Raw genomic sequence first — 142020 nt, 5'->3', positions numbered from 1 at the left:
CCCAAACCATAGCCACTCCCAACAGCCAAAGATAGACTAGTTTGAGCAACAAATTTAATGATAGTGTTACATCATAACCTGTAGAATAAAATAAATACCCAAACTTTTATAAATAACTAGATGAATAAATGAATGAGGGGAGGAGAAGGTGCAGCTCTTTCTTACAGATGACTTCTAATTAATGAATGTAGGAGGGAGGAGAGGAAAGGAGTGTACAATCAGACTGCTAACAGTTAGTCACTCAGCAAATGCTGATGGAGTGAGTGTCTGTTGTCCTGGCTCTGCTCTAGGTGCTTGGACTGCACTAGGGAAGAAAACAGGGAGAAAAATCCCTCCTCGTGGTATTCACAGCCTCTCAGGGGAAGCAGACAGGATAAATAACCAGGTTATGGAGCAGGTTATATTATTATAGATGCTACATGAAAAGTAAGGGGGACTGGGGGCTGGCATATGATTTTATGTGGATGTTCAGAGTCTCACTGATGAGGTGACATGTGGGCCAAGACCTGAAGGAAGTGAGGGAGTAAGTCAGGTATGCATCTCGGGGAAGGGGCAGCAGGAACAGCCTGTGCAAAGGCCCTGGGGCAGCACCATGTCTAGTATGTTGGAGAACATTAAGGAGGCCTTTGTGGCTGGAACACAGTGAGGAGGAGAGAGGGAGCAGGAGAGGTCAGGGAGGGGACAGGCATGTTGTGCAGGATCTTGTGGGCAGCTGAGAGGACTTGGGCTTTGACCCAGGGATGTGGGAGCCCTGGAGGGCTGTGGGTAGAGGTGGGGTGTTCACGGGCACCCTCTGCCCTCTGGTGGTCACTGCAGGGAGGACAGACTGGTGGGCAAGGACAGGGGACTGTGCTGGTCCAGGTGGGCAATAATGGGGTGGACCAGGTAGAAGCTGAAAAGTGACTATTCTTTGGGTTTAGCAGCATGGAGATTCCTGCTGACCCTGATAAAGGCATTTAGGGTGGAGCCAGGGAAGTGAATGCCTGATTGGAGAGGGCTCCATATTTTTGCACACAGAATTCCCTTACTTTTTGGCAAAATGTAAAATAGCATTGTACAGATGGACTGTAATCTTTAAAAAACCAATCCCCTATTGGTGGACACTAACGTTATTCCCAGGTTTTCCCAGTTATGAACAATGGTACTGAAAAGCAGGTTTTTTTGGTATCCATGCATGTGTATTTCTCTAGAATAAATTCCTTCCAAAAAATTGCGATGGGACGGCTGGGTGGAGCATCTGCGATTTTATTTTTAATTCCTGCAGCCAGGTGACTCCCAAATACCTGTGCACCCCTCTGTGTGATGTAGGAGAATGCTGCTTCCCTGTGTCCTCCAGGATATAAGCTAGAACCCAGCCTGTGTGACCTTGTCTGTTGTGGACAGGTAAAGAGTGAGTCAGGCTGAGCACCCTTTCATATGATTAAAAGTCTTTGTCAGAACTGTCTGGAACCATATTATTTTAAAAATTCTCTCATGACCATTTCCTGTCAACTAGAGGGTTGATCTGATGTTCAATCTTTTTCCTCACAACATCCATCCAGCCCAGTGTCACCTACTGAGCCCTGGATCAGGGGCCACACCCAGGGTAATTCTTCTCTTATTTGATTCTGCAAAATTTAAAAAACCAAGCCCATAATTGCTATGTAGGAAGAGCAGTGAGAAGCGGCTGGATGTCAGCTCAAACTCAGACCCAGAAAATGCAGAGACATGTCTGGCCGAAGACCCCTTTAATCGCTCCACCACCACAGCCTGGAAGGGTGGACCTTCCCTCTTGGGGAGGCAGCCCCACGCTCTGCACCCCGAATTGGCTTGCATCAGTCTCTGAAGAGACTCCCATGTTTGCGCGTGCAGAAGCATTTGGATAGAATTTTAAAATACACTCCACGATGAATCACCCGTTTCGTTCTTCAACAGGGAGAGAAAATCATGTATCACTGGAGGATCAGACCTCTGGTGACAGAGCCATTTGTGCAAAAGCTCCGGTTTTATAAGGAACCCTAATTTATTCTCAGAGTTAGGAACGTCAGCGCCAAAGAGATGGCCCCAGGCTGCGCAAGCTGCTGACCACCTCCCTGCAACATGCCCCGTGAACAGCCGTCTGAAATAGCCACAGACGAGGGTGTCACAAAGAAACGTTATCTCAAAACGCATTTTTCAAAACCACATGTGAGCACCTTATCCCAGGAATGCCGACATCCTTGAGCAGGCGAAGAGCAAAGTCTTGTCACCGCTGCCCAGCCTGTCCATCACCTGAAGAGGGTGGTGGGGGTCGTCTTCATAACAGTCATCATTTTCTTCTTTGCCGTGTCCCTGTGAAGAGGAAGCTGTTGATGGGTAAATCTGTATGGAACCTTCCCCCAAGATACCCTGCAGTTTGCAAAGCAATCTGAAAACCCACTTCCCTGTAGAAAACATTTTCAGTGACCAAAGAGGGCAGACGTTATGGCGTCTTCCTCTACTTCAAAGGCTGGGAAACCAAAACATTTGCCTTCCTAAACTCCCTTGCAACTACACATGGCCATGTGACATGGTTCCTGGACAATGAGACATAGGCAGTTGGGGAACTGTGGGGAAGCTTTTTATTTCCTCATAAAAGGGACAATCAGGACTGGTGCTGTCCTTGTTCCCATTCCTCTCACCTCTTCCTCCCCTATGAAGTGTGGGTGTGATGGTTGGAGCCACAGCAACCATTCTACAGTCATGAGAGAGGCTGAGAGGTGTTCCTGACATCATTCATTCATACATTCACTGCATTGGTAGTTTATCTATTTTCATGGTGTGAAAATCCCCCCCATAGCCAATTTCAAGCTCATTACGTAATGTTTCCTCCAAACAGATGGAATCATTATAAAAAACCTCAGGAGTATAGATGGTAGCAAAATATAGTAAAACAATTAGCAAGTGATGAGTTTTGACTATTGCTTTGGTTTTAATATCATGTATTTACTTGTAACTCTCTATAATTTTAGTTTTCCTAATAGCTACATTTTACCAACCAGTTCACAAAATGACTGAACATTTAAACGACTGACTCTTGCAAGCCGGGGTGAGCCGACCCTCGCATGCCACCGGTGACCTATGCCAGCTTTTGTGTGAGTGGTGTGGTGTGGAAGGGTGCCTCCATGCTTTGGTTTTCCTTTGGTCTCTAGCAGTCAAATCTCTCACTTCCATACCAGAATTGCATTATTCTGCTCACATTCTGGAGGGGGATAAACACCTTGGGCTGAGGTCCAAGGCCACTGCGTTTTATTGGGACAGTATTTCGTGGGGTTCTGTTACATATTTTGGCAGCTCGGATTGCTAGCGGTCCCACGTCATCTTTCAAAAGCGTTTCCTAACCATTGGCTCGCCAGGAACGGGGCTTCCATGGTCCCAGGTCCGTTAAACGCCAACTGGTCACTGAACTTTCCGTCCACACCCCTTCCAGGGGGCACCTGCATTCCTCACGCCCACAGCTTGACGCGTCCTGGGATGAACAGGTTCCCTGTTTCCTGTCTGGGCTCACCTGTAGCCACTGCTTATGTTTACAGCATATTTCTCAGTTTTGGAATTTACTCTAGGATTTTCAGAACAACTTTTACATCTTGATGAACCACTGATCCATTTATTTTATACTTTATGGAAATGAAATTACAGAAAAGTACACATAAATGAATCATGAAGAATTTTCAGAACTTGAATATCTACATAATCAACCCCCAGATTAGGAAGCAGAACATGTCCAGAGTACCCCCCAAACCCCCTAAAGGCCCCATCCTAATCACGGCCCTGCCAAGCAGGCACCCATATCCTATTGTGATCCATCAACATAGATTCATTTCGCCTGTGTGGTATTTTATATAAATAGAATCACGCAGTATATTCTCTTTGTGTCTGGCTTCTTTCATGCAAAATTATATCTGTAAGGTTCCTCCATATGGTCTCTGTAGCTCATGATTTTTAATTTTGCGTAAACATATGCCATTTTTGCATATTCCAGTACACGAATAAACCACAGTGCATTTATCCATTCTATAGTCAGCGGGCACCTGAGCTGTTTCTACTTGGAAAGTTACGAATAGGGCTGCTATGAACTTCCTCCAACAGGTGTGAGCATTTCTGTCGGGAAGGGAATGGGAATGATCTTTGCAACAAGCCTGTGGGGCATATTCTCATTTTACAGAGGGGGACGGGAAGCACAGGTAAAGTGACTTGCCCAAGGACACATAGCAAGCATGTGGCAGAGCTGGGACTTGAACACAGGCCCCTGGGCCCAGAGCCCGCACTCCTCACCCCTTTGGCCATGGTGTACCAGGTAACCTGAGGCAGATTGCCAGGGGTGGGGCTTGCTGTCTGTGTCTGGTGAGGGCTGCTTCCTGGTTCCCAGACGACATTTTCTCTGTGTGTCCTCACATGGTGGCAGGGGCAAGCTCTCTGGGGTCCCTATCATAAGGGCACTGAGCCCATTCACAAGGGCCCCATCTGCAGGACCTAATACCCTCCCAAAGGCCCGCCTCCCAGTACCATCACCTTGGAGTGTCGGATTTAAACATGAATTTTGGGGGGGCGCCAATGGAGTGATCCGTACTACAGGCGATTAGGGAGTCATTTGGTTGTGGCTGTTTTGGGGAAATGCCTATTTCACTTAACCTTACACGGTGGACATTTTTCAGATCATTAAATATTCACACTCTACACTTTAATGCCCATCTAATATATTAAATTTTTTATTGAGCCGTAATTTACATTCCATAAACATACTTAAGTTGTATAGCTCCATAAGTTTGGCAAATGCATGCTCTTGAATAACCATCACCTCAAAACAAAATATAGAACATTTCCTTACTTCCAGAATATTCTTTTTTTTATTCTCCATGCTCAGAGGCAACTGCTGATCTATTTTCTGTTTCTGTTTCTGTTGCTATAGATTAGTGTTGCCTGTTCTAGAATGTTCTGTAAGTGAAATCATGCTGAATGCAGTCATTCGTGTCTAGCTTCTTTCCTCAGCACTCTGCATTTGCCACTCACCATGTTGTTGCACGTCTCTGCAGCGTGTCCTTTTTCATTGCTCTGTAGTATTCCACAGCATGGCTGGACCACAGCCCATTTTGAACACTTGCTGGTTGATGGACATTTGGTGATGGCAAGTGAAGCCACTGTGAACTCATCTGTGCCCACAGCTATTTGTGGATATTTTATGAGATTTTACCCTTGGATTTCACTCTTTCTCTCTGAACCTTCTCCTGAGGATGCAAAGGTGGTTGCCAGCACGGTCTTCTAAAGAACGTTGCAACGATGGTCCTTGTACCTACTTGTAGGGCAGAGGAGGGGCAGTGTGTGGGGGGGTGTGGCCAGGGGGGTTAACGACCACCAGTGTAGCTGGGACAGGGTGAGCAGGGGTGCAGGGCGCAGAGGGCCTGCGGGCCGATGACATAGCTGATGGCTTTTGTGTGTTTTGCTAGAAAAGCACAAGGGTGTGCTAGGAGGATTCCGAGCGGGGAAACATGAGGGTCAGGCCAGGGTCTGCTGCAGAGGACAGGAGTGGTAGTCAGAAGCCCCTTGTGAATCTCCTGATGGCCCAGCCGTGCAACCCCCCGGGAAGGGCTGAGGGCAGGCCTCCAACCCCGGCCTCGGCTGCAAGACGCGCTGTTGACACCAGGGCCACGACCACCTGATAGTAGAATCTGTTCAGAACAGCTGCCTGGTGACAAGTATAATAAAGCGTATTAATGAGGCCATTATTACTCCCTAATTAAAAGCTAATAACTAAGAGTTAATTGCCTTTAAAAGATGAAGCAAGGCTGGGCTGGGATTTATCTGTTTGCCTTTGCTTGCCTGGATAGGCTGATAGTCGGGAACTAATTAATTGAATCAAATCTTATGGAAAACGAATAATCTCCTTGGGCTGTTTGGGCCATCGGATTAAAAGGTGTTTGTTGTGTGTCTGGTCGTTTGCATTTTAAGGTGTCCTGCGTCCCCGTTCCGGTGGGGGCGGGGAGGCGGGGGAGGGCTTGGCAAGGGCAGGGTGGGGGCCTGGGGGCTGCTTGTCCCATTCCTGTCACCCTTGGTCGGTTGGAGCCCAGGGGTCAGTCAGTGTGGCCCTGAGTCAGGCTGTGCTGAGGCTGTTCCAGGGAACAGAAAGGCCCAATCCTGGGCCTGGCCCCTCCGCCATTGGCATCATCATCTTTCATGTTGAAATAGCTTAAGAGTCACGGTAAGTTGCACAAAACAGTACAGAGATGTCCTGTGTACCCTTCACCCAGCCTCCCCAGTAATTACATTTTACACCACCACAGTAGCTTGTCCGAAGCAGGAGACTGGCGTAACACAATTAACTCAGGCTCAAGCCTTATTCGATTGTGCTGTTTTCTTTTTAAAGATTTTTTTCTAAATCCATATTCTTCAAATATGGCCGATAGGTCCCATGCCAGCGAGCTCAGCCTTTTAAGAAAGCATACAATTCAGTAGCTTTTATTGTATTCACAAGGTTGTGTGACCATCACGTCTAATTCCAGAACATTCCATCACCCAAAAGGAAACCCCAGTCCCCACGCGCAGTTGCTGACAGCCCCTCCCCAGCCCCTGGCAATCACCTACCCACGTTCTGTCTAGGGCTCTGCCTGTTGTGGGCATGTCACAGAGATGGGGTCACACACCGAGCGGCCTGTGTCTGGTGTCTCCCACTGAGCACCGTGTGTTCAGGGCCCGTCCATGTAGTGCCTGTCAGGCTACAAGTTTTTGTGTGGACATGTTTTTAGTCCGGATTCAGTTTTGAAGTTGTAGGGAGGGGTCTTTCCTTGCACGAAGGAAATGTAGACATGCCCTGAAGACTCTGAGTAAGGCAAAAGGCTTCTCCACCCCTGTCTCTGTCCCCTCCTCGCTGGGGTCAGACGGCACCACACTGGGGCCTCCTGCAGCCCCATGCTCGAGAAAATCCCCATGGACTTCTCTCCTCCTTTGTCTGTTTTTGTTCTCACAAATTGAGTTACAATTTAAATACAAACCAATGCTCTAATCTTAAGAGTCCAGCTCAATGGTTTTGCACGTATGTGCAGCGGGGTGACCACTACCCCCGTAATACAGAGCTGGGCAAACTTTGGGCCCCACCCGAAGCCAGCCCCTCACCTGCTTTTGTCTGGCCTGCAGCCTATGAGAATGTTCTTACATTATTTAATGGATTAAAAAAAAAAAAAGATGACTAATTATAGTCTAACCCCATACACAAAAGTAAACTCGAAATGGATCAAAGACCTGAATGTAAGTCATGAAACCATAAAACTCTTAGAAGGAAACATAGGCAAAAATCTCCTGAATATAAACACGAGCAACTTCTTCCTGAATGCATCTCCTCGGGCAAGGGAAACTAAAGCAAAAATGAACACATGGGACTACATCAGACTAAAAAGCTTCTGTACAGCCAAGGACACCATCAACAGAACAAAAAGGCATCCTACAGTATGGGAGAATATATTCATAAATGACAGATCCGACAAGGGGTTAACATCCAAAATATATAAAGAACTCACACACCTCAACACCCAAAAAGCAAATAACCCGATTAAAAAATGGGCAGAGGATATGAAGAGAAAATTCTCCAAAGAAGAAATTCAGATGGCCAACAGGCACATGAGAAGATGCTCCACATCGCTAATCATCAGGGAAATGCAAATTAAAACCACAAGGAGACATCACCTCACACCAGTAAGGATGGACAGTATTGAAAAGACTTAAGAACAACAAATGCTGGTGAGGATGTGGAGAAAGGGGAACCCTCCTACACTGCTGGTGGGAATGTAAGCTAGTTCAACCATTGTGGAAAGCAATATGGAGGTTCCTCAAAAAACTAAAAATAGAAATACCATTTGACCCAGGAATTCCACTCTTAGAAACTTACCCAAAGAATATACCTTTTCAGATTCAAAAAGACATATGCACTCCTATGTTTATCGCAGCACTATTTACAACAGCCAAGATATGGAAGCAACCTAAGTGTCCCTCAGTAGATGAATGGCTAAAGAAGATGTGGTACATATACACAATGGAATATTATTCAGCCATAAGAAGAAAACAAATCCTACCAGTTGCAACAACATGGACGGAGCTGGAGGGTATTATGCTCAGTGAAATAAGCCAGGCGGAAAAAGACAAGTACCAAATGATTTCACTCATCAGTGGAGTATAAGAACAAAGCAAAAACTGAAGGAACAAAACAACAGCAGACTCACAGACTCCGAGAAGGGACTAGCAGTTACCAAAGGGGAGGGGTGGGGGAGGGTAGGTGGGGAGGGAGGGAGAAGGGGATTGTGGGGTATCATGATTGGTGCACATGGTGTGTGTGGGTCACAGGGAGGACAGTGTAGCTCAGAGGAGACAAATAGCGACTCTGTGGCATCTCACTACACTGAGGGACAGGGACTGCAATGGGGTATGAGGGGTGGGGACTTGGTAATAAGGGGGAATGTAGTAACCACATTGTTTTTCTTGTGAAACCTTTGTAAGAGTATGTCAATGATACATTAATAAAAAAAATTTTCTTAATTAAAAAAAAGACTGGAAGGACAGCATAGATAATATAACCAATAATATTAGAATATCTTGTTATGGTAATGGAGTAACTACATTAAAAAAAAAGACGACTAATACCTCACCACACATGAAAATTGTATGAAATCCCAATTTCTGTGCCATAAATAAAGCTTTATGGGGACCCAGCCATGCCCATTTCATTGCCTGTGGCTGAGCATTTGTGACAGAGACCCTCTGGCCCAGAGAACCTAAAGTATGTATTCTCTGTTCCTTTACCCAAAAAGTTTGCCGACCTCTGTTATATGGAGGCCCTACGGGCAGGCCTGCTTCATGCTCTGAGGCTCAGAGAGGTTAAGGGCTGTGCCTCATATCACACAGCTAATTCCCTTCTCCTTTGCTTATACTTGATAAGGTGCAAACTTTTCATCATTTATTTGTGCAACACGTGTTTAATGGTGTCCCCTATGCCCTCCTCATGCTCGTTGAAACTGGGGCCTCAGGCCTGGCTTTTATGGAGCCCCCAGACACCCCTCCTCCTGTGAGGCCAGAGCAGAGGGAGGCCCGAGGGGGCTGGAGTGGGGTCACCTGAAGGCTGCTCAGGGAGGCCACGGATGGAGCCGGACTTGGAGGAGGAGAAGCAGTTCTCAGGGGGGTAGAGGGTGTCCACAGGCGCAAGGGCACCACAGTGGAAGATGAACGTGAAGGCAGGCGGGCATCTTAAACTCCGTGTCAAGAGGATGCACCACAGCCGGAGAGAGACAGGGGTCTGTCCATTAGCAGGTCCGGTCATGGCCGTTCTGGTCATTGTGGCCCCGTTTGGTGGTCAGCCTTTACGCTGGAGTGGCAGGCGGATGTGCGCACCCCCGTTACCCCGTCACAGACCTAACCTCGGCTCTGTGTCTGTTCACCGTTGCTGCCGAGCCTGACGTCTCCACCTCGCTTCATGAGCTGTACCCAGGGAGCTCCCGCCGGCCTTTCCCGTAGGGCAGGTCAAGTGGTAACAAAGCCCCTCGGCTTGTGTGTGTCCAGGAATCTCTGTCTCCTTTTTGCAGGATGGCTTTGCCAGGTACGGAACTCTTGGCTGATGATTTCTATTTTTCAGTCGTTTGACGCTGTCACCGCTTTCTCTCAGACTGAAGTTGCTGTCGAGAAATCGGCCTGTACTCTCACACGGGTTCCGTGTGTGTGACACACCTATTTTCTGCAAACGGGGTCTATTTTGCAGGGAGGCAACTGCCCAGGCTCTGAGGCCAGGGTGCTGCTGGCTGAGAGCAGGGCCCCCTCCCTGCCCTAGCGAGGCTGGTGGCCGGCCTCAGCTGTCCGGCTCCCTCTTCGGGGGAGGGGGTGCTGGGAACTGCGCTCCCCAGTGCGTGGGGCTCGCCAGGTGGGACGCCGGCCCGAGGCAGCCTCCCAGGTGTTCCCACTCGGGCTTTCTGCTCAGGTGGGGTGGGGACGCAGGCCCATCGGCCCTGCGCGGGTGTGAGTTAGTTCCCGGGCTTGGGCCGAGCAGGCCTGGGGCTGCGGGGCTCTCCGTTTGAGGGCCCAGGTCGGGCAGCCCTGAGCTCGGGCTGCCTCCCGGGCGGGACCACGACGCCCTCTTGGCCTGCGGAGGGGCCTCGGCAGGTAGGAGCTGCCAGCCCCACGCCCCCCTCCCTCCGGGCCTAGTCCTGGAGGCCAAGCCCCGGACCCCCCTGCACGCCCCAGGGGGCGGGGCCAGAGGGGGGCTTCTCGGACTCTGGGGGAGCTGGGTCCCCCCCGGCCATTCCTGTCTGTTCCAACCCGGGAGCTGGGGGTTCAGGGCAGCCCCCTCGGGTTACCCTTCAGATTCGGTCTGTCGGTGGCTCAGGGGCTGCGTCAGCCTCGCCCCCGGGGTCCTAGGATGTTCTCAGCAGTGTCCTGTCCATGAAGAGTTGTCACGTGTTCTTGCGCCGGGGAGCAAAGTGGGCGGTGACCCACGGCACCATCTGCTGGTGTCACCTCCCTGATTCGCTGCTTTTATACCCCAGGCAGGACTCCTTCCGGCTCCCACGCGCCCCTCCTCCAGGCCTTTGCACCTGCTGTTCCCTCTGCCTGGGATGTGAGCCCCTTTGCCTCTCTCTCTCCTGTTTATTCTTTGGCTCTCAGTTTGGATGCCACCTCCTCCAGGAAGCCTTCCCCGCTCTCTGAGTTTGCTGCATTTCGTACCCATGTCTGTGCGCGCTGGTTGCCAAGGACAGCTGTGCTCACGGCTGCGCTCCCCATCTGCGGCTGTGCTTCTCAGGGTGGGAGCATCACCTGAAATCCTTAGAAGATTCGCGGAGAGAGGAGGACAGATTTGGGGAGGGGGGGTGGAAACCGGAAAGGGCTCAGCAGGACAGGAGGGCTGTTGGGCAGAAGTACCAGCCAGAGCAAAGGCCCGGAGGCAGGACTTGCAATGAATGGGTCTGAGGGCGCCCAGCACACGTGGACCGTGGGGTGCGTGCACCACTTTGCTTTGATTATCCTGCACGTCTGTGCGTCCTGGACACCTGCCAGGGCCCCGCGCAGCAAGAACAATTAGCAAATGATGGATTGCGCTTCCGTTCACCTTGTTGCTGGCAAGGCTAATTGTTTACCTAAAGCTTCTACCAGGGTGGTGGGCCATGAACGACAGGGTGCGTCCCAGCTCGCGGCCCCATCACAGGCGGGTGGACCTGTGAGCTGCACGGACGTCCTCTGCGGCTGGTTCCCAGGAAATGGTGGGTTGTGGTTTTTTTAAAACATAGTCGATATATAATATTATTTTGGTTTCCCAGGAAATCTCTTGATTGCTGCTTGACTCTGCTGTTGGGGTAGGTTGGTCATATCTAACTCCACAAACCTCAGCCCCTTTAGTTTTTAAACTTTTTTATTTCCATTCTAGATTTGTAGGAAGTTGCCAAGATAGTACAGGGAAACTGCATATGCTTCCCCCAGCTTCCTCAGCGGGTTCGCTCTGACATAATGTAGAATTTCAAAACCAGGAAATTGACACGGGTACGGGGCATCTAATTCTATGCAATTGTATCAGCTGCCTGGATTCTTGTAATCCTGACTGCAATCCAGACACAACTGCTCCACCTTGGCGGCGAGACCCTACAGCTGGGTCCTTTTCTGAGTACCCCCTTCCTAACAACCCCTGGCAGGCAACCACTGATCTCTTCAGCATCTCTGTACATTGGGTTATTTCAGGAATGTTCTATAAAGGGAATGGTACAGTATGTTGCACTTTGAATTTGGTTTTTTCCAACTCAAAGCAATGCCCTTGAAATTGATCTCAGCATCGCGTGTAACAGCGGTTTGCCCCTTTTCGTTACTGAGGAACAGTCCCTGGTGCGGGGGGCCCTCGGTTCAGCCTTCCCCCACCCCCCATTGCAGGACACCTGGATCGCTTCCAGCTTCTGTCTCTTAACGAGCAAAACTGCCACAAACATTCCCGTCCAGGTGTTTGCATGGACGTAAGTTCTCATTTCTCTGAGATTTGCCCAGGAGTCCAGTTGCTGGGCTGTTTGTTAAGCATTTAGTGTTCTGAGAAACCGCCAAGCTATTTCCCAGAGGGCCTGTACGTTTTACATTCCCACCGGCAAAGCATGAGATCCAGTTTTTCTGTTCTCAGAACATCTTTTTATCTCCATGCAGGCTTGTCCCGGAAGCCCCATATCCCAGGCTTCTGCGGGGGTTCCCGGGCCCCAGGCGGCAGGCCTTGGAAGAGGAGAAAACGTGGGCTTGTGAGTCTATTCCAGGAAATTGCCTTAGGTCTCTTTTTCCTAAGGAGTTGGCTATGGACTGAATGACTGTTTCCCCACAGAATTCCTATGTTAAACCCCAATCCTCAATGTGATGCTACCTGGAGGTGGTGAGGGTGAGGCTGGAGCCCCCCTGGTGGGATTAGCACCCTTATAAGGGGCTGAAGAGACCAGAGGACCTTCTCTGTGCTATGTGAGAACCTAGCAAGAAGGCAGCCATCTGCAAACCAGGAAGACAGCAGCACCTTGATCTCGAACTTTCCCGACTCCAGAACTATAAGGAATACATTTCTGTTTCAACCCCCAGTTGTCAGTATTTCGTCATGGCAGCGGGGCAGACTATCACAGATTGGTAAATTCCCAGTGCCCGGAGCTCTGAGCCCTCCTAAGTTTATAGGCTCCAAGATGCTACCCAACCACCAGAAGGAAAATCCACCCAAATCAGGTGACAGAATTTGAAGCCATCGTCGGTGGGGCTTGATGAGCTTTATCTTAAAAAAACCAAACCATGCAATTTGTTTTACTTTATCTTATGGGCCATATGGTTTAATATGCTAGTGCAACTACGTTACGTGGGCATCTTTAGCATAAACAAAGAAACCGTCAGGTGTTTGGGGCAATTGAGGCACCTCTTTCCTGCAAAAAAAAGTGCGCATTAGAATGATAAATGCTTCTCTCTGCCCCTTGGATTTTGCAGCACAAGTAGTCACAGGGGCATTTTTGCAAAAAAAAAAAAAAAGAAGAATTTAGATTTCATTAGTTTTCTTGTGAGCCTCTCTCTTAATCCATTGCTAATCAGATCTTTCTCTTTCGTTGTGTTAACTTTTTCTGAAGTAATTACAAACTTTCAGGAAGTTGCAACGATAGTACATAGAGCACCATGTACCCAGCCCCCAGGGGTGACATCTGATGTGACAATAGGGAGATATCAAAACCAGGAAATTTACATTGGGACAACACTGTTCATTAGACCACAGATACTCAGATTTCATGGGCTTTGAAACCTGCATCTGCATACGCACGTGTGTGTACACCCATGTGTGGTTCTAAGCAGTTTCGTTCCGTGCATAGATTTGTGTACTTGCCACCAGCATCAAGACAGAGAACGGCTCTGTTGCCACAAAGTACTTCTCTCCTGCCACCTCTTTAGAGCAAACCCCGCCACTTCTCTGTCCCCAGGAAACCACTAACCCATTCTCCATCTCTGCAGATCTGTCATTGCGAGAGGGTTGTATAGATGGAATCAGACCGTGTGTCCCCTTCTGACACTGAGGGTCTCCACTCTGCCTACTGCCCTTGATACCTGTCCATTTGCTGCATGCATCAGTCGCTTGTTCCTCTTTGTGGCTGTGTAATATTCCAGGCGTCGGTTTGCCAAAATTTGTTCAAGTATTCAGTCACCAAACAACGTTTGGTTTCCAGTATTTTTCTGGGATGAATAGAGCTGTTATGAATATCTGTACACACGGTTTTACAAGAACATATGTTCTCATTTCTCCGGGATAAATGCCCAGGACTGCATTTCCTGGGTGGTATGGCAGCCACGTGTTTACTTTTTAAGGAAGCTGCCGATCTGTGTTCCTGAGTGGCTGTGCCATCTTACGTTCCCACCGGCAATGGCTGACAGCTCGTTTCTCCACCTCCTCTCCAGCATTTGGAAGTATCACGTTTTTTGTTTTAGATTTTCTAAATAGGTGTGAAGTGGTATATCATTTTGGTTTTAATTTATGTTTGGCTAATCATGTTGCATATAATTTCATGTGCTTATTTAGCATCAGATCATTCTCTTATAAAACAAAGAAAAACGGAGGCTTCTTGTGCAGTCAAGAGCAGGTATCTTCAGGGTTTATCTCGATTAATTTGTGCCTTTGCATAGAGCGTCGTGACTGCCAGCCGGGTGAGGACATAAAATATGGCCAGCCCCCAGAAGGGTCCCTTGTGTCTCTCCCAGTTATTTTCCCTCCTAGCTACAACCAGTGATCTGACCTGGATTATGGCAGAATAAGTGCCCTCTACCCCACAAAGATGTCTACGTCCTAATCCCTGGAACCTGTGAATACGTTGGACTATATGACAAAGGGGCGTTAAGTTTGCTGATGGAACAAAGGTTACTAGTCAGCTGACCTTATACTAGATTATCGTGGATTATAATAGGTAGGGTCAAGGTTATCAAGATTCTTAAAAGTGGGAAAGGAGAGGCAGAGAGAAGCAAAGATGTGATGTGAGAAGCCCTTCGATCTGCTGTTGCTTCGAAGGAAAAGGAAGGGGCCTGCATGCTGAGAAATGTGGGCACCACTAAAACCCAGAAAAGGTGAGGAATGGATTTTCCCCCCGAGCCTGTGGGAGGGACCAGCCCTGCAGACACCTTGATTTTTAGCCTGGTGAGACAGCTGTGTGAGAACTGCTAACCTCCAGAATTAGAGGAGAATATGTGTTGCTTAAGCGACTGAGGCTTTGATAACACATTCCAGCAGCAATAAAAACCAAACACAGCGCTAGGGGTGAGCTGGTTCTGTTTATAAATGCAACCACAAGGAATGTGATCTTTTGCGTCTCACTGCTTTTATTTGGCACGTTTTTGAAATCCATCCACGCTCTCTGAATCATTCAGTCCTTTTCATTGGTAAGTGGCATTCGCTTTCATGGATGGGCCCGTTTGCTTAGCCATCCATTTGCTTATTGATGGACGCCTGGGGTGTTTCCAGTTTGGGGCTATTAAAAATCAGGCCCGTGTAAATATTTGTTTATAGGTTCTTGTGTAAACATGTGTTTTCATTTCTCTGGGGTAAATCCCTAGGAGTAGGACGTATGGCTTCTAAGGGGATCAGTAACTTTGTCAAAATCTGCTGAGCCATTTCCCAAAGCTTTTTGACTACATTTTGCATCCCCACCAGCGATGTCTGAGCATTTCCATTGTTCCACATCATCAATAACAGAGAGAAGGGACAGAGCCGATGGGTCTCTCTGTCAAGTCCTCCCAGAGCGGTGGTCCTGGGCCTGCTGTGCTTGGCAGCAGTGTGTTGGGGGTGGGGCTTAGTCTCGGGAATGACCCCCTTTTCCTTTTCCCCCTTTGGGCCAGGAGCCCCATCTCCCTCGCCACCCTCCTAACCAGTCCCTTGCCACATCCTTCAGCCCACGACCCCGTATCCCTACTCCTTCCTGGTAGCTGTCCCTGGTTCCAGCCCCCAGCCCCTCTCCATGCAAAAGCCAGAGAGCTCTTTTTAAAACGTAAATCTGAACATATTTCTCTGTTACTGGGACATCAGCTTCAGGAAGGTAAGGCTCTTGCCCTGATTTGATCACTGTTGGATGGAAAATGCCTGGTATACAGTGGGTGCTCAATAAATGCTTGCCACATGGATGGATGCTGTACAACTGTTATAGCAAAGATTGTGGTTGGCCCACCCAATAGCTCTTCTCCTTAGTCACAGAGTCCAAGTCTTCTTTAGGATCCCTTAAAAGACTTGTACCAGTTATAAGACTAACTCCTAACCAGCCTCCTTTGCAACTAGAGGTGACTGTGTGACTATATTCTGGCCTGTGAGATCCTAGAAGGGATTCTGTGTAGGATTTCTAGGGAGATTCCTTTAAAGGAAGCTGATTCAGGTGGAAACTGCATCATTTTGTCCTTTGCCCTTTCTTCTTCCTGCTGCCTGGAATGTAGGCATGATGGTTGGGGCTCTGGCAGCTGCTTTGGATCCTGAGGGGACTCTGATACATGTGAAGAGAGAAAAAGCCTTGTGGGAAGGACCCCAATGGTCATGGATGTGCCAGTCAGCCCAGAATCACTCCCTTCCAGATACCTTGTTTGAGCCACTAATTACTATTTATCTTGGTTTGGGTTCCCTAGAAGGAGACCTTGAAACAAGGATTTGGGGGCAAGTCGTTGATATGGGATGTGATCCCAGGAGTCCCTGGGAAGGAAGGCAATATGCAGAGTGCATTCATAGGTGATACCTGTGGGTGGACGGGGCTCAGTCGCACCGAAGCCCCTGAAGACAGGCACAACCTGAGTTTTCCCACCCAGGGGACGGTGGAGGGGAGGAATTTATCTACCACATCCTGCTGTCCTTGTGAATGAGTGGTGAGATTCAGTAGGGGGCCAGTGTATCTCCAGCACCCTGCAGGGCTGAGCTTTCTCTTGCAGCCAGAGGAAACCCCACAGGCAGAGCTGGGGTTGTGCAAATCAGCAGCCTTTGGTGTGTTGAGGTGAGACTGGGGCTGTGGCTGGGATGCGGAATGTGCCCACTGATTCAACAGTGACTGAAGCATCTTCCAGGGTCCCCAGTGTGCTTGGGACGAACTCCTCAGTGTGGGTCTCCAAGCCTTCCTTCCTTGGCCTCCCCCTCTTGGGTTTTATTCCACGTGACACTCCCCACCCCCAGATTCCTCAGGTGCACCAAGCCCCTTCCATCCCACAGGCCTTTCCCCAGGCCACCTCCTGGAGGACCTTTCACCCCCTCCTCTCCCAGCCAAAGCCAACTCCCTGCTCATCCTTTTGGTCGCAGCTTAAATGTCACCACCTCCAGGAAGCCTCCCCTGGTGTCACCATCCAATTTGAGCCCCCTGTTCAATTCCTACACCTTCCTGTGCTTCCCTTTGGAGAAATTCTCACAGACAGATTATACAATTACTTGTAGATGACTGAGGATTTTTCTCAGCTGCTGCTCCCCCAAAGGTGCCTCACTGTATCTGGGACACCCAGCCTGGGACCTAGTATACAGCAGGTGCTCAATAGCCACAGGGAAACTCATGAAGACAGAACTTCCTCTGCCAGGGGAGTGAAGCGTGGCCCACACTACACAGCCGAGCCTCCCAAAATCCTTCTTGCTGCTTCCACAGTCCCCCTGGGGGCCCCCTTGGCCCTTTACTCCAGAACCCCTGTAATTGAAAGCAAATGTTCCTTCCAGAAGTTTACCATATCTGTGTTCATCTTCTGTGCAGGCTAATTTTATTAAAGTTCCCCAAAGAGAGAATTGTAAATTCATTAGTGTGCATCTTGGACCAGACCCTCCTGTACGCTGGGTAGAAAAAGATTAGAAGTCAGCTGGGCCAGATGATAATGAAACAGAAGATGCTCAAACATAATTCTTAATTAAACTGTAATGAGATAAAAAGTTGTCGCCGGCTTGTGGGCCTAGCCTGAGTCCCCCCTGCTCTCATTGTAGTGCTGTGATTTATGATTCTCCTCCCTCAAAGATGTAATTAGTTTTTTTCTTCCCTCTTAAAAAAAAACACAAAAGGCTAAACATTAGATTATATATATATATATAAAAAAATCCTGGGCCACAAGTGGGGGTTGCTTTTATCCTGGTGGAATATTAACTTCAATTTTAGAAAAAAAAATGAACGTGGGAGGCAGAGGATGAAGGGTTCAAGATGAGAACATAGAGCCTGGTGGCGGGAGACTGTGTCCGGTTCCGGACACCGCTGGGGTGGTGCTCACTCGCGGCCGCCCTTTCTTCTCTGCAGATCAGGGTCATTTAAGGGCTTGGAACCCAGCAGCGACCAACAGAGACCAGATCCCTGCCGCTCGGGACCCCACAATCTAGTGGAGGGAAACCAATGCTCAATAAATAACCACACACTGAAATATAAAGTCACATCTGTGATCAACGCTGAGGACAGGGACCGAGGAGGATGTTTTAAGGGGGACGGACCTGGTGGGGATCCCAGGAGACTTCTGGGAGAAGTTGGAGCTGGAAGCTGAAGGGTGAGTGGGAGATACAGGAGCCAGACAGGGAAGGGAGCCGTGTTCCAGGCAGAGGGAACAGCGTGGGCGAAGCTGAGAGGTTGGGTCAGATAGAGGGGGTGGCGGAGGGCTTGGAGTGAGGAGCTTGCCTTGGGAGACACTGAGGTTTAAAAATGTATTTTTAATCAAGATAACGTAAAATCCACCACTTTGAAGTATGCAATTCAGTAGGTTTCATACATTCAGAGTTGTGTGATGAGCATCGCTATCTAATGCCATAACATCCCCGAAGGAAAACCCAGCCCCGTCAGCTGCCACTCCCTGTCTCCCCCACTACAGCCCCTGAGAACCATAAATCCACTTTCTGTCTGTGGGTTTGCCTGCTCTGGGCATTTCACAGAAATGGGGCCACACACTGTGTGTTCAGGGGCCATCCACATTGCAGCACACGTCAGGGCCATCTCCCTTTCATGACTGTGTAATATTCCGGTGTGTGGCTGGACCACTGTTTGTGTATCCACTTGGCATTGATGGACATTTGTGTTGTTTCTACAACTGGGCTATGGTGAATCATGCTGTATACACATTAATGTACCAGTTTTTGTATAAACATGTTTTCCATTCTCCGGGGTCAGTGCGTAGGAGTGGAATTGCTGGGTTACACGGTAATTCTATATTCAACCTTTTGAGGAACTTCCGACATGTTCCAGTGAAGCTGTACCAATTTCAATCCCACCAGTGGTGTGGGAGGGCCCTGAATATATTTCCTTAAGTGAGCCATCCTGGTGCATGAAGTGTGGGGCCGCCCACTGTGGGTCTCGTGGGTTAGAAGCCTGTGGGGGCTTTGGTTGTAGGAAGTCACAGCAGAGACAGAGCTCGTCGGGGTTGATGCAGTGAGTGGACTCCCAGGATAGGATGCATCTTACAGGTGCTCCCCGCTCTCTGCCACATTCCTCCCAGTGTCCCGCGTGAGAGCTCCCAGGGTGGCAGGGAGGGGGTTAAGCCAACTCGGTCATCCCAGAACTGGGGAACCATCAGCGGGGCCCCAAGACATCAAAGTTGACTATTCAGGAAGCTCATTCAGCCAGAGCCCCTTTCAAAAGGGCCAGAGAGGGAGGAGGCCGGCCCGCTGCTCTGCTGGAGAACAAGCTCAGAGACCAGCAGCCTCACGCAGTCCTTTGTGGTGTCCAGCCAGTGTCCCTGTCTGGGGGACTGGGGGGGTGGGGCCAGCCTGCCTGAAGCCCTCTGACTGCAGCCGCCCATTGTTTGCCCTGATTGAAATGCAAAGAGAAAATTAGAATTCACCCACTTCATTTCCTCTCTTTCTTCTGGATTTTAATGAATTTGGTGGCTACAGGCTGAGCAAGGGAAGAAAATGGCTTTTGAGAATTTTTTAAAAAGGACAATTTTCGTTTCCAGGCTGGTCCTCACACACATCATTCAACAGAATGTGCCCTAACGGTTAGTGGTCTGGGCAGCTCTGTTCTGACTTCTGGCTGGTCTGCCAGAGGTTCTCCACCAGTTCTCTTCTCCTTTCGATGCACAAGGAGACTTTGTAGAACCAGATGTGGTGTCACTTGTGTATGAGACAGATGGTCATGAAGATAAATGCATGAGAGAAAATATTTGCAAAAGACACATCTGAGAAAGGACTGTTACCAAAATACATATAGGACTCTTAAAACTGAACAATAAGCTAACATCAGACTCAACAATGAAAAGTTGAAAGCTTTTCCTCTAAGATCAGGCGCAAGACAAAGGTGCTTCTCTCACCACCTCTATTCAACATAGTCCTGGAAGTCCTAATCAGAGCAATCAGACAAGAAAAAGAAAAGGCATGTGAATCAGAAAGGAAGAAGCAAAATTGTCTGGTTGCAGATGACATGGAGCCATATAGAGAAAACTCTAAAGACTCTACCAAAAATTTTTGGAACAAATAAATGAATTCAGAAACGTTGCAGGTTGTAAAACCAAAATACAAAAATCAGTTGTGTTTCTGTACAGTAATAATGGTCTACTTAAAGAAAGAAACGAAGAAAACATCCCATTTACAAGCATCAAAAAGAATAAGATCCTTAGGAATAAATTTAACCAAGGAGGTGAAAGACCTGTGCTCTGAAAAATGTAAGACTTGAAGAAGACACAAATAAATGGAAAGATATACTGTGCTCATGGATTGGAAAAATGAATACTGTTAAGATGTCCATATTACCCAAAGTGATATATATATAGGTTCAACACAATCTCTATCAAAATTCCAGTGGCATTGTTTCACAGAAGTAGGAAAAGCAATCCAAAAATTCATATGGAACCACAAAGACCCTCAATAGCAAAAGCAATCTTGAAGCACCTGACCTCTCCTAATGTTAGCATCTTGCGATAACCATAGTACATTTTCTACAGCCAGGAATTAACATTGATGCAATACTAGTAACTCATCTACAGACCTACAGACCTTATTCACATTTAAGAAGTTTTGCCTCTCCTGCCCTTTTTCTAGTCCAATCTAGATCAATCTAGGACCTCATGTTGTATTTAGTCATCATGTTTCCTAAGTCCCCTCTGGTCGGTGATAGATTCTTACTCTTTGTCTTTTGTGGTCTTGACGTTCTAAAGGGTACTGGTCAGTTATTTGGTAGAAAGTCCCTCAGTTTGAGTTGGCCTGATGTTTATTCATGATCAGACTGAGGTTGTGCATTTTGGGGGCAAGAATATCACAGAAGTGATGCCGTGTCCTTGGTGCAGTTTATCAGGAGGCAGATGATACCGACATGCTCTCATCGCTGGGGATGTTGGCTCTGACCACTTGGCTGAGGTCTGGTTGGCCAGGTTTCTCCATCATAAAGTTCCTATTTTTCCCTTTGTAAATAAAAGGTGTCTGGTGTGGAGATACTTTGAGAAATATGAAGATTGCCTATCTTTCATCTCCTTTTTTTCACCCACTAGTACAAAGGATAACTTCTTGTTGTTATTATTTCCTTGCTTGTTGCTTCTTTGCTGAGACATATATTTCACAGATAACTTATGCCAGGTAATAAATGCATTTGCATTCCCTAGGGATTAAAAAAATAAAAGAAGACTCACAAAAATCCCTTCTCTCAGGCAAGCAATTGTAACCCAGGCAGAGAACGCTGCCTTATCACAAAAGGTCAAGAAGAGCCAGTGAACTCGCCTGATTTTGCCAAGAGAGAGAGTTGGAGGTTCAAATGCAAAGTGCAGGAGGCTGGTGAACTTCTCTTTTATATGGAAAATTACATTTCTTCTGGCCTGGGGGTATACAGTCATAAAGGTCTCAATATGAGGGTGCTGAGTGGTTGATAAGAAATTGGATCAGAGCCATGTGTAGCTGCAAATGCTCTTAGAAGCTGTACCAACTTCAGAAATAGGCCAGTGACTTTTTATGGTAGCTTTGTAACTGGCTTTCTGTTGGGTATTCTTATTCTTTTGAGTACAATTTACGATGATTCTTGTGAGTTGTCTAGGGAGGCACTCAAATCTTTGGCCAAAAAGAAAGTTTGTTTGTTTTTGAGAATAGTGGACATACAATATTATATTAACTTCAGGTGTACAACACAGAGATTCAGCAATTATATACATTGCAAAATGCTCACCCCAGTAAACATAGTTACCGTGTACCCCATTCTTGTCTTACCACGTTGGCCGGGGGCTCTAGTATTATGAGAAGTGAGTGTTGTGATAATCGACATTCCTGACCTCATTTCTGAATTCAGTGGACATGATTTTAAATCAGGGATTGGCTAACTGTGGCCTGTAGGCCACATGCAGCCCATCACCTGTCTTTATAAATAAACTTTTATTGGAACACAGCAAACCCATTCATTTTGTCTATGACTGCTTGTAAACCATAGCGCAGCTGACTAGCTGCCACAGACACTTTCTGGCCTGCAAAGCCTAAAATATTGATATCTCGTTTTTTACAGAAAAATGTTGCCAATTTTTCTTCTGAAGTTTCAGCATTACCAAGTTAATTTATCAAGTTACGGAACAGTTAATGTTTTTTTTTCATCAAAATGCTTTGGGGAGATAATTCTCCCTTTTCCCATGGATAGATTTATTATTCCAGATATACAAGATCATGATATAATGGAACCATGTCCTTAACACCCAACTTAAAAAGCAAAACACATGTGGTTGAAGTTACCTGTGTGCCCTTGGCTGAATGCATTTCCTCGCCTCCTGCTCAAAGGGAACAATTACCCTGAATTTGTTCATCGGTGAGTTTTTCAAAGAGTTTTACAGTTTTGGCTTGTATCTTTACATCTTTGATCCATTTTGAGTTAATTTTTCATAGATGGTATGAGGGGCAAGGGTCCAATTTCACTCTTGCACGTGGATTTCCCATTGTCCCAGCTCACTTGTTGGAAAAGACAATGCTTTATCGAATGCTCTTGACACCCCTGTCAAAAATCAATGGGTCCTCGATGCATGGATTTATTTCTGGACTCTCAGTTCTGTCTCATTGATCTGTATATCTAACCTTATGGCAGTATCACAGTGTTTTGATTACTGCACATTTGGAAATCAGGAATTGTGAGTCTCCCAACTTGGTTGTTACATTTCCAGGTTGTGTTATCTCCTCTGAGCCCCTTGCAAGTCCATGAGTTTGATATTGCCATTTCCACAGAAAAAGATCTTTGGGATTTTGATAGGGATTTACTGAACCTGTGGATTGCTTTGGCATTGGCATATAGATGAGTTTTTATATATTTGCTGGCATGTGTTTATCCCTAGCTAACCTATGTTTGCTTTATATGCCTTAAAATGTTCTATAACGGAAGTACACGGGCCTTTTTCTCCCTGCGGTTTGCTTGTTTTGCTCAGCGTAATTCTGAGATTCATCTCATGTTGTGGTGCATAGTTCGAATTGCTTCCTGTTCACTGTTGGGTAGTATTCTGTTGTGTGTCCATACTCAATTCCTTATTCCCTCTCCTGCTGATGAATGTATTCCCATTTTTAAATTTCTTTAGTTTATAATGAAAATGTATTGTACATGGTACATGCATTTAAAAAAAGAAACAATCTCACATTGGATGCACCTGTACGTATTTCCTTGGGCACACCTACGAGTCTCTTTAAAAGTCTCTGTAAGATACATTCCTATGAATGGACTTGTTAACTCAAGGTTATGTGCATCTTCAATTTATTAGATCCTGTCAAGGTAGCAGTTTATTCTCACTCTAATTTGAGATGTTCAACCATTAAGCCATCCTTGCGTTCTGTAACTCCTTTCCTATGGAGGCATAACATCCCCCTCTTTTAAGGAGATGCTAGATTTGCTTTCCTTATATTTTTAGCCTTTCTACTTCTGGACACACAAGTGAGATGTGCCTATTTTTTCCCTCTTGGGTTGTTCTTCGATGGTTGGAGTATTTGCTCCTTTTTTATGTAGTTGATAAAGAAAGACGGAAATAATCTCTTTCTGGAAGATTTAGCAAAACCCATCTGAAAAACCAACTTGGAAGGTGCCTTGTATGGGGGAATAGAATTTTGATTATCATTTCAGTATTTTCTAAGATTATTCACTTTATGACTGCCTTTGATTTTGGTCCTTATTCTTAGATTTTTTAATTTGATTCTCTAGATTTAGTGGTATAAAGGTGTATGTACATGGTATACATCCATCTTTTAATATATTTCCTTTGTATAAATAGTTGGGCCTCCTGTCAGCCCTAATGCGTATTTAGGCCTTCTGTTTCTCTTGTGGGTGTTCTCAAAGATCCAGCTTTTTATATTATTTTGTTGTCATTGTTACTGTACTTCCCCATGTATTCAGTTCTGATTTCCTTAATGTTTCCCCTGACTTCCCTTGACTTTATTTTTTCTCTCTGTAGAGGATTGAGATGAAAGTGTAACTGCGTTTAGCTATTTTCCTCAAATTCATATAAGGCTACACATTTCCCTCTGGGTACTTCTTTGGCTGCTTGTTTTATTCATACTCGGTGATCTCTCTCCACAAGTGCACTTAAGACTTTAAACAACTTCTGAGCACATTTTTGGTGGCAACCTCCCAGTTCTAATCTGCAAGGGTCTCCATCATTCAGTTCTAACATATGCTTTATCTTTAATTCACTACTTGCTTTAACACTTTCAACTATGTGGATTCGAAGAGCTAAATGTTGTCATTGACTTATAACTTTCTGCATTGTGTCTCTTGAGTGGAGTCTGAATGTTGGTGAGCTATCCTTTACTGCCTAACACGTGGTTCATTTGGGTGATGGCTCTGAGCATTTGGACAGAATGTGCATTTTTTTATTGGGTACCAAGTGTATGTAGATTTGATCAGGCTTGCTATTGCATTATTCCCCTCAAGATCCTTGTTTTATCAATTTGGTCTTTCCCTTCCTGAGGTCCAGTCTCCGGCACCACTGTGGTCCTGTCCACTTCTCCTCATGGGTGTTTTTACTTTAAACATTTTAAAGTGATGTCATTAGGGACAAAGTGTGTATTTACGGTATTTGCACTTTCCAGAACAATAGAATGCTTCAGCCCCACAGGTCCTTGGTGGTGGGAGGTGGGGTTCTGCTTCAGGCTCTGTTCCTCCCAGCCCGGGGTGGCCACGTGTGGCTGAAGCTGACCAGGGGCAGGTGGTGGAGTTCACCGATGCCCTGAAAACTCCTCGGTATTTATCATGTGTGATCTTGGGGAAGAGACCTGACCAGTCTGAGCCTCTTTTCTCATGTGTCTATTGGTGTATTGTCAGAAGAATTAAATGAGATGGCATGAGCCAAGCATACAGGAAGTGCCCGTAAATGGGGGTGGAGGTTATGGTGTTCCGTGGTAAAGCCAAGGCAACTGGAGATGCTTAGAGTCTTGGCAGTTATGTGTGTGAGTTAAGGCAATTCCTAAGGGCCTTCCTCTTCCAGGGTGTCCTCAGATAAATCCCTGCTTGCCACTATCTACCCTGAACCATAGGCCTGAGCATCTGAGCATCTGAATCACAGAGTGAGGGTCACACACGTTTATTTTCCCTAGAGCCCCTCTTTGTCCCATTTCTAGTAAGCAAGGCAAGGTAGACCCACTTCAGCCTCAGTGGGCTTCGGGGATCAGAGAAGAGAAACAGGGATACCTTCTAAGAGGGGCTTTTAGTACTGGGCTTTGAGGAATGAATAGGAGTTCTCTGGGCAGAGTAGCCTGTTAGTAGTCTTAGATGATTCAGGTAGGACTGAGCTTGGGCTGGAGTCTGATATTTTAGTCCTTAGAGTCCCATGATCTGTGACTAAGAACAGGAATCCCTGCCTATGACTTCTAGAAGTCAGAATTCAGGGAGCTATTAAACATAGTACTACGTGCCGCCACTTCGGCCCTTTCTCGGTTGCCTGGCCTTCTCACACACCTGGGGTGTTTTCCCACGTGAGCTCCGTTACACTCCCGTCCCTCCCTCGTTAGTGTCTTTCCTCCCTGGCTTCCAAAACTCGCCTTACAATTAAAAAAAGAAAAGCCTCTGTCTGTAGTTAAGTGTTGCATTTCCCCACTTTGCTGGTTATTTGTCCTTTTTTTTTAATGACTATTCTTGCCAAAGATTTATCTATTTTTGGCGTTTTCAAAGAAGTTTTTGATTTTGTTCATGTGAAAGAAGCACCTCAGAAATGCCCGATTGGAGTTAATGCCAACTTTTACCTTTATTTCGGTTTCCCTGTTCTCATCACCTGATTTGAACATTTGGTTCATTTCTTTTTTGTTTGCTTATTTTCAGAATTTGTTTTCTTTGGGGTATCCGTTTGGCTGTGCCTCACAGGTTTCATGAATGGGCTGCTTGAATTGTTTGGTTTGAAAAACGTTGTCCCACTGTAGGCCTGTTCAGGGGAGGCGCCCTTGATTATAGCATCTGCTCCTTGGGGGCCAAGATCAGGTTGTCTTACCTAATATTTGTTTCTTGGAATTTGTGAAGATCTCCACAGTTGATTTTTGTAAATGATCCATGTGTGTTTGAGAATTCTTGGGGCAAGGGTGTACACCCCAAATGGCTCACCCTCCGTCCCCTGGGGTCGGACTCACTGGGTGGCCTCGAGCACAGGGACGTGGTGCTCCCAGCCTAAGGTCTCAGTTTCAGCACTGGCCCTCCCGGAGGAGGCAGCACTGCGTGGTGTCTGGGGGCTGTGGATGAGTGACCCGGGTAGGACTGCCAGCTGTGTGTGACCGGACTGCTGCCTGCCCCTCTCTGAGCCTCCTTCCTCATCGGTAAACTGGGCAGATGACTCCCACCTCGGGGCTGGCAGCTGGTACATGCTCAGCTCAGCGGCGGTCACCATTAAGGAGGATGTAAGGCAGCCCCTGCAAGACCAGAGCTTGGGTTTGGGGGTCCTGACCCGGCTGTGTGACCTTGGACAAGGAACACTGCCTCTCTGTGTCCCATTCCTCACCAGATTATTCACACAACGGGAGGCCACCTGAGCCCTCCAGGCCCTGCGGGGCCCAGGGACGAGACAGAACGGACAGGGGGTCGGAGGGGGGTGCGTGAGGCGGGAGCAGGACAAAGACGCCACCACTGACCGGGGTCGGACGATCTTCCTTTAATACAAAGTTGATTTATCTACATACACAGAGGTGGGAAAACCACCCGGCTGCTTCCGTTTGAATAAACAGTGTTGAAAGCAACGGCAGATTTGCTCTTGTACAAAGAGAATTACTTGCCCAGGGGTAGGAGTTCCCATCCTTCTGTCTCCGCCCAGGCACCTGCCCCCCAGCCCCAGGGCCGAAGGGCCCCGGACCCGGGGCAGCGCTAACCTCCCCTGGCCCCGCCCCCTGGGGGCGGAGCTGCCGCGGCGCCGGCGGCGTCCCCCAAGTGGGCGTGACCCTGGCGCCGGGGTCCCTCCCACCGCCCCGCGCTCAGACCCTCAGGTCTTGGATGTGTCTGAGACTTCAATAACAAAAGGCAAAAGAAGGAAAGAAAACCAGGAGCAAAACGATGTCTCATTCTTGAGCGGGGCGCGCTTTCTGAAGGTGGGAAAAAGGAGAAAGCCGGCCTGGGGCGGCCGCCGGCCGCGAGCGCAGCCACCGCGCAAGAACGGTTTTCTACGATGAAAAAATAGACTGTGAACAGAACAGGAATAAGCAAAGGTTTTCTTTTTAAATTCATTGATGGGTGAGTCTTTTTTTTTTTTTTCTGTTTGTTTCTTCTTAAAAAAAAAAAAATGAAAAAAAAAATACACTATTTAAAAAAAAAAAGGAAATGTCACCGGATACAGTCACACTTGAGTTTGAACAGAAAGCTGAACGCTGCACGCCCCCAGCCCCCGAAGCCCGGCGCCCCCAAGCTGCAGGGCAGGGAGGCTCCCGAGTTCGCGGCCCCTGGGCCCTCTCCGGGTCCGGGGAGAACCCCCGTTTGCTCACCGCGCCCCCCACCCCCCACCCTGGAATCTCTAATTCTGGAGTCGAATGTGCCGAGTGTTCAAAGGAGGCGACCGGTGCCGGGGAGCTGGCTGGGGGCTGCTCGGGGGCCGCGTGGCTCCCGGAGGCCCTGCGGGGCCGCGGCCGCCGTCTCCTCCTGCCCTGGTTGCTGGGGGTCCAGGCCTCCGCGGGCACCCTGGCAAGGACAGAGGCACCTGGGGCCGGGGGCGTCTGGCCGGGCGACCATGGCTTTAGGTTGCATAGTGGTCAAAGCTTCCGAGGTACTCCAGCGCCGCCTGGTAGCAGAACTGGTACTCGTCCTGCGGGAGGGGAGGAGGTGGGGCCTCTAGTCGCTGCCTCCCCTGCCCCAGGGCCTCCCTGGAGGCAGCCACACTCAGCCGGGCGTGTGTCGTGGCAGGATTCACACGCCTTCCCTCTGCGCGGGCCGGGCCCTCGGGGCTGGGGGGCTGGGACTCCGGCTTTGACTCCCCGTAGATGGGAGTTTAGAGGATGTTGTTACAACGCCCAGGATGACTGTGATTTTAGGGAATACATTCCCTGCCCCGGGCCTCCCGTTCCCCACCTGCGGGGCGGTGGGACCCCAGATCTGTGACCCACGCCGGGGGTCCTGGCTGGGCGGTGCCCGGGCCATGACCTGGGGGCCGGGCAGCCCCCTCACCTCTGTCTGCACCATGGCTGGCCTCTGCGTTCGCAGCATCTTCACCGTCTGGAAGATGTCCACCACGCCTTCGTACCGCATCCGCTCCAGCACAATGCTGAGGGTGATGAACACGCCCGTCCTGCCCACGCCGGCGCTGCGGGAGATGAGCGCAGCCTTCAGGGGAGAGCCTGCCTCCTGGGGACGGGGAGGGCCCAGCCTGGGCTCCCCGAGGCGCCCTTGCTAGGCCCAGATTCCCCAGCGGGCCGTGGGCTGGGGCTGGGGCTGGGGGGGCGGGCGGCTCACCTGCAGTGGACAGAGATGGGGCCGTCCTGGCCGAACTGCTCCTTCGTCTTGTGCACTTGGCCGATGAAGTCAATGAAGCCCTCCCCCGACTTTGGCACGCCCTGTTCCGGCCAGTCCGTGAACTGGAACTGCCGGACCGTCCGGGACTGGCCATCCTGGATGGGGAGACAGCCGGGTCCTGCTGTCAGGGTCCGTGGTGGTCCCGCCCTCCACCCTGACGATGCGTCTGTCACCCACTGGCGCCATCTTCCATCGAGATGCTCCCGTATCCCCTTCAGCACCCAAGGGTGCCAACACCACCCTCCTCCACCCTAACCACCCAGCGACGCCATCTCACGGCCCTTGCCCACCGCACACCTGCTCCCCTCTCCCGTCTCCCCTCTCATCCGCCACAGAGACGTCCAGCACCCCCACCACAGGCCCTCCACTTCCCAAGTCCCGTTCTCCACCCCCCGCTGGCCACATGCTCATCCTCTGCCAATCTCCTCCTCCACTGATGCCTGATGCACCAGTCTTATGCTCGCCCAGCCGGTGGTGCCAGCCTGCAGCGCCCAGGCACTCTGCCCCACTGGCAGCGCCCTGACTGACGTTTCCCACCCTCGTCACCCTACCCTGAATTCTCGAATCCCCTTTTCTACTGCTTTGATCTGCTGTTGCCCAGCAGGGCCACCTTCCACTGTCAGTCTTCTCTGCTCGCCATCTAATACCCACCTCCTCCATGTTGCAGCTTCACTGTCCACCCAGGGCAGCGTCAGTCCGTCCACCCGATGTCCCCCACCGCCCTTTCGGCGCCCTAACATCACCCCCACAGGTCGCTGCTTCCAGGGGGATGCCCCACCCACCCCCTTTGTGTGATCCCCTTGGACCGTGTGTCCTAGGAGTGGCGCTACACACGCTAGAGGGGACACTGCAGGCAACAGAGGGACACGGCCCGCTCTTCACCCACTGGCTGGGAGGCGTGACCGGCCAACCAGTCAACTCCCTCTTCTACCCTCCACCGCCCACCAAGCTGATTCCTACCCCTGGGCCTTTGCTGGGGAAGACATTATCCATTATCACTGGGCCATGCTCAGCAGCCCCAGGCATGTCTGGCCCGGATGCCAGTATCCCCTCCGGGACTCACCCGGGCATCTGTGACCTTGAACTCCCGTAAGATATACTGAGGCATGTTGTACTCCGCCATCGGATCCACCACAAAGTACTGGTAGCGGGCAGAGCGCTCCGCTGGCCAGTACTGGTGACACTTCTCCTGTGGAGGGGAGGGCAGCTGCGGTCAGCGCAGCCCGAGGCTGGCACGGCCCCCTGGCCAGCAGCCCCACCGGCCCGCGGCTCACCCGGCTCATCTCGCGCAGCTTGGTCAGCATCACCACGATGGTGGAGTTGCCCTCCCACAGCATGCGCCAGAAGTCCTCCGTGGTCTCTGCCAGTGGCCCCTGCGTCGCGATGTAGGCCTTCTGCTGCCTGTGGGGTGGGGTGCGTGAGGCCAGGACCGGCGGGGAGAGGCAGGCCCAGACCCGGAACTGGCCCGATGCCCTCTGGTGTACGTTCCAACCCCTCTAGGAAGCTGCAGGACTGCTCTCTCCTGCCCTCTGCCACCTCCCTGGGGTGCGGTAAGCTGCACGGCTAAGTTCCCTCTCGCCTCTGGCCTTTGCACAGGCGGTATCTTCCGCCTGGCACACCACCCCTTGGCTTCTCAGCTTGGCACTCGCGACACTCAGGCTGTGTCATTCTTTGGGAGGGGGCAGTGCTCTGGGTGCCGCAGGATGCGGGGCAGTGGCCTGAGTCCCCACCCACGAGATGCTAGTAGCAGCCACCTTCCCCCGTTCCCACCATGACAATCAAAAAATGTCCCCAGACATTGCCACATTTCCCCTGGTGGCAGAACTGCCGGGACTGAGAACCACGGACACAGTGGACAGACGGAACCATGTCACGGACAGCAGCCACGAGTTACGTAGCTTCCGCCGAGCTGTGACTGCACGGGGCTGGCAGTGTCTGTCCAGCTCTGTCCCTCATGTAAACTGGAGTCCCCGTGGGGGCAGGGCGGGGACCCCAGAATGGCTGGGCAAAGGTGAGGTACCTGTAGCCGTCGATGAAGCTGGCGTTGATGTAATCGGACCCCTCCACGCCCCGGATGGGCTGCAGACAGACCCGTGTGCTCTCGTAGGGCATGATGTTTACCAGGCGGTTCTTGAACTTGTTACAAGGCAGATTGGCACTGATGAAGCGGGATGTGTGGGCTCTGGAGTTGGCCAGCCTCTGTGGGGGAGGGCGTGGCCATCAGCACGGCCTCCAGCTGGGGGCTGGCCTTCTCCAGGGATGGGGAGGGCTCTGGGTCTTCAGCCGGAGGCTAATGGTGGAACAAGAGGCCGGGGACCCCCTCCCGCCCATAGCTGCCTTCGCACCCCTGCCGACCTTGAACTCGAGCTCCATGCCGGTGACGTGCTCGCCGGGCTCCACCTGGGCCAGCTTCTGGATGTAGGCATAGAGGCTGCGGGCGGGCACCTCAGTGGTGCCGCAGCCCACGGCCTCCAGCAGGGCCTCGTGGATGAAGCTGTACTGGTCCTCTGTCTGCACCATGTAGTTGCGCTGGGACCGCATGAGCGTCACGTGGCCGTACACGTCCACCGTCTTCTCCGGCTTGATCCGCTCCAGCATGGCATCAATGACGATGAAGCAGCCGGTGCGGCCCACGCCGGCACTGCGGGGACAGACACAGCCATCAGCGGCCCCTCGGGTAAGGCGGACGGCGCACAGCCGGGAGGGCCAGGCTACCTGCAGTGGACCACGACGGGGCCTGCGTCTGGCGGGTTGCAGGTCTTGACTCTCCGCAGGAAAGCCAGGAATGGGGTCGGGTACTCAGGCACCCCGTGGTCCGGCCATGCCGTGAACTGGAACTGGCGGACCTCGCGTTTCTCACTGGAGCCGTTCTGGGGGGCCACAGGGACACTGCGTGTCAGCACAGCCCACCACCCACGCGCAGAGGACGCCCAGCTCACGCCTCCGGATCACAACGCCCTGAGTGCCAGGCTGCGTGTCCAGCTGCCCCCGGTCACGGGGAGAGGGGGTCCCCATGGGCTCCTTACACCCAACATGGCCAGCACCGTGCCCTTTCACCCCAAACCTGCTCCCACCCGTCTCCGCCAAGGGTGGCTCCATCCTTCAGAGGCTCTGAACGTAGGACTCACTTCCCTCCCTCCCCACCTAACGCATCTGCCTGTTGGTGATGTGTCGGCTCTGCCTTCCGAATCTATCCAGACCCATCCATTTCTCACTCCCACCTCGGCGGCCACCCTGATTCACCCCCATCACCACCCATCCAGACCAGATTAGTCCCTTCTGCCCACCCACCGTGGTCTGCCTTCCCCACCGCAGCCACCAGAGGGCAGCCGGGAGCACCTGAGTCAGGTCCGCTTCCTGGGGTCAAAGTCCAGGACCTCCCTGCCCCGCACCAGGCCCTGTATGACCTGCCCCGTCCCCTCCCTGCCCTCCCCAGTTCCACCTCATGCACTCTACTCCAGCCACACGGGTCTCCTCACTGTTCCTCCAGTATACCAGGCATGGTGCTGCCCCAGAGCCTTTGCACGAGCCGTTCCCGCTAACTAAACACCCTTCCTCACCCCTTCCAGGTTCCCTGATCCACATTTTTCCCCTCTGCAAGTAAGATTTCTTGTCACTTTACAAATTTATCATCGATGTCTTATTTTTTCAACCAGACTATAAGCCCCACAAGGGCAGGACGTATTGTCTGCCTCCATCCCTGCTGTGTCACAGAGCCCAGTCTGAGCTTAACCCGTGTGAATGAATAGAAAGTCCTCTCTTGTCTGTGTCCTCGGGTTTCTGGCACTGGGGCCAGCTGTGTGCTGGATGCGGAGAACGGACCCGGCGGGAGCCGGGGAGCACTGTGGGGCCTGTAAGGACCTCCCCTAGCCGTCACGACAAAAAACGTCCCCTGGGTGGCACACTGCCCCAAGTGGGGACCACTGATGGGGAACACAGACGGACGGATGCACGTTACAGACGGTGGCCCTCAGGGCCCCGACCGCCCAGGCTCACAGCTCTCTCCAGCCTTGCCTTCCACCCAAGACAGAGGGCGGGCCCAGGCTGGGCGGGGCCAGGGGGCGAGGGGCCTGTTCGGTTCATGGCTAAGTTGGGTTCTGCTCGTTCTGCCCTGTGGCTGGAGACAACAGGTGTGCCCTTTGAGCCTCAGTGTACCCATCCACGAATGGGGTCAGCCCGGGTCCGTGTGTTCGATTTTCTCTCGGTCCCACGGGGAGCTCCAGGCAGACGCAGGGGCCCCGTCTCTCTCCTCTGTCCCACGGCCCTCTCCTGCAGCCCCCAGTGCCGGCCCTACCTTGTGCAGGGAGAACGTTCGCACGCAGAACGTGGCCAGCTCGATGGTGTCCAGCAGCGTGACCTGGATGAAGCCGTAGGTTTCCGTGCCCCTGTTGGGCCAGTACTGATCACATTTGATCTGCGCCGGGTGAGAGAACAGAGGTGAGCACGGGCCTGGGGGCGGGCCGGGGGCCCGGGGGCTGCAGGGGCCGGGCCTCACCCGGGACTTCTCCTCCAGCCGGGTCATCATGACAACGGTGGCTGAGCGCTGCTCCCACACCATCCGCCAGAAGTCACCGAAGGTCTCGGGCAGCGGCCCCTGCGTGGCAATGTATGCGTTCTGCCGCCGGTAGCCGTCCACATAGTTGGCATTAATGTAGTCGCTTCCCACAATGCCTGCGGCCAGGTGGAGAGAAGCCAGGGGTCGGGGGGTGTTCTGTCCCTCGAAGCATCTGCACCTGGCCCACCACTTCCTGGAAGTCCCGCTGGACTGCCCCCATCTGTCCCCAAGCTTGTCCATACTGGCCCTGCCCCATGTCCGAAACAGGGCACAGGGCCTGCGTGCTCGGTGGAGAGGGGATGAGTGATGGAGCCGGGACGGTCTACCTTCGATGGGCTGGAGGATGACGCGGGAGTGGTCGTAGGCGATGACGTTGGCGTAGCGGTTTTTGGGCTTGTTCACTTCCAGGTTGGAGTGCTCCCATGTGAACTGCTGGCCGGGATCGATGGACTGGTGGGGAGAAGTGGGAGGGGTCAGGGTGTGCAAGGCTGGGTCTGCAGCGGGGCTGGGGGGCACTGCTCACCTCGTACTCCTGGGAGAGCTTGAGGCTGTCGTTGGCCTTGAGGCGTTCCGTGTGCTCGGCCATGTCCGCGATGGGGATCGGCGGGTGGCTGAGCATGCCTGCGGGGAGAGCAGACACCGCCGGCGCGGGCCGGTCACTGGGGGGCCAGCTCAGCGGCCGGGGGCAGGGGTGCTCTATGGTGTGAGTCTGCGTGGACGCGCTGCGGTTAGAGGGGGTGGCAGGGGGAGGGGGTTCAGGGCCGCCCTTGCTGGGTCTGCCCGCAGGTGGAGCCTCGAGGCTGCAGCTCCTGGCCGAGCCTGACACCCCCGGCTCACACTGTGCGCCCGTCCTAGCACCCCCAACCCAGCTGGAGACGCAAGGACACCCTTTGGGACCTCAGACTCCTAGTGTCTTGTGGCAAGAAGCACGCAGGTGACACAGAAATGGAAAAGCAGATGCAGTGGGCTGGCCTCTGGGAACATCGCTGCCCCTGGTGAGTGGGGGAGACTGACATGCCTTTCTGCCCCTTTGGACCTGGAAGGACGGGATGGTCCTCTGCCCGGGAGGGTCAGAGGTCAGGGAGGGAGGCCCAGGACATGTGCGTGTTGGGAGGGGGCCTCCCCACCTGGGCATGCACCTGTTTGGGGCTGAAGCAGGTGCACTGAGCGCCCCACCTCTGAGGCTCGTTTCCTCCTCTGGGCCACGGAAGGGTGACATTCCTTACCTCTGGAGCCCCTGGCACACGGCGGCTAAGCGTGCACTCCCTGTGCACCCACGCTGAGCTATGTGTCAGCACGGGATTCGGGTGCTGAATGATTAGCCGCCTGGCTGGTAAAGTTTCCCCGTGTGCCCCCTGCACCCCCGGGTGCTCCTCTAGAGCCCACATCTAAGGGGTCTGAGACTGGTGCCCAATTCACCTGGTGGGCCCCCACCACCTGCCAGCAGGCAGGCTTCTGTTCTTAGGTACACCGTGTCTCCCTGCATCCCTGTACCCACACACGTACACGCAGTCGTGACCACTGACCTAAGGGCTCAGTGGACCAGACCCCTGCCCCCCTCGAGAAGCCAGAGCGGGACAGGTGGGCAGAGATCGGAGGTGGGATGGAGGAACCAAAGATGACGACAAACGGGGTGGCGGGGGGTGGGGGACAGCAAAAGGAAGCCGAGAACAGAGACACAGGAACTAACTTTCAGAGTGAAACCCCGGCTCCCTGAGGGGGCGGCTGAGGCCTGAATCTGCAGGAACAGCAAACAATAAATGAAAACGCGCCGGGGCCCCGCCTCCCCCGCCCCTTGCAGGGGGCACGCACCACGGCCGGCGACACACGCGGAGGGCAGGGCAACTCAAACGATGGGGGACACATGGCCGCCCGGGCCCCACCCCAAGGACGCACAATCATGGTCATGTCTCCCTCTGCACGCTGGCCAGTCCTGGGTTGCAGCCGAGACTTCGGGAAGATCCCAGATCCCACGGCTTTAGGCGGTCCCGTCCACAGGACCAGCCCCCCACCCCCAGATCAACCCGGCCTCGGGACCCCTGCTGGGGTCGGCAGAGGGGATCTTGGAGGAGATGGAGGGCGGTGCGGGAGAACGTGGGGTCGGGGAAGGACACCCGGGCCCATGCCATGAGCTTTATTTAAGGAAGATAGCAGCCAATCAGTGAAATAGATGTTTAAAATCCTCACTTGGATGGAAGGAGAACTGACTTTCGCGAGCCCAGAAACAGAAAAAAGAAGGGAGCACATTAGGGGTGGCGCATGAGACCTTTCCACCGTCCCTTATGGAGGACTGTGGCCATGAGCTAAATATTAATGATCCAAATAATGTGGACAAAACCAGAACTGATACGAGACAGTCCAGCGGCAGGCAAGAGGACGGAGCGTGTGAGGAAGCACGGAGGCCGTTCCCGGGTCCTTAGGGAAGCCTGCGGCCGTCCGCTAAATGCAAGTGTACGATCGCCATTTGGTTGGAGACTGTTACTAGTTAGGAGCCAGTTCAGAGACAGGAAGTAGAGACCAGGACAGAGGCAGAAAGACAGAGGAAATCATGCTGTGAGCCATCAGTTAAATACAAAATTCTTTGGTCAGAAGCTGCTGGCATGAGTCCATAAAGGGAGGAGACGGACGGGGGTGTGTGTGGGTCCCTGTACGTGGAGATGATCAGGCAGGAGGCCCTGCTTCATCGGGTTCTCCCGCCAGGCGTGGCCGGGGGCTTTCGCTGAGTCCTGTTAGTCTACGGGGCCTAAGGAGGCACGGGGACTGTGAGCCCCCATCGCCCAGGAGGGCAGAAGCTCAGGGCATGAGGAAGGTGGAATAAGGCCAAGGGGAAAACCTAGCACCGGCCGCTGAATGGCCTCAAGACCAGCGATGTGAACAGGCGTAGCTTTTTCTACCAGAAGAGATAAGGGTTTGTTTCCAGATGTCCTTTAAGTTCCTGGAGAAGACTGCGACCCCCGTTGAATGCAACTTTTCAAAGCCTCGCTTGGCGGCAGGCAGAATCAGACCGTGACAGTTCTGAGCCCTGATCCACGAAGGGGTTCAGGACCCGGGAATCGAACTGCACGAAGCCCAGCTCAGTGAGGGCGGGTGAGGGTCCCCCAGGTGGCAGCTTCCTCTTCCCCTGTGCTACCACCCCATCAGCACTGCTCCTGGCCCCCTGCGTCGGCACGTACCTGGCGTCTGGAAGTTGATGCGTCTCATTTCCACGGGGTCCTTGGGGTGGTGGGGGGCGAGGTCAGCGTTGTTCAGTAGGCATTTGGTGCGGGGCTCTGAGTCTTTGCGTTTACTTTGCGGGAGCAAGTGGGAGTGAGTGAGCACCAGTGCAAGCCCAGAGATGCACGTGCACACGTGGGAACACACACCAGGCACCACGAGCGGCGCCTCTGTGGCCGGTGGGGGACGGTCGGCGGACGTGTACCACCGGGGAATCCCAGGACCAGGCAGAGTCGCCCATCTGCCCTGCCCGAGCAGCCAGGCCACCCCTCACCCCATGGGTGCAGGGCGTGCAGGGCCACCCCAGCCCCCTTCTCAGCCTCCCTCCCTGAACCTGTGAAGGGCACAGCCAGTTCTCACCTGTCAGGCTTGCTGCTCCAGAAAGCAGACACAGGTGAGCAGGAGGAAAGAAGACGGGTGAGGGGGTGCTGGCTGGGAAGGGCGGGTTCTGTGACTGTGGGTGCTTAACCTCTCTAATCCTTCCTGCTCGGGCCCCCCCACCCTAAGGAGGCATGTCTCAGTTTTCCCCTCCTATACTGGGACATGTCCTGTGGGGCCACTGAGAGCACCATTCTCATTGAACTGGCAGCCCTGACCCCAGATCTTGCTCACGGGAGTGCGGGGCTTGAGAGGCGTGAAACCACTGGCCTGGTGTGAACTGCAGCTCTGCCATTTCCCAGACTGTGCGACTCTGACTGCGTGGCTTAACCTCCGAGCCAGAGCTTTCCTATCTGTGCCACAGAGGACTTCTGCGCCAATCCTCTGAGGTAGCCGTTCCCCAGACCTTTCCAGACCCCCTTCCTTTTCCAGGAAGCCCTCCCTCCTGTCAAGCGGGGGAGGGCAGGGGGCTCACTTCTTGTAGAGCAAGATAGCAATAACAATGCAGATGATGAAGACCACAGCCAGCACAGGCCCGATCACCCAGATGAGGCCCTCCTCGCCGTCCACGATGGGCTGGGGGTCTGGGTTATCCAGCTGGAAGGGATCTGAGAAGGGGCTGGCCGCAAATGTCTGCAGGAACGGAGGTGGCGGGGCTCCATCAGTGCCCACACTCCTTGTGGTGACCAGACAGGTCTTCCTCAAACACAAATCTATACCCCTCCCTACTCGAAACCCTTTTATGACCCCCAAGAACACTGACCCTGGTGGCCTGCGTGGCCTGGCTCTTGCTAATCTCTGCTGTCCCCAAACGCCCCACTCTGAAGCTCGTTTTGTTCCTCTTTTACTTCCAGACCTTTGCACATGCAAATCCTGAGAATACCTGGTCTTTGCTGAACTCCTTTGCATCCGTCAAAACCCCAGTTCTGGACTCCCTTCCTCCAAAAGCCTTCCCCTTGGGATTTCCCCAACCTCAAGCCCTTCCCTTTGTCTAGCCTTAGCCCCGGGAGCCGAGAGGATCTGTGTCTGGCTCTGAGGTCAAAGCCCTGGGGGCTGAGGCCACAGAGGGGCCTGCCTCAGTCAGTGGGTATGGCTGGCTGTGGGAAGACACCACTTGGGACTTACGGGCTCACTCTTCTGCAGCACGGCAAGCACAAAGAGAACATATCGGTGGCCAGGTTCCAGGCCCCTGTTGTCAAAGCCACCGTACTGCTTCTGGTCACCGGGATGGAAGGCAGGTGGCAACATGGAGAAGCGAGCGGCAATGTAGGGCCGGGGCACCTCCAGCTGGCGCGAGTGTCGCAGGCTGCGCCTCTGCAGCCGAGAGATGTCCTGGATAAGCTGTGGGAAGAGAGGCATGGGGTGCTCAGAGCATGCCTGGGAGCAAACGGGCTCCTGAAAACCAGGACAGGTCTGGGCCTCACAGGCTGGGCCCCAGCCCCTCACCTCCTCCAGGTCCATGTCTTCTGGGCTGCCTAGTGGGGTCAGAAACTGGCCCCCACGAGACTTGCGCAGCGGCACCATCACAATGAAGTAGTTCCTGTTGGGAGATGAAGAGTCAGGGGCACTGTCTGTAGGCAAGACCAAGGGATGCTGTGTGGGGGTGAGTGGAAGAGCCCCGCTCTCTGAGGGGTCTATTCTACAGTGCAAGCCATATACAACTATAGTTCTGACTCAAGCCTCCAGGCTTTTGAACACACTGTGCCTTCAACCTCAAAAGCGTACCTGACAGTTGTATTTCCCAAACTCCTACAGATCCTTCAAAGCCCTAGCTTCCATGCCCACACATTCTTGTAGCCCGTAATCCTTCTCTGCCTCCCACCCAGAGTCCTCCTCTCCCCATTGGCGACCCTCAGCCCTATTGCCTCTCACTGTCACGCCATGGAGCTGAGAGTGTGTTTCCAGTTTTTCCAGTGTTTCCCCACTGGTCTGGAAACCCAGAACTAGCAAACTGTCAGGCGGTATCTGGGAACACTGGAAGAGCAGGCAGACACACAGGCCACATTTAATGACAGCTCCCATTAGAAATGCTGGACCTTCAGGGCAAGCACATGATATGGGGCTGACGTGACCCCCATTTTACAGACAGAGAGAGATCAAGTAGCTGGCCCCAGCCCTGCAGCTGGCTAACGATGGGGGTTGGGGCCGGGGCTCAAGCATACTGGACGGGCACAGGGCTCTGGCCGTCGGGCAGATACACCATGATAAGGCCATCCGAGTCGGGCTTAGGGGCCACGCTGGGCTTGGCGCTGAGCAGGTTGAAGGCGGTCCAGGCGGTGACGGTCTGCTGGAGGCCCCCCAGGCTGCTGCCACGGTTGGTCAACACAAAGTTGTAGAAGGTGTTGGGTTTGAGGTGTGTGATGAGCCTTTTGGTGGTGCGGCCATCCACGTCGAGTGTGAGCCCATTGTACTGGATCTGTGGGGGGGGGGGGGCGCGGCTCAGTGGGGGCTCTGGGCTGAGCTCCAACCCTGGCACAAGCCCCCCTCCAGCCCACGTCCGGATCCAACCCAGCCCTCCTGCCCACGGTGGCTGCACCTTGTAGGGTGTGGGGGAGTTGTAGTTGTCGGGGAACTCCCAGCTGAGCAGCACCGATGTCTTCATGATCATCTTGACCTTGAAGTTCTTGGGTGAGACTGCGGGCAGTGGCCGAGCGGGAGAGAGCAGAAGAGAGGCCCGGTGAGTGCCGGGACGGGCGGGGGGCAGAGGGCGGAGGGGGCGGCCCAGGCGCTCCCTGTCACTCGCTGTGCCTGTGCTCACGGCCTTACTGCCTGGCCCTGCCTGGCCCTGTCCCAGGTCCCTGCTGTGGGAGACGGCGCGGCTGCAGAGAGAAGGCAGGTCTGGGGAAGGGGGTGGGAGGGGGACGGCGGTGCCCCTAGGCACGTCCCACCTTTGCCAACGCCGGAGCCTCGGGGTCTGGACTTGCCTTGAGTGTCCGCAAGGAAGCAGAAAAGTGACCACTTACCTGGGTGGGGGAGAGGGAGGGGGCTGGGGCAGGGGTGGGCACGAGGCCCGGTCCGGCTCTGGTGCGGGGGTCCCCGCGCGCCTACCTTGGTCCCGCAGGAACGTCCGGTAGCGGACGGGGGGGCTGTAGGGGCCGGGGCCCTGGCGCGTGTGGGCCCGCACTTGGAGGTCATAGGCCGTGTCGGGCTTGAGGCCCTGCAGCGTGAGCACATTCTCGGCGCCTGGCTCGGCCGCTGCCAGCAGCTCAGTCTCTCGGGCAGGGCCCGGGGCTCCGGCCTCCCGCACGGCCACGGTGTACTTGACAATGGCCCCATTGCGCTCGGCGGGCACGGGCGGCAGCCAGCGGAGCAGGACGGTGCCGGCCGAGGCGTTGCCGGCTGCCTCCAGGATCTGCGGGTGGCCGCGGGGCATGTCCTCGGGGATGCTCAGCACCTCTGTCGCCTCCTCGCCCAGGCCGCCTCGGCTCCGGGCCGCCAGCCGGAACACGTACGTGGCCCCCTTGTGCGCACCCAACGCTGTGTAGTGGTCCTCAGAGGGCGGGAACTCCAGGGTGGCCAGAGGCGAGTCCTCGCGGCCGAACTGCAGGCGGTAGCCCAGCACCTGGTCCTTGGCGGTGCCAGCCGGGGGCTCCCAGCGTGCCAGCAGGCTGCCCTCGGGGGTCTGCTGCACCGACAGGGTGGGGCGGCCCAGCACTGCGGGGACAGGGGGCAGGTGTCAGGGCCTCGTGGCCACCCACGGTTCTAGGAGCAAGGGCTACAATTTTTAAAAATGGGTCTCAGGAAGGCCTCACACCGAAGTCAAGACTAAAGGAGCTAAGGGAGCAAGGGGAACAGAGTTCCAGGAAAAGGGAACAGTCAGCGTGAAGGCCCTCGGTCGGCCCACGGTGGTGAGCGTAAGGGACAGCAAGGCAGGGGACTCAGAGAACCCGACGAAGGACGCCATCCACAGATGTCACAGCACGCCTCATCTATTTACCTCCTCCTTTCATCCCTTGCCTCATTTATTTGTCCCTTGCTTCCTGCTGGCACATGATTAACACCCGAGAGACAGCAGCACATATAAAACCCTTCCCTTGCCCTGTGGCTCTCACAGTCTGGGCGATCATCAATGCACCACGGTCCTGATAAGTCCTGCAGCAGAGCAGCTCTACAAATAGAATCAGCCTTCTCCACTGCAGAGCTTGTCAGGACCTTTAATGACCTGCCCTAAGCAGTCACAGCATATACGATGGTGTCTGTTTAGCAAGCATGGCTCTAATGCAAAAATCCCTGAGAGAGGAGGAGGAAATCTCGGGAGGCTTCTTGGAGGGGGTGACATGGGCACTGGATGCTGGAGAATACAGCGACTAGGCAGATGAAGGAGCAGCACCAGCAAGGGGCCGTGTCCAGCCGGCCTTGAATTTCAGACTATGTGGTCAGAGGTACAGCACTGAGAGTCCCTGGAACACACCAGACCGGTTCCCCACTCCAAGCCTTTGCCCAGGCTGTGCCCTCTGCCAGGTGCACTCTCCCTGTATGTTTTTGCGTCGCCTCTGTCCTCACTGCTGTTTCAGCTGGGAGGAGAAAACAGCCCACTGGGACTGAATGGAGGGGCTAGAAGGGGAAACTAAGGCAAGGCTGCCAGGAGAGGAGGCGTCATGGGGCAGCAGGGGAGTCAGACACAACCCCCCACCCGGGGTGCTCAGCGCTGTGTCCCAGAGGAAGGGGAGGAGCCCGCCAGCCCCGAGACGGGAGTCCGGGCACAGGGAAAGGCGGCACGGGACACAGAGCTGCAGAGGGTTCTGTCTGGCGGGGGCTGAGCTGGCAGGGCGGTGGGTGAGGAGGAGGAGGCAGGGCTGGGCTGTGCCAGCCCTGAAGGCCCTCCCGAGCAGCCCCCCACTTTGCCCTCGCTGTGCCCTCTGCCTGGTGCGCCCGCTCCCCCACGGGCCCCGCGTACCTGCTGCCATGGTCACTGCCACCTTGGGTTTGCTGCGAGCGCCGTCGCCTTTCATGGTGTAGGCGGCTACAGTGACGGAATAGGCGGTCTCAGGCTGCAGGTTCGTGATGACCATCTCCTAGGGGCAGGGGGGTGCCAGTCAGCAGCGCAACCTGGGCTGAGGGCAGCCCCGCCCACCCTCCTCCCCATGCACACGTGGGGCAGGGCCTGGGGGCAGGGACGTGCACACACCCTGATCCGCAGCACATCCATGATGATGGGCACACGCAGCCTGACACGTTGGCACTGCCCACCTGGGCCAGCGCGGTCCCCTCCCCGTGGTCCTCAGCTACCACCCTTGCCCCACAGTCTGGCCTCCCCCAGTGGCCACCAGAGGGCGCCTCTGAGCACCCAAGTCACCTCCCCTTCCCTGCGCACAGCCCTCCAGGGCTCCCACCTCCCTGGAGGTAAAAACCCTAATCTTCCCCACTGCCCAGCGAGCCCTGCATGACCGTCCCCATCTCCTGCCTTCCCTCCCTCCCCTCTCTCTCCCCTTCACTCACTCTGCCCCAGACACGGGGGCCTCCTGGCTGCTCCTCCCACACACCAGGCCTGACCAAGCCCCCTGTGCTTTTATCTGGGCTGTTACCCCCACAGCGTCCACTACACCCATGGCGGGCTGGAGATTCCCTACACCAGCTCGGGAGAGCCAATACGTTTTCAGGAATTTTGCGAGCCAGGATTAAACACAGCTGGCATTAAAAAGTAACTTATATAATCTTATAAATAAAAAAGACAAAGATAGTAAGTACTCAAAACGCACCCCTTCCTAATCATTTTGTTAACTATTATCTCTGCTCTCGGAGTTAACAGGTCTCCCGTCTCTGCGGTAGAAGACTGGAAATCACAAGCACTCGCATATCAGCACTAGCTTGAAATCAACGGAGCGAGAATATTTACACCACGGAAATGGGCAAATTCTACAAATCAGGACTGCCCCCACCCACCCACCCAACCCCGAGAGCTGAGCGCTCAGCATTTGCACTGCCATCTACACCTTGCCCCAACCAGAGCTGCAACTACACTTGAGTTTGTGTCCTGTTCTGATGACCACCCCTTTCCCACGCGGACTCTTGACGCCCGGGAGGTGGGGCTTGTCCTGTCTCTGTCATCGCCACGCCCTGAGCGCCAGCCCTGGGTCCATGCACAGCAGGCACACACACGGTCCATCACCGCTTACTCAGGCACACTCACTGCACAACAGCGCCCGACCTGCACCCCCCCCAAAGACAGCCCCCCCAGTCACACATGTGCTCATGTCCCCACGCGTGCACACCCACAAACATGGCGTGGCATGCCTGGGAGCTGTGGGGTGGCCCTAGGTCAGGAGCATGAGGAGGAGGAACAGGGATGCACAAATGGGGGGGGTCTCCTACCCCTGAGCCTCACATTCAGTCCCTCCTGGGGTCTTGGTGGGAGGGAGGTGCTCAGCCAGAACCGCATGAGAACTGCCCCCAAGGACTCAGGGCTGGGGGGAGCAAGTGGCATTGGGGTCAATTTAACATCAAACTTGGGGCTCTCAGAAAAGCCTGTGGCCCGTGTTAGGGGCCCAGAGATAGGCAGCAACTTGTTCAAAGTCACACAGCAATGCTGACTGGTTCAGGGCCTCCTGGTAAGCCTGGAGGGGTTGACACGGTGCACTGCAGGCCTCCTTTCCCACCCTGGGCCCACTGACCCATCCCTCAAGGGCCAGAATGAAGTGGACGCTTTGTCCTAAGGGAAATTTCTAGGACGGGGGGAGCTGAGCCGGGTGATAAGAGGGTCAGGCTGGGTTGGTACATGACCCAGTTCTGATCGGCCAGCTCTGTGTCCACCAAAGGCCATGGTGCAGAGCAGAGGGTTGCGGTGGTGGGGGAGGCATCTCAGAGTTGCAGGAATCACTTGAGTAAAGGTGTGGGGAGCGGAAGGCGTGAGCCTAAGGAGTAGGGGCCCCCCAGGTAAGAAGGCTGACAGAGGCCCCCCGCCCCAGGGCCAGGCCTTTCCCTCGTGTCTGGGTCAGGCTCCCAGTCCCACTGGCCTGATTTGCAAACAGATTGCAAGCCCCAACCCGTAACTGGGTGCACAGCCGGGGCTCAGGGGAGGAGACCCTTTAGGAGGGGCGTGCAGGGGGTGGTCACAGCACAGCACAGCCGCAGCAGGAGCACGGCAGTAGCCAGGTGGCGCTACTTACATATTCGGCAGTGTCGTCCGTCTCCCACTGAGCGCGGGAGGAGGCGGCAGGGGAGAGAGGAGGAGGTGAGTGGGGAGGCCAGGTGGAGAGAAGCAGCGGGGGCCGCCCGCCCCGCCCGCCCCGCGCACCTGGGCATCGGCCAGCATGACGTCCTTGATGCGCGGCGGCCCGCGGGCCTCGGCGCCCTCCATGCGCACGTAGTGGACCTGGTAGCCGCGGATCTGGCCGTGCTGCCGGCCGGGCGCGGGCGAGCGCCACAGCACGCGGATGGCCGTGGCATTGAGCGCCTCCGCCTCCACCTTCCGCGGCGGCGCGCTGGGCACTGGCGGGGACGGGAGGGCAGGGGCGGGCGGAGCCGTTACTGGGGCGCCGAGTGGCTGCCGGGTCCCTGGGCGGTCTGAGCACTCACCACTGGCCGGGCGGGCATGCCTCGTGCACGCCTCCCACAGCCTGGGGAGGGGCTCTGCCCAGGAGCGGGCCACCCGAGGTGATGCGCGCGGGCCATGCGCACCCTGTTCTGCGAGCTTGACCCACACTGCCTCCATCCCACGCTACCCCTTCCTGGTAGGAGCTCCCACCTTACAGATGGGGAAGCGGAGGCCCAGAGCCTTGACTCCGTGACCACAGGGCAGGGCAAAGCTGGGCGGTCCAGCTGCGTGGCTCCTACTTACTCCAACACGCAGCCAGCCCACTTGGCACCCGGGACCCTTCTCACCTGCCCCCAGGTCAGAGCCCCCACCCGAGGTCTGGCAGGAGGCACTACTCAATTCTTCCCCACGCTTAGGGCATGACATGGGGCTGCCAGCCGACCTTTCTAGGCCAATGGCTGGGAAAGCAAACTAGGTTCCCAGAACCAAGGGGCGTGCGATTTTATTGGGGGGTTTCTCCCCATACCTTCAGCCTCTACCCTGTCTAAAGTCTACTGGAGGAAGGCCACACCTTTGCAGCTGAAAACTTTCTAGTTTGAAATTGGCCGTGGTGGAAATATTTACACCACAGAAACCGGCCAGCGCTGCAAAACAGGGTCTGTCCCCTGGAGAGCCGCCTGCTAAACCTGACGAGGGTGCGGCTGTCTACAAACTTTGCGGGCGGGATGGCCCAGATCGAGGAAGCTGCAGGTCCTGGCTAATCCCGAGTCTAAAAGCTAGAGTTCTGGGGTCAGGGGCCCTTATGTGTTGCAATCGCTGCTTGCTATTTCTTACACCGTTTCCACGGTTTTCCACCACTGGACCCAAATACAGGGGCTGCCAGCTTAACTTCCCAGGCACAAGGCTCAGAGAGAAAAATGCTGCCCGGAAGGCCTGCGCACTTCGTGTCTCCCTCTCATGACCGTGGCGTGTCCCTTTCGGCCACCAGCGAGCCCGGTTTTGCAGAGACAGAAGGCTCCGAGGCGGGGGCCGGGCTGGGCCTGGTGCTTACCGTCCTCGTCGGTGCGGACGACCACGGGCGAGCTCTCGGGCCCTGGTCCCACCTCTGTGTGAGCGACAGCCGTGACGCGGTACTCTGTCCACTTGTCCAGCGCCTCCAGCAGGATCTGGGTGGTGGTCGGGGGGATGCCGTTCACCTCCTTGGGTTGCGGGTCCTCCGAGCCCAGCGGGCGGTAGCGGACGCTATAGCTCACCAGGGCCCCGTTGTGCGTTTCCGGCGGCGGTGGGCGCCAACTTACCAAAATGGCTGTGGAGCGCGTGCTGACGCATTTAACGTCTTGAGGGGGGGCTGACGGCTCTATTGGAGGGGGGAGAGCGTGGGGGGTGGGGAAGGGAGGCGGGATGGGTGGGGAGGGGGCGGGGAAACAAAAGATGGGAAAGAGAAAATAAAAAAGAAGATGATAACAAACAAAACAGAACCAAACCAAAGAGAAGTCGAACCCAAAAGAAGCGGGTGTCAACCAAAGGTGAGATGGGTGTGTGGGGATGGGGGCCGGGAGGGCTGGCCAAGAACACTGCGCTTACCACCCAGGGCTGTGCCTACCTGGCACACAGTAGGCCTCAGGTAGAGGGCAGCCACAGTCCCCGTGGAGCACACCACATGTGTGCCAGGCCCTGTGTCTAGTGGGATAGCAGTAAAAGCCCCACTTATTGGGCACCTACTATGCACCAAGCACACTGCCAAGTGGGATAGCAGTAAAAGCCACATTTATAGGGTACCTACTGTGTGCCAAGCACAGTGACCCTGGGATAGCAGTAAAAGCCCCATTTATAGGGCACCCACTATGCACCAGATACTGTGCCAACTGGGATAGCAATAAAAACCATTTATTGGGCACTTACTATGCACCAAGCACTGTGCCAAGAGGGACAGCAGTAAAAGCCCCATTTATTGGGCACCCACTACGTGCCAGGTACTGTGCCAATTGGGATAGCAATAAAAATCCCATTTATTTGGCACCTATTATAAGCCAGCACCGTGCCAAAGGCTTCATAGAATAATAATATATTTTTTTACTGAACACCTACTGTGTGCCAGGCATACCATCAGGACAGAATGATAGTAAACATTTATTGGCTATCTACTATGTGCCAGGCACTGTGCCATGGGCTTCACAGAGTGACAGTAAAATACTTATTCACTCAGCACCTACGATGTACCAATAGGCACAGCAAAAACTCCACTTACTGGGTACCTGCTATGTTCCACGCACAGCACAGGGATAGGATAACAGTAAACACACTAATTTACTAAACACCTAATGTGTGCCAGGGAAATAGCAGTAAAAGCCCCATTTATTGGGCACCTAGTGTGTACTAGGCATGCTGCTAAGAACTTCATAGGACACCAGTAAAATCACCTATTTACTGAACACCTATCCTCCCAGGCACCCCAATAGCTCACTTCAACTAGGACCACTTCATTGGCCTCACTCCAAGAGAATATAATGCCCATCTTAGGTACCCACTGTGTGCCAGTTGGCATGCCAAAGGCTTTACAGAATAACAATACAAGTGCTCCTTATTGTACACTTGCTATATTGGTACCAGGCTTAGGGCTTTATAGATAACACAGCCCAAATGTAGTACCTACTGTGTGCCAAGGTCTTTCTAGATCATAATTCTTCTGTTTTGCGCCCCTACTGTATACCTGGAGCCACACTAAGCCTAATTTCCTGAGCACCTACTATGGGCTGGGCATGATTATAGTCCTCTATAAAGATAAAAATAGTGGTTGCCATTATGTGGCACCTACTGCATGCCAGGCACTGTGCTACAGGCTTTATCAGGTATCAGTAATAGTCCTCACATAAGCCCCATACTATGTGCCAGGTATTGTGCAAGGGCCCTGCTTGAGCAATTAAGCTCCTACTGTATGTCAAATGCTGTTAGTAATGGATAATGGTAGTCCCCAGATATTAAGTACTTACTGTGTGGCAGGCATTGTCATAAGGGCCTTATATATAAATGGCAGTAATTCTTACTCACTGAGCACCTAGTGTTTGCACACACGCTGCCAACAGCTTTGCAGACAACACTTCCGTGTTTTGAGCTAAAACTGTCCCCAAAGCTGCGAGGGGCCCTTTCAGAATGATGCTGGCTCGCTTCCGAGCCCCTACGTGTGCCTAGAGCCAGGCCAGCATGTTTAAAGAAAGTGCCACTCATTAGGCACTTACTGTATGCCAGGCATTGTGCCAAGAATAATCAATCATCATACTTCATGCTCCAGGTACCTACTGTGTGCCTGGCACGAGGTTAAGCTTGTTACAAACTACAAGTAGTTCCTGTTCACTGAGTGCCTACTGGGTGCACAGCACTGTGCCAATCCACACTTAGATTTTAAAACAGCAGCTGCATTTAGGGAGTGCCTACTATGTGCCAGGCAGCAGGCTAAGGCTTTGTTGAAGAACAGTAATAGTTCCTACATTATTAAGCACATACTTCAGGAGAAGGCTCTGTGGGTTTAGCACCTCCTAAACACCTCCAGGGCCTGTGTTTAGGGCACTGATTGGTAATAAAACTCACGTTCTGTGCATTTTCTGCACGACTAGTACCCTATACCCTTTACAGACTCACAATGCACCTCCTTTAATTCTCAAGCACCCCTAGGTGGCTGGAACTATAATCCCGCCCCACCCCACCCCCAGCCCATGTCACAGGTTGGAGAACCAGTGTCAAAGCCTCCTTGCCTGGCTTCCTATTATCATTCATTTTGTACCTATGGGTACCAGGCCCCACCTATCCTGGTGCCTTTCCTGTATCATGTCTCCCATTTTACAGATGAGGCAACCAAGCCCGGGAAACAGCACGCTTGCCTGCCTGAGGGCACGTGGTAAGAGCCAGGATTCGAAGGTGGGCTCAGCTGTTGTCCACGGCCTGTCTTGGCTTGAGATTGGGACTTCAGACTTTCGCCTGTGTCTTTATCAGCTCGGGTCAACTGAGGATGGCTGGAGCCACACTCCCTCAGCTGTCCATGACTCTAGGGTCCGCCTCGCCTGGTGGGAGGCCCAGGAAGGTCACTGGCTTTGCTCAATGTCAAGGCACATGAACCCTCACCATCACGCCAGCCCCATTTGTTCACTGAGCACATGTTTATAGAGTGTTTACTAGGGACACACCCCGTGCTGGGGTCTGGGACCCAGAGATGAATCAGAGGCTCCTGATCTAAAAGACATTACACTACCAGCGGCCACGTCAATGGCTTACTTCAACTAAAATGACCCCTGGCCTCAAAGTGAAACACCAGAACTCCCTCCTCCAAAATTAGACACTATGGGGACCCCCTCCCCCATTTCTTGACCAGCCACCCCAACCAAAAGTGCCTGGGGGGATCAGGCAGGAGCGGAAAAACCAACCGAGGAATGTGCCAGAAGGAATGGATTCGCTGAGAAAGGGGGAGGAAAAATAAAACCAAAACCATAATAAAATAAGAAACAACAGTGATGGTGACGATGATGAGAAAAACTATAATAAAAGAAAGAAAGACACCTTCCAGAAAACTCCCAGTCTGGTTACCTACCTTCCACTCTTCAACTGCTAACTTATAAGACTTTCTTACGAGGGAGGGAATGCGGAGTGCTGAGCTACAAGGCCAGACCGAGCTCTGGGTGGGTCTCCGGACGCAAGTGGGCCCTCAGCCCTGCTCCAGCCCCCCAGTGTGGGCACGCTGCAGTTCCTGGCGCTGACGAGGCGGGAAGGTGGGACGGTGTCTGGGGAGACCCACGGCTGAGTGGTCTGGCCTCCACCTACCCTTGACTTCAGCCTAAGAAGCCCGCAGTCCCCGGGGTGGGAGCAGGCACGCCTGGCCCTGAGTCTTGGCTGCCAGTTCTCTTGGGGCCCACCCAGCTTGGGGTGAGAAGCAGGGAGCCCCTTCTTCCCCACTCCCTGTCCTGGGCCGCCCCAGAGGTTCGTGTGGCTGGGCCAAAGCCGCTTTCTTGACAGCCACGGAGGCTGCCTCCTTCACAATCCAGCCCAACCTGCGTGACGTCTCGGGAGGGGGTGCAGAGCACAGGGCTCCAGATTCCCCATTTCTGGGCAGGCATGCCTCTTGGGCAGTGGGGTGGAGTCTTAGGGGCTGGATTTGGTCTCTGGACTGTCTGTGCAGCCCAGAGCAGCTGGGAGGCACGCAGGGTGGGCCGTTTTTGTGAACCTGCTTGAGACCAGCGTGTACTCACCTTTGTGGCACCTGTGCCAGCCTCTCACGTGGCCACCCAAGCCATAGGACACCCTCACTGATCGCCTCACGCACAAACACACCCAGTGGGTGCGAGCCCCTGCTCGCCCGGTTCGGCAGGGGGAGTGGGGAGGGGTGGTACTGGGCGCTGTGTCTCCAAGGCCCCCATCCCAGAGGCTCGGATGCCCCGGCCTGAGGTGCTGTTACTCTTGACTGACCCGTGGCCCCCTGCATACACACACCAGGGGGGCTCCAAGATTTGCACTCCGAGGCTGCTTCCGGAACAAGGCCTGGGAAGGCTACACCGTGACTGACTGAGAAGGGGAGTGGGGGTGAGGGGCCACAGCAGCGGGGGCCACGCCGGCTCGGCTGAGCGAACAGGAGGGAGCACAGGGAGGGAGAGGCAGGGAGAGAGCGGGCAGGGGGCCTGCCTAGGCCCAGAGCTCAGAGCAGGCACGGAGGTCGGCAGCTATGGCATGGCCCAGAGCCTGCTGCAGCGTTCCGGCCAAAGGTGACACGTGTGACAGGGAGGCCGGCGGGCACAGCGCAGAACTCCAGGCATCTGAGGGCCCTGTCCTGGGGCCTGCACTCCCCACTCCACCCCCGATCTTGGCAATGGGGGGCTTGTCCCAGAGGACAAAAGGCCATGGGGAGGTGCCCTTCACACCCTCTGGGAAGGGTGGGGCGCACCCCCCTCTGGCACAGCATGGCCTTTTAATTAGCCCCAAATCCAGGACAGGAAGAGGAGAGAGGTAGTGCGGCCAGAACCACTCCCAACTAGGGACAAGACCACATCCCCCGGGTCTCCAGGTCCAGGAGACGGAGATGCTGCCGCCTACGGGAGCCCCCGGGGCCACCCCTCATTGCACTGGTGGGGAAACCAAGGCACAGCGCGGGTGGACGTGTCCGAGGTTGAAGAGCGAGGTGGGGACGGGCCAGAGGCGCCCCCCACCCCCTGCGGCAGGCTCGCCCCGGCAGAGAAGGTTGGGGTCCGCGAGACACCTACTGGACTGCAGTGTGCGCTGCCGCACTGCCGAGGTGAAGGCGCCCAGGCCCTGCGCGGAGCGGGCCGCCAGGCGGAAGGCATACTCCGTGTTGGGCTTGAGGTCGTCCACCACAAACGCTGTGGCTGGGTCGAATGTCCTGCCCACCTGGGGACGGGGGCAGAGGGACAGGGACACAGAGACATGGAGAGGCAGAGATACAGAGAGATGGAGAGACAGAGGCAGAGACATACAGAGAAATGCAGAAAGAGACAAACAGAGATGGAGAGACAGAGACACAGAGAGACAGAAACAGAAAGACGCAGAGTGATGGAGACGGATGGAGAAATAAGGAATGGGAGGTGGGAAAAATTAGCAATAAATAGGGGTAAGCGGCAGGGGAAGAGAGAGACGCAGGCAGGCCAGCAAGGCCCAAGCGCAGCCCGGAGGAGGGGGAGCCGCCCGCCCAGGTACCTCTCTGCCATGCTCGCCTTCCCGGAACAGGAGCTCGTATTTGATGACGCTCTCCTGCCGCGGGGGGCTCCACGAGAGCCCGATGCTCGTCTCGGACTTGGCCTCGGCCCGGAAGTTCATGGGCTGCCCCGGCACTGGGTGGGGGTGGGGAGAGGAGCAGAAGTGGGAGGCCGCCGGGGCGGAGACGGTGTGTCCAGCTCACTGGGGGTCCCCATTCCCCTGGAAAGGGCCCCACGAACCTCAGCACCACCCTGAAGCAAAGGCTGTTTGTCTCCAGATGCTTCTGGAATATTCTCCACTATTCTTCTCCTATTTTCCCAGGGACCCCCTACTGCCCCTCGCTCTCAGCTGTCCACCTGAAGTCTTCCACCCTCTCTGCTTCCAGTGGAAAAAAAAACAAACAAAAACCCTTTTCACATCGATCCAGCACCCTCCCCCACCCCAAATTAAATGACAGAGAAAAACTGGGGGTGGTATTTGGAAACACAGGTCTGCACCCCGTATGAGCCCTCCGGTCCCCTTCACCTAGGCAGGTGCCTGAGTCTTCCTGAGGTTCCAGAAGTTTGAGCCCATAGCCAAGGACCAGAAACCCAGAGAGCTGGGACCCCCACATACCTAAATGCCCTGCACCCCCAACCCCATCCTTTAACCCAAGGTTTCTCTAGTGGGAGACCAGCCCACTGCCTCTGAGCTGATGCACTTCGCACTTATGATTTCCAAACAGGAGGCACCCGTCTCTCCAATGAGTGCCCTGAAGAGGGGTCCTCAAACTCAGATGCGGCCAGCGGCCAGGCGGTTAATGGAGGAGAGGGAGGCAGGCAGGAACCGTACCTCTTTTAACTCAGACACAGCTGCCGGGATCTATCTGCATGTCCGCCCGGGTGTCCCATGGACTTGTCAAACTAGACTTTTCAAGGGAAGCCAGAAATTAAGGGTTTTCTGGGACAACTTCCCATTTTGAAATGCTGGCATGAAAATAATTTGTGTTTAAAGAACCACATGGGACAAATAAACCACTTAGTTACTTCCGGGTGAGATCAGCCAGCCGTACGCCAGGAGCGGAGTCACTGAACCACTGTCTCCTCCTGTTCCGATGGCCCCGAATCCCACCGCGCCCACGGAGGCCGCACCTCCCGCAGGCATCTCACCTCCCTGCTGCGTCTTGACCTGGATGGGCTCCGAGAGGGGCCCGTCGCCCACGGAGGTGAAGGCCAGCACGCGCACGGTGTAGGTCTCGTCCTCGAGCAGGCTGCCCACGGTGGTCAGCAGGCTGTCGTCCACGTTGTGCTTCTGCCAGTTGCCCACGGGGTGCTCGGGCTCCATGGTGTAGTAGATGCGGTAGCCCCGGATCAGGCCGTTGGGCTCCACGGGCTCCTCCCACTGGATGATCATGGTGGTGGCGCTCAGCATGCGGGCCTGCACGTTCCGCGGCGCGCTGGCGGGGGCCTGCTCGCCCGTGCGGGTGACCACCGACTCGCTGGGGGGGCCCTGGCCGATGGAGTTCACGGCCGACACCCAGATCTCGTACTCCGAGTTGGGGCTCAGGCCACCGATGCTGTAGCGCGTCGTGGTGATGTCCTCTTTGATCTGGTACGGCCCATCCTGGCTCTTGGACTTATATTCAATGACGTAGTAGGACACAGGGTCTGGGTTGCCCGAGTCCCACGTGACGGTGATGCTGGTGGCCGTGTTCTCTGTCACCACGGGAGTCCCGGGGGCTTTGGGGAGGGCTGTGGGTATGAGGCACGGTCACACACATACCGGCGGGCACAGGGGGGCTGTGTGACTTTTAGCCATATAGCTGCCCTCTCTGAGGCTTACTTTCCTCAGCAGTGACCACAGGCCTAGCCACCCCATCCTATTTTCTACACCAGCTGGCAAGCTACAGCCTGAGAGCTGGCACCTGTTTATAGAAATAAACTTTTACTGGAACAAGGCCATGCTTATGTATTGTCAATGGCTGCTTCAGCAACACGGTGGCAGAACTGAGTGGCCACAGCAGAGACCAGATGGCCCATAAAGCCAAAAATACCTTACTTTTTAAAAAATTTGTGCTCTGAGAAATATGTTTACTTTTGAAGGAAACAAAGATGGTCCCTGGTCTCCAGTTCTCTCTGTGGTTCACTCCGTCAGCCACAGGGGTCTTGTGTCTATTCCCGCTTCCCACCTGCTGTTCCCTGTACCTGGAATGCTCCACCCCTCGACAGCGTGTGGCCGGCTGCTTCTCATTCCTTAGAGCCCCCCACACCACCCTGGCCAGAGCCACTCCTGCTCAGGTCTAAAGCCCCCCTGAGGGTATCTCTGAGGTTTATGTTTTCACCACCAGCAGGGACCAGAGTTTTGTTTACAGCTGCACCCCTAGCACCTGGATAATTACGGCTTTCTCTCCCACTTGTGCCAAGATCTCATACCACACAGGCCCTAGGAAGCATGCACCAGAAGAATCCAATCCCTCAGCAACCCAACGGACACGGACACATCCTGCGGTCCTGCCCCTGGGGCGGGGCTTGGCAAATGGACCACACAGGGCCCTGCAGGAGCTGTTCTCAGCTTTGCAGCCCAGACAGTCTTCGTGGAGACCCTTCAGCTCTGCCACAGACAAGGCATGAAGGAACGGGCATGGCCGGCCATGTGCCAATATAACTTTATTTATAAAAACAAGTGGAGGGCCAGATTCAGCCTGTGGCCTGTACTTTGCTGGCCCCTGTTGTAAAGCTAGAAAAATATTTGGGGGCACTTTCCTCCGAATCTCACCACAAATTGGAGACATCAGGAGAATCTGTAGCCCCTGTTCCTGCTCAGCACCCACCCCCTGCCAATCTTTGGCTGATTCCCGTTCAACTTCTAAGTCTTCCTCTCTCCCAGCTTTCCTGGGAGGTGAGATCTTTACTCTGTGGGTCTGAATGGTGCTACGTGGCTCCTGTCTCAGTCCTAACCGGCTTGTGCCACAGCTGCCTGGCTACGTGGGTGTCTCCCACTTTGGACTATGAGCTCAGAAGAGTGAGACCATGCCTCGCTCCACAGGGCCAGGCCCAGAATCACACCGTCCCCTTCATAGCCACAAATGACCGAAACCAGAACGGTTATCTCAGAAGTCTTCTGCCTATCCGTGCCACCCGTTGCCTAGAGCTGGGGAATGACCTGCTTTCCCCCGCCCTGTGGGCCCTGCTTACATTTCACTGTGATCTGGGCCACGGCCTCGATGACGCCCAGGCTGGACATGGCCACACACGTGTAGTTGGCGGAATCCTTGACGTCCGTGAGTTCTAGCACATTCCGACCCACGGGCATGTCATCTTCAGGTGTCAGGTCCTCGGCCCCCTGCATCCACTTGACGTAGGGCATGGGTGAGCCCACAGCCACGCAGGTGATGTTCACGTTGCCACCTGGCATGATCTCGTGGCTCATGGGCAAGATGGAGAATCTAGGAGCCACACGGCGGACTGGGGGCGGTGGGTGGGCGGTGGCGGGCAGACAGGAGATGCGCAGGGTTGGAGGGTGGGGTGGGAGACAGAATGTGGAGAAAAAAAGAAAGGAAAGCAGGAAGAAAGAAAGAGAGAAGGAAAGAAAGAAAAAAAGGAAAAAAAAAAGTGGAAAACAATTTAAATATAAACAGGGCTGTTTCTTTCCCCCCAGCTGAAAATTTTTTTTCTTCCAAATGAAAAGAAAAAAAAAAAAATTAAAGAAAAACAAATTTCAACACAAAGAAATCAAAACTTCAAAGGAAGGTACTTCACAAACAATATATAGATAGAGAGATATATTGATATATAATAAAAAAGACATGAAGCATTATTTCATAGCAACAGGGTTTCAGAGACCAGAGTGGCTGGTCACAGCACAGTTACGAACACAAAAATTTATCAGCTGTTTCTCATCTTTGAGGACAGACGTGGCTTTGGGGGACAGCGCCTCCACCCACTCTCCCAAGCGGGGAGCTTGGGAAGATCCTGGCGCAAGTGCTGGGGGCTCTGGGGAGGTTGGGTGGGGAGCAGGGCCTGGGAATAGCTGGAAACAGGCGGGGACCTGATCTCGGTCCCCTACCCTCAGGGACCCCGCCCACATCCCGGGGGGCCCCTCCAGGAAAAGATGAGAAACTCTAATGAAATTTTTGTGGTTTTTGGGTATAGAAACCCTTCTAAAAGCTTCTGTCGGATCTGACAAGTTTCCATTGATAGATGCAGCTCTCAGAATCACAAACAGCATGCAAAATAGGTTGGCTGAGAGAGAGAGAGAGAGAGAGAGAGAGAGAGAGAGAGAGAGAATGCGACAGAGGCCGAAGAGGGACAGAGAGAGAGGCCGGATGTCGGGGGCCTTCGGTGCACCCTCGTGTGGGTGCCAGAGAGGAGAGACAGATGGGGAGAGAGAGAGAGAGAGAGACCAGGAAGAGGGGGGCAGCGAGGGGGAGGGGCAGAGAGAGAGAAAGAGGAGGGGGAGGGTGCCCACTTCAATGCTGCGTATTAATTCTAGCGGATGTGACCCAATGTGACATGTCACATTGTCACATCACAGCCCTGGCAGAATAATAGGATATTAATAATAATAATAACAATAATAATAATAATAATAAAACGAGGGAATGAACTTGAACGCTGAGGAAACAGGGACATGTTCTGTGCATTTCATTAGCGGGGAAGCGGATGCAGCCTTCTGTCCCGATCTCGCAGAACCATGAAGGCAGCAGGATGCATTTCGGGGGCTCCATTTTCAGAAGCTGGATGGGTTTGGGGGCGGGGGGTGGGTGGGAGGGGTGGACACTGACGGGCCCCTGAACTTCGCAAAGGCGTTGCCTTCCCAACAGATTTGGGCACCTGGAGCGGGAGCAGCCTGGGTCTGCCTGGCAAGGCCTTCCGGCCAGAAAGAGGTTGTCCCTGGCCAAGATCTTGAGGCTTCCAGAAGCCACATAGGCAGGTCCCCAGCTTTGAGTGGATCAGGGAATCTTGTCTCAAACTATGCATTTGACAGATCTGGGGGCTCAACAAGGCTAAATAGGGCCACGACGTGACTGTCAGCAACCTGACCTGCCTCTCAATTTTCCCATGGTGTTTAGGTGCAGCTGTGCCGCAAAGGGGGTGGCTGGAGGGGGTCTGGCCGGCCCTACAAATGAGGGGGCTCCAGAGGGTAAAGGGGGGCAGCCTGGTTCCCTCTCTTCCGGCCTGGGTTACGAACCGGGACACCCCACCCCCTGCTCCCTGAATCCCGGCTGCAGGTGAACAGAGAGGGGTGCTCCGTGGGCGCAGGGGGAGGGCCGGAAGGCCGGCAGTCCTTCGGAAAAGGAAGCCCCAGAAAAAGTCCAGAGTCACATGTAGAGACAGGATGGAGGAGGTGGAAGGGCCGCTGTGAAGGGAGGGGTCGGGGGGCAGGGGGAAGACGGAGGGGCCATGCAGACAGACTGGGGCTGAGGCGCGGCTCTCCGGCGGGGCCGGGTGGAGGGTGGGGGCAGTCGTGGGGAGAATGGGGTCCGGCCAGCCAGCGGACGCGGTCCAGGCCGGCCGCCGGCATCCACAGCGAGGCAGGAGTGGGATGCCCGACGCTGCGTTGTCATGGAAACGGAACACGATGGGGGATGAGCGTGGGGGAGCTAATTAATCAAGGACAGAAAACGGCATCGACATCCAAACAAAACCAGGAGAAACGAATGAAAAAACAAAGCGGAAAAATAAAAAAAATCCAAAAAAAAAAAACCACCCCAACCAAACAGAAAACCCCTCTCAAACAAAACACGAGAAGAAAAACAAAACCAAACAGAACATGGAATGGGTGTGGGGCTGAAAATCGGGGTCTGAAAGGAGAAGGGCTGTGGCTTCCCCAGGGAGACGCCCCCCTCCCCCCGGCAGAACACAGGGTCTGGCCTCCCCACCCAGCACCCAAGAGCCTTGGCAGAGGGTTCAAGGTGGCCACAGAGGCGAGCTTCGCGGGGAGAAAGAAGCTTCAGAGCAAACCAACCCAGGCCCCCTGAAGCCCCTCTCGGCCCACTTCCCAGGGACACCCTGCCCCTCGCTCAGGGCTGAACAGAGGTCCAGACGCTCTATCACAAAGCCAGGCAGCCTCCGGGAGGCCTCAGAATCTCAGCAAACCTCTCCAGGCAGAGGTGGGGGAGCTGATGTAACCGCAGGAGCCCTGTGCCCTTGGGAAGGTCCCTCACCCTCCTGAGGCCTCAATTTCCCCCATCTGTGAAATGGAGGCAATTCATGGCACGCTGAGAAGGCTGTCAAGCTGGGGCGGTGCCAGGCACGAAGCAGATGCTCAGCCTGGGCACGAGGCCAGCAACGTTTCCCTCTGGCTTTCCGGGGCGCTGGAGAGATCAACTACGTTCTCTACCGTGAGGGAGTTTGGGGATGGCTTAAAGTCTAGCAAAAAATGAAAGGAAACAGGACAAATGTCTATGGGATCCTCGTCTCGCTCTGTCCCTCCCAACTTTGACGGGTAAATGATTCCTCAGGCCCACTTTGTGGCTGAGGGAGGGGAGGCTCAGAGAGGCAGCGGGACTGGCTGGAAGGCCCACACAAGGCGTGAGGCCAGCGCTCAAAGCCGGGTGCCGGGTCCCTGCACGTTCCCATGATAAAGCGAGCCTTCTCTAACCACGGGAATAAGCAACAAGAGTTCTAGCCTGGCGTCTAGCTCTTACAAACTTTCTCTTAACCTCTGGGGACACCAAAGAGGGCAGAAGTACCCATCACGTGTCAAATTAATAATGCCCGGTAAACCACCAGCTGACCATATCCAGCGGCCGTCATCACAGATGTCCAGAAGCCGTCAGCGACAGGGTCATATCGACAGGGGTTATTGAAACATCAAAGGGAGCAAGAGCTAGTTTGGGGATTTAAAGGTTGAAATGTGGGCTGGACTTAACCCTGGGCAAGCTCAGCCATCCCCCCTTACCCTAACCTATCTCCTACTGGGACTGTCATCATTTAAAAGGTGCCTCTAACTGGGCTCGGAAGAGACGAGGCGATACATCTCGAGTACGTCAAGCACGTGCTGTACAGGGTTGGCACTTGAAAGCCAGTTGGATGTGGGAGGGCACTGATCTACAGGAGTGGTTTTAGTGCCCACGACCCCCAGCATCTGACGGCAGCCATCAGTGAACTGGATCTGCCCTTGTGCCATTAAGGCGGGCACCTGAGACACACCGCCCACCTGCTTTCTCACCCTCCTCCTTCAGCTCTAAGGGTGTGCTGCAGGGTGGGGGCCGGTTTGCCAAGAGTCCGGGGAGGCTCAAGCCTGCTGGCACTAGGTGGCTCAGAACCGCCTGGGGGTCTCATGAGGCCTCTTGCGTCCCCCCAGCCAGCGAGGGCGGGCAGCCGACGCTGTGTTCTGCCCAGTTTGGTGGTGACACCCCCCCCGCCCCACGTCATCTTTCCACCCCCGGCTGCAAGCTTGAGGTGCGGGTTAGAAAGTAAGGTGGGCACGGAGCCCACGGGACAGAGTGGCCCCGCGGGACCCCCGCCCCCAATTACCGACCTGAATGGAGGGTCCAGGCGGGTTATAAGGGGACCACACCAGCCTTGGTCCTCAGCAGGCTCCAGCTGGCTCTCGTTTCCAGCTCTTCTCGCCACCGAGTAGCCGGGGGGTCCCAGCGGGGGGACCCGCGTGGGTGAGGGGGTCAGGAGGGTGGGCGGTGGGGCGGGGGGGGGGTGGGTTGGGGGTGGGTGGGTCGCTTCAAACCCCGATTCACATGGAAAAAAACAACTCAAAAACCGTCAAAGCAACCAGGAAACGACCCCTCCCCCAGGCAGGAAGAGGCAGAAACTCAAAAACCAAAAAGGGGGGAGGGTTCACGGGAAAAGGGGTAGGGGAGAGGGGTGGGGGAACTGAAAAGTGAGGTGATCTGGTTGAAGCACTGAGGTGGGGAACTGGACAGTGTCAGACATCTCAATGACCCAGCAAGCTGCAGCTCCAGGGTGCGGGGAGGGTGCTGCCGGGGTGCTCCCCCGGACTCCAAAACGAGGATGCGGGCAGGGAAGGTGCAGGAGAGATGCCAAGCCTCCACAGGTTTACTGAAGCTTAGATTACACCTGTCCGGGGGACAGGATGGGGGCCAAGGCCTAATTCCAAAGCCTATTTCTCAGCTGGTCCACTGCACCCCAGCCGGTGGCCCGGGGAGGGTGGGTACCACCCTGTGGCCCGCCATGTGCATCTTCGGTCCCCTAACCTGATCTCCACCATTGTGCCCTCCCCGTCCCACCTCCAGTTCCCTCTGCCATGGGAACAGCGTGCAAGGCCTGGAGGGACCTGGCTGGACCCCAGGCCCACGGGTTAACCAGCCGCCTTGACAGGCAGTTGGCATTTTGAGCTGGATGTTTTATTGTGCCGTGGCTATTTCTTTATTCTTTCCCTCTTTGGTGTCCTCTCTCTCTCTCTCTCCCCACTACTTATTTTTTCTTTCTGGTTCTAGCAGAAAATGGATGACATCTTGCCAATCGACTGACCCTCTCCCATTTGTCCCCCTCACTGCGGCCACCAGAGACGTGGGGCTTTCCAAATGACAAGGTGTAATCTAATATTCCCTGCACCCCACAAAACAGAGGAAACAGCAATGCAAAGGGTGTGAGGCAGGCAGCAGGCGAGAGGTGTCTAGAGCACAGTGTTCCTGCAGAATGCCCCCCTCCCTGCCACCCGCTGGGCCCAGAGGGAAAGCTTGCCCCCCCACCCCGGGAACCCCCTCTCCCCTTGGGATGAGGGTGGGATGAGGAGAAAGGCTGGGTCTTGATCTGTTTTCACCTACCCCCAGGGTCAAATCAGGGGCCTGGGGGGGCAGATGTGGCCAGCTGTGGTCATCGGAATCTGGAGAGCTCCCCAACAAAACCCCAGTGGAAGATACAGGCTGCCAGGGGAGTTCCAGGACCGCTATCTTTATCTACCCCTGTTTGGGGAGGCCAGGAGGAAAGGGGGACACCTACAGGTCATGTCCACCCATTATATGGCTCGCGTGCCAGAAATCCAATTTTAAAAACGATTTGTCCCATGGAGTTCCATGCTGTGATTGATCTGAAAAGGCCCAGAGAAGGCTCACAAAGGATTCCGAAGAACACCTGGAAGTTGGGGCAATCTAGAACTCCCACTGGAGTCAGGCCAGTCCCAGACACTGAGCTCAGCATTCAAGACCTGGAGTTAAATTATCCCAGCCCCACCTGGCTTCCTCAAAAATCCTCAAGATATCCTAACTCCCTTGAGGGTGCTTAAGTTCTTCCCATGCCTCCGGCCTGCCCTGACTTTTCCCTGCACATTCCCATGATACAGGTGGGCGGCACACCATTTAACTGGGTCCTGTGCATCGTGGTTCAATAATGCTATGTTGCTAGACCAGGTGGTAAGGACACTGTCTTTAGCCGCTAATCGACACCTTCAAGGCTTACAATTTTAAAGAGACAAGGAAGGAAATGAATTGCCAGGGAGAATGTAATCTGATCATCTTCCCACCTTGTCAAAAGCCTGAGCCGCACCTTCCCCAGGGGAATTCTGGGAGTAGAACTGTCAGCTGCATTAAAAAACGGGCCTGGCTGTGACTTTGGCCCTTTGGGTCTCAGAGTTAAATTCCAGGAGAAAAAGGGAAAGCCTGAATATTCTACCCCCTGAACCACCCAGGGACAGCAGAAGCTGGTGATTGTGAATCAAAGTTAGGCTGAGGGTGGGGAATCCCCCCAACTGACTCCTGGGACTGGCTGTTCCGGTAATCATGTAAACACTTGGGGTGTTCAGCAGAACATGCCAGGTGGCCCACTTCTGATAGGCTGGTGCTTCTCTGCAAAGGTTGCTGAACACCCAAGTTGGGCCTTTTTTTTTTTTTTTTGCTCCCTTCTGACTCTGGGGCCATGGGACTTCCTGGGGGAGCACCAGGGGGTGAGATGAGATCTGTGGCTCTGGGGAGGCCACTGACCTCCTGGGAACGGGGCTTGGAGCCAGGAGAAAATGAGATAATGGGATGGGTTCAGAAGAGCAGTAGCGAAAATGAGATCTGAGCAAATGAATTAGCTTCTGCCCTCCGAGTCTTTTCAAAGCAGTTCCCCATAAAGCCAGCTATTCAAACAGTAGATCTGTAAAGTACATAACAGGGAAACCGAGGTTCCCAAAGAAGGGGAATGACTGGCCCAGATCATTTGCTTCAATTCTTTACTTCTCTGTTCTAAAACAATCCCACTAATGGTCTCTTATGTGCCATGCCCTACACAGGGCACTTAAGTATTAATCAGCCCAATGGAATCTTCCCAACTACCTTGTGAGCTACAATAGTTAGACTGATGATCGATGATGCTTATTGTTCAGATGAGGAAAGGAGACTCCAAGCAATCAAGTGACCAACCCAAGGTCACATTCATGGAGGCACAGAGGCAGGGTTTAAAGCCAGGTCTGACTGAGCCCAGAGTTTATGCTCTCACCACTAGGACACACTGCCCCCAAAGTCCAAGTGGTCTTCAGAGACCCTCAGCCACCCCTTAGTTCCAATGAGGCTCTCACACTGGGTTAAAAAGGAGACAGGAGAAATACATCCCCTCTTACTGCACCTGAAGTCTCCCTGCCAACTTGGCCCTGGAAGTAGTAATAATTGGGAGTTTAGAAAGACAAATGAGAGTCAAGAGGGAACAGAGGTGACCCCAAACAGGCCGGCCTCCGCTCTCAACCACTACGCTAGGTAGCAAGCTGGGGGCTAGAAATCCAAATGGGTATCTCTTTGGGGGCTGGTTTTATTTGCGATTGGAGTGTGGATCTCAAGGGCTTGCCTTTCCTCAGAGAGGGAGCAGAAGATGGGAACGTGCATCTCTGAAAGTCTGCAAGAGTGAGAGAGACACAGAGAGAAAGAGCTGAGGTGGGGGGCAGAGGGAGAGTTGGGGAGGCAGAGAGAGATGGGGAGAGGCTGCGTCCAAAGTTCCCCTGGGTTTTCTCCAGAATTCCACAGCTCTGATGCTCAGGTTCTCAGAAAGTGACCGTGCTGTGTTGCTGGACAAAAGACCCCTATGAGTGCGACTGGAGCCTATGAAGGAAGGAGTGGGAGAAGCAGCCAACCTCACCTGAGAGGCGGAGGTATAGCACTAAAGGGCAGGTTTACTGGCTATTTCTTTGAAAGTCATACTACATTTTCTAATGGGTGGTTCCATATTTGTGCCCGGCCAGCCATCACATCAGCTGCCATTCTGAGCAATATCTATGCACCAAGCATGCTTCATTTTTGGAGGATGGTCCGTTTTTAAGGTGGCCACTTCCCACATGTAGACATGTTGCTACATTGAACAAGAACTCAAAATGCCAGTTGCCTGTTCAACTGTGTGCTTCAAATGCCTGTTTTGGAGGGTCCTTTGGGAGTGTGAGAGGTGGTTTCGTGCTGAGGCAGGATGGGAATGTGACTGTTGAAGCCCCCTGCTAACACGGTGGTCCGGTGGAGCTGGGGCACCAGCTCTGGGTCAAAGGGGGCTGGTCGGTGAGGTCAGCCAAATTGGGCTGCTCTCTCCACAGAACCCCCCCAGGCTCTGACCGCCTACCGTCTGTCTATGCTACTCCCTTGTACCCATGAGCCTGGGCGGTCACTTTCTGCCCTAGCATCCCAGCTGTGGGACCCTTTCCACCCTCCTGGATGGTAGTTGGGACAGGAACACTGGCTTTTAAACCACAATGCGTTTGGAGAACAACCACAGAACAGCTCAGCCCAAGAAACCAAACCCACAGAGCACGGAAACACGAGACAGAACCAAAGACAAAAATGCTTTGGGGGAGAAGGGGGCTGGGTGGAGGGGATGGGAGGGGGAAAATAAAAACGAACTGATCGATTCCCCCCCCCCAAAATGAAACAAAACAAAATACTACTACTACTTAAATAAAAGGAAGAAAAGAAAGGTAAACAAAGAAAACCAAAGTAGAAAAACAGAACAGAAGACGAGAAACACTCCCACAGAAGGCGTTGGGAATTCACCAAACCAAACCGACAAGAGTGGCATGCAGAGAAATTGTTACATTCTCCCAGCATGCATCAGGCCCAAGTTACCATGACGACGAGGAGTGCATAAAACTTAGCAACAACATTACCAACGGATGCATAGAGGCGACCACAATGCAAGCATCGCATGTGTGCGGCCGGCCCTGGGCCGGGCTGGGCACGGCTGAGGTTTTCGTGTCTTTCTGGGTTTTTGCTCTCGCTTGGTTTTTTTTTTTTGTCTTGCTTTGTTCACTTTGTGCTTATTATTTGTATTCCGTCATGTGTGTGTACGTATATACGTATTCGGTTCGTTTTTCTATTTTTTTTTTCCGTATGTGTGTCTGCGTGCGTCTGTGTGTACGTGTGTGCGCGTTTCGTGTGCATGTCAATTTCAGAATGTAAAAATGTGGGTAAAGAAAGTAAAAAAGAAAAAAACACACCAACCTTCTCGAAGCTCTGAGGGATGTAAAGGGGGTTGGATGCAGAACACAATGACATGAGGAGAAGAGAAAAAATAGGGGAGATACAGAGAGTAAAAAGAGGACTTCCCAAGGCTAAAAGCTGCAATAGTTTGTCGTTGTTTTTTTTTTTTTCTTTAAACCAAAAAAAAAATTAAAATTAAAAAATAAAAGAACAGCAATGACAGTATTTTGTTTTTACCCTCCGCTCTTTCCTGGACATATAAGATCTACATTTGCCTTCCACGATCCTTTTTTTAAATTCAATTTTGGAGCACCTGAGACCCAGACAAAGATTGGGAGGCTGGACCCCCCAAACGAAAGGAGGCTTGTGCCAGGGACCCCACCCCGGGTGGGGAACTGGGGAGGACACAGAGGACCCCCTCCCTGGCTGCGCCCTTGCTCGAGGGCCCACCCCCCGCCCTGCTGCACGCCTGCTGTCCATACTCTCCCAGAGCACTGCCAGACGTACAGACCCCCACCCCAGGTGTTTGCAGAGAAATGAGCGACTTAGACGAAGGCCAGTCAGCTGGAGTCACAGAAGCACTATAACTCACCAGAGGTGCCGCGGCAGCGGATCGGATGTGTGCCCCCTGCCCGCCCACGCACCCGCATCCCCAACCCTCCCCCCCGTGCAGCCCCTTCCTCAGAATCAAGGTGTAAAACCAGGGACCTGCTCCCAAGGGGCTGGTGCCTGGAGGGGGCCAGGCTTAGGGTCTGTGCGTGGGGGAAGATGGCAGGGGCTCGGTGCGTTGAACGAGAGAAACTGAGGCCTGGAGAAGGGCGTGATGCCCACAGGTATACAGAGTCAACAGGGCAGCCCCGGGGTTTGACTGGGGCCCTATTTCCCGGCAGGCAGATGCTGTTTCAACCATGAATCTGACCAGAAACAGCCATCGGGAGGCAGGAATGGAGGACAGCGAATGATGGCGGAGCCGCCGGATTAAAACTTGTGAGAGGACCTAAGAGAACCAGTACAGGGCTAAGTGGGGCTCCACGGGGGCCTCTGGAGGCAGGGGGAGCCCCTGGTGCCTCTCAGGGGACACGAGACCCAGAAGGCGGCTGGTGCTGGGGTTTCCCGGGCCTTCCTCGGGTGCGGCGGGGGCTCTGGGGCGAGGACGCGGTGCTTCTGGGGATGACCGGGCGGGAGCCGGGGCCGGTGCTAAGCCTGGCTGGCGTGCCACGCCTGGTGTGGCCCCATGAGTGGTTTTGGCCTAAATTAATCTCTTCCTGAGGGTTGGCAGGACAACACAGAGCTCCAGGCTCGGGGACAGCGGAGACTGTGGGGACCGGCACGGGGTAGCCTGGAAGACCCCTCCCCCACTCCTAGATGGAGGGTGCTGGGGGGGGGTGAAGCGGGGGGCTATGAGGCCACGGAGTTTGGAGAAGCAGAGCGAGCACATAGCAAAGGGGGGTCACCGCACGACACACCACAGAAGCCGACTCGGAGGGCAGGGTGGGGGGGCAGAGGCCTACAGGCTCCCCCGGCCCTATAGGCCCAAGACTGACACCCGCCGGCCCTGCCCCATCCCCTTCTACCTCCCAAGTCCTGCAGCCCACAGGGTGTCCATCACAAGGCATGGGGTGGGGACTTCCAGCTGCCCCCCGTTTTACAGGCAGGAAAACCGAGGTCCAGAGAGGGACGCCGCCTCACCCGAGGTCCCCCCACAACATGGGGGGAGCCCCCTCCTGCTTGGGTCTGCAGGGGACAGGGGAGCCCGCAGGCTGTGAGCCCAAGGAGAGAAGGGGAGCGGGATGGGGCGGGTCCCTGCCTTCGACCTGGATTCGGCGTCCCCTACCTCGCACGTAGAGGTTGGCAGGCGAGGAGTAACGCACGCCGGCGCTGTTGGTCGCCACACACTCGTATTTGCCCTGGTCTGTCTCCTCGCTGCTTTCAATCTGCAGGGCCCCTGTTGGGAGAGGGGAGAAAGCCTGGCTGGTTAGGGAAGGCCCAGGGGTGCGCTGGGTGGGCTGTCCGAGCCCTGTCTGGCCTGTCTCTTGTTCTGGCCGGGCCGGGGAGGCAGACAAAAAAGTTGAGTTAGCTAGAAGCCCTAGCTAGGCCGGGGTCTCCCCAGCTCATATCCCCCAATCCCACGCCTACAGAACCTCCACTCTTACTTTAAAATTCAGGGAGCTGGTGGCTGCTCTGCTGGCTTCAACCAGTGCCCATGTGTAAATGAACATGGGTTCCTCAATTGTGTTTGGAATCTGAGACCTCAGTACATACACAGTGCCCGTAAGTAAGCAGAGACAGGTTGTATTTCTTTGAGGGTGTCTGAAATTTCAGTACTGGGTTACCTCCCATGACAGCTACGGTCAAGGATATTGAGCCCGATCTACATCACGTATGCTCGAAATTAAAACCCTGGATCAAATCCTTCCATACCTCAAACCAACTGGCAGAGAGTCTGAATTTAAAGTTATGGATTTAAAGTCATCTAAGTCAGTCAGTCTGAATTCACCCATCTGTTTTAAAAACCACGGGCCTAGACGAAGGATCCTGGTGCTCATGAGTAACTGAACCAAATTGCTCAAGTGTGTTTGCGATTACAGTCCTAGACCCAAGTCTGTGGTGCTCGTGGGTGAATGGGGAAATTTTCTAAAAGCGAAATCAGAGGTCTGAATGAAAACCTCTGATGTCCACAAATAAAACTGAGGTTGAAATGCCCCAACTGTGTTCGAAAATCACAAGCCAGGATCAAAGAATTTGTTGGGCGAATAAAATGCATGAGTGAATAAAAATTTAAAGAAGATGCCAATCTTCTCAAGCATATTTAAAGTCACAGGCCCAAATCTAAGGTCTTGATGTCCATGAGTAAATGAAAATAGGGCTGATGTCCCCTCCATATGTTTGAAATCACAGGCCCAGATCAAAGACTTCACTTCCGACGAACATATAAAAATGAACGAACCTTCTCAAGAATACAGGAAAACACAGGCCTTGATCAAACACTACAGTGTGCGTGAATGAATGAAAATGAGGCCAAGATTTCCCCAAGGATAGCTGAAATCACAAGCCTGGGACAAATCCTCATTTTCACAAGTCAATGAGGCCAAGCAAACATCTCTTAAGTATGTTTGAAATCATGGGCCTTGAAAAAATACTTGAGTGCCCGTGAATAAATAAAAACGAGGCCTAGGTTTCCACTAGTATGTTTGAAATGAAGGCTTGACTCAAAGTCCTCATCTCCTTAAGGAAATGAAACTGAGTGAACATGTGAGTGTGTTTGACTCACAGGCCTGGACCCCAGTGCCACTGGCCATGAGTACATGAAAGATGAGTGACTATCTCCAAGTGTGTTTGAATTACAGGCTTTAATCAGAGTCCCTGGCCCCAGGAATAGGAAAATCCAGTCCAAGCTCCCAAGCAGAGCCCTCCTCCCTGCTTTGTTTATGGTTGTCCTTTGGAAGGGACACACCCACAGATTGGGAGGCTCTCTGGGGGCCGTGTATGAGGGTTCTGCCCCCATATAACACCTCCTTACTTCCGGGGACCTCAAGGCTCTGGGCAGGCAGACAGGTGTTATTATGGAGGCCCAGAATGGGCAGGGCGCCTGCTGTAAGTCACACAGCAATTTGTGGCCAAGCCAGGACTGGGCACTGACTCTTCCCTAGGGCTACCATCCAGGCCTATTCTAGTCTGTCCTCTGGGGTAGCACCGGGAGGCTGGCCTTTGAGATTGCCCATCTCTGCTTCCTCAGGCTGGACCGTCCAGATGAAAAAGAGCTGTGGAAACAGAAGGTCCCCCTGCACACTCATTTCACAGATGGGAAGAACCACAGCTGCAGAGAGACAAGGGCTGCGTACAGAGCGGTGGTCAGAAACCTGGCTCCCAGGGCTCTGAGTGGGCGTGGAAGGGGCTGTCCCTTCCTGCAGAGGACACAGCCCTCCCCCTGCAGCCAAGTGGCCTGGAGGCACACTTGGCCCCCCAGCCACAGACAGCGACGCAGACACAGAGACTGGACGGACACTGGGCAGGGTGGTGAGGGAGAGACGTGTGGAGGGGACCTGGGAGCAGTCCCCCGTGGAGCCTGGGGGCTGGGTGGGCAGTGAGAGAGAGTGTGAGTGGGTGGGTGGGTGAGGAAAGAGCCTCTTACCTCGGATCGGAGTGCTTTCTGTAAGGGAAGCAGAGAGAGTCAGGTGAAATGTCAGGAGGCGGTCCAGGGGGGCCGGGGGGCCCCAGGGAGGCGGGGCTGTGGCGTGAGCTGGGCCTGTCCACTGCCCCAGGTGGAGGGCTGAGCCAGCCCTGGGCCTACGCACCCTGCAAGGCCTTGCTGTGGCAGACTATGGCAAGGCTCCAAGGAGCAGGGGCTGGGGGCTTATCAATTAGGAGGGCTTCCCGGAGGAGTCCGGAATCTCCTGGAGGAGAGGCTGAGTCTAGAAGCCCCTCCAGACAGGCCTGAGGGGCGTCACTTTGCCCCAGGTTGGGCTATGGCCTGGCCTGGCTGCCTTCCTTCTGGGCCGACGGAGGGAGGTCTGCAACCCCCCTTCTTGGGAGGGGCAGGGAGCCACGGGGTTCCTGGGGATCTTGTTAGAGAGGGGGAGAGGGGTTAGTGCCCCAGGGCTGGGCATTAATAAAGCACAGGGAAGGTGTTACAGACAGGCCACGTAGGAGGGACCGGGGAGCGCAGTGAAAGGTGACAGAGAGCAGAGGCGGGGGTCCTGAGCCTCCTTGACTTCCCAAAGGAAAAGAGGAAAGGACTGTCTGTGTCTCCCTGGGCCTGGGGACAGGGACAACTCAGCAGACAGAGAAGGTGCCTGGCTGGAGTTCCACACCCTCAGCTCATCTTCCTAGGGGAGATCTGGGCCCCTCCCTTCTCTGCCAACAGTCGGTAACCCCTCCAAGGACAAGAGGACCCAAGGGTCGAGGCAAGGAGCTGCCGTGAGGAAACAAAGCCCCTCTGCAGGCCCATTTTACGGATGGCCAACTTGAGCCCCAGAAGATGGGCATACCATGAATCGGGGGCAGGGGATGGGCCTCGAATCCAGCCCTCCAGCTTTCTGGGCTGTAAACCTCTAGCCTGAACCTTTCGGGGCCCTGGTATTCTCTCTTACAAAGTCCCCAACCCAATGAGGCAACTCTCCCCTCTTTATATGGAGGGAAATGGGAGTTTGCCTAAGTTTGCACTGTGGAGAACTAGAATCCAGGTCAGCGGGAATCTAGGGCAGCCCCTGCTTTGGGCTGGGCCACTCCACTTGGATTACAATGGCAGAAGCCAGAGGCCAGGGCACGGGACTTCCGAAGATGGCCAAGTAGCCCACGGCCACTAGAGTGAGTGGGGAAAGCATGTGCCACGTGGGTATGAAAGCTGGTTCTGCTTCTCACCCCACAAAGACGAGAAGGAACTATCAAGGCACAGCATCAGTCATTCTCACCTTAGTAAGAATTAGCCCAGCAGCTGGTTTCAGGGGATTCACGGTAGATGCTGGGAAAGAGGATGAGAAGTACCCAGTACCAGCCCAGCGGGAAACTGCACCCCATGTCCAGTCCACAAGCTTCTGTAATTTCATCATTTCCCAGCAATCCCAAGGCCCAGAACGGGGCAGGGGGGCTCTTAGATTCAAAGCTGCGCCAGCTTCAGAATATCCCTGACTCTCTCAGCTCCAATCTGGGGTCTGGCCAGCCCCTTGTCTTTTTCCTCTTTTCCTTTTGCGCCCCTCTCTTCGCAGCCCCCTGGCGCCTGGCAGGGGAGGGTCGGGTGGCTGGTGAGGGGGTGGGGGGAAGCGTTAGTAAACATGCCACGTGGAGTGGGTCGCTGTTACTGTCACAGTGGCTGTTAGTCTGGGGGAAGGGGACGGGGGCGGGGGACAAAGAGGGGATGTTAGTTGTTGACGCGGCGAAGAAATGAGACTTACCAAAGGTTTCTGAGCATTTACAACGGAGGGATAAGAAAAGAAAACAGGAGCATTAACGGGTGGCGTTGCGGAAGCCTCTATCCTCACTGGGGTAGGGCGGGCAGTGGTTGGGGAGTTGCAATGATAACCAGATGTATTTGGATTAATAAGGCCGCTTATGCTCATCCCGCACCTAGAGAGGGCCAGGCATTCTGTCACGGGCCCCTCCCAGTCATGCCAGGGGCATTTTATGAGGGCACTGAGCCCTGAGGTCTGGGCTCTTAATCATTTTGCTATATTGGGACTATGCTGACGGGAGCCAGTAGGGAAGCAGGTAGATTCCCAAGGTTGCCATCATTTCTGCAGCCGAACCCCTGAGCTGCAAATACCCTCAGACAGGTCGGGGAGGGAGAACGCGCTCTCCTCCCCAGAGCAAGGGCTGTGTCTCACCAGGGAGGCAATTCTGGGCGCAATGTCCACCTGTTTTCAGGGTTTGGCAGGTGGGAGGGTGGGTGAAGTAAGTGACGGGCACATGGACTCTTGGAGGATGAGGCCGGGCAGTGAGTGAAGGGCGGTACTAAGAACAACTGAGAGGCCTTCAGGTAGGGGTGGTTCCAGGGCAGGGAGAGAGAGAGGCGAAAGCGGGGTGCCCCAAAATGTGTGTGCACAATGGACTTAAACATGCCTGAGTGCACGTGGGCACATCCCTGCACATGTCTGCCCACATGAGAACCACACTGAGATGTATGCACGCGGACGAATCGCCCTGTGCACGTGTACCTGGGAGGGAATGCAACACAGGTACACATGTGGCTGAGATGCACATGGACGAGCTTCGCTCTGGGAAGGGAAGGCGAACCCATGTGCTGATGGCATGGCCTGCCTGTGTGCGCCCACATGCGGGAAGCAGGTCAGGCCAGCCCAGGGAGCCCAGACACGCACACGCAGACATGTCATGAAGCAGCAGGACAACTGACCCAACGCAGACACAGCTCCCCAGACAGACGGACTCACAGATGGGGCACGTGGATGCTGGGCTGAGACACGACCGGGGAGCCGCCCGACCAAGGGTGGCCATGGCCTTGTGCTCTGTCCAGGGCCTAGACAAACCAGACAGACCTCCACCACCACCCTCTGCCTGTCTTAGCCCTGTTACGTCCTTACTGTTCAGTCTGGGAGACATTCTCTCCCTGGAGCTCTCTATGGCTCCCTATTTCCTTACCCGTCTAGGTGCCCACTGCTTCAGCACTGGAGACACACTCTTATCTCTGCCTTCTGCAGCTCCCCTCTGCTCCTACCCATCTGGGCCCCATCAGTCCCTAGGGTGGGGGCCCTGGCGATGCTGCCCTCCCCCTGCTGCCCCCCACAGCTCCCACCACCTCCCGGCCACCTGTGCTCACCAGATCGCAGTTGCTTGATGCGCCCATTGCTGGCACTGGGGTCCACGGGCAGGAAGTCCTTGAACCAGGTGATCTCGGGGTCTGGGTTACCGCTGGCAGCACAGAGCATAGTGGCCGTCCGCGTCCGCTCCACCACCTTCAGCTGGGGACCCATGTCGATGTTGGGGAAGCCGGGGGGCAGCTGGTCCTCTGAGGGCAGAGTCGGGAAGAACAGGGAGGGACTGGAGGGCACGGTCTCCTCCGTCCATCACACCAGGGGCTCACAATAGGACGTTGGGCCAGACCAGTGCTCCCGACGTGGGGCGCATCGGCCCCTTGGGGACGCCTGGGTTATTACAGTTCTTATATCTGGGCTGGGGGGCCCAGGGAGTTGCTCCTGGACTCCAGGATGGCTGAGCGTCACTCTCCATTCATCACGATGGATCCGTGTCGCTGCCATGTCCTTACTGCCCAGCGCAGGGCCTGGCTCACAGCAGATGCTCAATAAATGAGTAAGCGACTCAGTCCTGGTTGCTATCAGCCCACGAGAGGCCGGCCATTCCTCCAGGCTTGCGTCTCCCTGTTTGCTGGTCAGATTCTAATTTTCCTTGACAGTAAAGAGTGGGGGTCGGGATGGGGGTGCAGGAAGGAGAAAATGCCCCTCCCTGGTTCTCAAGTTCCAGTGACCAGCGGGGACAGGTTCTGGGCTGGGGCGATGAGGCGCGCCAGCTAACTGCCGGGTGGCCTTCATTCACGAGCTCTGTACACTGCCCCGTGGGCTCCCTGGCCTAATTTAGCTGGAGGCAATGGTGGGGAGGGGGAGGCATCTCAGGAGCCCTGAACCTTCACTGTCTCTCTCTAGCACTCCTGACCCCTACCTCCCCAGCTCTGGCGTGGCCTGTCACCCATAGTGGATGAAGAAGGAGTCCCTGGGGCCAGGGGCCAGGCTCCTCTGAGCAAATGAAAACAGCCCCTTGCCCCATTACGAGCTGGAATGTGTCCCCCACAAAGTCCTATGTGGAGGCCCTGACCGCCAGGACCTGAGAATGTGACTATTTGGAGATGGAGTCTTTTAAGAGATAATTAAGTTAAAATGAGGTCATTAGAGTGGCCCTAATCCAGCACGACCTATGTCCTTATAAGGAGATTAGGACACAGACACACACAGAGGGAACCCATATGAGGCCACAGGGAGAAGATGATACAAGCCCGGGAGGAAGGCCTTCCAGGGACCAACCCGCTCACGCCTTCACCTTGAGCTTCCAGCCACCAGGACTGGGACACGGCATCTTGCTTAAGCCCTCAGCTTGTGGCGCTTTGTGACAGCCCCCCACGCAACCCTTGATGGGCAAGGGACAGACGAGCGACCACACGCAGAGCTGGGGAGCCTGAAGACAAATGGGCATGGATGCTGGTTGGTACAACATGGAGCAGAAGGGACCATCAGATACCACCCACCAGAGACCCATGAGCCCTCAGAGCAGTGTCTACCGTCTCACATGCCCACATGCTAAAGGCGGGATGCGCGGTCACTCCCAAGAGAAAAGGGCTGGAGACCAATCTGAACATCTGTCAACAGGAACTCATTATGCACAGGCCGGACCGTCCATGAGGTGCAATAGTGCCACAGGCAAGAGAAGTGTCCTTGCAAACAGACTTGGAACAAAGTCCAAGATATACTGCCAAGCGCACAGAGTTCCAAGTGAAAGATGGTGCAGACCAAGAATGGCACATGACAGTCCCTGGGCCATACCTGGCCCCCGGCTTGTTTCTGTTAATCAAGTTTTATTGGCACATGGCCATGCCTGTCGGTTTCCACGTCATCTGTGGTGGCTTTCCTGCTATGAAAGCAGAGCTGAGGAGTCGCAACAGAGCCTGTCTGGCCTGCAGAGTCAAAAATATTTACTCTCTGGTTTTGCAGGAACAGCTTGCTGCCTCTTGGTATAGACCGTGCTGCTGGATGTGTGAAAAGGAAGTGATACATATTATTTGTTTACAAATGCCCAGAAGGGGTGCCGGGCATGGCAGGGGCATCGGGGCACCAGGAGGCAGGGGGTACAGGGGAGGGAGGAGGCCAAGATATGGCAAGGGAGAGGCAGGCACAGGCGTCATCCTGTGTCCTCAGTGGGACATGAGGATTTGGTCCCAGCCCAGGGGGCACTGCACAGAGGGTAGCAACTATGCTGGTACCTGTGCTGGTACCTTCCATGCCCTCGGAGATGGGCACTATTTCACAGAGGGGGAAACTGAGGCTCAGAGGATGCAAACCTACCCCAGATCATACAGCCAGGCCTCAACAAGGTGGGGATTTGTGCCTGGGCCTGGTTGAGCCCGGGGGAAGCGAACAGGGGCCAGCTGCAGCCCCCCACACCAGCCTGGGCCCACAGGGGTCTGAGGGGGGCGGCTGGATCCTGTCCAAGCTGGGTCAGGCCCTCTGTGTTCTTCTCGGGACCAAGGCCTGGACAATGTCTCGAGCGGTTCTGACAGGCTACAGATGACATCACTGGAGGTAAAGGCCGAAACAACTAGGACTCAATTCCTGGTGCTCGAGGCTGGCCGGGGCGTGTGCGGGAGCATGCGTGTGTATGTGAAGGCAGGCATGTGCTGGTGGTGAACGCACCCACACCGCACACTGCCCCGTGTGAGCACTCCCTGTGTGTACGCAGCCCCCCCGCCATTACCGAGAGGTCCTAATTAAACAAAAATGTTCATTGCGTACCACATTGTGCCCGATTCCTCGGAGTTTAATTAAAACAGCAGCACAGGAGGCGTGAGCAGGGTCCACAATCAGACAGCGGGGGAGGGAGGAGGCCCGGAGTGCTGGGCCCGCGGCCCAGACCTTCCAGCCCAGCCGGGGGGTCCCTGGGGCTCGGGGCCCTGGCCAGGGAGGAGGAGGGGACAGCTGCTCCCGGGTCAAACTCCCTGGGCTGGGCGCCCGGAGCACCACATCCTTCTCGGCAGCCTGAACCCAGAGAGAAGCCGAGAAGGCCTGGGGGGCACCGGGGAGGGGGTCAGGGAGCAGCGATTCGTCTCCCTAGACTCGCAGGGGCTGGGCGGCTGATGGACTCACAGCGCGTCCCTTTAACTCCGAGCGCTCACAATGGAGGCTGGCGGTCCGTCTGTGCCCAGGAAAGGTCAGGGCGCAATACGTGGGGGAAGAGGCGGGTCGGGGCGTGGGCTACGCCCGGCCCCTCCTTCCCCAGGGGTGCCAGGACCCACAAAACCGCATTCCCCAGGCCAGACGCTAACGGCAGAGCGCTCTAAGGGGAGGGACCCACGCAGAGTGCCCGCTGGAGTCTGGGACAAAGTGCCCCCAGGGCCAGCATGAGGTCCCCTCCCAGGGCTCCAAGCTGACCCTTGCTCCCCTGCCCTGGAGGGCGCTGGAAGAACCCCACCCTAGGGGACACATACAGCGGCCACTTCCCACCCGATGGCCCTACGTCAGAGGGTCCCTGTAGGCAACAGGCGGAGCCCACTCAGCCGAGCTGCAGAATGGCTGGAGGCGGCCATCTGGTTAATACCCGAGTAACAGCAACGACAGTAACAGTAACACCAGAGGGACAGAATCACCCATGTCCCTCCCCTGTAGAGCGCTGTGCTACTCTAACGCCTGGATCTCCCACTTCGCTGTCCATGTAACTACTCCTTGTGATGAGCATCATTATCATCCCACTTTGGAGGGGAGGAAATGCAGCTCAGAGAGGTTCATCCGCTTGCCCAAGGTCACACAGCACCAGGATCTGAACTCAGTGCAGGTCCCCGTGCTGAAACCACCCTGCATGGGAGAAGGCAGCAGCGAGCGGCTAGCTGGAGGTTTGTGGCAAGGCTGCCTGAACGAGGCCAGCAAGCAGCCCAGCAAAGCAGTGTTCCCAAAGGATCTGTGTGACCGTCCGGGGAAGTGGTAGGCAGCTGTTTCTGCCTGTCCCATATCTATTCCTCCTGTGCTCCTTTGGGGGAACTGCCCCTCCACAACCCCCACTCTGTGGGGGGACACACCCCTGACTCCAGGGAGGGTTCTGCCAAGCAGAGGATTTGTTCCTCTGGCCAGAGTGACTGGCTCAGGGATGGCCCTCTGACCTGAGCCGAGCCGATGGGCAGCAATCCTGGGCCTTAGGTCCCCTCCCTGGGCGGGGCCTGGGAACCTGGAGTAACGGGAGGATCTCACTGAGGATACAGTTAGCCGTGGGAGAAAGCAAACCCAGAGGCAGAGAAGACGAGCCCTGAAAATGCTCGTCTGAGTTCCTGGATCCAGCCGAACCTGATGCTACCAATTCTAAGAAAATTTTAATTACATGGCCCAATGAATCCTGTTCCTTACTTGAACCCCTTTTGAATTGGATTGGCCTCTTGTAATCAGAAAAGCATGATCAAGTTGACAGACGGGAAGGACTCTGGTTTCCTACCTCCCCTCTTTCCTGCAAAAGCTCCATAAATCCCTCCTGGCAAGCTCTGGGTCTCAGGGGTGTCACGGGCTGGAGAAGTGGGATCAAAGTCCTCCCAAAGGGAAAATCCTTAGCAAGACTTTGACAGACTGCTCTGGGGTTAGTCCCTGGAGTCCAGGGCCTGCTTCCCACCCCAGCCGCCCAGGAGGGCCCCATACCTCGGAGGACAGTGAGCTTGGCGTGGACCGTGATCTCCCCGACGGAGTTCTGGGCCACACACTCGTACACGTTCTCATCCCGGGGGGTCCGCAGTGGCTGGATCCTCAGCACGGCGCCCGCACTCTGGTCAAACTCAACCGTCTGCCATGGGCAGGGGAGAGAGGTCAGGGGGAGGCCAGGGGCCCAGGCGTGGCCGCGGGAGGAGCCGTGGCTGCTGTCTGTACTAAGTGTGGGTGTCCCCTGCAGATATGCTGGGGGCAGTGAAACGGGGCCTGGTATGTGCAAGAACAGGGGCATTGTGTGTATGTGGGGGCGTGACATACACACGCCAGTCTGTGTGACAGGCATGAGAAGGCATGCTGGATGCAGAAATGTGTGCGCCTCATCATGTGCACAAGCATGGAGTTCTGAATTCCCTTCTGTGTGCTGTGGTGGTGGACATATGTCTGTGTGTGTAAGGTATGACTCAGAGAGGGCAGGGCCCTGCTTGAGGCCACACAGCACCAGTGGCAGAGCAAGCCAGCTTGGCAGGGCCCTCACTGAACAGGCCGAGGCAGGCTGAGGGTGGGAGAAGGGCTCTAGCCTGAAAGGGTGCCCAGCCAGGCACGCATGGCCCTGGCTGCCAAGGTGACTTCTGGGGCTCAGCTGCATGGTCCCAACGGAGGCGGGGCACTGGCCCCAGGCTGTCTCCCTTCACCCGACTCACCTCAAAGCGCTGTGAATTGACCTTCTTGCCCTTCTTGTTCCAGGTCACCCGTGGCTTAGGGTCGCCCGTGGCCTGACACACAAAGGAGGCCACGCCCCCTGACACACCGATCTGGTCCCTGGGTTCTCTGATGAACCTGGGGGGCTCTGGGGACAGAGGAGGAAGAGGAGGGGCTCTGGTAGGCCTGGGCACATGACCAGGACCCCTGGGACCATGCAGGATGCCTGCCACCCCCTGCTCAGCCACGGAGGCACCATGTGGGCCCCACGGGAGAGAGAAGGAGAAAGTAAAAGGCCACCCTGAACGCCCTCCCCACTCCTGCCCCCGAGTTCAACAGCCACGCATGCTCACATGTAAACACAACCTCATGTGGGCCAGAGGATGGTGCAAGAGGGCACCCCAAAACTCTGGGGGGGTCCCAAATTCAGCACCTGGAGGCCCCCAGTGGTGCCCAGCCAAACCCCAGAGAAGACTTAGAAGGAGATAACGTGGTCTAATCCCCTCGTGGGACATGTGGAGAAACTGAGGCACCGATTAGGGAAGCAGAAGGTATCAAGGCCTCTGAGGCCAGAGCCAGTATTCAAACCCAGGGTTCCGGCCTCCAAAATCTGTGGGAGATGTCAACACACGGGGTCAGAGCTGGAGGCCGAAGCTCAGAAAGGGTAATCAGGGGTCCTGAGGCCACTAGTGGACCCCCGGTATATGCTGGTGGTACACACGTGGTAACACCTAATTCTTCCAACAGCAGTGAGGGCAGGGCTGTTACGATTCCTGTTTTACACGAGCGAACAAGCACAGGGCGACGCGCTTGTTTGCACACCGGCCAGCCAGCGGCTGAGCCTGGACGGGACTTGCACTGGGCTGGCTCAGGAGCCCCCACTCTTAGCCCCTCACAACGATCTGATGCATAAAGACTCTCCAGGGAAGTGTCGAGTGGGAGGTACTAAGTCTTTAACAGCCTAGACAGCCTCAACTCTGCACCCCGGACAGGCAACAGTATCTGGTGGGAGTTCAGTGCCATTGTTTCCTTTTTAGTGACTTCACACAGTGACCTTGGAATCACTCCGGGGGATCCTGGATTTCCATTCACAGGCAAGCTACAATGATCCCGTTAAAGGAATTCAGTCACTTTGGGGATTTTTACCAACAACCTCAAGGGCTGCAACATACTTACGAGCTACACAGCCAACAAAAGGGGATTCATTCAATGGATACTGGGCCACCCACAAAGTGGAATATTACACAGCTATAAAAAGGGACAGGGATGCTTCTGAATGAACTCCTAGGGAAGGAACGGTAAGATGTACTGCGAAATGGGAAAAAGTGAGACATAAAAAAATATAGTGAATGTTACTGCTCGTGGGGTAAGAAAAATAAAAAGAGTATGAGAGAGAGAGAGAGCATATGGTGTGTGTGTGTGTGTGTGTGTGTGTGTGTGGACAGAAACAGCAGCGGCCTCCGGGACAGAAACCAGGTGGCCGACACCGGAGGCAGGAGGCCTCATACTACCTTGGTACCTTTTTCAGACTTACAACTATTTAAGGAAAAATTGAAAAAACACTTTGTTAAAGTGTGAATAAAAAGGTAAGAGGATTTAAAAAAAATATTATGCTAGAGTGTGAGGTTTGAGGAGAGGTAGAGAGAGGCTACAGTCAGGCTACAGCAACGCCAGGTCTCCGGGCCTCCAAGATCAGAGGCAAGAGCTGAAGGCCACATGGGCTCACGTGGAAAGGTCTGGAAGCTTGGAAGCATCAAGCAGCTCAAGGAGGCCTCAGGTTCCAAGTCTGGGAGCCCAGAGCCCCCCAGTTTCTCCCATCTATGGCTCAGGCTGGGCTCTGAACAAAACCCGGTGCGTGTTCCAGTGGCCTGAGTAGCCTCACCTTCTTGCTCAGAGCTCCACTCCCGCTGACGTGCCCGTGTGTGTCTCCTGGCCCTTGCTCTGAAAAATCAGCAGACCCACCGCGGGCAGGCATGTGTGGCCTCATTCAACTCTTGGGTACGTATCCCGCTGAGGCAGTGATTATTAATCACATTATAATCAGCTTCGGGATGGTCACCAAGCTTGTACAGATCACACAGCTGAGAAACGACAGCAGCCAGATTTGAACCTGGGTCTTTGTCCCCAAGCACGCCACGCCCTACACTCCTGTCACCTTCTTTTGCTCCGCACTGATCCCAGGACTGGCCTGCCTCCCTGGCCCTTCCTGGCCTGGGCCACCCCTCCTCCAAGCCTCAGGAATGGTGACTAGGGCCATATGCATCCTCGGCCAAGGTCGTGGGGAGAAGTCACTGTGGCCGGGTCAGGGATCTTCTGGGGAAATCCTTCCCTGGGGGGCCACTGGAAGGAAGGGCAGAAGTGAGCCACGGAGGGGGGGCGTTGAGCGGCCTGTTTGTGACCCCATGCTGGAGGTACACCCCCAGCACCCTCCAATCCAGGAACGGGACACATCGGGAGCCTGTGCTGTTCCCTCCTCCTCCCTTCATCTGCCAGCTCCAACCTCAGCTCGGCCAGCACCTCCCCTGGGGAGCCTTCTCGGATTGCCCCAGGTACATCAGGAACCCCTCTGTCCCCATCACAGCCCTGATCAGTCCTGACGGACTGAAATGCCTGGTTACATGCCACCTAGCAGGGTGGGCACGGGGCAGCTCCCACTCTGCAGGACCCCGCCATACTTCCTGTGTCCAGTGACCCCTGAGAAAATGGGGCTCTTGACACTGACGGCCACCTAACTAACACCGGACGCAGTGCCTGCTCTCACCTGTGCTCCCCCACCTCTGCGGGGCGGACGCCTTCTCAGCCTAACTCCAGGTGGCCCCGGGGTCCCAGCCGATCCCGAAGAGCTTTCTCTGCTCGCTGTATCCTCCATTAGGGAAGTTCTTGTGGATGCTTGGATTCTTTCATATGGATAAACCCTCCCCTCCTCCTGCTGGGAGGGCCCCAGACACAAGAAGGAAGCCCTGGGGAACAGCCACCCTGGGCGGTGAGCAGGTGCTCATTTTGTGTGGGACCTGACAGGGCTCAGCACTATTTTTACACCCAAATCACAGAGGGGTAAAACTAAGGCTCACAAAGGGTGAGTGACTTGCCTGGGGCACCCAGCCAGTGATGGGCAAGAGCTAGGACTCCAATTGGGTCCTAACTGGCTACCAACCCCTTCAGACAGCACGTTCGATAAATGGGGTATACAGGTCTTCATCATTGAGAGCACCCTGGGTGTCCCTATTTCTTAGAAGAAGAGACAGAGGTTCAGAATGGTGACACCAGCAGCGTGGAGGCTGGTAAATTGGCCTGACTTCTGTTTTTCCATTTCCGATTCTGCAAAGAATATGGTGCCACAGCTGGAGACCCACCCACCAATCCCCTCCAACTTCACCTGGGCCAGCCCCAGGGCATCCTGGGGGTGCCCCAAAGGACCAGAAGCTGTTTCTAGAGCAGAAATCACTCCTCCTGGCACTGGCTAGTGAATGCTTCAGCTGCGCACCTGGGTTCTCTATGGCCTAAGGGCTCCCACCCCAAAGGGCTCCCACAGGACCTGGACCACTCCCGGAAGCTGGCAGTGCAATCAGGATGACCAGTGCTCCCCTACTGTGGAGCCCCAGGTGACAGAGCTCCTGCTAAATGCACACACCTACTGGGGTCATGACCCCAGCCTTGGAGATGGAGACCTGGGTTTGAGTCTAGACCACTTACCAGCATCTAAAGTAATACAGTAATGAGAGAACACCCCCTGAGCCGGCGCCGACTACAGGCCAGGTGACATGCCCTCCTTGCCCACCTGGACCAGAGCAGCGGCCTCTGTCCTGGTCCCCAGTTCCTGCCCTGGATCCCCTAGGCTGCCTTCCTCACAGCAGCCAGCAGAAGGCACTGTGAGCACCGGAGTCAGGTGCTCTGACCCTCCTCAGGGTCAAAGACCAAGACCTCCCCCCGCCGGCCCACCATGCCTTGCAAAACCTGCCCTATCCCCTCCTCCCTCTCTCTCCTCCCCTCACTCCGCTCCAACAACAAGGGTCTCCTTGTTGTTCCTCCAACATGCCAGACATGGTCCTGCCCCAGGGCCTTTGCATAGTCTGTGCCCTCTGCTTGGGACACTGTTCCCTCAGATACCCAGGGGGTGCACTCAGCGCCTTTAGGTCTCTGTTCAGATGGTACCTCCTCGCTGCAACCTTCCCAGCTGCCCTCCCACCAATGTAAAATGCAGCCTCCACCCTCCCTTCCAGCCCTCAACTTCCTTCCTGCAATCTGGCTCCCTGGCAGGTCCACCACACTTAGTGACCCTTGCTCACTTGATTACCAGCCCCAGAAGGGGATGGGATGGGATGTTTGTTCTGTCACGTGTCTAAACCAGTATGTGGCACACAGTAGGTGCTTCTTAAAAACAAACTGAATAAAGGAGAGCACAGACCTACCCGTGGTCACCAGACAGGGACAGGATTTGAACCCAGGCCAGGGTGGCCTCCATACTCTGGGATCCCCTCATCACAATGGCCACATTCCAGCCCCTGTTTTCCCACTTGTACATAAGGATGATTTCGATTCCATCATGCCCAAAAGACTAGTAATTATCACTGGAACAAGACGAAGTGGTAAATATGTTACTTATTCTACTAGCGTATAATGAGTAATGCCCAGCAATGCCCTTTCCATTAGCGAACTCTTACATACCCACAAAGCCCCAGGACCAATGCCCTCTCTCCCAAGAAGCCTCCCCTGGCTCCGCCTGGGAAGGTTTGGTTGCCTGTGTGCCTGCCACCAGGGAGCTGGTATTTCCACCTGCAGCAAGGGAAGGTGAGTTTTGTGGCTCACTCAGGAGCAACTTCAAGTAAAACACCTGGGCCTTGGTTTCCCTCCTTGGGAAATGCAGACTGGAAAGGGCCTGCTGGATTTTGTGAGGCTGAAGGGACATGAGCAGGTAATGCCTGTATTTAGCACTGGGCTTGGTGCAGGGCTGATGCTAGGGAAGCAGACATTTGTCATCGTCGTGACTGTTATTTTGGTTTTCAGCACCATCATTACTATGAACTTTTGAATCTGTCCAGTGCACAGTAGGCGCGTCACTCGGCCTCATTCACGGAGCAGATGCTCTGCTTGGCAAGACCAGGGGCCCCGGGGAAGAGGTGGGGACACGTGTTCGCATGTACACACACACGTAAACGCAAACTCAGACGCCCGCACACCCCGTGCTAGGCCCTTACCTTCTGCTGCGCAGCCTCCGACCAGCAGGACCACGAGGAGGCCCACGGGACCAACCACAGATGCCACACCAGGACCCCAGGCAGGTGCCATGCTTGGCAGTGACCTGCAACCTCCGACCTCAGCCCTGGAGGGGGGATGGCCCCCCAGTCCCTCAAAGAGAGGCCACAAGCCAAGTGTCAGTCGGGGCAGCGTCTGCAGAGACAACAGAGGGACTGGTGAGAGGGGAATGGGGCAACCCAGGGGGCTTTCCTGGAGGAGGCAGCCTGTGGACCACAGAGGAGCAGAGGAGCAGAGGAGAGTCCCGGGATGGGGGAGGGTTACAGGACAGTGGGGGAGGGTCGCAGGGCATTGATGAGGCAGAAAACAGCCTGACTACGGGCTGTGTGTGCTCCCCCATATCCCTATGCTGAAATCTACCCCCCTGCCCCCAGGGGAGGGTAACTAGAGGGAAGGCCTTTGGGAGGGGATTAGGTCTGGAGGGTGGAGCCCTTGTGAATGGGATCAGTGCCCTTCTAACAGGCCCTGGGGAGCCCCTCGGCCACTTCGGCCACACAAGGACACAGCGAGAAGACGCCATCCATGACCCAGGAAGCAGCCCTCACCAGACACTTCATCTGCTGGTGTCTTGATCTTGGCCTCCAGATCCGTGAGAAACTGATGTGTTTACAAGCCAGCGGGGCCATGGCCTCCTGCTACAGCAGCCCGCACGGATTGAGAGGGCCCCAAGCCCTGGCTGAGTCCTGACCCCGGCTAAGCCTCAACCCCGATGGAGCCGGGACGTGAGGCCCCGGCTGAGCCTGCGGCCAGGATACAGGGTCAACTCCCAGGGTGCTCCGAACACCTCGCAGGCTGAGCCTCTGGAGGGAAGAGGTTCTGGCTGATGCTGCCAATTGTCCCTCACAATCTGGCCCCATCCGGCCGCTGGACAAACCAAACACACACCCGCTGTCCTGCCCCCCTCTCCACCTGCCTCTGCCCCTGAGGAAGAACTGGGTATTCTGGACCCAGCCGAACTCGGATGCCAGCACACCCGTGCCCGCCTTGCTTCCCTGTCTGGCAGGAGGCCTGAGCTCGGTCCCGCCTCCGAGGCTTTGCCCCGGCGGTGCCCTCTGTGGGGAATGCCACCCCCCTCCACCGCGTGACAGGCCTCAGTTCAGCTGTCACTTCCTCCAGAAGCACCCCCCCCAGCCCCATTCCACATCCCACAGCCTCAGAAATGACTAAGATAACCCTCCACGCATTTACCCCAGCCTGCAAATTAAATCTGAGTGCTTAGCACTCGATTCCCTTCCTCCCACAAGAATCTAAACTCTGCCAAGGGGCAGAGGGGTCCCTCAGCGCCTGGGCCAAACCCCGCACCAGCCGGCCCCCTCTGCAGGCTCCACTTTGGCCAGAGCCAGGGCAGAGGGCCAGGGAGGGCTGGGGAGGAGCAGGGAGGGGCCCAAGGGTGAGGCCCCCTTGGCCGGGTCAGCCCGGCACCCACCCCTGGGCGGGTCCAGGCCGCAGCCACAGGGACCGGGGCAGCCCCTATGATTCTGGCTCCCAAAATACCCAGCTGCGGTCACCTCACCCAGCCCCCAAGAGGCCCCAGGGGAAGGCTGGGCTGGTGGTGGCCCAGTCACGGCCCAGGGCGGAGGGTGGTGGGAAGCCCGGCCTGGGGGTGGGGGACTCAACCTACCCAGTCGGACCATGGACAGTCAGCCCAGACACAGAGAAGGATGCCTGCACACAGTTAGGACCCAGACACACAGTCAGACCACAGACAGGGAGAGCAGGGATAGTCACAGAGGTATTCACACCACCAGGCAACAGAGAAGGGTCCATGCGCAGTCAGACAAGTGCAATGCACACACAGACCAGAAACAGGCACAAAATCAGATGTCGGACACATGCAGTCAGACAAGAAACATCTACAGGGTCCTGGTCAGGCAGGCATTACACGCACATGGTTGAGCTGTGGGCAAATATAGAGTCAGATTTGAGATGCCAATGAACAGAACACAGACTCGGGACTTGGGTGGGTGCACACAGTCAGGCTGCAGATGGCCTCGCAGCCAGCAGACTGTATGTGCACCAGACCGTGAACACAGGCATGCAGAGTCAGAGCCCCTCAGCCACACATACGTGCACCGACAGGTTTGCACCAGCTGGACTACAGATACCCACGCAGACACAGCCCTTCAGGGACGGGGACGACGGGGCAACAGGCCTAGAACATAGCCCCGTACCCTGTGCTCCCACCTTTAAAAGCAAGAGAGGCCAATGCAGAAGGGGGACATCCACGTCAGGGAAAGTGACCCACAGCCAGATGGGGCCGAGTGAGCACAGCAGCTGGCCTCGCCCATGGGTGCTCAGCCACCTCTGGGTGGGGAGCTCCAGCTCAGACCACTTGGGTCGACAGGGCAGGCCCTCAGACAGCACCTGCAGCCCAGAGGGGCTCAAACCCCCAGCAGGGTGACCTCCCTGCCCCAGCCTGTCTCCCCGGCCAGGCCAGCTGGTTGGGGGCCACCTGCACTGCACGGAGGGCTGGGGATGGGCCTGATGCAGGAGCAGGGCCTGGCCAGGAGCTCCCGACACCCCAAAGCCACTGCTCCGGCCTGCAGGAGGGGAAGGAGGCCCAACACTGAGGGCTGTGAGGGCCCGGACGATGGAGCGGGAGTGTGGGTGGGAGGCGAGGGGCAGACGCAGGGAAGGGAAGGTCCCAGGGCCTCTGAGGCCCCCGTCCTCCCTGGAGGGACTTCAACGGTGCAGGTAGAGCCCCGTAAAGCCCATGCCCCTCCCGCCGACCCCAGCCTCCTGGAAGACCCCGGTGGGGTGGGGCACAGGTTCTGCAAAGCTCAAGGAGGATGTAAGCAAGAACCATCAGCTCTGCCTTCCACGTCTGTCCCCCATCTGCCCGCTTCTTACCCTTCCTTCCACCTCCACCTGGTCCCAGCCCCATCATCACCCACCTGGATCGCGGCAGTAGCCTCCTGCCCACAACCCCCCCACCCCCCAGTCTGTCCTCTCCTCAAAGCCACAGGACACCCGTGAGCCCCTGAGCCAGGTGCCCGCTCCCCTTTGCCCACAGCCCTCCTGGGCTCCCACCTCACTCAGGGCCAAAGCCCAAGGCTTCCCTGTGGCGCAGAAGGCTCTGCAAGACCTGCCCCATCCCCTCCCTGACCTCCCCTTGTCTGCCCCCCTCGCTCACTCTGCTGCAGTCCCACGGGCCTCCTCACTGTTCCTCCAACACGGCAGGCATGATGCTGCCCCAGGACCTTTGCATGTGCTATGCCCACTGCCTGGAAGGCTCTGCGTCCAGATTTGAAGGTGTTACTATTATTTGACTGAGAATTAAATGATGAATGGGAACAGGGAGGGTGTCTCTGCACAAGGAACAGCATGAGGAAAGGCAAGCAGCAGTCCCGAGAGGGTCCTAGGAGGGCGATGGGGAGAGACTGGGGCAGAGGTGGAGAAGGATGGTACCCACAGGGCAGCTCTGGACAGGGAGAGATGTGGCCGGGTTGGCACCAGGCCGAGCCTCCTCCTGCACCTCTTGCAGTAAAGCAGCCTGGGCCACCAGCTCTGCCACTGTTGATAGACGGAAACTGAGGCAGGTGCATTAGGCTGCACGATGCAGCCATCCCCAATTACCTGCAGGATGGTGTGGCCATTAAGAAGAGAACAGCCCCCCATGGGAGTTGCAGAAAATAACGTGGGTAGCAAATGAGGCTGGGCTGCTCGGGAGCAGGGGAGGAGAGGGGGCTCTGCAGGCCCAGGACCTGGGGCAGATCCCTGCACACCCTGCCCGGCCAGCCACCAGCTGAGCCGCCTCTGTGCCAGGCACGGAGCTGTCCCCTGTTTGCTCCGCACAGCCGGTCAAAGTGGGCTTGCCCTTCACAGATGAGGAAACGGAGGCCTGGACAGGAGCCAGGACTCACCCGAGGCCCCTACCTGGGTGGGGCCCCGGGTCCATGGCCCGTACTTCATCATGGGACAGTGCCCTCCTCTGGCCACTGTGATCTCAGGGAAGTGGGTGAGACTCTCTGGGCCGGGTGCACAGTGGCCGAGCGGCCTCTGAGGATGAGGGGGCACCCATTCCAGCCGTGTGCCAGGGCGTGGGTCACGCGATCCTGGAGCCAGCTTGGGCACTCACGTGGAGCAGGGAACACAAAGGCATGATTATGACCCAGAGCTGGGCAGCAAGCAGGCTCTGTCACCCACACAAGGCAGGGTCTCCGGGAGCCTGAGACTGCCCTGGTGCCTCACCCTGCCCCCAGCCAGTCCTGGGGGGCTAGGGCCTCACCTGCAGGGCCCTGACGCTCAGGGCGCTTCCCATGGCCCAACACCAGGAGGCGGCGACACTGGCAATGCTGGGAGTGGGGGCTCAGGGAGAAGCCCCCCCGGGGTTCTGCAACTACCCCTCTGCCCTCACAGTCACCCCCACAGCTCCTCTGCTCCCACCCTGCTCTGGGCCCACGAACTTTCCTGCTGCCTGAGACCCCTTTTCCAGGCCCTTGGGGCCCCTCGAGGGCAGGACTGGGCTTGCAGTCTTCCGGGATCACGGACCCCAAAGGGTCAAGCACAAACTCCAGCTCTGCTGTAACTGGTGGGCTCAGCTCAGCTCCGGCCAAGCCCCTCTCCCTCTTGGGGACTCACTGGCCCCCCTCCCCCCCACCAGGAACAGGGCAGGGCTGGGTGGGCCCAGCTCTGCCACCTTCCCGGTAAGGGCAAGGACCAGGGCCAGGGACCGCCTTTAATTGACTATCGATTTGTATTGGGTTCTGTCCCCAAGGGTCCCCGTGGCCAGGAGCGGATGGGTGGGGCAGAAGAGGGCCAGGCCCAGCCCCAGAGGGAGGAATTGGTAATGCCAGCTGGGTGCCCCTCATGTGCTGAGCCTCTTAAATGCTACCCATGCTTCCTTCTGTTTGACAGATGAGGAAACTGAGGCAAAGGTGACGTAGCTGCATGTCCAGAGTTATGCAGCATGGATGGGCTGGGCTGGGCTAAGATTTGGGGCCAGAGACCAGCCCTCAGCCAAGCCCAAGGTCCATGCTCCCTGGGCGCCCAGGCTGTCAGGCCTGCCCCTGCCAGCATGTCCCCCAGTCAGCTTCTTGGAGGAGCCCGCGACCGACACCAGACCTGGCTGTGCCCATGCGCTACTCACACCCACCAGGGCTCCCCAGCGCCTGCTCCCCACATTCTGGGCCCTTCAGGATCTGCCCTGGGCCCAGCCTGCTGCCACTGCAGATTCCTGCAGACCCCAGAATTCACTAGTCTGCTTCTGAGCCTTTCTTAACACGGGCGCCCTGCCAGGTACACCCTTCCCCAGCTGGCCCACCTCTGAGCCACAGCCATGGATGTCCTTGCTCCAGGACGCTTCTCAGTCCAGCCTTGACCTGCCTCCCTGGGGCTGGGAGGGACTGTGCCCACCGCTGTCCCTCCTCGGTTCTAAAACTTCCACGGCACCCATGAACATCCATTAAGATTGGACTCCAGAACTGCCGACTCCATCACGTGGCATGTTGCTCCTGCACCCTTGCACGCCCTGTTGGTGCCCCTACTCACCACCCTCTGGCTCACACATGCGTACTTATACGTGCTGTTCCCACCACCCAGCACATCCTTCCCCGTTCCCCAACAAATCTCAGCTTTCCCACTCACCCGCCCTCAGGTCTCAGTGGGGTTGTCACCTCCTCCGGGAAGCCCTCCTGGACGTCCAGGCTGGACGAAGGCCTCCTCTGGCTCCCCCAGTACCCTGTATGTTCTCCCATCACAGTTCTCCTTTCTTCATGGACCTGTCATCCTCCAGGAAGGGGGCCTTCACACCCCAAAATGCAGCAAGGCCTCTGCACACACTGGATGCCTACCACGTGCCTAGCCCAACTTAGCACATTACCCACATCCCTCACTGGGAAACTGAGGCCAGGGGAAGACACCCAGAGGCCGGGAAGGCCCACACAGACTCCAGGTGCGAGGAGTGGACGTGAGGCTTGGGGTGGGGGAGGCAGGCCTTGGGAGGCCTGGCGTCCCTAGACTGGGAGACACAAAGCCCCTCTAGGATCGCCCAGGGCTCTGAAAGGAAACCCTGGTAACCCCGTCTCCGGAGGCCGAGCATGGGTTTGAGGGTGGTAATTGCGGTGGATGGAGTGTAGAGCTTCGGGACAGGAGTGGGAAATGGGAAGGTAGAAGCTGATACGCTTACCCTGCCCCCCAGTTTATTAAAGCCCCAACAGGCACAGCGTCCATCTGGGGTCCGCAGGCCCAAGGGACACAGGGCGCTGGAAAGAGAGAAACTTGCTGCAAGTTTTGGAGTTTTAGTTAAGAGCAGGGATCCCAGCCACACATCCCCCACCCCAATCCATGCCCGGGGTCCGGCCGCCGCCTCCGCGGTCGGGTCCCGGCGGAAGGCCGCAGAAGCCCCATCAGAGCGCCCCCGGGGCTGGCAGCGAAGGCAGCTCCGAGCCTGGCTCCGCCCCCAAGGAGGTGGGGGAAGAGGTCGGGCTGGGGGCCCGGGGATGGGTGGGGAAGGGACCCCACGGAGCATAACGGTCTGGAGTTTTCCAAAGTAAGAGCGACTGGTCTGAATTGGGGGTCGGGGGGTGCGCCAGGCAGTGGAGGGCGGGCGGGCCAGGCCGTGCAGAGCGGAGTAGTGGGGGCACATGGGGGTCCCCCTCCCTGAGCCTGAAGCGGGGGCGACGGGAGGACAAAGCCCAGCGCAGACTGGGCCTCGGGATGCTAGGGAGTCCGGGCACACTCACCCCGTGGATCTGGGCTCCAAGAGCGGGCCCGGGCCCCGCGCTGCTCCGCAGGGCCGCCGCCGCGGGTCCCCGGTCCACGGGAGCGCGGCGCACAGGACTCCGGAGAGGCCGAGGCCCAGCTCGGCCCGGGGGCGGGGCCTGAGGGCGGGCCCGGGGCGGGGCGGGGGCGGGACCTGAGGACGGGCCCGGGGAGGGGGCGGGGCGGGGCCCTGGCCGGAAGTGGGGCGGGGGGACCAGTGGGGAGCCCCAGCTGGGCGCCCTGGAAACCTGTGTCGGGTCTTACGGTGGGGGAAGTTCTCCAGGAGGGCACTGTGCTCCCCCCATATAAACACAAATCAGGGGCTCTTCGAGGAACACAGCACAGGACCCCCCTCCAGGAAGCCCGATCCAAGAGGGAGCCCCACCCTGCTCCCCCTTCCCGCCAGGTGCTGATCGTGGCCATGGCAACGGATGATGGGCTTGATGCCCGACTCAGCAGCAGAGGGCTCCCCAAACACACCCAAATAAAGGAGGTCGGACGAGGGGCAGCGAGCGCCCCTCCCAGTCTGGGTTGGGTGGCAGAGGCCGCACCCCCTACACACACACACACCACTGCCACCCCCACGCCCACCCCTCAACGCCCGGGTGCGGGGAGGCGGGCGCAAAGAGGCTTCTCTCCCGCTGGGAGTCCGGCTGGGGTCTGGGGGATGGATGGGGCCACCGTGGCCGAGGCCCCCACCCGGGCCACAGCCCTGAGGAGGGGGCGGAGAGTGGGCCAGATTGGAAACAGATGGGGCCACCGTGCCAGGCCCCGACACCCGATCCGGAGTCGGGGGAGGGATGGGAGGAGGAGGGGCGCTCCGCGAGGACGGCCAATCCAGGCCGGCGCTGCCGCCCGTGCAGGTTTGAAATCCCCACCGGAGAGGCAGGGGGGTCTGGGGCCCCCAGCGGGTCCCAGGAGCCCAGGGAAGCTATCAGGGAGCGGCTGGGACCCTGAAGGAGACCCCGGGGTGCCACAGGGGGCGGCCGTCCCCCGCCCTGCTCCCAAGACAGCCGGAAACGCCTCTAGTGCCGCCCTTACGGCTCAGGATTGACCCCAGAGCGCTGTCTGCTCATGTCACCGAACCGTCGCCCCCATTTTCCAAAGAAAGAAGCTGAGAAACTGAAGTTACTTGCCCAAGGTCAGGAGAACAGGGACTGGAACCACCATCTGGGTTTAGAGGCTGAGCCCTCAGCCACAGTGCTGCAGGGGGCTGGGGGCCCCCAAATGACAAGCCACAGAAACTTAACGTCCCCCGTGGAGGCAGCAGTGCAGGAGACAGACAGGCCCCGCCCTCCAGAAGCTCCCGGCCCAGTGGGGCAAAGGAGATGGGCTTTGAGGGGGGACACACTGGCGGGCTGTAGGAGCCCAAGAGGCAGCCGCTTCCCGTGGTGGCCCACACACGCCCTGCTATGGCTGCCTTCGTGGGTCCACACCCCACCTCTCCTCAGCCCTGTACGTACCCTTGCTGGCTAATCTATTCCTTTCCTGTGCTGTGCCTCGGTTTCCCCCTCTGCAAAGCTGAATGCGTAATCCCACCTCCCCTGGCACTACAGTGGCATGCGATAGTTTCCAAAACACCAGGCACACAGTAGGTGCTGTGTGAATTTCTGGATTCAGGTGCACCACCTGCCCCCTCTACACAGAGCACACAGTAGGTGCTGCCAAACACAAGATGCTCCACCGCTTCCCTGCCCCCACAGCCCAACCCTGGGTGGCACACAGTAGGTGCTTCATGTGGTGAGCTACTTGTCACCCCAGCACCACGTGGGGCAACACAGGTGTTCTGTGCCAACATGGGTGTGCAATTGAGCAGCCTAACCTTCGTGGCTGTGCGGGGCACACAGTGGGCCCTCAGGAAATGCCACCAGGAACATAGTAGGTGCTCTCCTTGTAACTGTGGACTAACAGCCCAGGCACAGGGCTCATGCAGAGCCAGGTTTGAATCCAGACACACCCCACACGACCTACAGGAAGAACCTGCTCTTCTTTGAGCCTTAGTTTCTCCATCTCTAATATACACCAGGCACCCAAGTCCACGTTTCAGGACACCTGAGGCTGTGTGATCTGCCACACCCCGCCCCAACCGGCCCTGCTTTCTCTAGGCCTCTTGCCCACATCTCCCTGGAGATAACCTCCCGCTTCCACGTGATGGTGGTGACCCCGGTGAGCTGGGAGCACACTCACCCCCATGGCTGGGGTAGGGGAGGTCCGGGCCAGGAATGAGGTGGCCCCACCTGCACAGAGCCCTGAATGTCCCCCATCACAGCTCTGGCCACCCCATACGTCTGCCACTCAGGTGCAGGGCTGGGGCCGTCTCTGTCTCGACCAGAGCCCATGCACCGTGCTGGGTGGGTCATCAGCTCCCAGTATAGGGCGTGCCCAGTACACAGCAGATTCTCAGCTATGCTGGCATCCACAGCCAGGACCCTCCGTATCCATGAGAGCCATCTCCGTTGCTGCTCCGCCCCAGAGCCCACACTGGATGGGGCCTCAGCAAAGCAGGTGTTTTCATCAACTGTTTTTTAAAAACAAACTTTTCTGAGCACCTGCTGAGTGCCAGGCCCAGAGTAGGGCTCTGGGGATGTAGCAATGACTGAGACTGACAAAGACTCCCTGCCTTCGTGGAGCTGACACTCTAGAGAAGGCAGCAGATGGGAAAGAAAAGAAATAAAATGCACCGAGGGTCATCTGGTGAAAAGGGCTGTGAGGATGAACAAGAGGGGAAGAGTGGAGGCCTGGGGGGACTGCTCATGGGGTGGGACATGACACTACATGTGGTACAGAGTGAGGAGGTGACATCTGAGACCTGAAAGCAGTGAGGGAGTGGGAGGGAGGCGTCCATGCCTGGGAGCAATCCAGACCAAAGGAACAGCTTGTGCAAAGGCCCTGGGGCAGCGCCGGGCGGGGGGGGGGCGGGCATGTGGGAGGAACACCCAGAAGGCCCACATGGTGGCTGAAGCCGAGTGAGCAAGGAGGAGAGGGGAAGGGAGGTTTGGGGAGGGGAAGGGCACACCGGGTCGTGCAGGGCCTGGTGGGCCCCAGGGAGGACTTGGGCTTTGATCCGGAAGGAGGTGGGAGCCCTGCAGGGCTGTGCACAGGGGATGGGGGCACCTGACCCAGGTGCTCACGGGCGCCCTCTGGTGGCTGCTGCAGGGAGGACAGCCTGGGGGACTGGCGGAGGGGACTGCACTGGCTCAGGTGAAAGCAGAGGGAAGGAGTGGGCACATTATGGCTAGATTGTGGAGGCAGGGAGACAGAAGTTTCTAAAGGACTGAATGTGGGGTGTAAGTTAACAAGGGGGCTCCAGGATGACTGTAGGCTTTGCCGGAACACCTTGAAGGTTAGAGCTGCCACCACCGAGAAGCCCTCCTTGCTGCTCCACCCACCCTGTGCCCTTGATGGCTGACCCCAGGAGTCCTGGAACGTTGTTTTTGGCTGGTATGTCCTCTGCATACATCCAAGAGGCAGCTGCCCTTGGGGAGGAACATGGGGCTAGATCACGTCAGCTCCTGCAGCTGGGACATTTGGGGGTTTTTTCAAAATAACTTTTCTTCTAATTATAAAATAGGCGCATGCAGCAGAAAATTAGGGAAAATCAGCATAAAGAAGAAAATAAAAATTTCCCATAATCCACCCCTCGCCTGGGGAGGAAATGTTAGCATGTGGTCATTTTCACTCATTCTTTCCACATTTATTGAGCACCTACTGTGTGCCAAGTCCCCTGGAGATGCTGCAGTGGGCATGACAGAGTCAGCCCTCCCACCTTCAGCAGGCTCACAGGCAAGCGGGAGAAATGGGTACCAAAGAGAAACAAACATTATCAATAACTATGCTGGGCAGTTAGAGGCCAACAAGAAAATAAAATTCACAGTGAAGCTCTAGAAGCCTGGAGGTGTCTGAGGGGATCTCTCAGAAGACCTGGATGAAGTGAGCGAATCAGACATACAAACACCCGTGGGAACAGCGTTTCAGGCAGGACGCACAGCAAGTACAAAGGTCCTGAGGTCAACTGCTTTGAGTCTTTCTCCTGTGTGTGCAAATGGGCACCATTATGAGGCCATTTGCCAGCATGCAGCCCACAGAGTTTAACTGCTCCCCACAGCACTGGGAGGGACACCCACAGAAGAAGCTATGGCCTGTCATTTCCTGCAAGTAAGTTCCAAGCAAAGGGTAACTCCGTCGGGATGTTCCCAAGCCTTGGAAACCTGCCCTGACATGAACGTAGGGAAAACTGTCATGTGGGTACATCTGGGCAGAGCCCCTACTCCTCCCCCTCCCCCAACCTGTCCTACCTTCCTCACATTTGGGGCCCAAATTCCTCAAAGTTTCATTTAGGGACAATTACCAAATTCCACACCCTTTGGCTTCCAGAGCCAGAGAGAAACTGGCTGGGTAGCTTCCCCCTTTCCTAGGGCTCCAGGGCTCCCCAGGTGGCTGGAGGGGCCCCTTCCAACCCAGCAGAGCATTCATGACCTGGGGCAGGAAGCACGTGCTTACCAGGCAGGAGTCTGCCTCATCCACATTGCACCACAGTCCTGGCACCAAGTCTGCGTGCCAGCCACACAGCAGCGGGCATGCTGCCCACTACGGGCAGGCCCCAGTTACCTGTCTGCCCTTCTCACCTGCTGGTTCCCCCAGGCCCAGCCCTTCTGCTCTCCTTCCTGGCAAATCCTGTTCCTCCTGCATCTCCCCGTCTCAGCTGACAGCAGCTCCAGCCTCCCAGAGCCTCAGGCTAGAACCTGGGGGCTGCCCTTGATACCTCTTCTCCACCCCGACTCCCCCACACGCTCCTGGGCTAGAAATGCTCTCAAGTTTCCCTCCTCAATGTCTCACGAATCTGTCCATCTTTCTCCCTGCATCCTTCCTACCCCCCATCATTACCTGCCTGGACCAGCACAGTGCCCTCTGTCTTGGTACCCCCACTCCCCTGCCTTGCCCCCAAGTCTGTCCTCCCTGCAGTGGCCACCTGGGTCAGATCCCCCTCCTGTGCACACAGCCCTTCAGGGCTCCCTCCTCCCTTGGGATCAAAGCCAAGCCTTCCCCACTGCCCGTCAGACCCTGCATGACCTGCCCAACCCCTTCCTTCCCTCTCCTCCCTGCCTCCCTCCCCCTTGCTCACTCTCCTCCAGCCTCACAGGCCTCCTTGCTGCTCCTCCAACCCGCCACCCGAGGTCCTGCCCCAGGACCTTTGTACATGCTTCACTCCACCTGAAACACCTTTCCCTATGTTTTCATGGCTGTTTCCTTCTCACCATTCACGTCTTCCTCAAACACCATCCTCCCAAAACCACCACAGATGTCACTCCGGCTCACATAGCACCCCTACTGACCTTTAAAACCACACATCCCTCTATTTCTTTCCCCTGCTTCTGGCACTTTTTTAAACTTGAAGTCATCTCTTGTTTACAGTCCAGATCTGCATTCTCCAGTATAGGAACCACCAGCCACATGTGACTAGTTAAATTAAAATTAAATAAGATTAAGTCAAATTTAAAACTCAGTTCTTTGGCCACAGTGGCTGCATTTCCAGCACGGCTGGCGGCCACAGTCCTGGGGTGCGCAGACACAGCACATTTCTGTCATCACAGGAAGTTCTGGGGACGGGTCTGCTGGAGACTGTAGGAGCCGGGGAAAGGGGATGCGGCCAGGTGAGTTCTGGTCGCTGCTTGGGCCCAGGGCCTGGCATACAGTAGGTGCTCAGTAAACACTTCCGAAATGAACGAATGAACAAATAAAGGGCTAAGAGACCTCGCGAAGAAGCCTGGAGGGGCTGATTGCAGGACAGGGTACAGGTCAGCGGGCACTCTGCAGCCACAGTCCACACACCCAGGATCTGAACCTGGGTCCACCCCACTTATAACCCAGGCACCCTCTGGAGGTCGCTGCTCCAGCCCTGAGGGCAGAAATCTGTAAAAAGCTGCCCCAACCACAACCAGACTCCCAGCACCAACAGGCTGACCCTGCGCCGGAAGCAGGGGCGGTAGGCGTGGCCTGCCTGCCAGGCTTGCCAAGCTCCCACCTTAGCCAGCTGTGGCTGCTGTAATGGATGTGGCTGCAGCCTGTCTGCAAGATGCCTCTGCACTCCCCAGGTCTCCAGTGAGGTCACGGGTGGCATCCCCCCAAATCCTCCCCTCCTTCACAACGGCTGCCGTATCCTAACATCCTAAGGCTCTAACTGCTGGAGCCTTGGAAGTCCTCAGAAAAAATGTTACAGTGAAAGTACGTACGGAGTTCTTCCATTTCCCCTGGATACTGTTGCTAACGCCCGCAACCCAAGTGGGATTTGGTTATAAAGAGATTGGCAGGTGCTGGTGTTAAAGATCACACCACACCAGACTGAGTCTTCTCCTCGGACACTTTGGAGCTAAATAGGGAGTTGTTGGTGGTCTGTACAGCTCCGTGCCATGGGATGCCTCCTCCACAGGGCACCCCGAAACAGCCCCACCTTAGGGCGGGTCCCCCACTTTAGAAATCAAGGTCCATAGGAGGAAGGAGCTCCAGGTTCTCTTTCCAGCTCTGGCCCTGAGCAAGCCCTTGCCATGCTCTCAGCCTCAGTTTCTCTACCTGTACAGAAGAGAATTGGTTTGGTACCTGGGGTTTTTTAGGGGGTTCATGGCCTTTGAGATCAGGGCAAGTGAGGCACAGGCCAGAGAGGTCCTCAGAAACAGACTGGCTGCAGCCCTTGACTCAATTTCCCTTGTGAGGGTGGGGTCCTGTCTGGGTCACCGATGGAACCTCAACATCTACCCTGAGCCAGGTGCTATCCTGAGTTCTGGGGACACAGTACAAGCTCCCAGGGCTTCCTTCTAGAGAGGGAGAGTGGAAAAGGCCGCTGTGTAAAGATGGGGTGAAGAGGGCACACTGGGCAGAGGGCAGGGCACGTGCAAAGGCCCTGTGGTGGGAAGGCACACTGAGTTCTAGGAAGGAGAGGGGGCTGGGAGACGGGACGGGGTGACAGCAGAAAGGGAGGGGCATGTCATTTGAAGAATGAATGTATTTGAGGCAGGAAGGATCACCACACTCCTGCAGCAATTCTTTCACAAACACACCTGCATGTATAGAGCACCAACTGTATATCAGCCTCCAGGTGGACCCCTAGGGACACAGGATGACCCAGGCAGCCCATGGCCCAGCATCAGGTAATTCCCCGGCCTATGCTGGAGGCCAGCTGGGGCTGCATGAGTCAGACCGTGATGGGAGACACCCCTGGCATGGGAGCAGAGCAGGCTTCTGGGAGAGGAGGCCTCAGTAATGGGGGTGGAAGTGGAACCTTGGGTCCAGTCCCATAAGGCTGGGGCCCGGAGAGCTGCTTGAGGGGCTGTGGGGCAGGGCGGCTCCCGGCTCTGCCTGCTGTGTGAGGTCAGCTGTGGGCATGCCCTCTCTGGGATCCACCCCCCACCAACCAGCTCTCAAATCCTGAGAGACCAGGAGAAGGTGGCATCTTTGGATGGGGGTCTCGTTCTGCACGCAACCCCATCTCCCGCAAGACCTGAAAACACTCATTTCAAACTCGGTAGGCCAATGACTCAAAATAGAGGGGAGCACACAGCAGGTGCTCAGTGAGTGCTGTTATCCCCGGCTTTCCCTGCAGGGCAGGTATACATGAAGCAGCTCCCCGGGTCCCCTCAAAGATTGGTGTCATTATTCTCCCTGCTTTTCAGTTGGGAAAACGGAGGTGCAGATTCTGGGCCCAAATTCTCACGAGCTGGGAGCTGAACGCAAGCTGGGTCTCAATGCTCCCCCACACCCCTCATCCAGGCCTTGGTTTCCCCTCCGCAGGCCGCTCTCCTCTGCCACAGAAGTTGAGCACAGGGTCCGGGAATTCACGGTGTCTGGAATCTGGCCCATCTGGGACACCAAGCCATCTGCGTGGGGGAAAGTGCCGGCTGCTGCTTGGGGACCCAAGGACAGACCACTGGCTCCCAAAATATTAGTAATTATTTCCCAGCAGCCGCCCCAGGGAGCAGCACTCAGCATGGGTGAGGACAGGGCCTCAGCAGCCGTTCCCAGAGGTCTCCCCACAGGCCTTTCCGTTCTCTGCGCCTCTGCCAGGGCTGCTTTTCCGCCCCCAAGCCCACCTGGCTCCCTCCCTCACCACCTCTGTTCAAAGTCACCTTTTCAATGAGGTCTTCGGGGCAAACACCCTATTTAAAATTCTGCCCTTCCATGGCACCAACATTGACCTTCTCTGAATTTTATTTTTTCCCAGAGCAGCAGACACCCCCCTGACATCTGATGGCTTTTGTTTTTCTGTGCTTTATCCTCCATTCCCCCAACTGGAGTGCTAGCCGCAAGAGGGCAGGAAATCTGTTCTTTGCAATTCTTCCTGCCTGGGACAGGGAGCTGGCTGGCACACAGAGGACAAACGTTTGAGGAAGGGGGAGTCCCCTTTACCTACCCCCAGAAGCAACCTCTATTGCTGGTCTCTGCTCATCTCTGCCTCTTTCCCATGCAGTTAGGGACCAAAGGTAATTCTAGAACACACAGTGATTTTTTTGAGCGAAAGAGTATCATGCTGTTTATGTCATTTCCCAGCTTGTGATTTTTGCACATGACATTGTTATCTACTGAGCACACATGCCCCTAGATTCCTTTCACCTGCTGCTTACTCTTTCTTGACAAGGCTGTGCACGTTTATGGCCATCCCCTATTGGTGGACACTTAGGTTGGCTCCGTGTTTTCTCAACCTCACCTGATGCCACGTGTGGAATCTCTGCACTGGTGTGTATGTTTGTGGGGTGCCTACCACCACCTCTTGGGATTTATCTGAGAGACATTCCAGTGAAATGACACATGCAGAAGTCCTCACTGCAGACGATGTGATGCAACCTGAGTACCCATCAGTAGGGGACGGGTTAAATATATGGCAGTCCAAGGCACCAAAGAGTAACACACAAGTTTAGTACCTCTTAGTATTATGAGATTAGTACTACAGCTATGAGAAAGGGAAGGGGAAGCCAGATGTACAATTATGAAATTACCATTAAGATACTTTATTTCCTAAGTGGGAAAAAAATATACCAAGGTACAGAACGGCGTGTAAAAGATGCTACCATTTGGTTAAACAAAGGAATACAAATCTACCCACCTACTGAATGTTCTCAGAAGATCTCTAAATAACCACACTTCCCAAAATGTAGCCATCAGCCGCACATGGCTGTTTACATTTAAATTGAATAAACTGGGATAAAATTTAAGTATCAAGTCCTCAGCTGCACTAGCCACATTTCAAATGCTCAACAGCACATGTGGCTAGTGGCTAGTTTATTAGAAAGCTCAGGTAGAGAACATGTTTATCATCACATGAAAGTTCTACAGGACGGCGCATGCAAACTAGAATGCATAGGCCAAATCCGGCCCCTTGGCCAGTGGTATAAATAAAGCTTTACTGGCACACAACCACATGCATTCATTCATGTATTGTCTCTGGCTGCCTTCACGCTACAATGGCAAAGTTGAGAATTAGCAACAGAGACTTCCAGGCCACAGAGCTGAAAAGATTTACTATTTGGCCCTTTAGTAAAAAGGATTTACTAGCCCCTGTCCTAGGAGGCTGGTGGCTGCTTCTGGGAAGGAGAGGGGAGGGGAAATGCGGGCAACAGAGATACTCCTCAGCGCGTTCTTCTGTATAACCTCAATTGTGCCATGTGCGTACGCATTATTTGGCCAGGAAAAAGTATTAAAAACAAAATATGTTGCAAAATGTAAGTGTGTATTTATCCTCCTGCTGGGGGCACCTGGAGGGTCTGGCACCATGCTACTGCCACGCTGGAAGTCACCAAGCTTCAGACATTTTTGTCAAGTGGATGAGCAAGAAATGGTACCTGGTTTTTTTACTTTGCATCTGCTGGGCAAGAGATAAAGAATCTTTAAATATGGATAAATGCTCGCTACTTATCCATCGGTCCCTCGGACCTTGCCCATCTCAGGTGCCCAAGCATCCCACACAAACAGTTGGAGCTCAATAAATGCATGTTGAGCAGATGAAGGACTGAGGAAATGGTCCAGGGCTACAGCAGCATTACAAAGCCTGGGATCACTGGGGCATCGAATGCCAAGCCAAGCATCTCCAAGGCAATCTCACCGATGGACATGGGGCCGGCCTGGCTCCTGAGGCAGCCAGAACGACAGGCCTCTTGGGCAGGAGCCCACGGACATCCTTCCTGGGGGCTGTGCTCAGCAGTGGGTGAGATGGGCAGGGGGGGTGGGGGTCCCACAGCCACAGGGGTACGGGAACTGTGGGCTCCAAGCTGGGAGAGAGATTATATATTCATCAGAATCTTAAACAAAAGCCCTGCAGCCGCCTGTCAGCCAGGCTGTGGCTTTTATGGAAATCGGCAATGAATTACCCACAATGCCCAGCCAAGCGCAAGTGGTTCTTGGCCCAGATCCTAAACTAATTTTTATATGTTCGTGTGTATATAATTTCTCTCACTCCCTCCCATCCCTCTTCCATCATTAGCAGAAGTGGGGGTGTGGGGGTGGGGTGGGGGTCTGGGGATGAGGGGACCCTGAGTGTAAGGCAGAGGGTGCTCATCAAGACCGCCCTCATCCCTTGAGCCCGCCTGGCACCAGGCCCTGGGCCCAGAGTGTGTGGAGGTGGGAGGTGAGTGCCAAGCTGGAGCCAAGGGGAGCCTGGAAACCACCAAGAGCCAAAGCTGGCAGCCCAGGGGGTGGAAAACACACAGAGAAGGAGAAGGGAGAGGAGCAGGGTGGGGGGTCCAGAAGTGGAGTCCAGCGTCTGCCACATGCTCTGTGGCCTGGAGAAAGTAACTCAACCTCTCTGGGCTTCAGCCTCCTGGTCTGCAAACCTGGCCCCACGCCACATCCCCAAGAGAAGGCCTGCAGCGAATCTGAGAATTTCTGCCCCAGGGATACAGCAGAGCTTGGAGCTGGAGGAGCTCCAGTCCCACCCAGCCCCATCCCACCCCGAACGTGTAGCTGGCCAATGTTCTAAGTGCTTTGTACAGAAGGCTGAGAAAAGGATGTGCCTTGCCCGGGGAGACTGGCTTGTTTGTAGTACGGGATGTCAGCTCCACATCACACCCACGGCCAACTCGGGAGCCGCCGCCTCCAGGAGGTCCATGCCGGCGCCGCCACTCTGTTTTCCAGGAACGCCGGTAGGTGTTCTTACACGGGGGTCCCCACACCTGCCCCTGCCCCGTGCCTGCAGATGCTTGGGCCAGAGGACAGCACGTTGTCTTTGATTCCGCTCAACCCCACCCCGCATCCATCCTCGGCCAGTCTCAGTGGCTCCTCTGACAAATCTTCCCAGAATCCACCCACTTCTCCGCCCTCCTCTGCCTCCATCTGGTCGGGCCCCCACCCCTGCCACCTGGACCAGTGAAGTCACCCCCACCCCGGTCCCCCTTCTCGGACCCTCGCCCTCCGTGCTGTGTTCTCCCCGCAGCGGCCACCAGAGGGTGCCAGTGAGCACCCGAGTCAGGTTCTGCCTCCTCTGCCCATATCCCACCACCTTGGGGATATAAACTACACGCACCCCAACTCCCCAACCCCAATCCCCCAAAGCCCACATGACCCGTCGCGTCCCCTCCTTCCTCTCTCTCCTTCACTCACTCTGCTCCAGCCACACAAGCGTCCTCGCTGTTCCTCCAACACACCATGCACATCCTGCCTCCAGGGCCTTTGCACTGGCTGTTCCCGTCAGGAACACCTCCCATATCTCCACATAGTTCACTGCCCCTCACCTCCTGCTGGCATTTACTAAAATGTCACCTCCTCAGAGAGGCCTGCCTTGATTCCATAGCCATCACTTACCCCTTTCCCTGGTTTCATTTTTCTCAAAGGCATGACATCCAGTAGGCCTTTAATAGTTTGTTCCTTGTCCTTCCCCCTGCCAAACTCCAGGAGGGCAGGGCTTTTTCCTCTGTCTTCTTCACCACTGTATTCCCAACCTGGGTCAGGGCCCAGCATGTAGAAGATACTCACTAAATAACCACTGATGAATTTCTAGACCCTCAGCAGGGTCTTAGACCCAGAAAGACAGTATGATTGTTTTCTCAACACTCAGAAATAAGCTTTTCCCAGGGTCTGAAAGAATGCTGTAGAAATCGGAAACCATCCCTGGGGAGCAGGAGGGGAGCTCCTGCAAATGGCTCAGTGGGAACAGCCAAAGAAAGAAAGACATTCCTGTCCACAAAGGTGTTAGGGGGAGGCCCACACTGGTTTGCTGGTGACGGCAGTGGGGACTGTAGACACTCTGTGGTGTGACTGGACAAGATTCAGCAAATGCTAAAATGTGCATATGCCACCCCGACCCTCACACTTGTGTTTGAAGCCTGTGCGTGAACAAGCACTGTGGGCTCACCTCATGGGAAAGTGAGAGAGATGAACGGGTGAGCCCGTTAGAAGGGGTCTGGGTACATCGATGGCACAGTATACAGCCCAGAAAAAGGAAGTGCCAGACCTATATGCACCGACTCTGTTGTGAAAGGGCATGTCATGGAACACTGGATGTAGGATGTGTGGAAAGAGGGAAAGAAGGGCAAAAAAAACTATATTTGTTAATAGTAAAGTAATAGCAATATAACAATAATTGCTAATATTTTAAGACTACACATTGTATGCTAAACATTACATAAAGTGCTTTACATGTAACATCTCACTGAATTCTCTCCATTTTACAGAGGGAGAAATTGAGTCAGAGAGAGGTCAGGACACTTGCTCAAGGTCGCATAGCTGGAGGGCGGCAGAAGGGGATATGTGGTGGTAAAGCCTGCTAGTAGCCAAGCTTAATGCCTGGTACACAGTAGATGCCCAACAAATGCCATGGAGATGCCCAAAGGCAAAGTAAACGGGCAAAAGTAAATAATGTGCCAGGTAGGGATGGTGTTGCTGGGGGCGAGGGCTCGAGTCCTCAATGCGAACATGTCGGAAACTGGGCTTTGGAGAGCGAGGCTGCTGGCTGGATGAGAACAATTGGCTGCCAGTCTCATTTCCTCCTGTGACAGCGCTGGGCAGGCCTGGCCAGGGCTCATGACTGGCGTGAATCCAGGGTCAGCAGGTACCTCCCCACCTGTCATCCAGGATGTATTCATCAAGAACGAGGGGAATGTTATAACATCCAGGGTGGATGTCAGGCGGGGACACGAGTGCGCACTTCTTGGGTGGGGAGGGGGAGGCTGGCCCAAGATCCACATGGCCCTCAGCAAACCTGTTCTTCTCGGCCTCAGACTGGCTCACCAGTCACCCTGTGCTTACAGAGAACCCTGTGGTGTGAAGTACAAGACCACAGCTTTGATGGAGTTTAGTCCGAGCCTTAAGCAAGTCATTTCCCTTCTCTGAACCTCAGTGTTCCCATCTGTCAAACAGAGTTGTCACCCTCTAGTCTGGGACAACTTTCCCAAGCCATGAACTTCAGATTCAGAGCAACCCCAGTCTAATGGTGACTTAAGTGCCTCGTAGCTGAATGGCCTTGAGCAAGCAGTTTAAGCAATACAGGTCTGCATTTCATCACCTGTTCAAAGCTCTTTGTTTGACCCCCTGGATCATGCCGCACTTGAAGCTGGTGTAGTCTAACATCACATCTATTCTAACACCTTGTAACCATCTCAGTTACAAGAGCCAATCAATCGTCTGCTTTTTTAATCAAGCCAGTTTGATTTGGGTCTCTCCTCTGTCGAAGCTGCAGGCCCACTGTGCACCCACGGAGAGAGCCTCATTAGTAGCAGGACAGGGAGCTGAGGGTGCAAAACTGTGAAGATGACCCCTACTCAACAGATAACTTGCCGAAGACCTTCAGACAGACCCAAACCTCTAGGTCTCGGGTCCTTCCGAAAACAGCCACCAGAAAATGACACGCACATGGCATCACCCCGATCAGGGACAGAAGGAGTGCCTGCTTACTGAGCACCTGAGTGCCTATACAGAACCATTTATTTAATATCTACCTCATCCATTTACTGAGCACATACCACATGCCAGGCCCAGCACAAGACACACAGTCAAACTTTTACTTTGAGGGCTCAGGGTGACTTTGTGCAGGAAGTCTGTCCCCTCTGCCTGGATGGAACACCCTTCACTGTCCTCTACCCCGTTAACTCCTACCTCCACATCTTAGCTCAGGCGCCACCTCCTCCAGGAAGCCTTCTCTGACCTCCTTCCCACCATTTACTCTCAGAGCCTCCCATCCTCCCAGGTCCAATTTCGGCAATTTCTGTATTTCACTGAGCTTAGGAGGCATCGTTATTTTATGTACCAGTGAGAAAAAAAAAATGCTGCCAAATAAACTGAACACAACTTCCTCGGCACAGAGAACTCTCTGGATGTAGACCAACCACTTTTCTTTCCTGAACTGGATACATAGAAAGTGTAAATAAAATATAGGGTTCAAGTTTTCCTAAAACTCCTCTGGGTCCTGAGCCCAGCTCTTCTGAATTGCTTATCTCCCCAGATGTGCCGATTTGGAGCTTTATACACAGCACCAGTCCCTACGCCGGCAGGCCCTGGGAACCTAGCATCTCCCATAGGCGCCGACCCCGGGATTGCCCTCTGAGCAGCCAATTCACCCTCGGCGGGATCCACGGGGGGGATCCATGACGGCTAGGGCTCCCAACCACCCTTGTGCGGCCCTAACACTGTGCGTTGCCAGCTGGCACTTAAGGAGCTGCGGCGGTCAAGGCAGAAATAACCGCTCTGCCTAAAACCCTTGACACACAGCAGGCGCTCAAAAAATATTAGTGGGATAAACAAATGAGTCAGACTTCACAGGAAATGAGAGTTCAGAGAGGTCGGGCAACAGCCACAAAGTCACACAGCTAAGTGAAAGGTGAGGCCAACTTCAAATCCAGGTCTAACAGAATTCCCAGTGCCCCCAACCGGTCCACACTGCTGGCAGCACTTAAAGTACTTTTCCTAAAACCAGGCAGGCAGGGACCCTGACCAACATCTCCACTAAGAGAAGTCAGAGTCATACAAGCCTTTACAAATGTGTGGTCAATCTATAAATTAGGAAGTAGTATGACTGATAAGTGGTTGAAAGGCAAGCTGTACCCAGGTCAGGCCAGGCTGGTCATCCTGCTTCTGTGCACCAGCTAGCTGTGTGACACAGGCAAACGACACAACCTCTCTGGGCCTCGGCATCCCCATCTGTCAAATGGGTATGAGTCCCTCCCTCACAGGGCTAAGATTAGTCTGCCTTCAAACTCTACCCCTAATCTACCCACTTATCCCCCCTCCTCCGTCCTCACCTTGTACAGCCCATCGCTGCTCCCCTGGACCTCGCCTCCACCCTGGACCTCGGATCTAATCTTCTCCCCAGCAGTCTGGCCTTCCCACTGCAGCCACCAGAAGGCGCCTGTGAGCACCTGAGTCAGGTCCCCCTCTGCCCATGGCCTCCCAGGGCTCCACCTGCCTGGGGTCAAAGCCCAAGTCCTCCCTGCACATGTATGTGCTCCTGTCCCTTCTCTCTCCCCCTCACTCACTCTGCTCCAGCCACACAGGCCTCCTCACTGTTCCACAACACACCAAGCCTGGTGTTGCCCCTGGGCCTTTGCACGGGATGTGCCCCCTGCGTGGAACATCCTTCCCCTACATATCCACTTGGTTCCCTCTCTCACCTCCACTGGGACTTTACTCAAACTGTCACCTCCTCATTGAAGCTGTCCCTGAAACCCCACTTAAAATGACAACCCTCATCCCTCTGTTCCTAAATCTTTTTCCAGTTGTTTTCTCATCACCACCTAATACGATGCCTGCTTTATTTTGCTTATTGTCCCTCCCTGACCGGAATGTAAGCCCTGCAGAGGCAGGCACATCCCCCTCCTGGTCCCAGCAGAGAGCCCAGCACACAGCAGGTAGCCAAAAAACCGTCCCCAATGACCGAAGTCACAGATGCCAGCAAGGCGGCGGCTGCAGCTGAACCAGCCGCTGGGCCTCCGGGGCTGCAGCGGAAGCATCCAGGCCTCCTCCCAGGGGCCCTTCCTGTCCCTGTTTCTGAGCCATCCCTGGATTCTACCCTCTGCCCCCTTTCCTGGACCTCCAGCCCTGGTCTGTGCCATCCGGCAGCCCAACACCTGCTGAGCAAACACAGGAAGCAGAGGCTGCCTCCGCGCTGCCTGTGGCCCAGGCAGGCACGGCCCTCCGGCAGTTTAATCCTTGTCCCCGTGGGAGGCAGGACCCAGAGGCTGAGCCAGGACCTCCAAGCCAAGCAAATGGACTGACTAGAGACGTGCCTCCGTCTCCCTGATCCTGATCCCAGGAGGAGCGGGCACTTGGATGGCGCCTGATAAGAATTTAGCGAATACATGTATTATTTATGCACACCGTGCTGCCCTTACTGAGCCCAGCACTGCTCCACCACCTTCACCCCAACCAATTCAATAGCTCCTGCCAAGGACCCTCAGAGAAAAGGGTTATCATATTTATTTTACAAATGGGGACACTTAGGCTGGGAGAGGTAAAATCACAGCAAATTAGGAGCAGAGCTGGAACTCAAACCCATGCCATCAGGCCCTAGCGCCCAGCTCTTAACCACAAGTGACAGTCTCAGTAAATGGCAGGAATAAAATAGGAGAGGAAGATGTAATTTCTACACAGCATTTGCTGTGTGCTCTGTGGTGGTGGTGGGGGGTACGCAGTGGATGCACCTCATCTCCGGAACACTTCCCAAGAGACAACCCAGGGACATAAGCCCATTTTAGGATGAGGAAAACTGAGTCCTTGAGGGAGGAAGTGATTCCCTCATGGCTCCCAGAAGTGGCAGGCCTAGAGCTGGCACTAAATTCACCATCTCCTTTCCTCAGATAGGTGACAGAGGTCACGTCAGAGGGGGTCAAGTGCTGGGAGGTCGGCTCACGCCCCGAGAGCACCCACTGTGTGCCAGCCCCCAGGTGGAAAACCCGCAGGTGTCTCATTCTCATTTACTGATGGATAAAGTGAGGCTCAGAGAACTTCAGCTTAAGTCCCCAAGATGTCCCCAATTCACAGACAGGTAGACTGAGTCTCAGAAGTTCCACTAAATGACTGAGCCCCGATACATCCCATTTCCAAAAGGGTAAATAGAGCCTCAGCAAAGTTCTACCACTTGCCCAAGGTCACACAGACTGCAAGAGGTGGCACTGGGACGTGAACCCAGGGCTTCCGGAGCAGACTTGGGACGGCGGGCCATACGATCCCTCCTGGGCTGGTGTGAGCCTGCAGCACAGGCTCTCGGCTCTACAGACCACACGTCCCTTGGCGGCCATGCCTCAATGGAATGTCCACAGGGACACACAGCACACAACCTAAGTGGCACTAACTGGTAAGTGCAGGGGATGGGAGAGCAGCCCTGTGGGTGGCTGTGCTTCTTCAAGCACAAAAGGGGGAAAAAAACACCTAACACCAACTGTATTTTTAAAAATCCCACAGCAGTAAGGCAGCCGGCCCGTCAGCACAGCGTCACATCCGTGGGCAGGCAGAGGCCCCAGAACGAGGGGACGCGGCTATTTTAAAGGGGCTATTTCTGGAGGCGAGGTGAGAACACGGGGGCGAGGAGAGGAAGGATCAGGAACAGCCGCTGGGTCCAACTCAGCCCAAACTGGCCGGCTTGGCGGGTGGGGATTAAAAGGGAAACCTTGGGAGCCACCTGCTTGGTGAGACTGCAGGCGCCGGCACCGGCCAGCCGGAAGACCTCAGCCTTCCTCTAGGAGCTTCATTTCTTCCCCTGCAAATGGAGATCCATTTATGCACAACACAGGCGTGATCTCTACCGTACACAGGCGCTGTGGTGGACGCAGTAGAGGCGGCAGGAAAAAAACACCTCCCCCGGGGAGTCCCAGCCAGAGCTGGAGGCAGATGATAAGTAAGATGCATACAACGCGGAGATGGTGACAAGTGTTTCGAGTAAAAGCAGAGCAGGAAAGTTGGGGGGTGGGTGGGGGGGAATTTTGTAAATAATTTTACAAGTTATTTGGTAAATAACAATTTTGCAAATCGTAACAGGAAGGTCAGAGGAAGCCTCCCTTAAAAATGAGCAGAGATGTGGAGAGAAGAAAAGCACTATGTCCTGAGACTCACGCACTGCTGCTATCACAGTCATGTTGGACTGCAGGTACCAAAAATATTACAAGAGATACGTCATTTCTCACTTTGGGGTTGGTGTTTCAGGGCTATTTTGCCACCCCACAATCATCAGGGCCCAGACTCCTTCCATCGCTTTGATTCCTCATTCGTATCCATGATAGCTGCCTCATAGTACAAAACAGCTGCCTGAATACCTACCATCACCTCTATATTTTAGCTGGAGAGTAGAAGGGAACATGCACTACCTCCCTTTGAAGACACTTCCAGGAAATTCTGTTCACGTATCCCACGGATCAGAATCAAATTGTACAGCACAGATAGCTGCGAGGTACACTGGGAAATGACCGTTTTTCAGCAGGTGACCATGTGCCCAGATAAGTCATAGGGTTCAATACTGGAAGAGAGGAGAAGGGATATTGGAGGACAAACACATTGCCCTAACGGCGTCAGGTCTTAGGTTTCAAACCGGTGCATCTCAGAGACTTTGGTTTGGATAGAGAAAGTGGAAGTCACTGGGGCTAGCCCCCTGCTTCCACACCTGACTGGCTTTTACTAAGCCCAGAGCCAACCTCCCTAGAGACTCCAAGGTCAGAAACAGTGGCCACAGCCCAAGTTCCAGCCCTGCATTTTGGAGTCCCCCCCAAAGCAGGACACCACGCATGGTCTGTGTTCCCTGAGGGCCAGGGCCAGAGGCACCAGGCGTGGCCAGTCCTTCTTGTGCCTGCCTGGTGAGGATGCCCGGCCAATTCATCTCCTTCTCCTCAGTAAACAACTGTCAGGGAAAATAAATAGTTTTTAATAGGCTCATTAATTGAATTCAGGAAGAAATAACCTTCTCCCCGGGCTGTCGGGAAGGAATCTTTCAGACGCGACCAGCAACTCCAAGCGCCTCAGTCTGAAGGTGGGAGGTGACGCAGCTGCCCAGTGAGGCCGGGAGACCCCCAAACAGCTCAAACCACTTTCAGTGACAATGACTCAGCCGGCAAAGGGGCCATCCCCGACCCCAGCTTCTCCCAGCCTTCGGCAGGTGGGAAGTGGCCAGCGGGTGCTAACCCGGCTTTCACGCCTCCGTAGCCCTTGGCCTCTGTTCTAAGCCCGCGGCAGCAGTGCAGTAATTTAATGCTACTATTACTATTTAAAAAAAATTTTTTTTTTGCTCTCATCACATTTATTTTGAAGCTTCCACCCACTTCTATCAAGGATGTACCCGGTTCCCGGTCACAGGAGTAAGACAAAGTTTTTGGTTTTAAAAGAGAATGGGTTTAAAGAAAACCGTCAAGTCTTCAAAAGGTGCACGTCGCAGTAAGCAGCTGAAATTTGGGTGGTGTCGGGCGGAACGCTGGAGGGGGAGTCCAGCACCTCGATGCGGCCTGCCGGGTGACATCGGCATAGACCTGGGAGGTCAGAACTGACCCCCACACCCGCCGAGGGCTCTGGCCATGCTGGCGTGACTCGGTTTCCCCACCGAGACTGGTGTTCCTGGGGCAGGCCCCCTGCCCGTGCTGATCAGTGCCTGTATGGCCTGTGGTTTTGTCTGCCTGGAGCTTGCTGCTGGCTGCGGCCAGCCTGCTCTGGGCACTGCACAAACCCTCGGCCCCAATCCTCCCCAGCACCCCCAAGCCCTCTGTCCTCCAAAAACTTCGCATGCAGGTCCCCTGATTGGCTCCCAGAGGGCATTAATTGTCCTATATTTCCATAGGGTGTATGGCCAGTTATTGGGGGCCTTCAACATGCCAGCACTTTCCAACTTTGCTTGGAACCAATCCTACCAACTTCCCAAGATATGGGCTTGCTCCCATTTTATAAACAAGGAGGCTGAGGACCTGGCAGGTGGCTCTACTGACCCAGGGTCACAGTGCACGTGAGGCCAAGCCAAGACTCCAAAGCGGGTTTCTTCAAATGCCAAATGCAATCCCCAAAGGGAAGGGTGGCCCATTCCCAGGGGGCTCCCTGGTGACTTCTCTACCCATCTGCTGGACACACAGGGGCCAAATGAACATCAGGATTAGCTGAGTCTTAAAATCACCTGGTGCAGCTACTATGTACTTTTGGGGGTCCCCGGCTCCTTTGGGCTTCTCACCAGGAGACAGGAAACCTCATGGACGTTTCGGGGTGCCCTGACATCAGTCTTCAGGACCCCTGACTCTCAACAGCCAGACATCTCAGACCTGCAGAGACTCAGAGAGTGCAAGCACGTGGCCTGCATCACACAGCACCTCCACTCGGGACCTGGTCTCCTAACCTCTAGTCCAGGAGAGAGAGAGCTGAGCTGGGGCCGCTGAGCTGCCGATCCAGCCACGACCTGCCTAACCCGGACACTGAGGCACCAAAGTCACTGCGGGGTGGTGGTGGCGGCTCTCCAAAGCCAGGCAGGCTGGTGCAGGACAAGTGAGAGGGAGAGAGGCAGTGGGGTGCGGGTGGAGGAGTCAGCAGGGGGCTCGGCCAACAAGAGGTGACTTTGGGCGCGCCATCCAGAAAAGCAAAGCAAGTTCTCGGAAGTCACACAGCTCGTAAGAAGCAAAAAACACACCTGGAACCCACACCGGCCTCCCTCTGCTCCCCAGCCCCCAGTGGGAAGCAGCCTTCTCGCCACGTAATTGCAGGGCCTGGTGCAACATGAAAGCTGAGCCCCCTGAGCAAAAATGAAGACGCTCGAGAAAGCAAGAGCAGAGATAAACCAAGTACAGACCCTCTGAACCTCTGCACAGAAATGGCACCTTGGCTCATCTCTGGTGGACAAGGAGCCCTGAGAAAGGCTCCAGTCATTCCGGAGTCTCATCCCCACTCCGTGCCTCAGTTTCCCCATCCGCGAGGTGGGGCGACAGCTGCTACCTGTCAGGGCCACACGAAGGACGAAAGGAGAAGCCGGGGCAGAACCAGAGCCCAGGGCCAGGCGTGCAGAGTGGGCTCCGTGACGCGGGACCTCGCATCTGCCCGAGTCATTCCACCCCTGTCGCAGCTGCTGGGGAGATGGCGGGTTTAGGGTTCCGTCCTCATCTCCCCTGATTGCTCTCAAAGATGGGGGTGGGGCGGGAGGACACAGTTCTGGGCACCCAGCACTGTATCTATATGACATCATTTAATCACCAAAGACACAAGCAGGCAAGGTTTGCCCCCGTTTCACGGCCAGGTGGGACAAAAGGGAGAAGCCCTGGGCACAGCAGCTCCGCCGCGTTCCAGACCCAGCACCGTGGCCGGAAATCCCGGCCATTCATGCTTTCTAGAATCCATACGTTAGGGGCGACCACCCACTGCTGGTAATCAAGTGGGCAGGCAGGCCGGGGCAGGTGCGCGTGAGTAAGCGCTGCGTTCCGGTCCCGCGCGACCTGCGAGCGTGGGAGGGGGATGTCCAGGCCGCGCCGGTGGCCTGATTTCTTGCCGCCACAGGTCTTACGCATGAATCAGGAATTCTAAACCTCAGCACTGCTGACATTTAGGGCCCAATTGTTCTCTGGGGTGGGGGCGGTCCTGGGCACCTCCCCGGTCCCCACCCACTCCATGCCAGGAGCTCCCCCACTGTGACAACCACCACCGATGTCCCCGGACATGGCCCAGTGTCCTCTGGGGGTCAAAACAGCCCTGGTTGTGAAGCACTGCAGCAAACTCTACAGATAATGCGGGTGACCCCGATGCCCCAGCCCTGGGTGCAAACAGGTATGTTCCAGAAAAGATGAGAGCGAGAAAAGGTCCTGCAGACAGAAGATAATTCACAGCCCTGCCCCATGGGATGAGCCAGCTTCCTTCTCCACACTTAATCTTAGTCAAGTTTATCATTATGAATAATATTAATATAATCAGAGCCAACATTTATGGAGCGCAGATGCCGGCCCAGGCCCTGTTCTCAGCCCCCCCGTGAGCTATCGTACCGCTGCCTCTAAACAGCCCAGTCGAGGTGGCTGTGACCCTTAGACCCATTTTACAGCCCAGGAAACTGAGGCTCTGTGAAGGCAAATGAGGTGCTGAGGTTACACAACGAGCAAAGGGAGGTGTTTTAAGGAAAAGAATGGCCCGAGGATATAAAATAGGGCAATTCCACGTAAAATCTAGATTTCTGGTTTTTCTTGGGAAAAAATCAGCAGATCTGTTTGTGGAGCCATTCGGGGCTGCTCAGGAGGCTGGGGGAGACTCCTGGGCACACACTACCTGCTGGCATTACCTCTCCAGCCCTGATGGGCACTGGGGTTTGAGAATGATGCTCCTACCATGTCTTCCTGCCTTAGTTTCCCTCGCTGGACTGATGTGAGGAGACCCAGTCCACCTTCCAGTGCAAGGCCCAGGGTGCAGGCAGGCATGGCTGTGTGGCCTTGTGTGAGTTCCTTTCCGTCTCTGGGCCTCGGCCTGACAGCTGTTCCAAGAGGTGTTTTGTGAGCTCCAGGTCTCTGCGGGTGCTAATAGTTGCACCCAAGCTCTGTGGGGGCTTTTGGCAAACTGTCTGCAAGTGTTTAAATTGCAATTCAACCTCCTCAGTATCGAGACCCTGGTATGATCTGCTCCCCCCTTGGACACAGGACTGAAACCACCTTGTTTACTGCTATATCCCAAGAATTTCATTTTAATTTGCTTTATTTAAAAAGAAAGAACATGTACATAGTTCTGTCTGCCAGATGTACATTAGTTCATCCTTCTCTTATAATATCCATCTCACGAGTGAGACAATCCCAAAGAATCCATTTTACAGATGAGGAAACTGAGGCACAGTGCACTTAAGTAACTAGTCCAAGGCCCCACAGCTGGTAAGCAGCAGAGCCAGAATTTGAACTCGGAGGCTGGCTCTCAAATTCGCTGGCAGCTGGTATTCAACAAATAGTGTAACTGAATGAATGAGTTGGTGAATGAATGAATGCCCATACACCACGCTTGTAGTCCCACTCCTTTCCCATGCCTTTCAGTGAGGACGAAGTCAAAGCTGAGACCTCACAATCCGAATCAACCCTGCCCTGCCCCGGGCACTCCCTCAGACCCACGAGAAAGCCGGGGACCACAGCCTAGGACTTCAGGAGGACCGGGAGCCTCCCAAGGCAGCAGCCTGCCCTCTGGCAGCTCAGATGCCGCCAGGCACTTAGTTCAGTCCTACTGCAGAAGTGGGGCGGCCTTGATTAGGCAGCCAGTGACGGGGAACGCCCCACTTTGCAGTGGCTGAGTCATCCTGACATTTCTCTGGCGCTGGACCCCATCGAGGGGCTGGAGGCGGGGGACAGGGGCTGCTGGGGAGCCCCCCGCTGGGAAGGTTCATCTAGGTATTGATGAGTTACTTGTATTAACTCACTCACTCCTCCCAACAATCCCTTGAGCTGGGTGGTATTATCGCCATTTTACAGATGAGAAAACATTAGCACAGAGAAGTAGGGGAACTTGCCTCCGGTCACACAGCCAGCAAATGGCGGAGCCCTATCTGAACCTGGGCAGCCTCGGTCCCATGTCCATGCTTTGACCCTCTGAGGGGGGCAGCTGGGAGCCCTAGGTGTCTGCAGTGACTCTCAGGTGCCCCCAGCAGGCGAACTGTCATCAAAACGGCTTCTCTGACCCACCAGCCCTCCCAGGGGCTAAGACTTCAGGTTCTGGCATCCCTTGGTCCTGGTTAAGATCCCTTGTTCTGTCCCTGACAGGCTGTGTGACATCAGGCTCTCTCTGTGCCTCGGTTTCCCTCTCTGGGAAATGGGGCTCTGGGCACAAAAACTGCACTGGAAGGAGGCACAAAGGTTAAGGGCAATGAGGATGCGACTCCTGTGCTCACTCAGCATAGGGGCTGGCACGGGGCGCCAACTCCAAATAAGTCGGAGAAGCTATTATCATCCCCTCGACATCCCCTCATTTGCTGATCACGGGGTTAATTATAAGCAGCATTAAATTATACACACACAGATGCGTCGACCTCGCTTCCCCAGAACCCCTGAATTTCCACCAACACTCAATTATTACCCACGCGACAGTGCGACTTCTCGGCCCCTCTCCACTCAGCCCACCTCCACCTGAGGGTCCCCAGGCCTCGGGAGCTGTGGCTGCTTCACCACGCGGGGTCTGGGTAACGCAGGACGTGGCGGCCAGCAAAGGACGCATCAGAGACCCAGGGGAGGCATCTCACCCCGCCACATCTGTCCTGGCTCGCCATCAAGCCGGCTGTGATTGCCCTGATCTTAGAAAGCAAGGCAACAGAGAGGTCAGCCAACCAGCCCAAGCTGGCACAGCACTGTCAGGGTGGGTGGCACAAGTCAGGACCCCAAAGCCAGAGGCATAACCTCATTTGCAAGCGAGGGGGCTCCCGCCCAGAGGCGGATGCCACGGAAAGAGGGAGAGGAGGGGCAGCGGGGATTGGGATTTTTCGGTTCTCCCAACAGGAGGACAGGAGACTCCCACCTTTGTATGAGGGGCTCACAGCAAAGATTTAACAATCAAACACACACAAAAACTGAAAAGCCGCACAGACCACCCAGGGAGTTCCGGACAAAACCTGCCCCTTCTGAAAAGGACATCTGCAAATCAGCACCAGTTAAGGCATTTTTGAGGGTTGGGGTGGGGGTTGCTGTGACCCAGAAACCCGAGCTCCAAGCCCTCCCTGCCTCTGCACCAGTGTGGAATCTGCAGGATAAGGGACCAGGGCTCCGGACAGACACGGTGTCCTTCCACGTTTGCAGTCCCCTGGGACTCCACAGGACCCCGGGGCGCCTTGAACCCCGACAATGGCAGAGGGGATTCCGTGATCAGTCCGGAGGAGCACCTACCCCCCCAGGGCCAGCCTGGTCAGGCCATGGGGAGGGGCAGAGGACCAGCAGCTCCACGGAGAAGGGAAAAAAAAAAGAGAGACAAAAATAAAGCGACTCGAAAGTCGGGCCCTGTCCGTGAGTCACTCCCACCAGCTCGTTAATTTTCGCCTTTGCAGGAAGTGTAAGCCAATTGATTTTTCATATTCCCCACGCACCCGCCCCCCAGCCCCAACGCTTCTGAAATATCAGCCAGAGACGAGACAGAAAGGGTACATCGGGGTTGGTTTTTTCCCTTTTTTCTGAGTCGTTTCTTTCCTTGACGGGGTGTGTGGGGGGAACCCATCTACTACGCTTGATAATACACCTGAGGTTCTAGAACACCAGAGGGGTGACGAACTGGACCACCCAGTTAGAAGAGCTCGTGTCACCACTTCCTGTGCATCTCAGAGATAGGACCTGCCTGTCTCTGGGCTCTCCGTCCCCTTTTGTGACAGGTTACACACACTTGAACCTAAGCCACCTTCTAGCACCCTCTCTCCTGCAAGCTGGCAGCCTTCTGGTTTCAGACAACAGGCAGGTGGAAAAAAGACAAAATTAAAAAACCATCTGAAAAGCTTTTGAACACCCATTCCCCACCCCAGTACACGCAGTGATGTGACTTCATCCACAGACGACGGCGTGTTTGCGTGGGGTAAGCACAGGGATCCTGCACAGGCACAGCATTATGCCTTCATCTTGTCCCTTTCTGTCCCCACCAGAGGCTGAGCCACCCTGCCTGGCAGGCAGCTGGGGTCTCTCCACATACCCCGCCCGGGGCATCTTTTGCTGGCGGGGAAAGGACAGAGCAAGGGCAACCTGTACCAGCTTCGCCCCAGTGGAGTGGCACCTCTTTGCAAATCCTGGGAAATGGGATGCCCACCCACGGAAGGGTGTGTGTGAGGAAGCTGCTTCGGATGCAGAGGAAAGCCGGGCACTCTGGTGTCTCAGACACCCTGCCTCGGGCCCCTGCCTCGCTCCAGGGCCAAGAGACCCCAGGAAAGAGCGTCCACAGCCTGCAACGCGCCTGCCAAGCCCACTGCACTTCCCGAGAACCTTCCGCTGGCTCCGAGTCACTCCACAAATGGGGCCTAATGCAGCTTTGTAAATTATCCCCCAAACCCGCTGGGTTTATAAATATCTGTCTTTATTTTTAGAGTTTTCCTCCCCACCCCAAACTCTCTCGACCTCTCACCTCTCCCCAGGCATGGAGGCTGTACTAAGTTCACGGGAAGCAGGTGAACTTGGGGCTGCAGGGCCCCTGCGTGTAATTGCCACACCATGCTCAGAGCCACATCATCTGTGTCCGACCCTCCCGAGCCACCTCACTGACCACCATTCAGGCCATGCAGTGGCTCAAAAAATCAACTGAGCCACAGATCTCCCGGTACCCGGCTCCCAGAAGTGGCGATTGGAGGTGTGAGCTCCACTCCCACAGTTATGACATGCTGTTCAGTGCCAACCCAGAAGGCAGGAGGGGAAACTGAGTCACCTCCCCCAAAAGCAGTTTGCCGAGTGGAAGTAGACTTGTCTCCTCGACTGGTCCCAGGTCCAGGAAACCCCAGGCAAGTCCCACACACTGTGCGACCCAACAAACAAGAAAACAGGTGGATAATGATGGCTCCTGAATTGTCAGGCCAGATGCCACCACTAAATCCCTGACAGCCAGGTGGTTTCTCCCCTTCTAGGCGCTCCTGAAATCTCGGCCCAGAGCCACAGGCCCGATGTTGGGAGAAAAATGCCTTGAGTCTCCGAGTGGGGCCCACAGACATGGGAAGATGCCCGGAGTCCCCAAGGAAGCAGGGGAAAAAGGCAATTGGAAGGCTCAGAGGGGAAGAAACAGAAGTGTGGTCAAAGCGCAATGACATTCATGCGGAGAGCAGCAGGCACCTGGCCCTCAATGACCCTCCCTCTGCACCCACCACATGCCCAGCTCAGGGGCCTGCAAGGGACTCTGGGACAGGACGGCTTGGGGAGCCCAGCCCGCCACCCCAGCAACACCCTCCAATGCCACAGTTGGGCCACACCAGAATGACTCATCCTGTCCCCCGCAGGGGTGAAACCAGGCCTTGCACAGCCAGGCCAATGCCTCTCCTCTCAGGACAGCCACTGACAGGACAGCACCAGACCCTGACACCCCCTGGAGGCCCGATGTCATCGGCTGGGGTGGCAGGAAGAGAAAAGCACATGAGCTCACCAGGCAGGCCGGGTCTCCCGCGACCGACGTTTCGTTTGCCTGAGCCCAATTATACCAACTCTCAGGGCACTTGAGAACGGCGGGTGGCAGCCCCCAAGGGGCTGAGGGGGCCCAGGCCCCACGCAGAAGTGCACCGTCATGGTGAAGGTGCCCCCAGGGCCCTGGGGAATGGGGCAGGATGCAGCTTTCTGGAGAAGAATGGAGACACCGACAGGGACAGACGATGGTGGCAGGACATGTCCGGCGGAGGACACTGTGGAAGCCTGGGTGGTCCAGCCCGAGCCCCTGGTCCAAGCTGGTGGGCTCTGGGATTTGGGGGTGGGAAGCAGCCACCCCCAGCCCCAGCTGCCTGCCTTCTTCAGCCAGAGTATCAGCTGGCAGAGGAAGAAGAAAGCTGAGGACAGAAGGCAGGCGAGATTGGCAGGGGGAGGGGGCACAAAGGAAAAGGACCCTGGGGGGGAGGGGAGCTATGCAAATGGCAGAATCCGCGAGTCCCTCGGCCATTAATACCAGCTCCACGGGCAGCAGCTGGGATCACAGGAGTAGAGGCGCCGGCTGACTCTCTTCTAGGCGGAAGGCAGCGCCAGGAAAAAGCACGGCTGCCCACACAAAAGGGGACCTCTGCACCCCAGAGAAAGCAGCCATGGGGGACATCGAGACAAGGCCAGAAGCCCAGCAGCCAAAGTCTGGGTGGAGGCCACTGAGGGCCCAGAGCACTTGGGTCCCTGTCCTTGGGACTCTCGGGGACCCTCTGGCTTTGTCCCCGCTTCTGAGAGTCCCAACGCCCAGTCTGGGCATCTCAGACACCCAACTCCACCAGCTGTGTTGGCCAGAGGCAGGAGGACCCCATGCTCATAATGGGGACGCCCCCATATCGAGATGGAGGAACCCCAGCTGAGCCCAGGATGGGGAGGAGAGGCGCCCCCCTCCCCATGGAGGCACTGGGGAGGTTTGTCAATTTGGGGGAAGAGGTCCCTAGGGGGTGGCTACATTTGAGGAATAGTCGCAGAGGAAGGGACAGAACTCAAAAGCTGCGTATTTGCGGGGCTACTAGAGGAGGATCTGAAATCAAAGGAAAGGGTCACTGTGGCAGATTCCAGATTTGGGGAGGTGTGGCTGGGAAAAAAATCCGTTTGGGGGAGGTGGTGTTCCCTGATTTGAGAATTTGAGTGAGAAAGCAGATGAAAGGGGGTCCTCCGATTAAGAGGAGTTTCGTGGGGAGAGTGTGTAGGATTTGTGGGGGAAAGTGCTCAGAGGGATCCTAAATTTGGGAGCGGTTTCCATAAGGAGCAGCGAACTTGACCGCAGCCTGTCCGAAACCTCTATGCTGAGGGCACGGGCGCTCTAACTCAGGGGGCTCCCCGCAGGGCGCAGCGCCCCGCGCCCCCTTCAACCTGGTTCCGACGGCTCCGCCCCGGGTGACGTCACCACCCCTCCCCCCCAGCCCCCGAGGGGGCTCCCGAGGCGTGCAGAACCCGCGGCCGGCTGGCGGCCCGAGGGGTGGCTTCCCTCTCCCGGGATCCCCACGGGGCCCCCAGCATCAAGGGGAGGTCGGGTGCCCGGCGCCCGCGCGCCTGTCCGCCGGTCCGTCCGCCAGAGTCCCTGGGGCTGGGGGCTGAGCCTCGCCCCGCCTGGGGGGTCGGAGGGGTCGCCGCGGCCGCAGAAGGGTGGGGCTAGGCTAGGGTGCCAGAGGGGCGCCCCCCCAACCTTCCAGGGATGGACGAGGCCTCGAGGGCGCTAGGGGAAGGCGGCGTTGGGTCGGGGTCTCCAGGGGAGGCGATTGGAGAGCGAAGCCGGCAGACACAGCCAGCCCCCTTGGGCGCACCGGCCAGTCCCCTTCGCTCCCACCCGGATCCCCCGGTCCCGGGCTCGTCTCCACTCGCCGGCGTCCGCCCACCTCAGCACAGCGCCCCCTGCCTCCAGGGCCCGTCCAGGGAGCCCGGCTGGGCGCCGCCTGGGCCAGCAGCCCCTCCGCACACACGCGCGTCCCCCAGGCGCGCCTCTGCCCCGCCCGCAGCCCGGGGTGGTGCAGCCGGCGGCGCTGGGCAGCTTCCAACACCGCGCTCCGGGCGCTCCCAGCCCCCTCCCCGCCGCGGCGAAGCCCCCTGCCCCGCCCGCCGAGGCCCCCGCCCGCCCCAGCCCAGCCCCTCCAGGCATTGTTCGGACACTGCTGGCCGGGCGCAGCGGCTGGGCGTGCAGCCGGCTGCAGCGGAGCATCCTCCGAGCACAATGGCCGTGCAGGCTTCCCCGGCACAAAGCCGGCGCGCTGCCCACTCCGCTCCCTCCCAGACCCCCGCTGGAGCGCCTGCATTTTTTTTTTTTAGTCTAATTCCTCATTTTTCTGTCCTTTTACCTGGAGGCTGGCTGGGCTGGGCTCCCCCGGCTCTGCCCCGCTTCACATCCTGGCTGTTGCATGGGATCCGAGCGGAGCCCGAGCGCCAGCGGCTCGCGGCGTGCGCGCGCCGGCCGGGCTGCCGGGCGGGCGGCGCGAGGACACTCACTGCGGCTCGCGCTCCCCTCGCGCCGGCTCGCGCGCCCCCCAGCCGGTGACGTCATCCTTTCCGCCAGCGCCGCCGCCGCCGCCGGCCGGGGGCGGAGCCGGGGCGGGGTTGGCCCCCCACGTCACTGCGCAGCCGCGCAGCTGCCACGCCCCCCGACCAATGAGGCGGTACGGCGCCGTCATGTGGGCCGTGGGCGTTTAAAGGGCCGCCGGAGCACGTGGGGCACGGGGCGCCGGGCTTCGCGGAACACGTGGGCGGTCGTGTCGGCGGCTTCTGCGGCGCGAGGGTCCCTCCACACACGGTTCGGAGCAGGAGACCCAAGTTTGTTGTGCGCTTGGCGCAAAAGCAACAGTGCCAGGCCAGCCCTGCTCTAAACTCTGCTGTGGCTTCCCTGTGCCCTGTGAATAAAATGCAGCCTCCTCTGTGTGGCTTATCTCTGGCAGTTCGCGCCCACCTCTGCCTCTGGGTCTCCAAGCTCCAGCCAAGCCGGCTCCTTACAGTTTGCCCAATCCGCTCACCGCTGTTCTTTCACCTGGAATGGTGTTCCTCCAAGATCTTACCCTACCTCTCTTGCCGGTTTCTGCTAAACGGCAGCTCCTGGGAAAAGCCCTCCTTGACCACAGCCACGAGCCAGCTCCATTCTCCGTCCTGTCATCCTGTTTTCATTCTGGCAACGTTAGGGTGTGACTCCTCAGGGCTTGGGGATCCCTGTGTATTGGTTGAATGAATGAGGGAATGGCTGCAGCGTTATCTCCTACAGAGTGAACACTTTACAAGCATCCTACCTAATTCCCATGTCCTGCTGCCGTGGAGTCAGGACAAACCAGAGTAGGAACCCTAGCTCAGGCAATTGACCCGCTGTGCAAGGCCCTGAGCCTCCATTTTCCCATGTGCAAAATGGGTTTGCTTATCTGAGTCTCAGATTCCCACCTATGAAATGGGGCAAGGTAGCCTCTGCTCACAAGTAGAGTGTAAAGATGAAGTGTGATAGTGTGCCTGTCTGGGCTGTCACTGATGCTGGGAAATGGGATGAAAAAAAAAAAAGGACAGAAAAACAAAAGGGAAGGCTTACCACTGGAGGTAAGACACCAAATGAGATTGCACATCCAGTGATGTTGTGGACATGGTGAAAGCATTTTTTTTTCTTTCAAGGTGTATGTTAGGAGAGGACTTCCTGTCCACAAAAGGACTCAAGTTTAGAATTTGGAGTTGTTTCCTCCAAAATCCTTGATTCATTCATTCTGGGCCAAACATGCAGATATAAAACCAAAGGCATTAACCCAAAGAACAAAACAGGAAGGCGGAAGTCATAAATAGAAGAGAGAGGAGAGAATGAATAATTAAACAAGGGGCCTAAATTAAGCTTGGAGTTTCCCAGCGGCCAGTGCAGTAGCCGGGTTTGCAGAGCCTATTTTAGTCCTCCTTTCTAGCTGTGTGACCCTGACCTAGCCGTTGACAGTCCAGCCTTGGCTTCCTCATCCAAGCAATGGGGGCACAACCCCACCTGGGGTTCAAACGGGATGATCTGTGCACAGATGCTTAGCATCATTTCTCATCAGCAGGAGTTGGTCGAGCATTGCATGCTCAGTAGAGGCAGAATTAAACTGCTGGCTGTGGAGGGCCATGGCGTGATTAGGGAAGGGACCTTGACCAGGTCACTCTGAGCCTCACTGTTCCCATATCTGCAAAAAGGGGACAACATCTCTACCTTCGAGGGTTCTTGTGAGCAGCAACGGAAAATGGGAGTAAAATAGGGTGCGTGTTTGCCCAGGAAACCCACTCATTCAGACCATCAGTCTGTGTGAAGGTTGTTTTAAAGGCTAAAAGGACACAGAAGTAAGCAAAACAAGCTAAAAGAGGAGCTAACAGCTCAATGGAAGAGAGAGACAATATCTCACTCAGGGTAAAAACCCAAGTCTTCCTTGCAGCCCACAGGTCCCTCCCTTGTCACCTCCCTGCCCTCGCCTCCTCCAGTGTCTCCCTTGCTCACTCCACTCCAGCCACAACAGCCTCTTTGCTTTTCCTTGCAAACATCAGGCATAGCCCAGCTTCAGGGCCTTTGCACTGGCTGTCCCCTCTGCTTTGGCTGCTGTTCTTCCTGCTTGTGCCAAGGCCGGATCCTCCTCATCCTTCCAATCTCTGAGAGATTCTCTCTGACCATCCTGCTAAAGTTCATCTTCATCTCAATGCCAGATTATTTTTTTTACTATTTGGAATGATTTTATATTTGGGCCAGTTTGCTTGTTTTGTCTGTTAGATGTGCCTCTGTTTGCCCACTTATAAATGGGGGGTAGTAATAGTCTCTGTCTCATAGGGTTATTGGTAGGACCAATGAGTTACAGCATGTCAAGTGCCTGGCACATAGGCCAATAAGAGGTTGCTTGATAAGTGTGTGGCCACTGGAAATGGAAAGACCAGGCTAGCTGCCAGGTGACTGTAAAGAATCAATTCAAGAACAGAATATTCTAGCCTGAGAATGTCACAGCCTCCAGGCAGTCCAAGGAGGTTGATAAGAGTCAAAAAGGTGTTAAGGATTCAGTAACACCAAACCAAGACTCTCTGCAAGCCAAAGCTTGAAGAGAACAGATCATCGGCTTCTCCCCGGGGGCATGGCTTAAACCTCAAAAGTTCCACGACGTAGAAAACACTAAAATTGGGAGATGGACGTGGTGGGCTCGAGGTCTCTAGCATGTCTCCCAACCACGGCACCTGGCAAGCTGTGGGTGTGACTCATTGTTTGTTGGGTGAAAAGCTCAGTCAATGAACATTTCTATCTTCTGCAAGGGGTAGGGGACCTTTGCCACCCTCCTCCTCCTTCCCTCTGCTCCAGCGTCTCCCAGAACCTGATAATTAGCTCCATTGTGTTTCTGTTGAGACAACTTCAAGGGAGCCATCAGCTGCCCATAACTGTATATAAACAGGCCTCCTTGTGCCAAGTTCAGGATTGTCTGCACAGAATGCAGTCTTAAATCTCTGCAAGGCAAGTCAAAGACATCTCCCCTACAACTTTGCCCTGTGTCAGAGGTTCCAACATTATTATACATGCCTTCCAATTAAACACTGTGGTCCTCCCACCCCCCTGCAAGCTCACATCAAATGCCAGAGAGAAAAGGACAGATGGGAACACCCCATTTGCTGAGCACCTGCACTTTACTGAGTTCCATGTGGGGTTTCTTTGGAAGGGATCCACTGATTTCGCGTATCAGATAAGCACTGGGGTTGTTGTGGAGTTAGAGAGAACTGGGTGCAAATCCTGGCTGTGGCATTTGACGACATCCCTTCATGATAAAACACTCAACAGGCTAGACATAGAAAAGCACTCCTTAACCTGATAAAGGGCACCTATGGCCCACACTTATGCTTTTCCCCTAAGATCAAGAACAAGAAAAGGATGCCTGCTACCACCATACCTATTCAGCATTGCACTGGAGGTTATAACCCAGCAATTAGGCAAGAAAATGAAATGAGAGGCATCCAGATTGGAAAGGAAGAAGTGAAACTATCTGTTTGCACATGATATCATTTTGTATATAGAAAATCCTAAGGAATCCACTAAAAAAAACTGTTAAAACTTGTAAACCAGCTCTGCAAGGCTACAGGTACAAGGTCAATACACAAAAATCTATTGTAGTTCCTATGCAGTAGCAATGAATAAACAACATGAAATTAAGAAAAACCAATCTATTTACAATTGATCAAAAAAAATAGAATATGAAGGAATACATTTACCCAAAGAAATGCAAAGCTTATACTATAAAAACAACAAAACACTTGTGGAAAGAAATTAAAGAAGACCTAAATAAAGAAAAAGACATCCCACTTGTGGATGGTCACAAGATTTGATGTTTTTAAGATGGCATTTTCCCCCAAATTGATCTATGAGTTCAACCTGAACTGTACTAAAAATCCCAGCTGGCTTCTTTGCAGAAATTGACAAGCTGACTCTAAATATCATATGTGAATTCAAGGGACCCAGAATGGCCAAAACAATCTTGGAAAAGAACAAAATTGTGGGGCTCACACTTGCCTATTTTGAAACTTATTGCAAAGCTACAGAGCCATCAAGACTATCTGGTACTGGCATAGGAACAGACATAAGGCCAATGGAACAGAATTGAGAGTCCAGAATAAACCCTCATATCTATGGGCAATTGGTTTTCAACAAGGTTGTCAATTCAGCGGGGGGAAAGAATGGTCTTTTCAAGAAGTGGTTGTGGAAAAGCACATATCCACATGCAAAGGAATGAATTTGGATCCCTGCCTCACGCCATATATGAGAGTTCACTCAACATGCATCACAGACCTCAATGTAAAAGCTAAAATTAGAAAAGTCTTGGGCAATAGCATAGGGTTAAATCTTCATGATCTTGGATTGGGCCATCAGTTCTTGGGGGATGATGAAAATATTCTGAAATTAGACCGTAGATGGTTGGTGATAACAATGTGGTGTGTCAGTATACTGAAAACTATTATATACTTCAAATGGGTGGATTTTATGGTGTATGAATAATATCTCAATATCATTTAAAAAGATCTAGGCTATGCCACCTTGCATTAGGCCACCCATGAGCAAACCATGTGTTGTCTCCTGTTAGTTAAACTTTTTGTCTTAAAATCAGGTATAATTGGACTTACCTCACTTGGGGTTTTTGTGAGGTCCACAGAGCCACAACACAGGGAATTATTTTGGGAAATGAAAAGAAATAAATTAATCCAAATATCCAAGAGAAGGGAACAAGGTTGAATTAACCATGTCTAATCCTAGTGCAGAGTAGTATACAGCTATGAAAAAGGATTGGCAGCATGGACTCCCCACCCCAGGGAAGGATATCCAGGATCATCTGATAGCAAAAACACAAGGGGAGAGCTTTGAGGATCATGTTCTACCTTTTACCTCAGTTTTCAGCTTATCCTTCCATTATTTCACTATGAGCAAATGCACCTATTTGCATATAAACCCATCAAACTTGAACAGGTTGTGAAATTGATAGGTTACTCAAACAATTTTTTTTAATGGCGTTGTTTGCCCTTTGTGGTGACAGAATAAGTCTGCTGCTTGATTGTGGTGGTAGTTAACCTAACCTGGTTGGGTAATGCTTTCCCTAATTCTTCCTCAGACCCCTCCTGTCTCCATCTACACTCTTCTAGACAGAGAAGAAACTGAGGCAGCCCCAAACCTCTGGAGCAGGAAGAGCAGGGGGCAGACATAGGTCGGAGCTCAGGGTTCTCTGCGTGGACCTCTTTGCTCCTGCGGCATTGTGCATCTGAATCTGTAGGAGTTTCCTAGCGCTGCTGTAACAAAGTACCACGGACCAGGTGGTTTAAACAGTGCAAATATATTGTCTCATGGTTCTGGGGGCTGGGAGGTGTCAGCAGGGCTGGTTCCCCTGGAATGCCGTGAGCGGGAATCTGCTCCAGGCCTCCCTCCTTGGCTTGTGGACAGCTGTCTCCTCCTTGAACCTCTTCACATTGTCTTCACTCTATGCAAGTCTGTCTCTGGGTCCAGTTTTCCTTTTTAATAAGGACACGGGTCCTATTGGATTAGGGCTCATGCTCACGACTGTATTTTAACTTGATGACTTCCATAAAGACCTTATTTCCAAATAAGGTCACATTCTGAGGTTCTGCAGTTTAGGACCCCAACATATCTCTTTGGGGGACACAATGCAACCCATAACAGACCTTTGTGCAAAAGGTGACTCAGCAGCCACACTTATAGGACTTTAGATGTTCCGGGGTAATTAAGGGGCTTGGAATCTCCCCAAGACATACTGACTGTGACGCTGGACCCTGGTCCAGAAACCACGAGCCTCCCTTTGCTGACAGCAACAAGGTGCAAGCTTTGGGGGAAGCTGTGGGATGCGACGCTGCAGGCCAGGCTCTGGGGCTTGCCCAGCGCATGCAAACATCAAGGGCTTTTATTGCACCACCTCCCTGGGGAACCCAACGACAATCTTTAAAACTGGCTGTTGAAAATGTCGCAGGGGCTTTTTGTCTCACCCTTTCTCAGGGACAGAGGCTGGATTTTCCACCAGGGAGGGGCTGTGAGGGGTGTTGTATCCAGGGTCTGAGGGACACGCCTGGCCTTGCCATCCAGACCCGCTGCCCCAAACCTTTTGCCAAGCTAGGTTGCCATCCAAACCTCCTACCCCCATCACTGTGGGCCTGCAAGCCTGATACCTAGACATCTGGGTGATCTCAAGTTCTACACACACAGCACAAAACACCGCAGAATCTCTGACACCCAGAGCTGTTCACGTCTCCATTTTCTTTGCAGGAGGAAGTCCCAGGTGAGTGCTAGAGGGGTTCTGACCTTCTGCTCACTCACAGCTGCTCAACGCCTTTCCCAGGAAAGAGGGAGCCGGCCTTCCTGTGCCAAGAACCGGGGGCCACAGCTCCCATCAGACAATTTCTCTTGGATTTGTTCATTTCAAGCCTGGGTCTTCACTGTTTTTCCTCTGTGAACTGTTGGTCTTATTTATCCATTTGACTTGTTAGTTTTCCTTGCCCTCTATAAACATTGTATTTGTACCTCAATCCAGCACTAGGGAAGTTTCTTTTTAAAAAAGAAACTTAGTTACTTAAAAGCAAACAAGTGGATGTGGAAAAAAAATATTTAGGTCAGGCACACCCAGGACTCAGAGGTTTGGGGAGGACAGGTTGAATTATCCTGCTGAAACTCGGTGACACCTGAGCAGTACGTGCCTTCATGAGACCCATTTTACAGATGAGAAAAGTGAGGCTCTGGGAGGTGACATCACAGGCTCAGGGACAGATATGGAACAGAGACCAGTCTGACCTCAGAAGCGATCACCTTTCCTTCCACAATGGTCCTGTCTCCGGACATCTGCGCCTGCCTCTTTCTGCCACTCCATGTTTTTGCCAACTCCTCCGTGGCACCTGCAGGAGGCCCCCTGACCTTTCCAGCCCATGGCCCTTGGTCTTACTTAAGTCACTATGAAAGCTGGGCTGGGGGCCGGGGATGGGGAGAGGCTCATCAGCCCACCCCAGAGCCGAGCCCACCACGGGGCTTGCTGAGGGTGCGGGGCCTCCTTGTGTGTGAACAGGTTTAATTAGCTCATTTGTATACCATACCCAGGTGCATCCTGGGAGTAGAATACAGCATAGTTACAGTGAGGTCGGGGGAGTCCTGGACCACCCAGAGAGGTGAACAGAGAGGAAAGGGCTTATTCTGGGCAAGCCAGAAGGCTCTGGGCTGGAGGGCACAGGAAGGAGTGAGGTACAGATCACCCTAAAAGCTGTGGGGTCGGTCAGTGAGTGACATCACTTCTCCTCATGACAAGCCAACCATAAAGGTACAGAAAACCAGAAGTGTGTTTTCCCCAGAAGGTGATAAAGCTGGTCTCAGTTTTCCTATCTGCAATTCAGGTGCATGGCACATCCTTCCAAACATTGAGTGAGCAGCCACCGTGGGCAGGTAATTCAGTCCAGCCTGTGTTAATCACTGTGGGTGTCACTAAGTCAATCAAAAAACATCCATGCGGCTTCTCAGAGCAGTACCTGGCACAGACTAATCATTTAATAGATGTCACAGTGGGGTTTTTTTTACACCTCCAGAAGAACCTGGTCCTCGGGAGAGGGGACATGGTTAATCAGGACACACAGTGGGCACACATGTCCTGACAGGGCTAGAGCTTAGACTTCCACCTGCCACCCTCTCAGGTTCCCACCCAACCACGCGGCTGCGAGTGGGATCGTCTTGGCAGCGGAGATGATGCAGAGAATAAAACGGGAAGTGCTGAATCAATCCGCTCACCTCCTGTCCCAGTTACTGCTCATCTCTTGCAGATGGCCCTCTGGGGCCCTTGAGGGGGGGGGTGCTTTTCCATTTCCTGAGAGACTCTGGACTCCTGCAGCATTTCAGGTGCTGCACACACCCCTCACCCCCAGCCTAGGGTCCTCATGCCCCAATATTATCATGACTCTGCTTGGAACAGAAAGAAACTGAAATATTGGCAGGTGGCCCAGGGGGTGGGTAAGGTTGGTGATTTCTGTCCATTTTACAGCAGAGCAAACCGAGGCTGAGAGGGAGGGGACACGCTGGCATTCACACAGCTCGGGAGAGGCAGGGTGGGGCTTTGGGCCTGGGTCCGACTCAGCTCACTCGCTAATTCACCTATGCATCTGACAGACTTACTGGTCCTGGGAAAACAACAGGCAACACCCCTGGGCTGACTTTGTATAGAAGAGATGGACATGAAGTCAGATAAATAAGTCTGTGGTGGGAAGTGCCAGGGAGGAAAACGAAGCAGGGAAGAGGAGGAGTTGGGGTTGCAATTTTAAACAGGGGGTCAGGGAAGCCCTCACTATGTTTGTACAAAGGCCTGAAAGGCAGTGAGTGAAGGATATCCCAGGCAGAGGGCACAGCATATGCAAAGGTCCTGGGGCAGCACCACCGTGCCTGGCTTGTCGGAACAACAAAGAGGCCAGTGCGGCTGAAGCTGAGTAAGTGAGGGAAGGGAAGGAGGAGGAGGGCGGGCACGGGGGGAAGGGGCAGATCATGCCTTGTGACTGTGGGGAGCACCTGCGCTTTGACCTCAAGGCAGGTGGGAGCCCTGGAGGGCTGTGGGCAGAGGAAGGAGGGCCTACTCACAGGCGCCCTCTGGTGGCCATTGCTGGAAGTGCAGACTGCGGGGGCAAGGGCAGGAGCTGGGGACCAGAGTGCCCGTGCAATTGCACCTGTCCAGGTGAGTGATGATGGGGGCCAGACAGGATGGAGTCTGCTTAGGGGGGGAAGTGGCCAGGCTGGGGACAGGAGATGCAGTGACCCTCAGCCACACTTCCAACCCTCTTGCAGTCTTTCCGGGGCCTGGGTAACCTGCAGGGACTGATGGGGACACATTTGTATGAGTAATCCAGGTGACAGAGGCCCAGGTGGCGGCTACATGCCCAGGACTCGGCCTGTGGGTGTGCATTGCTCAGGGCTGGCGCCCACAGTCTCTGAGTCCTCAGGGTGCTAGAGCTGCAACCCCCAGGCTGTGTGACAAGGCTGAGGCATGCAAGCCCCAGTCCCCTGGCAGGGCAGCCTGTGTCCCATGACTCAGCGGAGGGTCACCTATTCCACCCGGAGCATTTGGGCAGGAGTCCCCAAAGGGCTGAGCTGGGGACACCAACGACATCACTCCAAGAGGCCTGTCAGCTGCTGCCACCCACTCCCAGTGTGCGTCAGACCTAGCCAAGGTCCCAGTCACCCCTGCAGCCCCACCATGCCCAGGGCTGGAGGTGTCACCATTGAGCACACTCTCTGTTCCAGACACTGTTCCCAGCACTTTCCAGGGACCCCCTCACAGGCCTGAGCAAAGGAGAAAAAAAAAAGTGAAAACATTTTGATTGTATTAACTGGAGTATGGAGTGCAAAAATAGGAGGTGATTGTGCCCCTTGTCATATTATAGGTGGGGCACAGAGACGCAGATGACCAGCCAGGTCTGCACAGTGGAGCTGGAATTGAAAATCAGGTCTCTGTGACACTGAGTCAAGCCAAACCAAGGCTGCCCTGGGGTCTCAGGTTGGGGGTCCCCTCTACACGCATCTGACAGACTCTGGGAGAGGTGAGGGGTATGGGAGGTCAGCGGATTCCCCCAAAGCAGAAACCCCTCCCTGATACAGGCTTGCCTTGCACACTTCCAGCGATGGGACCCTCACGCTCTGCGTGGGAGATCCACCCTGGTTTGGGGCAAGGCTACGAGTTAGTTTTCCTTTAATCTAGTTGGTCTTTGCTTTCCACCTTTAATCTCTCTCCTTTATCCTGCCTTCTAGAGGCTGCTCAGAAAAAGTCTCCCTCCTTGACCTACTCCTCCTTCCTATTCCCCACCTCCTTTTTTTTAACCTGGCTGTCTCTCCTCCTCCAGGCAGCCCTTCAGCTTTCATGCTAAGGACCAGAATTGGAGAACAGATGAATCCCACAGTTTGGAGTCAGACCCTCCGCTGCTCAGCAGCCCTGTGGCCCTGGGCAAGCCACACCATTTCTTTGTGACTCAGTTGCCTCATCTGTAAAACAGAGGACAATATTCCTTATCTTGGCTGCCTCTGTGGCCTCGGTACCCAGCTCAGGGCCTGGCATGCCGCAGATCCTCAATAAATGTTTGTCAAATGAATGTCATTTCCTTTCATTTATCAGCTGTTGATTATTCTTCATATGCTCCAGTCTGAGCTTTCTCAAGAGCTTTCTGCAAGGGCTCCCAGAGGAACACTCACCATTCACCAGAACCCCTGAGGCCCAGCCAACGTCTCTCCACTTTGTCCCCTTTCTTCTCCACACCAAGTTCCTTCCTGACTCACAGCCTTCGCACATGCTGATCCCTCCACCAGGAATGCTCTTCCAGCATCCTTTGCTTTTTATCTTTTACATGGCAGCTGAGAGGTTAAATGAGGACCCCTCCTGGCTCCCTTCTTGAGTTTAAATCATTGAGTTTATATAATTAGCGAAAGGTAATTATGTAATTAATTGCCCTATTATCTGTCCTCCCACACATTCTATGTGCCAAGAGGGCAGCGGTTTTTATCTGCTTTTTTCACACTTGTAGCCCCGGCACCTTGGACTGCAGCTGATGCACATTAATGAACCTGACATACAGTAAGTGCTTGATAAATGCTCGTGAATGAGGAAACTGAATGGCATGTGTTATACCCTATTCGACCTACTTCTTCCCCGTGTTCCAGCTTATCAGGGTTTTCTGAAGCGAAAACGCTTCCTGGTGAGGTTCGGAGCAGAGAGAGTGGCACAGTCACCTCCCTGTTTCTGCACTCCCTACTCCTGTTGATGCAATCACAGTGTTTTCACTACCCACCCCCTTCCTTTTCTCTGCTTTTCTCATTTGGGAGAGGGAAACGTTACAATGTGTTGATGTAGTCGCAAGTGTTTTAAGCCTTCAGATAATTCAGACTTGAGAATCAAGTGATGGTGGAAGAGCTGAAAAAAAAAAAGGAAGAAAGAAAATACATTCTCGTTTATTAGGAGAAGAAAGAAAATGCCCTTTCAATAAGACTGGAGCTCGTTAATGCCGGAATATAAAGATAGACATTTCCTGTCCGCCTCCTGCAAACTTCACCCGCAGCTGCGGGTGCCAGGCCCTCAGCGCCGCTGGGCAGGGCGGCCACAAAGAGAACCTAATTGCTCCGGAGTTGGAGCCCTACATGCTCAAGGAGTCCTGCCAAGACTGAACGAAGGTCACAGAGGACGCGAGACGCTGCGGGGAGGGAGCTGTCCTTGGGGCGCTCCTGGAGACAGCAAGAGTAGGTGCTCAGCCCCGGAGGAAGGGGTGCTTTAGATTTTGCGGGAGCCTGTCTGGGTCAGATCTCTCAGAAATGTGTATCCTCCTGGGGAGGGAGGTTTCTAGCGGACTTATGGGTACTCACAGTGTGACCTTGAATACACTGCCTGCTCTCCTTGTGCCTCGGTTTCCCCCTCTGCCCAACATGGGTTAAAATTTGAGCATTAAAATGTGAATATTAGTTGTGATGATTTGCTGCTATTATTAGCTCTTTGGTTACCCTTCATAATACCTCTTCTGGGGTGTCTGCCCAGCCCGGGGGCTTTTCCTGAGAATTGCTCTCGACCCTCCACCCCACTAACACCACGCCCCTTGCTTTATTCACAGTGAGACCCCCACCCCTCCTGTCCTAGCGGTTTGGGCCAGGAGTTTGAAGGGAGGGCTGCAGAGCAACCAGGCACTGCAGACCACACCCTTGCCCCGGGGGAGGGAGGAGTAACCGAAGAACGGAGATGGTGATTGCGGATCCTGACAATCGCTACAAAGAAATAAAAACATGGTAACCTGATGGGAAGACTTGAGCCATGTTATCTGAGGGGGAGCTGTTTGAAGAGCTAAGCAATGCTGTTGGGGGCAGAGGGAACAGCAAAGGGAGGGCCAGGGGGTTGGTTTTCATTCCTGGGACAATGAAAAGAAATTGTCCCGGGGTTTTGAACATGGAAGGGATTAAATCTGCGGCTTAAACAAATGTCGATCTGGAAAATGAAGGAGCAACGTTTCCTGAAAAGAGAAAATCCGGCCTGTGTTTACCCCACATCTTCGGCTGCACACCTGCTCGTTGATGGGAAGTTGCTGTTTGGGGGCTGCACTGGGAAGGATTCTGAGCCTGTGTCCCAGTTGTGTAGGAGAAAAGGGGCTGTAATCTATTAGTGATGCCTGGGTCCTGTCTTCTTGAGAAAGAGGTCTGTTATCGATTAGTGATGTCTGCCATGGACCACTGAATAGTCTATATTGGTGTGTCTGGTATATGTTTGTTGTCCAGGGTTGATGGGCTGTTTCTGCTCAAGGAAAATCCTCCACACCCTCCTGAAGAGGACAGTAGGATGGATCCTGGACCCAGACAGATCAGGGTTCAGAAGCTGCACTGCTTCTTCCCTGCGTGACTTTTGGCAAGTGGCTTCCTGTCCCCGAGCTTCATTCCCTCCTCTGCAAAGAAGGAACAGAATTCTCACGCTCATGGAGTTGTTCTGTGGATTGTAAGAAGTGGTACGTGTGACATGCTCGACATGCAGGAGGGCTCGGCTGTGGGTGCCGTAGGCCTCTCAGGGCCCCCCTTACTATGGCCCAGGGTCTGAAACCAAATCAATTTTATCTTCAGACCCAACTCCAGGGTTGGTTCCAACTCTGTCCTCTAGACCTGGCTGGATACCCTCAGCTGCATCTTGCACCTGGGTTCTGTCCCCAGAACTGCCAGCACCTTGGCATCCACCCACCCACCCACTGCCATGTCCCCATCTGGAGGCAGTACCCATGAAACAAAACGGGTACAGGGAAAGATAGGCCTGGGACTCTTGGGGTGGGAATCCCACACCTGGCCTCTACTCGATTCTCCCCACGCTGGCCTGCCAGGGAGCGAGCTCCTTGCCAACCTGAGTGGAGACTGTCCCTACGCCTGGCTGCCTCCAACTCTTGGCCTGCTGTCCTACCATCAACATTCATGTTTGCAGGTGGCTGGGACCACTTTGCAGCCTGTTATATGGCACAGACTAGAGGGATCTTGGGGAGGCATGACAAGGGGACACCTCAAAAACATTTTGCTGGTAACTGACTTTGGAAAGAAAGAAATGAGCAGGATGAGGCTGGATTGAAGCAAGCTGGGGGACAGAAGGTAAAGGTGGTCCCCCCTAGCTACCCCATCCGCCACTCAGCCCCCTGGCTCCCACTCCCACCTTGCGTCCCTGACACTCCACCCTCCACTCAGCAGCCAGACAGAACATTTCAAGTCTTACCCTGTCCCTCCTCTGCTCAGCTTCTTCTGTGACTATCCTTCTCCCCAGGCTGAATCCCAGATTCCCTGCTGCCCAGGAGGCCCCCACAGACCCTGAGCCATGCTTTTCCTCTTCATTAGCCCCCCATCTGCCATCTTTCCAGCTGGGCTCCAAGCTCCTGAACTTGCTTCGTGTCCTCGCAGAGGCCATCTTGGATCCCACCCCCAGGCCTTTGCACATGCTGTTCCTTCTACTCAAATGCTCTTCCCACCTATTTTCTCTTGGCCAACTGTTCAGCCTTCAAGTCTCAATTCCAAAGTCACTTCTCCATGGAGTTCCCCTTGAGGCGGTGCCCCCAGGCTGGGTCAGAGGCTCCTGCTCCGGGCTTCTGCTGCTACCTGTGTCTCTGCCATCAAAGCTCCACTCACCTCTGGAGCTCCAGCTCTGCGGCAGGCGCTGAGCCCATCCTCGCATGTCTTCTCATTGAAATCCTCATTGCTCTAAGGAGTTGCTTCCACAGGCACCCCCGCTGTCAGGTGCAGACACTGGGGCAAGAGATTTGTCGACTGGAATTCTGGTCTGCCTGCCACACTGGGGCTCGCAACCTGGCTGTTATTTTCCTGTGCAGAGTGACTTTGGACTGTGATTCCGGCTCTCTCAGACTTGGTGTCTTCATTGGCAGAATGACTGCAGGTATGGCTTGTTCAGGGTGACCACAGAATGAAGGAATGAGCAGCACCCATCGGCCTGTTTCACACACCACAGCCACATCTCTTGAAAACGTGGATCAGATCCTTCCGCAGGTCTCCGGTGCCCTCAATAAAGTCCTCATGCCCCTCTGTGGCCCACGAGACCCTGTACAACCTGCCCACATCCCCTCCCTGCCCTCTCCATCTCCCTCTCTTCTCCCCACCTGCTCCCTCTGCTCCAGCCACGTGGGCTTCCTTGCTGTTCTTCCAATATGTCAGGACCCTGTCCTGCACCAGGGCCTTTGCACGGGCTGGTTCTGCTGCCTGACATACTGTTTCCCAAACTCTTGGCTGAAACCCAGCTTCTCCTCACCACTGAGCTCTCAGCTTAAATGTCACCTCCACTGAGAAACCTTCCTTGATTGCCCTGTCTGAGCACACACCCAGTGATTCTCGGCCCCTACGCATTTCTTTTCTTAGCTCCAATTCCCACTTGGTAGGAATCCCTGCATTTGCCAAGGATTATTTGCCTGTTCAGTGTCCACCTCTCCTGCTAGAGCTATGCCACCCTGGACAGGCCCCTTGCCTTCCTCCGAGCCTTAGTTTGTCCACCTGTCAAATGGGGTATGAGCCACCAGATGGTGAGCCGCAATCAGCCACTTCGTTGCCTGCTATGTGCTGACACCTAGAACAGTGCCTGGCACACAGTAGGTGCCTGGTGTACGAATGCATGAGCAAACAGACCAGTTAGCGGATCCATTGACTGGCTCTTGGAGGCCCATCTCCAACCCGCTCTGTGTCTCTGGGGCCCATGAGCTGGGGCTAAGTGGAGAAGTGCAAGATGCAGGTGGCCCTGTGGCATTTGAAGCCCTGCAAGTGTGGGGACTTGCTCTGCCTGGGAGGGACAGCAATGGGCTTGTAATGTCCAGTGCATCTTGGCCGCTGCATCCTTGCCCGCCCACATGTCAGAGGGCACATGTGGGAGTGTGCATGGCTGTTCCCTCACGTGTGCCGGGCCCTGCATGGCCACATGGGCCTGCCTCACCCTTGTGACACACCGGCCTGCGTCCTCCCGCCACCCTGTCGCCTCCCTGCCACACCACATTCAATCATCCAGCTGCCTCCTGGCTGATGCTCCAGAGCTGGGCGGAAGGGTGAGGCGCTTGTGAGCTTCCCAGGAGGACTAGCATTAATTGAGCACTTGGTTTACTGGTCCCGTTGCCAGCCCTGCCCTCCAGTCCCCACACTGACTTCTCCCACAGTCCTCTATGGCAGCAAGTAGCAGAGCCCGTGTTCCAGATGAGGAAGACAATATGCCTGGCAGAGAAATGACTGCCTCGGCCCCCCACGGCAGGTGCAGGAACTTACTGCGGGGTGACCTGCAAGCGCAAATGGACATGGCAGCAGCCGGAACAGAGGCCCGTCTGGCCACCGTGTGCAAAACAGATCGGCAGAAAACCACCTAGATGTCTGTGCTCAGGGACCAGTGCAAAGGGCTGGTTTGACACCCCAAAGGTTTGCAAACAGGTATTCTAACAAAAACCTGCGGGCGCAAATTCAGAGCAGCACCATTCACAGTAGCCAACAGGTGGAGACAGGCCAAACGCCCCTTGCAGATGCGTGGATGCCCACAGTAGGTCCATCCACAGCCCGGGTAGGATTCGTCCTTAAACGGAAAGGGAATGCTAATACACGCTCCAAGGGCGAACCAGGAAAATTATTATGCTCAGTAGAACAAGCCAGACACAGCAGGACAGACCCTGTCTGATCCCACTCCCAGGAGGTCCCTAGAGGAGCCGCATCCACAGAGACAGAAAGTGAGTGGTGGGGGCCAGAGGCTGGGGGAGACGGTGGGGAGTGAGTGTTTCATGGGGACAGAACCTCAGTTTGGGAAGCTGGAAAGTGCTGGAGATGGAGGGTGGGGACGGCTGCATGCCGTGGGAAAGCACTTGATGTCACCAAGCTGTGCGCTTGGACGTGGGCAAGATGGTGCCTTTGACACAATGTGCATCTGACCACAGTCAGAGAAAAAAACCTGGTTCATTTCCTCAGAGAAGTGGTAGGCAACTGCGTGAGTGTGTGAATCCACGTACCAGCAAGAAATGATCTCAGTATGTCTTGTTAAGTGAGAGCAGAGAGAGTGCAGGACCCCATTTGGATACACAGGTGTAGGCATGTAAAAAGCAGACAGGGAAGGATAATCTATAGGTGCTTCTGTGTGTACACGCCGTCCCGACCTGTAACAATGACTGCCTCTGAGGATGGGTGCTGGGTGACCAGGGTCACACTGAGGACGGGGACATTTTTGCCCCTGTGAACTCATTTGCACCTCAAAGGCAGAAAAGCATGATCACAACAAGCCCAGCACTGCCTTTGACCAGCTGTGTGACCCTGGGCAAGTCAGTTAACATTTCTGTGCCTCAATGTCTTTGTCTACAAAATAGGAATGGTCATACCCACCTTGGAGGGCTGTTGGGATAGGATAGGATGAATTATCAGCAATCAGGTGTGAAAATAGGGCTTGGCATAAGGCAGAAGCCATCTAAGCATGGCTCTTGACTTGTATATCCTGTTCTGACCTACCTATCCAAACAAAGAAATATCTAAGACTGAATTTTTTGAACATAGACTGGATGGTCATATGTTCAAAGCTTGGAGAGTACATAGCTCCTGGCACCCAGCCCGCGGTTGGCATCTTCAATCTCTGAGCTGGTGAGCGCACCCCTTCTTTTGCCTGCTCCCATCCTCAGAACCCAGGGACCCAGCCTCAGAGTAAGTGACGCAATCTGGGGAAACCAAGTCCCTCTGGCCGTGAGAGCTCCCACAGCACCTCACCTGCACAGTGGGTGAGGATAGCGAGGGCCCCCCTGGTGTTTTGTTCTCAGGGGAGGTTGGAGGGTGGGAACGGGCTCCTATTTGTCTTAATTAGCATCTTGAAGGAGCCGGTTGCCATGACGTCGGGTGGAAGTCGCTGGCTGGGGTGGAGCCTGGCCACGGGTGCCCCAGGAGGGACCCCATTCCACCTCCCCCAGCGGCTCTCTGGACTCGGGTGGATCTGGGTTCCCATCCAGATTGTCTTCTCACCGTGTGACCCATTCCCTCTTTTGTGAATTCGAGCTAATAAAAACATCTCCTCTCGAGGGCTGTGGGGAGAATTTTACAGGGTATAAAATGTCCAGCTCTGGGTTAGGAGACCTAACTCTGGCAGCTGTTGTCATTGGTGATTTCATTGGGAGAAAGTGGTTTTAAATATGATTCCATTTATGATCCCCAAACCCTTTCTATGCACAGAAAAATGTCAGGAGAATGCACACCATAATGGTAGCCGTGCTTAAGTCTGGGGGCTGCAATATAAGAAGTAATAATTGTAATTAATGTTTAACCATTATTATATAATGGTGATTTAAATAATCATACTTATAATTTACTTATTTGATAATAATACAGATTAACCACGCACTATGTGCTGTGCACTTTAGGTGCATAACCTTGCTGTACAGATAAGGAAACAGGACCAGAGAGGGGACGTGCCTTAGGGCCACGTGGGATGGCAGGGCAGAGCTGGGACAAGACCCCCTTGTGGGGGCCTCCACTTCCCCGTCTGTCCAATTCTGCCCGCTTCTCAGGGGATGTGAGAGAAGCAGAGGTGGGTCGCAGTGATTCACCTGCAGAAATGTGCTGCAGGTGCTAAGAGGCCTTCGGCCCAAGGAGCGCATCAGTGACCAGAGTTTGGGGTGCAAAGGGAGAGGTGGGCTGCCCCAGCCTTGCTCCAGGGCCAGCAAAGCCCCCTGAAGGGTTTCTTCTCTGCTGATAGGAATGTTGTGGGCCCTAGACTTGGACCCCAGATGCTGTCCCTCAGAGAAGGGCTTGGTGGGAGGAAGCTCTGTCTGACCTGCCCGCAGCCAGGGAGCAGGGAGGGGCAGCGGGCTGGCTCGGGACCGCTCAACAAACACAGTTTAACGATGGCGGGCAAGTGCCAGGGGGAGGGGAGGGAACCAAGGACATGGACCTGGGTGTGACTGGGAGGATCTTGGGAGAATGACCAGGAGGTGCTGGGGAGGCAGCAGGACAGGCCTTGGATTGAACAGAGTGCAAGACCCAGCATGCTGGACATGGGGGGGTTGGCTGGAAGGATGGACTGGTACAAATGGATGGATGGGTGGATGATGGATGGATGGATGGATGGATGGACGGATGATGGATGGATGGATGGATGATGGATGATGGATGGATGGATGATGGACGGATGATGGATGGATGGATGGATGATCGATGGATGGATGGATGGGTGGACGGACGGATGATGGATGGATGGATGGATGATGGATGGATGGATGGATGATGGATGGATGATGGATGGATGGATGGATGGATGGATGGATGGATGATGGATGGATGGATGGGTGGACGGACGGATGATGGATGGATGGATGGATGATGGATGGGTGGATGGATGGATGGATGGGTGGATGGATGGATGGATGGATGATGGATGGATGGATGGATGGATGGATGGATGATGGATGGATGGATGGATGGATGATGGATGGATGGATGGATGATGGATGGATGGATGATGGATGGATGGATGGATGATGGATGGGTGGATGGATGGATGGATGGGTGGATGGATGGATGGATGGATGATGGATGGATGGATGGATGGATGGATGATGGATGGATGGATGGATGATGGATGGATGGATGGATGGATGGATGGATGGATGATGGATGGATGGATGGATGGATGGATGGATGGATGGATGGATGATGGATGGATGGATGGATGATGGATGATGGATGGATGGATGGATGGATGGGTGGATGGATGGATGGATGGATGATGGATGGATGGATGGATGGATGATGGATGGGTGGATGGATGGATGATGGATGGATGGATGATGGATAGATGGATGGATGGATGATGGATGGGTGGATGGATGGATGGATGGATGATGGATGGATGGATGGATGGATGATGGATGGGTGGATGGATGGATGATGGATGGATGGATGGATGATGGATGGATGGATGGATGGATGGATGGATGATGGATGGATGGATGGATGGATGGATGGATGGATGATGGATGGATGGATGGATGATGGATGATGGATGGATGGATGGATGGATGGGTGGATGGATGGATGGATGGATGGATGATGGATGGATGGATGATGGATAGATGGATGGATGGATGATGGATGGGTGGATGGATGGATGGATGGATGATGGATGGATGGATGGATGGATGGATGGATGGATGATGGATGGATGATGGATGGATGGATGGATGGATGGATGGATGATGGATGGATGGATGGATGGATGGATGGATGATGGATGGATGGATGGATGGATGATGGATGGATGGATGGATGATGGATGGATGGATGATGGATGGATGGATGGATGATGGATGGATGGATGGATGGATGGATGGATGATGGATGGATGGATGGATGATGGATGGATGGATGGGTGGATGGATGGATGATGGATGGATGGATGGATGGATGGATGATGGATGGGTGGATGGATGGGTGCAGAGATAGCACTCCAACTCTGAACTGTATTGACAATAGCCCACTGGTCCCAGCTGTGTCTCACCGAGGAGAGTACATGCTGAACACACGGCCTCACCAAACCCTGGGGCTGACTTTGCTGGAGGAGGTCCCACCGATGTTTTCACTCCAGAGTTGGTGCATCTGAAGGTCAGAGAGTTAAAGCTCTTCCTTAGAATCTCAGTGGTAGCCCTTCCTACCGCTGCCCTGAGATACCCCGGTGCAGGTGATCTCCCAGCGCCCAGATCCCATGGCCGCTTCTCAGTCCCCACCCTACTCTCGCTCCCAGCAGGATCTGACCCCGCCGGTCCCTCCTCCTCCCGGGAGCTCTGCCCTCGCCTGGCCCCTGGGAGCCCCACCCACCTGGACCCCCCAGCCCTGTCCTCTCCCCTGAATGCTCTCAAACTCTCTGCCAGCAGCCCTGTTTCTCAGCTCCGTTTCCAAACCCGGGACAGCCCTCAAGCGTCTTCTCTCTCCTTCGCCCCTCGCCCATCCCCATGGGCTCAAATCCCCTCTTTGGTCATCGGCCGCCAGATTTACCTCTTCAGGAGGCATCTCCCCGCTGAACGCCGGACTCCAAGGTCCCGCTGGCCCCTCGACATGTCCTGTGGGCACCAGTAACATGCCGAGGCCAGATCTGGAACCCCACACCGCCTTCCCTGCCAACCTCTCCCCCTCTCCCCATCCCGGCTAACGGCACCCCCACCCTTCCAGGTGCTTGGGACACACTCGGGCGTCATCGTCACCCTCCTCTTTCCCCCACACCCCACAGCCAGAAACTTTAGCAACTTACATTGGCTCTGCCTTCACAACCCATCCAGAAAATGCCCCCTCCTCTACATGCCCTGGTCCAGCGCCATCACCTCTACCCTAATCTGCTTCCACCCTTGCCCCCAAGGTCTGTCCTCTCCGCGGCGGCCACCAGAGGGAGCGAGTGAGCACCCAACTCTGGTCCCCCTTCTGTGCCCACAGCCCTCCAGGGCTCCCCGCTGCTTGGAGGTCACAGCCCGAGTCCTCCCAGCAGTCCCCAGGTCCTGCACGACCTGCCCCGACCGCACCCTGCCCTCCCTGCCTCCCTCACTCAGCTCCAGCCACAGGGGCCTTCTTGGCTGTCCCCTCAACACACCAGGCCGGGTCCTGCCCCAGCGCCTTTGCACGTGCTGGGCCCTCCACCAACATCCCCTGACCAACCTGTTTAAGATTTACTTCCCTATAAATCTTCATCTTCTTTCCCTGCTTAATTTTCTTTTTCTTAAGCTCTCACCAGCATCTGACCCACCGTATATTTCACCTGTTTACTTTATAACGTCTGATGTGAGCTCATGAAAATGGAAATCTTCATTCTGTTCTGTTTCCCATTTATCCTCCCAGCACCTAGGACAGCTTCTGACGCACAGTTAATATTTGTTGAATAATTAAATACTTAAGGGAAGTCCCAATCCATTCAATGAGCATCTACTCTTGCCAGACCCTGCAAGATTGGTCCAGGAAAAAAGAAAATACAATTAGAGACAAGCGGGTAAGCCCATAACCAGCCCAGACCGTTGTTTCCCGACTTGGCCCCCAGACTGTGGCAACAGAGAGGGAATTCGGGCTGCCCCAGCTCTTTCCGACGGACTAGGACCTCCACCCATGGCCTCCGCTCCCCCTCTAACCCCTCGAGTTTCCGACTTTGAGGAAATTCTCCTCCGACAATGTTCAGAGAATCTGGCCCCGCACGCTCGCCCAGCAACACGTGAGCCTGGGAAAAACACGGAAAGGTCAATGTCTATAATTGAATTTTCCCCGAGATAAAAATAGCATCTTTGTAATCGTTTAAATGGTTCTGAGGGAAGGAGGGAGGGACGCAGCAAGAGAGAGAGAGAGGCGGGCCTGTGGTTGAAAAATTACAGGCTCTGATTTCCCGCTGACCTGAGTGCCGGCTACTCCTAGCGAAGTGACCTTGAGCGCGTCACCCACCCAAGCTGCTAGAGCCACTTGCTACCCCGGTAAACTGTGGGGTGAGATGTGTGGGTGAGATGGTCGTCACACAGAGTTCCAACGGCTGGGTGCTCAGCGGCAGACAGGGCTGGGCAGGAGGCAGGGGCTTGACCCAAATGAATGGACGCTTTGGTGGGTGAGCTGGGGGGTGCTGAGGTGGGTCTGTGCCTGCTCCTCTGGGCCCCAGTTTCCCCTGTCTACACTACGGTAGGGGACTCTAGTCTCTCTCTGCCCTGCTGATGAGAACATCCATACTGCATTGAATGGACTCCCCGTTCCATCTCCGTCCTGCATGCAGCCTGGGGGAGGAGAAGGGAGGGGTACCTCCATGCACTACGGAAATAAATTTCCTCCCTATTAATTTTCTACGTGGGAAGATTCATCATCAGTTCCCATCACCTCTTGGTGGAGTTGACAGTGAGTCAAAAAAGCCGCCTCCCAGCCAGGGACAAGGGACTCTCGCCAGGAGGTCCTCCTCTGCTGCCCTCACCAGACCCGTTTCTCCGCTCCGGCAAGTCACTTCCCACAGCTAAGCTCAGTTTCCTCATCTGTCAGACCGGCTCCCTGGACTCTTTAATGATTATCAAGGCCCTGGGTGGGAGCATTCAGCCACCAGCCCAGCACAGAGTTGACGCTCAGCCAGGGTGGCCCAGGCCATATTTGTGCACCATATTCTGGGCCCACCTCTCAGCCTTTGCGTGAGCTGCGTCTCCTGCCTCTCTTCTCAGCCTTTGGAGGACTCCCTTCCCCTCTCTGCACGATGGTCGTGGGAATGACAGCCCTTACGTGAATGTCCAGGCCATTAAAAGAGAGATTCCATGTGGAGCATGGTGCCTGGCACTTTGTAGGTGCTCAATAAATGCTCCATAAACAATAATATTATCTCTGTGGGGCTGCAGGCCCTGGTTTCCACTGTAGAGTGGGCAGGAGCTGGGGAATGTCATCGTTTATCAAAAGGGTGGGAGGACATGTGACTGCAGGGGGCAAAGTCTCAAAGCCCATCCCCCCACCCCCACCCCCATCCCGATTCACTATCTTCAAAACCAGAAGGGACTCTCAGTTGGGGGTACAGCTCGGGAGGAAGAGGATCAGACTGCAGAAGGGACTCTCTTGTTATTATTTCACTGTGTTTCTTTGCTTTAAGACATTTCCCCTTTCTTGGCCTCAGTTACCCCCACTGTAACAGGCGGTAGGTTGGATGACTGCAGAGGACTCTGGTGAGGCCCTGACTTTCTACTAAGCCGAATATAACAGGAGGTGGTACTGTTTTTTTTCAGGGGAGCAGCCTGTGAATCTCCATTTGGATCGGAGGGACACCTGCTTTGGGCCTGTACACGCACACACTTGCAAAAACGGGCCCCAAAATGTTAACACACTGGGTTGAAAAATTAAACAAGTCTTGATGTGTGGCTCATGAATGAACACAATACATACTTGCCGAACGCCTACTGTGTGCCAGGCTGCTCTAAGCACAAGGGACACCGCGGTTAGTTTCCTTTGGGGTTGGATGCTGAGAACTGGGTAATCTGCATCAGGATTATACATCAAAAACGTTTTGATCGTTGAGTGAAGTTCACAGCAATAAAGATAAGAATACTGAGCACCAAGAGAGAATCGACCTGGAACCTAATGATGATGGTGAAATTGATAGTACAGCTAAAAATCTCAGACCGTGAGCTTTCTTAGGATGTCCTGGAGAAGTGTTCTCCCAACCAAGAGTCAATAAGCAAACAATATATTTCTAAGGACAAAAAGAAAATAGGGTGGGCTCATTCAGTGGGCCGTGTGCAGGAAGGACCTAATCCCACAGTTCTTTGCTCAAAGGATATACGTCTCTATTCTTTCATTTTCTGCATGTTCGCATGTGAAAATTGATATAAAGAGGGTTATATGAAAATTTCTAATAAAGTTGTTTTAAATTAGTGGAGAAGGAGAAGGGAGGAAAGGAGAAAGAAAGACCTTATAATCATGCCTGCCCCTCTGATTAGTCATTTCAGGACATTTTACCAAGAAGGTAATTGTAGATGGGAACATACAGGTAGCTATTGAGGTGCTATTTCCGGCTCTATAAAAGTGATACATCAGACACAACCTAAAATGCTTAACAATAGAGGACTAATTTAAAAAATGCTGTGTTGCCATTCAATGAATTACAGTGTATACAACAACAGAAAAAAGACTGAAAGGAAACATACTTAGATGTTGGCACTCTGGGACAAGCGGACAGTGGTTTTATTTCCTTTTGGTTTGTCCGGATTTTCTAAATTCTCTGCAGCTAACAGTGTTACCTCTGTGGTCAGAGTGGGGATAAATTACATCACAAAAATCTTCTTAAAGAAAGAAGAGGGCGGGATAAAGGAAACCAACGTAACAGTGGGAGTGAGGTGGGGACATGATCCTAACTCTATCCTTACTAAGGGAAGCGCTGTTAAGAGATGGTCTTGTTTTCTCACCTTTGGAATGGAAATAAGATTGATAAAACCACACGGGTTTATGGTGAGGATTTGACAGGCCCGGTTGTGTAGGGCATTACAGACCTTCACAGCACACTGTCACCTCTTGTCTGGAGACTTCCCCAGCCTCCCCTGGCCTCCTGGACTCCGTCTCTGCCCCTGGCAGCCCAAAAAGAGTTTCTGGGAAGAAATCATTGAGTAGGCCTCTTCCCTCTCTGCTCAGACCCCCCTCTGTCTGGTGAATGATGTGGCACCATTCCGCTCCACTGGGCAATGAGGAGACAGGCATGGAGATGACAGGCTCCTGTCTAGGCCTCCCTGATACCAGTGTCACTCACCTATTGAGCAACAGGTGCTCGATTTGAACTCCAGATGGTCTGGCTCCCAAGGCTATGTGCCTAACCACACAGTTTGCCCCTGTCCCCTCCCTGCGCCCCTCCCTCCCTCTCTCCCCCTCACTCACTCTGCCTCAACCACACGGGCCTCCTCATTGTTCCTCCAACATGTCAGTCACAGTGTTGCCCCAGGGCCTTTGTGTGTGCTGTGCTCTCTACCCGGAGTGATTCCCACCCCCCCGCAGAGACCCACGTGGGTCTCTTTCTCACCCTCTTCAATTCTTTACTCAAATGTCACCTCCTCAGAGAAGTCCTCCCTGACCACTCCACCTGAAGGAGCCACGTCCCCATCACTACTCTACCCTCTCATCCCGCTTTATTTTTCTTCATTGCCCTTTCAAAACCTTTCATTATTCTCTGCATTGATTAGTGCCTGTGTTGCCTGAGATTTTTCCCAGCCTGGTGGTGATTTTGTCTGTCAGCTGATGTACATTGCAAGGCTTAAAAGGGGACTTGTCATACAGTGGGAGCTCAATAAATACTTGTGCAGTGAATGAATGAATGAATTCTGGGAGACGGAAGGCTGTTAATGACCCGTTCACAGACACAGACACAGGGGTTCAGGGAGGGGACCTAGCCCAGGTCCTGTAGCCACTTGGGGCAAAAATCGGGATTCAAGCCTGTTGTCCCTTCTCCTGGTTATTTCTCCGAAATGTTCTGGTCAGAGGGCCTTGAGGGGCTGCTGAGGGGCTGCTGAGCAGCTGCTGGACTCCAGCCTCCCAGCAAGTGATCCGGCCGAGGCTGCTCCGTGGGGCGCATCTCCTGGCTCAGCTGTAACATCCCGGGGCTGCCG

General features: G+C 54.8%; 1 protein-coding gene across 14 annotated transcripts; it reads right to left on the bottom strand.

The window, feature by feature from the left end:
* Positions 1-26457: 26457 nt before the first annotated feature.
* PTPRS (protein tyrosine phosphatase receptor type S) lies at positions 26458-116937 on the bottom strand. 14 transcript variants are annotated; one of them, XM_057489785.1, is made up of 35 exons: positions 116775-116937; positions 80704-80896; positions 75511-75656; positions 74804-74945; positions 70225-70413; positions 64789-64899; positions 53797-54066; positions 51772-52353; positions 50624-50757; positions 50173-50317; positions 44985-45290; positions 43694-43887; positions 43566-43592; positions 41357-41474; positions 39508-40113; positions 38996-39093; positions 38622-38875; positions 37906-37999; positions 37585-37800; positions 36935-37092; positions 36442-36453; positions 36042-36154; positions 34559-34606; positions 33392-33489; positions 33195-33318; positions 32809-32984; positions 32608-32727; positions 31029-31183; positions 30669-30954; positions 30334-30512; positions 29588-29714; positions 29377-29502; positions 28254-28408; positions 27969-28104; positions 26458-27609 (listed from the first exon to the last, which is right to left on the bottom strand). In XM_057489785.1, the coding sequence occupies exons 2-35, from the start codon at positions 80792-80794 to the stop codon at positions 27541-27543; spliced, it is 5805 nt and encodes a 1934-aa protein (XP_057345768.1). In that variant the 5' UTR covers positions 80795-80896; positions 116775-116937; the 3' UTR covers positions 26458-27540. The 14 variants fall into 14 exon arrangements, with proteins under 14 accessions (XP_057345768.1, XP_057345778.1, XP_057345771.1 ...); XM_057489795.1 differs by lacking the exon at positions 36442-36453 and having other exon boundaries at positions 44985-45099; positions 45232-45290; XM_057489788.1 differs by lacking the exon at positions 116775-116937 and adding an exon at positions 88600-88715.
* Positions 116938-142020: the final 25083 nt, after the last annotated feature.

Source organism: Manis pentadactyla, chromosome 12 (assembly GCF_030020395.1).
Source record: "Manis pentadactyla isolate mManPen7 chromosome 12, mManPen7.hap1, whole genome shotgun sequence".
Classification (NCBI taxonomy): Eukaryota; Metazoa; Chordata; class Mammalia; order Pholidota; family Manidae; genus Manis; species Manis pentadactyla.
Note: the sequence above shows the minus strand (reverse complement) of the source record. Positions and strands in the feature narration are given on the sequence as shown.

Bases quoted from the DNA above. Each gene is read 5' to 3' on its own strand.
- PTPRS (XM_057489785.1), bottom strand. From the start codon at position 80,794: ATGGCACCTGCCTGGGGTCCTGGTGTGGCATCTGTGGTTGGTCCCGTG. The intron at 41,475-43,565 runs GTAAGTAGCGCC...CCCTGCCCCTAG, and splicing joins CGGACGACACTGCCGAATAT to GAGATGGTCATCACGAACCT. The intron at 27,610-27,968 runs GTGAGGGGGCTG...CCCCTCCCGCAG, and splicing joins CAGCCATGGTGCAGACAGAG to GACGAGTACCAGTTCTGCTA.